Source organism: Eschrichtius robustus, chromosome 7, assembly GCF_028021215.1.
Source record: "Eschrichtius robustus isolate mEscRob2 chromosome 7, mEscRob2.pri, whole genome shotgun sequence".
Lineage (NCBI taxonomy): Eukaryota > Metazoa > Chordata > Mammalia > Artiodactyla > Eschrichtiidae > Eschrichtius > Eschrichtius robustus.
Genome location: NC_090830.1, coordinates 3,991,062 through 4,135,240, shown reverse-complemented (window position 1 = coordinate 4,135,240; position 144,179 = coordinate 3,991,062). Strand labels below are relative to the sequence as shown.

General features: G+C 41.0%; 2 protein-coding genes and 1 long non-coding RNA gene across 5 annotated transcripts; 1 reads left to right on the top strand and 2 right to left on the bottom strand.

Moving 5' to 3' along the window:
• Nucleotides 1-48,861: 48,861 nt before the first annotated feature.
• SLC16A9 (solute carrier family 16 member 9) lies at nt 48,862-114,119 on the bottom strand. 3 transcript variants are annotated; one of them, XM_068547497.1, is made up of 6 exons: nt 113,895-114,119; nt 84,863-85,095; nt 70,534-70,677; nt 58,372-58,467; nt 52,132-53,049; nt 48,862-51,500 (listed from the first exon to the last, which is right to left on the bottom strand). In XM_068547497.1, exons 2-6 carry the CDS (start codon nt 85,056-85,058, stop codon nt 51,313-51,315), a joined length of 1,542 nt encoding a protein of 513 aa, XP_068403598.1. In that variant the 5' UTR covers nt 85,059-85,095; nt 113,895-114,119; the 3' UTR covers nt 48,862-51,312. The 3 variants fall into 3 exon arrangements, with proteins under 3 accessions (XP_068403598.1, XP_068403599.1, XP_068403600.1); XM_068547498.1 differs by lacking the exon at nt 113,895-114,119 and adding an exon at nt 113,707-113,796; XM_068547499.1 differs by lacking the exon at nt 70,534-70,677.
• Nucleotides 114,120-114,534: 415 nt separating this feature from the next.
• Nucleotides 114,535-126,051, top strand: LOC137766994 (uncharacterized). The gene is made up of 2 exons (XR_011074465.1): nt 114,535-114,869; nt 125,770-126,051. It is a non-coding gene; the product is annotated as an uncharacterized lncRNA (long non-coding RNA).
• Nucleotides 126,052-130,753: 4,702 nt separating this feature from the next.
• On the bottom strand, nt 130,754-142,802 carry MRLN (myoregulin). Its single transcript, XM_068548827.1, has 2 exons — nt 142,702-142,802; nt 130,754-130,914 (listed from the first exon to the last, which is right to left on the bottom strand). The coding sequence occupies exon 2, from the start codon at nt 130,892-130,894 to the stop codon at nt 130,754-130,756; it is 141 nt and encodes a 46-aa protein (XP_068404928.1). The 5' UTR covers nt 130,895-130,914; nt 142,702-142,802.
• Between the last annotated feature and the right edge of the window lie 1,377 nt (nt 142,803-144,179).

The window sequence follows — 144,179 nt, the reverse complement described above, 5'->3', positions numbered from 1 at the left end:
ATAGCAAAAAGAGCTACCATTTGCTGTGAATATATACTATGAATTTGGCACTCTTATGCATTCTTCAGCTATTGAAACCAAGCCCTTTAAAACTGAGTTCCCTCACTGAATTTACGATTAACCTCTCTATCCAAAACTTTATTCCTTCTTGCCCCCAAACCTGTGCTAAATGAACACTAATCAGAGTCAGATGACCGAAATTGCTGTTGTCGATAACATCGTTAATGTACTAAAATTGCTATTACAGATATCATCGTTAACGAACAAACTCAGATGAGTTCGTTCATGGCAAGATGAGTTCAACAGACCCCCGAGCTGTGGACCACCTGGCCAGAGAATCCTAAAGCAGAGACGTCCTGACTCCCAAAACTATAATTAAGAAATGTCGCAGAAATGTCACACAACGATGATTAACCTCAGGTTCTTTGTTCTTCCTCTTTTAAAAACCCCAAACTCAAAGACCAAGTTGGAGTGGACCTGAGACTTATCTGTCGCACCCTTGCTTGGTGCCTGCGAATAAACCCTTACTTTGCTGCAAACACCTGCTGTCAGAATTGGGTTTTCTGCGCCACAGGCACGGGAGCCCTTGCTTGTTACACTCTGAGTTTATTTCATCCTGACAGCTCTAATGGGGTACTCTTCACTGCACCAAAAGGAGGAAAGTGAGACCTGGTGGTTGAACAGCTTACCAGAGTCAGTGAGAGGACCGAGATTCAAACCCTGGCTGGAAGCCTGCACTCTTCACCCTGATGCAACAGGAACCAGGGAATTTCTCTCCCTGCATCACAAACTTCCGTAGGTGCCTGGGAATGTCAGCTATAACATGACCACGCTGGCCCCAAACCCAGCAGGAGAGACTGAATTTGGGATAGCCTGACTACAAAGGCAATGTTCCCTCATCTCTTGGATTCTCCTGCTAATGTGGATGCTTTGTAAACAAACGTTGAACACTGCTCAGCTCCTGCCCTTTCCCCTAGTAAAACAAAAGGTTCTCTAGTTCCATATTAGCTGTTTCTCATTATGTAAACTGTCTGTGCCATCTTCATTCAATTTATTGCTACATTAGTCCCCAACCTGGCCAGGGAAATACATGAACTTTTAATAACATGCCTTTGATGACTTGTACAAATCACTCCCTGCCAGCTCCCTTCTTAAATTTATCCTTGTGAATCAGGGAGCAATGGCGGAAAGCCGCAAATTAAACCTGGTGTCCTGCTGCAGCTGAGGGAAAGAAAGGAATCTGGAATTCTTGGGAGAACATCTAGTGTTTAATCATCTGCTGGAAGCACATGGTAGTAAATAGTAAAAACCTTCTTGTGGCAGGTTCCAGGTCCTGCCTGTACTTTTTCTCAAAATCCTGGTGCAAACTAGCATCAGGGAGGAAGGGAGGAACTAACCTAGAACTTCATTGGGAGTCACTCTTCCTCAGCACAGCCCTGCTCTCCCAAGTAGGGAGCAATTTGGGTTTTATTCATTGCTGTAATAGACCTGGAATTAATTCAGAATTTAATCACAAGAAGAGCCTTGAGAATCAATCCAATTTTTAGTCAACATCATTACCATCACCATCAACAAATGTTTATTGAGGACACAGCCTGCTGGGAATACAAAGAAGCCTGAGGCCCTCTTCCTGCTCTGAAGGGGCTTCAATAGAGAGGAAAATAACAATGTATATTAGCATTCACTCCAGATAAAAGGTGTTACATGAGATAGGCTGGGACAGTGAAGGAAAACCAGAAAGAGGAGGCAGCGAAGGCAAAGGCATGAAGGCAGAATTCAGAGAGGGTGCCCCCTAAGGTAAGATCCTGGAGTGGGAGTGGGATTTATACTGAGTGTATTCAGGACGCTCTCTAGCGAGCTATGAGACAGGGAGAGTTTGGGTAAACGGTCCCTGGTTAAGTGAGGCAGATACAGATATCTGCCATACAGGGATGGCCTGTGGGAATATAAAGTAAAGGACCACTACAGATGCCAACAAAAAGAAATAGTAAACTCACAATTCCCCCCACCCCCACCATGTGCCTCTAAAATTATCTGCAATTTCCCACTGATCTTTCTACCTATGACAATAAAGTAACAAAGAAACTAGGTTGAAACTGTTCTTCTCTCACTGAGCCTATACTCTCAAATTTTCTTTGATTTGGCTTTCCTTCTTTAGTATATTTTTTCAAGTTTTTACATTTTACCCTATTTGAAAAGAGGCTTTGTTTTAAACAATCCCATTTTAATCATACGTCTTCCTCAAAGAGACTTTGTGAAGGTTGTTTATTAAGTTGACAGTATCAGTCGATTTTTTTAGGGCACCTCTAAAGATGCTGGCTGATGTAAAAGCATCCAGAAGCAGCTGGGGTTGGTTTGCTGCCTGGGGCTTTATTCTTTTAATTAGCATTAGAATACCTGTGGCCTCTGATTAACTCCTCCAAACAATGGCAAAGCCAAAACCTTTTAGGTTGGACATCCCCAAGTTATGAATGGGTTGTGTTCTGGAAACTTGTGAATTTGTCCTGTGAAAGTCAGGCCAAGCTTTCCCATAGAGGAAAACAAAAGTGGTCCATAGGACAAGCAGTGTGACAGCCAGCGGTGCCTGTGCCCTGTTCTCTGATGGGCACTGTCCTAAGCTCTTCAGGTGGATTATTCCATTTATTCCTCACAGCACATTCTGTAAAGTTGGTGCGATTATTACTCCTGTTTTCCTAAGGGAAAAGCTGGGGTACGGAGTATGTAAATAACTTGCCTAAAATTATACAGCTAAGTGGCAGTGCCCATGGTTCCCTGCTCTTAACCAGTGTTTGATCCTGCCTTCTCTGGAAGTACACAGATTCCAAGGACGAGGATGAAGCAAGTGAGGGACTCCCTTGGGGTGCAAAACTGAAAGGGGCTGCAAAAAACTCAGTTGACCAGCCCAAGAAGCCAATCTAATCTGTGTGAAGCTCATCTAGCACACTCTTCATACTATACTCCTTGGCCAGCCTGGGCCATCCAGTACTATAACCATCTTGCCAAACTCATCTATGGTTCTCAAACATTAATTTGCATCAGAATCCCCTGGAGTGCCTTGTTAAATTCAGATCCCTAGGCCTCACTCTCAGAAATGAGGATTCACTAGGCTTGGGATGGTCTTTTATTACCCTCTCCTCTGTAGCTGGCTTTGACCCCTCTGCCTGGCTACTCACCTGAGGTGGAGAGCCAAAACTTGGACTGGGAATGGGAAGAGGGAAGGTGGGCCTGAGAGCACAGCTACTCAGCAGTAGAACAGAGAGGGAGAGCCGAGACAAGAAACCAAGGACAGGCTGCTTTTGGGGAGGGGGTGGCATAAGCAGGTCGGCTCTTCCCATAGTGAAGGGCACTGCCCTTTGAACAGAGAAATATGCTGGAAAACCATTAAGAATCAGCCAAGCTGGAATGGCATTCTGGAGAATCATTTTTAACAGATGCTTCTTGTCATTACAACAAAACACATGCTATGCACTGATGAAATACGCAATGTTCAGATCAAATTTCAAAACATGTTTATTTATATACTTTGAAAATATTTCTTTGATCAATCAAAGGAATGATGTATGTATCAATGTTTAACTCTTTCCCATTCTTCAGAGTTAACACCACTGAGGAAATATCAAGAAAGAGGAAGGAGAGAATATGGACCTAATATTTAACAGTCAATAATACTGTATCACTACCTGCCCTGTGCAAAGAGGGTATACTCTATGTATAGACTCTATACTATATCACTACATAGTTACTCCGCCAGGATGAAAACTCCCCTTAGGAAGCTTCCTGTCTATCTGGCTCACCGTTGTCTTGCCTAGCGCTGCACCTGGCATGCAGTGAATATTCCTGTATTCCGATGAATATTCCTGTAACATACAAAACGCTACAGGGTGTAACTGAATATTAAATTCCATCATATAGTTTCCAGTGGTGTAGAAAGACCAAGAAACAGAAAGATAAATATAGCTGAGATAATGAGGGAAGTTCTGAAAAGGAAGTGAGACTTACCCTGAGTTTTTAAGGATTTTAAGCCCATGAACCACTTCTCTCCCCTCCCATCCCCTTCTAGTTCCTTCTCTTCTCTTCTCTCCTCTCTCTACAACCATTCCTTGGTAACCTCATCCAGTCCTATGACGGATACTGAACAGCACCCTGTGGGGTTCCTGGGCACAAAAGCCTTTCTGTGTCCCCCACTTCTTGGAAATAGGCTTCATTTAGCCTCTATGACCTTCCCTGAGTTCCAAAGGGCGGGTTCAAACAGCTGCTAATCAGGAAAAGGAGGGAATGCGGAGACGAGGGAGGAGCAGTCAGGAAACAATAGCACAGCCTTGGGGCAGGGTCCTGCTTCCCCCTTAAGGGATACACGTAATAATATCTTTGAGCTGGTTTGCAGATACTTCTCCCAGGTGGGAGAAGTTAACAGGTCTGCTGCCCACAAGCACGTAGACCCCCAGACCGGTTGGAACCAGAAGTTTGATGATGCTGACTCCCAATTACCTCACCACCAACCAATGAGAAGAACGTCCACGAGCTGACCACGCCCTCCTCTTTGAACCATTACTATAAAACTCCTCACTACCGCCTCCAGGTAGGGACACACAGTTTTGAGGGCATTAGGCTGCTGTGACCCCCCTCTGCCTGGCAAAGCAATAAAGCTATTCTTTTCTACTTCACCCAAAACTCTGTCTTCAAGATTTAATTTGGTGTCCGGGGTACAGAGGCTGGATTCAGCTCCATGACTTCAAATACCATCTATATAGCACAGCAATTCCACATTCGTATTTCCAGGCCTTAATTCTCTCCAGAAATCCAGACTCATATATCCAGCTCCATACATGTCATTTCCATGTGGGGTTCATTCAAAATTGAACTTTCAATGCACCCCACCACTGCCACCCTGACCCTAATCAATCTTACCCATTTTGGTAAATACATTCTCCAATTTGCTCAGGCCAAAAACCCTGCAATCAACCATGACTCCTCTCCTTCTCTCCGTCCCCACTTCCAAAAGCAGGTCTTGTTGGTTTTCTATTCATAACATATCCATAATCTGACCACTCCTCACTAACACTGTAATCTCCTGCCAGAATTTCTTCTATAATTTCCTGACCAGCCACCTGTTCCCACTCCTGGTTCCTTCCAGCCCCTTCTCCACACAGCAACCAGGGGAACTCATTAAATATCCATGGGACCTTGGAACTCTTCTGATCAGAACCCCGCCACTGGTGTCTCATCTCACTCAGAATAGGGGGCTACCCCAAGTCCTTACCACGATGCCACCCGATCTCACTGACCTGTCTCCTATTCCTTACACTGGATGAGATCAAACCACGCTGGGCTGTAATTCCTTTGACCCTTCAAGCGCACTCCAGGCTCATGATCTTTGAACTTGCTGTTCCTTCTGCCAGAGAGATTCCTCCAGACATCTCCATAGCTCACTCATGGACCTCTTTCAGGTCTTTTCTTAAATCTCCCCAACAACACTATTTAAAATAACACCTCACTCAGTGCCATGACTCTTAGCCATTCACCCAGCTTTCTCACTGTCTAAGATTTTATTAGTTTTTTCATAGAATATAAATTCATGAGAGTAGGGACTTTGTTATATTCACTGCTATATTCCCAGCCCAAAGAACAGTGACTGGCACACTGTAGGTCCTCAAAAGATATTTGTATAAATAAATTCATGCACCCCTATGTTCACAGCAGCACTATTCACAACAGCCAAGACATGGAAACAACCTAAATGTCCACTGACAAATGAATGGATAAAGAACAGGTGGTGTATATGTATACAATGGAATACTACTCAGCCATAAAAAAGAATGAAATCACACCACTCCCAGCAACATGGATGGACCTAGAGATTATCATACTAAGTGAAGTCAGTCAGAAAGAGAAAGACAAATACCATATGCTATCACTTATGTGGAATCTAAAATATGACACAAATGAACTTATCTATGAAACAGACTCACAGACATAGAGAACAGACTTGTGGCTGCCAAGGGTGAGAGGTGGGTTGGGGAGGGATGGATTGGAAGCCTGGGATTAGCAGGTGCAAACTATTATATATTGAATGGATAAACAACATGGTTCTACTGTATAGCACAGGGAACTATATTCAATATCCTGTGATAAACCATAATGGGAAAGCATATGAAAAAGAATTTATACATATTTATAACTGAATCATTTTGCTGTAGAGCAGAATTAACACAACACTGTAAGTCAACTATACTTGAATAAAATAACTTTTCAAAAAAAATAGAATGAATCCATGATTTAGGTTGATGGAAAAGAGGATAAAGATTTGCAGGGAGGGTCCCAGCCTAAGCAAAAGTCACAGGATAGGACGGTGCATGATATGGAGAGCAGACGGGAAAGAACGTGTCTAGAATGTGGTGTTAAGTTGACATTAATATACAGTTGGAAATGGTTGGGTTTAAAACAAAGCTCTAATGAGATATACTGAGATAAATACTGTCTAGATTATCAGGGAAGAGTATCACAAGATAGGCATCCTAAAGAGAAAGAATAGTGCATGATAAATAAGACTGTACACAAAAGGAGAGAGAAACTAGCAGAATATTAATAACAGTTACCTCTGGAAGGTGGAGTTAGTTATCTTCCTTTACTTTTCTATTTTTTTCAAATTTCCTTAATAAGTATGGACTAATTTTACAACTCGAAAAAAAAAATCTTTGAAGTTGCTTTTGAGTTCTAAAGTACTGAAAGGTAGGTTCCTCTGTAAATTCACTATTCTGTTTGAAATAAGACTGTTTAGTGAATTCCATATATATTTATGAATAGGCAAAGACAGGAGAAGAGTTTCAAGAGAAAAAAAGGATTTCACAACCTCTCTAAGAAAAGACTTTTAAGCTTGATGCGAATGACAGTATGAACCAGCCACAGAAGGGGAGAATTTTCCAAATTTTCCAGGTAGAAGGATTAAGTGCAAAGGCTCCAGGGTGGAATAATCTTCAAGTATTTGATGCTCAGTGAGCTTATAGGATCTGATTTACATTCTCTTCCTGCTGTGTGAAAACTGAAAGGGGTTGAGGGGGCATTGGGGAGTGGAGGAGAGGGGCAATAGTAGAAAGCGTGGAATGCAGTCAGAAAGGCTAATACAGGGACTTCCCTGGCGGTCCAGTGGTTAGGACTCCATGCTTTCACTGCCGAAGGCCCGGGTTCAATCCCTGGTCGTGGAACTAAGATCCTGCAAGCGTCTGGGTGCGGCCCAGAAAAAAAAGGCTACTACATAAACCTAAAAAGACGACTTGCTCTGGGTTAATAACAGTAGAGAAGGAGAAAAGTGCAAAGATTTTGGATCTACGTTAAAGGCAGAGCTAACCAGACTTGCTAATGAACTGGTTCTGGCAGGTGAAGAAAAAAAGAGAAATAAATTACTGCCAAGTCATATGGAAGCTTCTAGATTAGCATCACACTTAGAACACAACACTGAAACTCTCACATTACTTCTCCAAAGAGCTACACCCAGAAGAGAGAAGTGTCGATTACTCACTGTTATCAAGTTCCCTTTGGGTGCTAAAGCACTGCCCGGGGGTGGGGGGGGGGCGGGGGGGGGGAAACACTGTGAGATAGAGTGTAAAAGAAAAGGAACGGATGAATCTTTTCCTCTTGAAGTTTATGAACTTATAGGTGAGACAGGACAAAAACAAAGATATATATAAATGTGACTTCTTCATATGCTTGATCGTTGACATGAATGCACACTCTGATTCATCAAAGAGGCTCATGTGCTTGTTGCAATTTCATCAAGAATTATAGCTCTAGTAAATTACACTCAAAAATCCAACTTGGTGGTTTATAATTACAAGATCAGGAAATGATCACAGTTAAAAACATTAATGCATAGAGGGAAGTCGATTCACATGCCCATCTTTATCCTTCATAGTTATATAACGGCATGTCACTCAAAATGACAGGCCCATCAGTCTATTTTATTCTAGAGCTGAATTTACCCAGCACCAAAATGAAAAGGCCATCTGAATGATGGGCTACATTTTCACTTGTCACACTCGTGTTTTGAATTCTGTCATAAAGACAGAACAGAGGGAAATAGAAGAAACTTGCCTTCAGAGGAAGCTACCCAAGACAAATTTGCCATCAGGATGAACCAAGGATAGAAGTGGAAGAAATTCTGATACTTAGGAGTCACCTGCAAGCTTGTTATATGTAAACATGAACTCGGAAAATAGAGCAAATTTTAAAAGGTAATTACGGCATTGTTTTTAAATTAAGACTCATTCAGTACTGATAATTCATGAGATTCTGGAAAGTTTTACTTAACGCCCATAATAAAACCAGAGAATGAAAATAATTATCAAATTTAGCAGATGTTTTTATTCTACATAATTTATACCTACTGAAACTCAGCAAACTTCAGCAAATGACTAATCAGTTAACAACTTTTCTTTCTCTCCCTTGTGGTTAAACTATGATTGCTAATTTTTATTTTTCACATTTTCATTCACTACCAGGAAGAATAAGATTTTAACAACTTGTTCAATTACCAAAGAACCTACAGGCCGATGTATTAAAGGTATTGGGAAGATTTCCTTCCTTCTTGAAAAATGAGTGTCATATAGACTTCAGGGGCTAGAAGATCTAGGAGTGCATTCTCTCCCCTGGGAACTGCCAACAAAGGAATCAAGGCAAACTAATGGTTAAGAACATAGGAACTGGAGTCCAATATTGAGTTTTAAACCCACAGCTACCGTGTGTGCTTTGCGTGGGACCACTGGCATGTTATTTAAGCTCCCTCAAATGTAAAATGGGAATTCTAAAACCAACCCATACAGATTAAGTAAAATAATGCATGTTAAGTTTTGGGCACAGTGCCAGATATACAGTGTTCTAAGTTGGCTAAAAGGATTATCCAAGAAACCCTCAAGCTCTCTAGGTAGTTTACCATGACTGCTGCCTTCTCTAGGCTACCACAGCTCTTAAATTTTGCTCCTTCCCTGTTCCTGTGTTCATGCCTTCATTTACTCAACAGTTGTTTATTGAACATTTATTCGTGCCAGATATTGGGCCAAGTGCTAAAGATATAGCTATAAACATGATAAATGAGTTCTCCACCCTTATGATTTTATAGCCTACTTAGGGTTGGAGAAAATATAATATGGTATTTGCCTTGCTGTGAGAAATTCAGGCCATAATTGGATCCCCTAGCACAGGTTAGGTTGGAACCTGAACTTGAGGGTCAGGGAAGGTTTTCTTGTGGTCAGTGTATTTAAATGGTAAATAAAAGGGGAAGTAGGAGTCACTAGGAGAAGGGAAGAAGAATAGTATTTCAGGCGGAAAGATCAATACGAGCAAAATCCCATGAATGAAAAGCACTGGTGGGATTTCCCTGGTGGCGCAGTAGTTAAGAATCCACCTGCCAGTGCAGGGGACACGGGTTCAATCCCTGGTCCAGGAAGATCCCACATGTCGCAGAGCAACCAAGCCCGTGCACCACAACTACTGAGCCTGCGCTCCAGAGCCCGAGAGCCACAACTACTGAAGCCTGCCTGCCTAGAGCCCGTGCTCTGCAACAAAGAGAAGCCACCGCAATGAGAAGCCCACGCGCCGCAACTAGAGAAGGCCTGCGCGCGGCAACGAAGACCCAACACAGCCATAAATAAATAAATAAATAAATTTATTTTTTTAAAAAAAGAAAAACATTGGTGCAGTATTCACAGTGCTGAAAGTATAAGAAGGTCATGGGAGATGGCTTTGGAAAAAGAGCAGAGCCCAGTCATAAAGACACCTATTGCTTTTTTCTACCCAGTAACCACCAACCTGCCTCCCATTCTACCTAAATGATTTTTATAGGACCTGTCATGTGTTCACCAGACCCCATCCCTCTCTAGATTGATCCAGGAGTAGTCGCTGACCTAAGCTGCACCAATGACCACCTTCCCTAGGATTGTTGGTCTTCAAGGTGATGAGAGTAGTGTTATTCTTTCTCTGCTGGATGGAGCAGTAAGCTATAAATTCAGGAGCCACCAGCTCATGGTTTATGCCGTGTGGAGAAAGCGAGTCTATGGCAAGAGAATAGGATGAGACTCAAAGAGAATCAGAGATGGAGGACAGAAGTCGAGTCTTGATTGTGTTTCAGTCCCTGTTTCCAGCTTAGGAAGTACCTAAGGTTTAACGGCACCTCTACCATCCACATGGCTTGCTTTTCCCATGAGTACCCCAGTACCCTTCCAATAAATTTCTCTTTTTACTTAGCCTGGTTTGAACTGGGTTTTTAATCAGCAAACAATTTTTTAAAAGAACTAAAAATATTGATACAAATATTTTTAAATTCAGTTTTTTCAATCAGTTCTCTATTTCAAAATAAGTCTCATTTTGTGTTAAATTCATAGCTACTTCTTATTCAATAAAGGAAGTAATATAATACATAATAGAAGAAATTTTCCCACAAGCCTGATTTATAACAATAATAGGAGATCAGAACCAATCTCCACTCCACATCCTCTGAGAAAACTTCTTAGGGTGAAGTATGTTAGTTTGTGTAGAGCTAGCAATTATGTATGATGTATGAATTGGGTATGAGAAAGAGTGCATGTTGACTACAAGGCTCTCTGACAAATTATACAGTATTGATATCAGTCATCATAAATTATAAACTTGGAAAAATGAATCCTGTTAGGAAAAGAATGGAAAATACATCTTGAGGGCTTGAAATCCTGATACTTTTTTTAAAATATTCAGAATGCTGATTCATGAATTTGCCTTACTTTTCTTGCCTTAATTTTACAGATAAAGAGCTGTAAAAAAATTAACTTTCCATAATGCATCAAAATTGATTGAGTCACATGAAAAGATGCTCAACATTTCTAATTATTAGAGAAATGCAAATCAAAACTACAATGAGGTATCACCTCACACCAGTGAAAATGGCCATCACCAAAAAGTCTACAAACAATAAATGCTGGAGAGGGTGTGGAGAAAAGGGAACCCTGTTGGTGGGAATGTAAATTGGTGCAGCCACTATGGAGAACAGTATGGAGGTTCCTCAAATACTAAAAATAGAGCTACCATATGATCCAGCAACCCCACTTCTGGGCATATATCCGGAGAAAACCATAATTTGAAACATGCACCCCAATGTTCATTGCAGCACTATTTACAATAGCCAAGACATGGAAGCAACCTAAATGTCCATCAAGAGATGAATGGATAAAGAAGATGTGGTACATATATACAATGGCATATTACTCAGCCATAAAAAAAAAATGAAAAAATGCCACTTGCAGCAACATGGATAGACCTAGAGATTATCATACTAAGTGAAGTCAGAAAGAAATAGACAAATACCATATGCTATCACTTATGTGGAATCTAAGATATGACACAAAGGAACTTATCTATGAAACAGACTCAAAAACATAGAGAACAGACTTGTGGTTGCCAAGGGGGAGCGTGGGTTGGGGAGGGATGGACTTGGAGTTTGGGATTAGCAGATGCAAACTATTATATATTGAATGGATAAACAACAAGGACCTACTGTATAGCACAGAGAACTCTACTCAATACTCTGTAATAACCTATATGGGAAAAGAATCAATATATGTATATGTATAACTTAATCACTTTGCTGTACACCTGAAACTAACACAACATTGTAAATCAACTATATCCCAATATAAAATAAAAATTTAAAAAAAATTTTTCAATCCCATCACACCTTCAAAGGAGAGGGAAGGTGACACTTCACAGATTTCCTGTCATGTATCAGGCACACTGGGCAGGGCTTTCACACGTTATTTCATTGAATCCTAACAGCTCATTTAAAGAGGAGGATACAAAAGTTCAAAGATGTTGCTGTGCTTGCTAAGGGTCATGCAAGTGTTTAAAAGGGGAGATAAAGTCTTTTAGATTCCAAAGCCCACACCTGAAATAATAAAGTCCTAATCATTCAACAATTTCAATTAGTCAATCGTCATTCAAAATAAATGGGTCAGGGACTTCCCTGATGGCACAGTGGTTAAGAATCTGCCTGCTAATGCAGGGGACATGGGTTCGATCCCTGGTCCGAGAAGATCCCACATGCTGCAGAGCAACTAAGCCCGTGCGCCACAACTACTGAGCCTGTGCTGCAGAGCCCACGAGCCACAACTACTGAAGCCCGCACACAACAACTACTGAACCCATGTGCCTAGAGCCGGTGGTCCGCGACAAGAGAAGCCACCACAATGAGAAGACCGTGCACCACAACGAAGAGTGGCCCCTGCTCTTTTTTATAAACAAATAAATTTTTAAAATTTTAAAAAAATGGGTCAGTGGCAGGACTTGAAAATACTTTTTTTTTTTATAATGTATTTTATTTATTTTTGGCTGCGTTGGATCTTCATTGCTGCGCAGGTTTTTCTCTAGTTGCAGCTAGCAGGGGCCACTCTTCGTTGTGGTGTGTGGGCCTCTCATTGAGGTGGCTTCTCTTGTTACGGAGCATGGGCTCTAGGCGCGCGGGCTTCAGTAGTTGTGGCTCGCGGGCTTGGTTGCTCCGCGGCATGTGGGATCTTCCCGGACCAGGGCTCAAACCTGTGACCCCTGCATTGGCAGGCGGATTCTTAATCACTGCGCCACCAGGGAAACCCCAAGCCTTGAAAATATTTAAAAGTAAAAACGGTATAATATTCTTCAGTAGAATGGGAAAACGAAAAAAATGTATAATTTGGGGATGGCTTATTAAGAGCTGTAACTAATAAACCAAAACAGTTAAGAGCCAAAATGAAGTGAATATTTTAATTAGCTAATAATGACTTTTTAAAAATTGGGGTATGGGGGGAGAGGGGAGACAATGTTGGTAATAGTGTTTTTATTTTTTAATTTTTTTGTTGCTTGGCTTTGTTTTAGGTTATTATATAAGCTGTATTAAATCTGCTTTAGGGGAAAAGATTTAATACAAACAAAGCACAAGAACAAATGTGTTCATTCAGCTTCTATTTTACTTCCATCTGCTCTGTCTAAAAGCATTGTTGTCACACTGGGAAAGGTGAAATTAATACTGTTAAGAGGGAATTGAAGCCACAGATGGATCGGGAAGTTGTAAAGGAGGACCTAGGTGTCCTAAATGAGTTTCAAGCAGACAAAGAACAGGGCAGGGATCACAGAGAATTGCTGTTGGTAATCTCTGAGGAATCGGAGAGAAGAAAACGCATAATTATAATCCCCATCCTCACAAAATAAAAGAACAAAGTGGATTCTACAAGCTCTAAGTGGTTTAAATATCCAAAGAGAAATAGAAGGCTTAATGCAATCTACCAGTGGTGCGATGGCTGTGTGGCTGGCCGGGAGGTGACAGAAGACATCAAACCCGTTCCTTTCCTCTAATTAACTTCACCTTTGTGCTTCGTGAGGGTAGAGAGGAAGGGAACTGGATGTTCACTCCATGTCTGAACAAAAAGCCAGGATTTGGAGCAAAGATCCGTAAAATGGCCACAGCTGAGAAGCTGCAACTCTCTGGGAGTTGAACGGTTATAAGCATTCAGCCCCAAGTCTTCATCTATAAGTACAGGGTAGATGAAGCACTTGCAAAATTAATTTTTTATTCACATATATATTCCTTCCTGCCATATATATATAATATATGTACAGTATATATATATATACACAGTATATATAATATATATATACTGTACATATATATACAGTATATATATGTACAGTATATATATATATATACAGTATATATATAACATATATATAACTTATATAACATATATATAACATATATATATAACTATACAGTATATATATTATATATTTATATATATATGTATATAGGTACCTATGGCAGCTTTTGCTAAAACTACTTTAAATATTGAGAATAAAGGTCTGACACTACCTGTACACAAATCTCCCAGCATTCTACGTGGGAATATAATTGAAAGTACATCACAGGGCCATGTGATGTAAAAGACTCCTGAAAGGGAAATTTCAGGATGAACAAATTGTGCATGAACAAAATTAACAGGAAGATATTGCTATAGGCTACATGGCTTTTGGGTTCACTCTTCCAACAAGAGGTCGCAAGTTCCACGTGTCATTTGTGGTAGTGGGTACAACACATTTATAGTGTGTGAGATGACTTCCATCGTGTCTCTGCGCAGCGCTGAAGAGCTGTCTACCCCCTTTCAAGAGAGCACTGGCACACAGAGTCTGACTCATGCTAAGAGAGTTGAAAACTATAACCTTTCAGTAGCACATTAGTCTTCATTTCCCAATTTATTTGTAGCATTTTCAGACTGCAAGGCATTTTTACAGCATACATATATTACTGTAGTTACGTAAAAGTCACATTTCATTCTAAAGCAAAGATGAATGATGAATAGGCTGTCATTCTCCACTCCCCCAGAGAAAACAGATTGTGGCACGTGAGCTTACCAGTACAATTTGAGATCGCAATTGAAGTGAGATAAAGAATAGTTTAGCAGGCGTTGGAATACTAAACTGGGAATCAAGAGGCACAGTTGTATTCCTAAAATTCACGATGCAACCTTGAACATGTTAATTTTTTTATCATTCATCTTCCTTTTTGATAACGTGAGAACGATATTCCACATCTCATCTATCTCCTGGGGATGTTCTGATGCCGGAGGAGATGAGGCTGGAGACCAGGGAATCAGCAGAGATACTCAAGGTCTCTGCCAATTTCCTTCCCTTAACTTGCTCATCCGAATAATAAATTTCTCTCTAGGGCACCTACGGCTCTTACTGCATGCCCGTATTACAGTATTTTCTCAATGATCATATGGGTGGCTTTTTTTATGTCTCTCTTTTTTTTAATTTGATTGAAGTATAATTGATTTACTTTTTTAATGTTTCTTTCATTTTGTTTTGTTTTTTACTTTTTTGTGACTTTTATGATGATTTTTATCAATGAACGCTTTTTTTTTTTAATATTTAGAGGGGAAAAAATAAATCCTAGCCACAGGCAATTTATAAACTGGTATTATAGGGAAAGACAAATACTGGAGTTAGCTGATGCAGAAATCCACTGAACCCTCTGATACCAATGGGTAATACTATGACCAAATCATTCCAAACTAGCGGGAACTAGTTTGTCAATGATGTGGTTGGAGCCCCAAACCCAGTGGTCCCTCGGTGCTTACCATTTCCGTGCCTATCTGCTCAAATTCCCACTGCCAACAATACCTCAGCTCTTTGCCTAAGGGCTTTTTCTGATCGCAGGAACCCACTCTGCTCCTGCTGGGCAGACCAGGAATGCCAGGGAATTAATGCTCCCCCAGGACAGCCTTCAGCCAGTGACTGATAGGAGCTGATGAATAGACACTCCAACTCTTGCCTGCTTCTAACATCTCCTCTTTTTTAATTTTTTTAGCCATGCCACAGGGCATGTGGGATCTTAGTTCCCCAACCAGGAATCGCACCTGCAACCCCTGCATTGGAAGTGTGGAGTCTTAACCACTCGACTGCCAGGGAAGTCCTTGCCTCGTTTCTAGACCAATCAGCTCTCAGATCCAGAGCCAACCAGTTGAAGCCACTGAAGGCATTTGACCTGTGAAACCAGAGCAAGTACACAGAAGAATTCCCCTAATCCTATGCCCAACAGACCCATAGCCATTTACTCATGTAATTGTACACCGAAGAGAAGAGAACGACCAGATCACTTGAAGACTGTTTGGTACAGGGTCCGAGCAAGTCACCATCCGGCCTCTTAGTGGGGTGGAGGGAGTGAAGGGGAGACTAGGCAATAAATAGAGAACTGGCCCAAGTCTGTCTCTCAGTGGATCGTTTTCTCCATTCCCAGATGCATAATTTAGATGATATCCTTACCCCAGAAAAAACTCCCACGTTAGTTTAGGTCTGGGGAATAAGGGTGTGGATGGGCCAATGGTGAGGGTAATGCTTCTACCAGAAGAAACAGTAAGGGTTCCACCAAAATCTCTCATCATGGGAAGGTCAAGCAAGTAGTGTCTACATTGCCAGAGCTCTGGCACTGTAGCTCTGATAATTATAAGCAGATAGGGTTGTTGCTATACCATGGGGCAAGGAGGAATAGGTCTGGAACCCAGAGAAGTCATCAGAGCCCCCCTGATGCTTCCATGCCCTCCAGGATCTCTAACCAAGCAACTGTAACTACAGAATCATTAAGACTCTAAACAGGGGTCCAGGCCGCAGGAGACGAAGGTGTGGGTTCCCCCACTGTGTAAGCCAGGGGTCCCCAACCCCCAGGCTGCGGGCTGGTACCAGTCTGCGGCCTGTTAGGAACCGGGCCGCACAGCAGGAGGTGAGTGACAGGCGAGCAAGCGAAGCTCCGTCTGCCGCCCCCCATCGCTCCCATTACCGCCTGAACCATCCCCCCGCAACCCCACCAGTCTGGGGAAAAACTGTCTTCCACAAGAGCAGTCGCTGGTGCCAAAAAGGTTGGGGACCGCTGGTAAGCGACCTCCAGGTGCTCTAGTGCGGGCTGAGGGTGAGAGGGATTTCGGTGGAGGAAAGAGACGATAAGTAGCAGTGATGTCCTTGAAACCAATGGCAACAGCGGGGACTGTAGCTTGTCCACTGACTCCTAGTGACTGGCCTCAAACTTGCAGAAATAGTATGAGATAGAGTTAAAATGGGACACAAGGGGATGTGTGAGAGGCAGGAAACAGACTGTAGCAGAAACCATCAAAGCCTTGCTGCATCCCCTTGACACAATTTTCTTCACTCAATTTCCAATGGCCAGCATTGCCTGGGGGCTTTCTCTGTCCTGGAGCTATGGGACGTGCCAGGGAATTAATCCATTCCCACCCTGGGGCACACATCCTCCAATGCCAAGGGGAATTGGTAGGCAAATATCCAGATCCCTCGCTCCTCCAGTGAGATAACTCTGAGTCCCAGCTTCTCTACTGTCTCTCAGACTTCTCAGAGGAATTCAACTCCTGCTGCCTACAGTGGTATCTTGTTGATAACACATCCTTTTGTGGCTGCCTTTCCTTCCTTGTTTCATTTGCCTACTCCTCCAGAGTGTTTTCTCTGATCACATTCTAAATAAACTTCAATTCTTATCTCGGGTTTGTTTTTGAGGGCACACAACTTATTAGGGATGTATATTCTGTTAAACAATTGCAAAGGAAGAGGTGTTTACTGGATAACATCTCTTTTGTAAATAAGCAAAGTAGATTCACTCCTCTCCCTTGTGTAAACCCATTGTGTTCATCCCCTCCTTAATAAGGGACCAAATACAGCTAGTGCTTTTTCCTATAGACCTCCATGTTCTCCTTGATGAGGGGGTGGGAGCAGCTACGGAACTCTGAAATTCTTCACTTTAGGTAGAAATAATCTGAATGTGAATGCATGCAGAAAGGAAAGGTTATGATCAAAACAGGTAATTTATTCAGCACATCTGTATACCAGATCCTCTGTAACGTACCTTGCATGCATTACTATTTCCTTTTATTCTCACAGCAACTTTATGAAGTAGTGAAGATTATTATCCCCACTTTCCTGGTGAGAAAATGGAAGCATGGAAAGTTAATACAGCTTGGAAGATTCAAGTTTGGGCATGGCTGCCTTGGAATTCCATGCATGCATTTTCCCCTGTGCTACGGAGACTCCTTGCAATAAAGTAAAACAACCTTTGTACATCTCTTAGGTTTGTAGCTTGGAGCACAGACCAACTAGTGCAATCCCCAAAACCAGAACCACTAAAAAGCCTGAGAAAGAATCTCAATTGTGAGAACAAGGGGGAAAATGTCTTAATAAATGCAGTCGGCATTTCCCAGGACTCCAGTCATCACCTGCACTGCTCAGCTGGCTATAAAGCAAGTAATCAAAGTTCATCCAACATGAGTAAATTGCTGAGTATGAAAACATAGGGAACTCACAACAGTGCCCTACTCAAAGTTTTCCTTTTAGCTGCGAATATGTATAACTCAAGAAAATAGACAGGGATAAAAATAAAGTGTAATACCAAAAACATGATCCATAAGAGGAAACATTGATAAAAAATTGAAAAATAGACTTCATCGAAAGCAAAAGAAAAAATTTTTTTTTTGCTCTGTGAAATATCCTGTGAAGAGGATGAGAAGATAAGCTACAAACTAGAAGAAAATATTTGCAAACCACATATTTGACAAAGGAGTTGTATCTAGAATATATAAAGAACACTCAAAACTCAACAGTTTAAAAAAACAATTAGTAATAAACATTTAGAAAGTGGGCAAAAGACATGAACAGATATTTCACTGAGGAGGATAAAAAGATGGCAAATAAGCACATGAAACAGGGTCCAGCCCCATTAGCCACTAGGGAAATGCACATGAAAACCCCAGTGAGCTATCGTTATATACCTATCAAAAGGGCTAAAATAAAAAATAGTGATAACCTAAAATGCTGACAAGAATGTGGAGAAAGTGGATCACTCATACATTGCTGGTCCGAATGTAAAATAGTACAGCCACTCTGCAGGAGAGGATGGCATTTTCTTATAAAAATAAGCATGTGGGGCTTCCCTGGTGGCGCAGTGGTTGAGAGTCTGCCTGCTATTGCAGGGGACACGGGTTCGAGTCCTGGTCTGGGAGGATCCCACATGCCGCGGAGCAACTGGGCCCGTGAGCCACAATTGCTGAGCCTGTGCGTCTGGAGCCTGTGCTCCGCAACAAGAGAGGCCGCGATAGTGAGAGGCCCGCGCACCGCGATGAAGAGTGGCCCCCGCTTGCCACAACTAGAGAAAGCCCTCGCACAGAAACGAAGACCCAACACAGCCATAAATAAATAAATAAATAAATAAAATTAAAAAAAAAAAAAAGAAACTACCAAACTCTTTTAAATAAATAAATAAATAAATAAGCATGTGCTTACCATGTGATCCAGCAGTTATTCTTGGGCATTTGCCCCAGAGTAATGAAAAGTTAAATTCACACAGGAACCTGTACACAAATGTCCACGGCAACTTTACTCATAACATCCCCAAACTGGAAGCAATCCAAATGCCTTTCAACCAGTAAATGGTTAAACAAGCAGTGGTACATCCAGATGATGGAATAATACTCAGCAGTAAAAAGGAATGAACTATTAATACACGTAACAACCTGAATGGATCTCAAGGGAACTATGCTAAGTGAAAAAAAAAATCTCAAAAATGTATATACTGTAGGAGTCCATCTATATAGCATTCTTGAAATGATAAAAGTATAGAGATGAAGAACAGATTAGTGGTTGCCAGGAGTTAGGGAGTGGGGCAGGGAAGAAAGTGGTCGTGGCTATAAAAGAGTAGCACGAGGGTTCCTTGTGATGAAACTATCTTGTATCGTCAATGTGGTGGTAGTCCCACTATTCTACACATGTGATAAAATTGCATGGAACTAAATACATACACACACATGAGTGCAGGTAAAACTGTTGAAATCTGAATAAGGTCAATGGTTTATATCAATATTTATTTCCTGGTTGTGATATTGTACTATAAATTATGCCAGATGTTACCACTGGGAGAAGCTGAGTGATGGGTACACGGACTCTCTATAATATTTCTTATGAGCACATGTGAGTCTACAATTATCTCAAAAAGTTAAAAATATCGGGCTTCCCTGGTGGTGCAGTGGTTGAGAATCTGCCTGCCAATGCAGGGGACAGGGGTTTGAGCCCTGGTCTGGGAAGATCCCACATGCCGCGGAGCAACTAGGCCCGTGAGCCACAACTACTGAGCCTGCGCGTCTGGAGCCTGTGCTCCGCAACAAGAGAGGCCGCGATAGTGAGAGGCCCGCGCACTGCAATGAAGAGTGGCCCCCGCTCGCCGCAACTGGAGAAAGCCCTCGCACAGAAATGAAGACCCAACACAGCCAAAAATAAATAAATAAATTTAAAAAATAAAATAAATAAAATAACAAATGTTCAAGTACAACTGGTGTCTAAAAAAAAAAAAAAGTTAAAAATAATTTTTAATAAATTGGATTATGTAATATAGCAAATTTTATGTTTGCTTCTATTGCTTAAAATGTAGTTTTACCTTCACAAAATGATGGATGGGCAGTTTATTTATATTTCGATGCCAAAGTTGATCACTTATTTCTTCAACATAAATAGAGCAATGAGATCCAGCAGTAAATTAAAGTATTTTTGGATCTCCAACAAGAACTTTTAGTTTTTTATGTCCACATGTAACTCTTAGTTCATGAGTCCACAGAGCATAGAGCAAATGACCTTACATGGTAGTTAGGAACCCTACGTTCTAAGTCTGGTTTTGCCTCTTTCTAGCCTAGGCCAGATTTCACCTCTAGTAGTAACGCAACACAATATAATTTCCTTTAAAACATCCGTATTTAGAATGTCCCTCCTTACTGAATATTCTTGAAGCATCTTATTTAACTTACAGCAGGCAAGAAAAATTTTTCTCATATTTCTCCTACTGAACTCATATGCCATGATCCAACCTTTTTTTTTTTAACAAATGGTTGGAGGACCTCAATCATATTTATGAAACTTTAGACATCTGTTTAAATAGCAAAATGTCCCCAAGCCATAACCTCTCAGATCTCCTAGCAGACTTCGTCCCTTACACACAATGCTGATATCCTAGGAGAGCAGACTTTTCCCAGTAACTCACTCCCTCTTCAGCCAAAATAAAACTTGAATTCATTCCAAATAACTGTGTCATTAGAGGAACATTTGCTAGCTGGGTGCAATGATCTAACTCTACTTTCAATAAGAGCATAGCATGATTTATAAAGCCGAGGAGGCACATGCTGACGTGGTCTCAGGGTTTTTCTTCATCTTTGGTTTATACCTGGACAAAAAGGTTATGAGCCTTAAAAACGCCAAGCCACGACTTTGTATTACCATTAATGTTGCTGTGCTCACGTTCTAATCCATAGCTGACTGATACTATTTTTTTCTCTTGAACAATCAGTCACAATGTTTGGAATCCTGGGGGGACACATTATAATGTGGGGACCCCTATCCCCAATCCATCTTGCTTATGACTTTAAATCAGGTAGGTTTTAAAGAAACTTTGGAGAAAGAGACGGCCATCTCAGTAGACATCTGATGGCCATCTCAAACAGACAATGGAAAGAGAATCTGGTAGAAATCCCTTTAGATTACTGTTGCAAGCGAAGGTTTTGATTAAAAGAGTTTGTAGCAAATATTCTTTAAGGTAAGAAAAGCTTTGAACTTGGGTGAATACATTTGAAACTTATAAGCTAAGAGATGGTAGATACAAAGTGATCTTCAAAATAAATTCTGAGGGGCAAAACAGGACAAAGATTTGCGGGACCATATAAATAGGCAACATTTAACGCTACTATCATAAAGGGAATCAAAACTTTAAGTCACCATATAGGGTCTAAAGATCTAGAATTTTTTTTTTCTTTTTCCTTTTTTTTTTTTTTTTCTGGATAATGCACTGGCCTGTAGTGGGTCTAAAATTTTGATACAGCTGGTACACACAACTTAACTTCAGAGACTAACGGATCTTTGTCAAACAATAAGTAGCAAATAGTTATCACCATATTAAAAGGTTATTCGCCCCTAAAAATAAATAAGCAAATAAATAAATACATATGCGTTTCTATGCCACTGACCCCTGCCACCCCCCACCCAAGAAAGTCAAGGCCTGTTTGGGATCATTCCTTCGCTGGCACTGGCTTCCTGAGGGTCTCAGCGCTAGGACTTTATACGGTGAAGGCAGACATGATGGTGTTAATGGGGGAGATTTTGGGGTATATAGACATTTCCGATGATTCTTGCCTAATCTTCCTCTCATCACTGTAGCTAGCACTCCCCCTACCACTATGTCAAAATAATAATTCTGAAACAAATAAAACCAGGGGAGGAAATGAGTGAATAAGTCAAAGAAAATCATTTTCTGGATTTCCCTCTTTTTCTGGAGCCCCACAGTTGGAACTGTGCAGAAACGCCAGCAGCTAAGCACCAATCACATGCTGCAGGGTCCAGATTTCACAGTGCTCTCTGTAGCATGTTTCCCTTTTGTTACCCCCTAGGCTTTAGCAAAGTCTTCTTCTGACTGTCCCAGCTGCATCTCACAGGTATTGTGAGAAAAAAAAGGGAAGAATCAGTTGTCCATGGTGGGCTGGAATTCTAAAAAGAAGATGGGAAGAGTTGGGGTCTTGTGCTCCTGGCAGCCAACCCACAAAGACATCCTCTTACAGGTCAGTCTTGAGTCTCTGGGTTTGTTTCCTCAGTCACTTTGGTGATAATGGCATTCCCCATCTCCCCCCTCCCCCCTCTTATAACACTACTGAGCCCATTCACTGCCTCAGGCTTCACCCCATGCATAGTCACCAAAGCCAATTTGTCCAGAAGAACATGCAAAGCTGGATATAGATCAGGCCCTAAGTGTGCCCATCAGGACCAGGCAAACTATGACCCTTCGGCCAAATCTGGCCCACCACCTGTTTTTATCAATAAAGTTTTATTGGAAGCCTGTCATGTCCACTTGCATTGTCTATGACTGATCTAGTGCTACAGAGTTCAGTAGTTGTAACAAAGACCACATGACTCCCAAAGCCTAAAATATCTACCATCTGATCTTTATAGAAAAATGTTGCTGACCCCGGTATAGGTAGTAAAAATAAAAGGAAAATAAAAAGAAATGCATTCTTCATATTGAACTTTTTAAAGCTCTTTCATATACATAACCCTATTTCAATCTCTCAGTATACTCTCTGGTTTTCCCACAATAACCCTGAATGAGAAAAACTACCTTTTCAAAAAATACCCAAATAAGCACAGAGCTCTAGTACCATGTGTGATAATAATCTACTTACTATAATTTTCACACACTCCACTTGCTAGAAAGGGCAAATGCCAATCATGTTGTTAATTCCTGACCTTCTCAGACCTGGAGTAAAATTAACTGCAGACAATTTAATGAGCAATTCCCTCCTCTGACCTAGGGATGCAGCAATGAGAACAGGACGACAGAGGGAACTGGGACCTTCTCTGCAGGATGTCCTGTCAGCCCTGACCTTTGAGAAAAGACACATGTAGAAGCTACTTCAGTTGGAAATCACCCATGGAAAGAGCTGCAGCCCTTCAAGATATCAAATATCTTTAATGCCTTGTACATTGAGACTTCTTGTTTTGAGATGGCTTTAAATTTTTCTTCTTTGAGCTTTTTGATATTTTTCAAATTTTCTAAGATAAATATAACTTTGTAATCAGAAAAAAAGCTATTTAAGGATCAATTACACAAAAGCATACTGTTTTCATATGCACTATTTAGATTATGTATATGTCATCTGCAAAGCTAATCTTATAAAAAAAAAAAGAGCCATTAACAAGTGAGTGTGTTGACGTAGAGAACAAACGTATGGACACTAACGGGGGAAAGGGGGGGTGGGATAAATTGGGAGATTGGGATTGACATATATACACTACTATGTATAAAACAGATAACTAATGAGAACCTGCTGTACAGCACAGGGAACTCCACTTCGTTGTACAGTAGAAACTAACACAACATTGTAAAACAACTCTATCCCCATAAAAAATAAATAAATAAGTGACTGTGTCGCCACATACACTGTTCTATGGCCACTTGAGTATTTAGTGTCTATCCCAGAACAATTGTTCACCTATAAGATCTAATACAAGATCTCCCCAAACCTCCTTGGTAGAGAACGTATTTTTTTTTAAAATAGAGTTTTCTTTTAGAATAGTTTTAAATTTTACTCCTCCCCCAAACTGAGAAGATAATACAGAGAGCTCCCACATACCCAACCTAGACCTAGTTTCTCCCACTAAGGTTTTACATTAGGACAGTTACGTTTGTTATAATTAATAAACCAGTACCAATACATTATTAACTAAAGTCAACAGTGTATTCAGACTTCCTTAGTTTTTTACCTAATGCCCTTTCTCTGCTCCAGGACCCCAACCAGAATATGTTATATCTCCTTAGGCTCATCTAGGGTGTGACAGTTTTTTAGAATTTCCTTATTTTTGATGACCTCGACAGTATTGAGGAGTAATGGTCGGGTGTACTGTAGGATGTCCCACTATCAGAATTTGTATAATGTTTTTCTCATGATTTGACTACAGTTACAGGCTTTGGGGGGAGGAGAACTGCAGAAGTAAAGTAACATTTTCATTACATTGTATCAAGGGTATATAGTATTAACATGATATATAACTATTGATGTTGACATTGATCAACTGGATAAAGTAGTATTTGGCAGGTTTCTCCATCACACAGTTACTCTTTTCTTCCCCTCTCCCTTTCCATACTGTTCTCTTTGGAAGGAAGTCGCCACGCACAGCCCGCAGTTAAGGAGTGGGGTGCTAGGCTGAACCTCACTGAGGGGGGAACAGATCCACAAATTATTTGGAATCCTTCTGCATAGGACATTTGCCTCTTTGCCCCCATATTTTAATTTATTCTATCCTTTACTCATCAGTATGAGCTCATGGATATTTATCGTATGTTTTGTGCTATATAAGGGAATGCACTCTTACAGAGCTATAAAATGCAGTCTTCCCAAAGAAGAATTCAGGCCCTGCCTGAACTGCTGAAACAATCAATACTGGTTATTGGAACAATCTGTTTCCACGTCCAGCTCCATCCCTCTGGGGATAATTCTTCCGCTATGGAAAACAGAAAGGATTCAAACTTAAATGCTGAGCCCAGCCTTTCTCATTCCAGCCACACCTGACTTGTGGCTTCTGCCTGCAAAGGTCATTTAAGAAATACTTGCAAAATGATCAGTCAGCAGAAGAATGAGTCCCTAAATCTCTTAAGAGCGCTGAGTATCAGAGAATGCGGTAAAGAACATTTTCCCCCGGATACACTGTGGTTCAGACAGAAGCCTTCATTTTGCAAAAAATTCTTTCTCATTTATTTTCCCACATATAACCATTGGATTGTTGACTTTCCCCACAAACGGGCGAAGACACACGCTTGCCCCTCTCATTGAATTTTGATGCCGAACTCAGAATCTCTTATTTCTCACATGAAAATTTATACAAGCACATTTGGATTTTTAGTTCATTACCCAAAAGACAAGGATCTTTTGAACTAGGGGAGGGCATTCCCCGAGAAACAAAGCACTAAGAGGGGGTCAGGATTGTGGGCCGGAGCGGTACCTGCTTTACTGTACCCCTCACACCCACATAGAAGAGATGATGATATACGACGAACAAACTATTGGAAGAAAGAAACCAAGGATCAGGCATCAGGAGGCCTGTGTCTGTCCTCTAAGCAGCTGTCTGTCCTAGAGTAACCACTTCCTGACTCTGCGTCTCAGGTTTTCTTGGGCAGGGATATGGAGAGGCAATTCTTTCCAGCTATTAAGAAGCAAAAGTATTCAACATACCTTGTCCTGGACGTTATTAAGCTTTAAAATATGTTCCAAGAACCCTACTGAGAAAATGCCTTTGCTGGGTGGAAGTAGCCAGATTGATTACAATTGCGTGACAGTCACAGAAAATATTTAAGGCGGCCACTTCCAGCAGCTTCAACAATTGCTCCTGAAGGGAAAGGGGGAGTGAGAATAAACAATACAGCTAGTTTTCAGAGCTGTTTTTCTAGATCGAGCCAGATTTCGGCAAAATTGAGAATTAACCAGGCAAGGCTTTTCCATTCTCTCCCCTCTGTGTGTTTGGTTTAATAATTTTTAAAATAACCTTTTAAAATAAGCTGTTATTTATAGAAACAGGACCTATGCATTGTGGAAAATAAAATGCAAACAAGTAAAACTTAAAAAATAAAAACATCACCTTTCAACCATGCGGAGACCACCCCTGTTAATACCTTATTTCATGTCATTCTGGGTCATTTTCTACATATATATCTACTTACGTTTGACATAAGATCATACACTATTATCTATTTTTTCAGTGAATGATCTCTACATTATTACATCAGCTAACATCCAGACAATATTCAAATTTCCCCAATTGACTCCAAACGCCGTTTAGCCGGTTTGTTCAAACCAATATCTAATCCAGGACGATGATGGCATTGCACCTTTTTCTTTTTTCCCTCAGTCTCTTTTAACTTAGTTCTGACATGAAATAGATAGCCCCAAATATCCTGGAAAATGCCCCACCTTCTGGACTTGGATTTGTCTTTGTTGTTATCTTACAGTGTTGTTTAGCTGTCCCTGTACAACAGAAGCTCAGTCTGAAGGCTTGAATGGATGCAAGGTGTGTCACATCAGAAGACTTGTAATATGTCCATACACCACTGGTGGCGCTAAGCCTAACCCCTGGATTAGGGTACTGATGGTCTGGTATCGCACTGTACTGTAAAGGTTGCACCTTGCCTCTGAGCGTGTACCTGTGTGGTATTACTTGTACACTATAGGAGTGTTCAGTTGTTCCTTGACCATCCATCTAGTGACCTTTTACACAGACTGGTCGTGCCTACCTGGGTCAATACCCTCATTATAGTTTCCCAAATGACATTTTCCTATTTCTTTCCTTCTCTGTGTATTTAGTGTCTACGCTCCTTTGAGCATCACAGATGTCCTAGTCACTTGTGGTTCAAACCATGTCAATGGCCCCTTTAACTTTCCTGCCACGATGGCCACATGTGAATGTGTGAGTACCCACATCTGCCTTCTGTGTTAAGCACGGTGTGGGGTGTGGTGTCAACCTTGTCACATCTTTATGAAATAATGCCCAATGCCTTTCTGCTTTATAACCACACTATTTGAAATGACACCCACATAAGGCAGCTAGGAAGGGGTTGTCAACTTCCTAAGTGGGATCATGAAATAAGTCTTGGAAATGTGCACATTCTGAAGTACTTTGTGCATAGTAATAGAAAGTATTCAAAACTGGTTTTCTTTCCTTGTAGAGTGTACCCTCTCCCACTCCCTCTTCCTCATCACCACCCCATCATGCTTTTCTGTGAGGTCTAGTAGGAAGGAGCAAACCCTATCTACGTCAAGTTCACTTGTCCCCATCATTTGTACTGTCTGGCCCTCATGACCAAAGAACACCTGACCACTGGGATGACACAGCTCTGAAATTCTTGAGCTGTGGATGCTGGAAGCAAAAGAGTACACTTTTATGAGCTCAACTCGTGTATCAGGAATTCTGCTAGGAACGTGTCTTAGCTCAGCTGCTGTAACAAAAAACCACAGACAGAGCAGCTTATAAACAACAGAAATTTATTTCTCATGGTCCTGGAGGCTGGGAATTCTGAGAGCAGAACACCAGCAGACTTGGTGCCTGGCGAGGACCCTCTTTCTAGTCTATATAGACGGCTGTCTTCTCACTGTGACCTTACGTTGGCGGAAGGGTCAAGGGAGATCTCCAGAGCATCTTTCATAACGGCACTAATCCCATTCATGAGAGCTCTGCCCTCATGACCTAATCACCATCCAAAGGCCCCACTTCCGAATATCATCACTTCGGACCTTACGATTTCAACCTACAAATTTTGGGAAGATACAAATATTCACTCTATAGCAGAACATAATTCTGAAACACCAATTTATGGATGAAGAAACTGAAGACAGAGATATTAAGGTTCTTGCCCTGTGTTTCAGTGACTTAGTTGTCTCTCTGACCACATGACCCCTATTCCTTCCCTGCTGGCAAAGTCCACTTCCCACACTAGAGTCCAAAAATGTCACAGCCGGGGCAGGAGCATGGGACCCATCCAGATCAGTGGTCCTCAACCAAGGGGGGGAAAGTGTGTGTGTGGGGGGGATGAATTGGGAGATTAGGATGGACATATATACACTAATATGTATAAAATAGATAACTAATAAGAACCTGCTGTATAAAAAATAAATTAAATTTAATTTAAAAATTTTTTTTAAAAAGGAGGGGTCTTTGAGGAGCTTCTGAGATAGGTGTCCATCCTCATAAAAAGGAGTGCAGAAGAGGAAACTGCCCCTTCCACATTTTTTTTTTTTTTTGCATTCTTTCCTCTCTAATCAGTTCCAAGTCTCTTGTCCTCTGCTGTTCTTCCCCCAGTAGTCCCTGCTAAAACTTCCTCTCAAGATAAATCTTTGGAAAATGTTAAGGACAGGATAAGAGCTTAATGTGTTGTTCTCCTGAGGTCTTCTCATGCCTTACCCTAGGACTGAAGCCCTTACAGTAAAATCTCAGAAAGAGAGAAAGGTGATGAGAACAGGGCTGTCCAGCTGCCCCTCAGAATGTCTCCTTGGTTCACTTTGGACACAACAATAACATTAACACTCCGAATAATGCTGTTATGGATCAAATGTTGTGTTGAAATCCTAACCCCTAATGTGATGGTATTAGGAGGTAGGGGCCTTTGGGAGGTGATGAGGTCATGAGGGTGGAGCCCCCATGTTGGGATTAGTGTCCTTATAAGAAAGGAAGAGAGCCATCTCTCGCTCTCGGCTCTCTGCCATGAAAAGATACAATGAGAAGACGGCCCATCCACAAACCAGATGGTCCTCGCCAGAACTCAATTGTGCTGGCACCCTGATCTCAGACGTGCAGTCTCCAGAACCATGAGAAATAAATTTTTGTTGTTTATAAACCACCCAGGCTGTGGTCCTTTGATACAAGCAGCCCAGACTGACTAAGGCAAACGCCATGTCAGTATCAGCTTCATCATCATCATCAGGGCCAGGACATGAGTCAGGCACCCACTTTCAGAGTCATTCTGCACCCTCACTTGCCTCATCTTAGCCCTGATTCTCAATGTCAATGAATCCTTAGCAGGTCCCAGGCCCTGCTGTAAGGCCTTTATATGTTATTAATCCATTTAATGAGAAGAGGAAACTGAGGCACAGAAATCTCACCAGTAAACATTCTGCCAAAGTTACGCAGCTAATGAAGGAGAGAGTTTGGATTTGAATGGGTGACAACAGTTAAACACATCCCCTAAGGTTCTGGTGTTTGGAGACGGGGGCCTCTGGATACTGACTCTATTTATCACTCTGAGTATAAGCATAGCTCTGCAAAAAAAAAAAAAAAAAAAAAAAATCTGATGACTTATTTTTTTTTTTTTTTTAAACTTTGGGTTTATTTATTTATTTATTTATGGCTGTGTTGGGTCTTCGTCTCTGTGCGAGGGCTTTCTCTAGTTGCGGCAAGTGGGGGCCACTCTTCATCGCGGTGCGCGGGCCTCTCATTATCGCGGCCTCTCTTGTTGCGGAGCACAGGCTCCAGACGCGCAGGCTCAGTAATTGTGGCTCACGGGCCTAGTTGCTCCGCGGCATGTGGGATCTTTCCAGACCAGGGCTCGAACCCGTGTCCCCTGCATCGGCAGGCAGATTCTCAACCACTGCGCTACCAGGGAAGCCCTGATGACTTATTTTTAATAGGAGATCTGTGGGACGAAGCAGTCAATCATTATGAGTGGTAAGTTACTCAGTGAGAGTCTGCCAGTGACCAACAGTGTGATCACAGGTAATCAACTGCCCTCTCTGGACCAGTAAGGAAACTGTAACCTTTCTGCCAGAAGCAAATGATAAAGGGATAAAGGAGCATGGGTGCAAGATAATAGGGAAATAGGTGAGGTTATAGATATGGGTTAAGCTTCTGCCCCATCTACCCATTTTCTAATGCTATTTATTTTCAACCAGCGCTGGCCAAACCCACATATCTTAGTGAAATTCATCTGCAGGTTGAGTGAATGCAGTTTTCAGGGTGTATCACCGACGGCCAGGAGTTAATTCCTAACTTGGAGCAACTCAAAACATGAGCTCAACATTTTACAGTAACAGCAGCTAGAAATGCCAAGTTCTCTGGCTGAGCTGAGTCATCTGTGAAATGTGCACACAATTCAATTTAAATAATAGAACAGTAGCAGCCAGGATTTATGTTTCTGCATGACTCTCTGCTTAGTTCAAATTGGACCCACTACACCGCCTGATTTCTCAGCAGGCAGTTAGCCTGTAGGAGACGTTCCATATCCAGTAACAAATCTCATTTCCTCTCAGCCTCGAGGAGACAACAAAAGCCAGATGGTCCTTCAAGGCTGTTAATTATGCTCAATGATCCCAAGATGGATGCGGCCTACTTCTGGACTTTTCCGCCTAAACCACAAGGTGGCACTGAAGCACAGGAAATGCTTCTGAAGCTGTGGGCGTCACCCGCTAGGAGGAGGGAAAAAAGGAAAGCAAAGATCCTCATCTCAGGTGGCTGAATTAACGAGGAAGATGCAGGCCTAGGAAGGGCCTAGCAAGGAAGGCGGCACGCAGCGAATTCCCAGTTAGCCTTGGAAATCCGCAGGTGTCTGAGTTTCAGGCTACAGGTAAATTAGGCCTGAAAATTCAAAGGAGCTTAAAGAGTAATTAAGTCATGCTTTGGTTTGTTAATGAAGCCAGCACTAACCAACGGGGCAGGTAAAATGTAACTGAGCTCAGAGCTGAAGAAGCCACCGTGTCTCTGTTGTAAATTCTACAGCTGTTAAGGTCTGTGTGCATTTATAGGTGGGCTAAACACTGAAGGAAACCGCACAAACATCCTGCAGGAAATTCTAGACAACTGGGAGGTCACCTCTCCTAAAATCCAGGGAGCAGAGAGAGAGAAAGAGGACAGCCTTCCCCACAATCTTTCTAGACCTGCGCTGCCCGATACAGTATCCTTATGTGCCCACTGGGTACTTTCTGAATTGAGATGGGCTATAATTTTAAAATATACACTAGAGGGACCTCCCTGGTGGCGCAGTGGTTAGGAATCCTCCTGCCAGTGGAGGGGACGCAGGTTTGAGCCCTGGTCCGGGAAGATCCCACATGCCACAGAGCAACTAAGCCCGTGCGCCACAACTACTGAGCCAGCGTGCCTAGAACCCGTGCTCTGCAACCAGAGAAATTACCTTAATGAGAAGCCCACGCACCACAACAAAGAGTAGCCCCTGCTTGTCGCAACTAGAGAAAGCCCGCGTGCAGCAACGAAGACCCAACGCAGCCAAAAGTAAATTAATTAACTAAATATATATATACACACACTAAATTTCAAAAAAATGTAAACTATCTCATTAATCATGTTGTATATTGATTACGTGTTGAAATGGTAACATTTTGGATCTACCGAGTGAAATCAAATATTAAAATTAATTTCCCGGGCTTCCCTGGTGGCGCAGTGGTTGAGAGTCTGCCTGCCAATGCAGGGGACACGGGTTCGAGCCCTGGTCTGGGAAGATCCCACAGGCCGCGGAGCAGCTGGGCCGGTGAGCAACAACTACTGAGCCTGCGCGTCTGGAGCCTGTGCTCCGCAACAAGAGAGGCCGCGATAATGAGAGGCCCGCACGCCGCGATGAAGAGTGGCCCCCACTTGCCGCAACTAGAGAAAGCCCTTGCACAGAAACGAAGACCCAACACAGCCATAAATAAATAAATTTTAAAAAAAAATTAATTTCCCCTTTTTTTAAATTGGGTTCCTAAAAAATTGTAAATTACATATGTGGCTCTCATTGTATTTCTGTTGGATATCACCACTCTAGGAGCAAAGCACTGATACGCATGTCATTTGTAAAATACTGAAATACTTTCATACCAGCAGGACGATAACACCGCCCTGGTCCCCCAACCCCTCCTTGTGTCCTCACAGCCTTGGGCGCTCAAGTCCCTCAGCCTTGCAGTGTCTACCCCCCAGCCAGCTCACGGTAAGCTCCTCATCTCCTTGTGTCCATCTCACCACCCCCAGAATGGGCCTGGGCCCATAGGAGACTTGACACTCTTGGTGGTAGTGCTGGCTCCCTGCAGACAAATGCCCCGTGTGCATCTGGCCTCCACTTACTCACCCTGCCTTGGTTGTTGGTGAGAAATGCCGCCTTTGCAGTGACTCTACTTGTCAAATAGTTTGCATCTCACCCACGCCTATAAAGCTTGCATTTTCTGTATCAGTGATATTCCTCAATTTGTGTTCTACGTATTTGTATGTTGGTTTCCCCAAGGAGACTGTGAGGTCATGGGTGGCAGGGTAAGTCTTAACCAGACCTTTATTCCAGCTCGCAGCACTGTGAGAAAATGCATAGATGTATGTTGCACGTATGTCCTTTGTATATATGTTGGTTGAAGGTAAGAAATGGAAAGACTCTTGAGCAGGGTCAGGAGGCCACATAGTGACCCTCAGACCAGCCTCCACATCCAGAAAGGAGGCTGACTTCTCCCAAAGAGATTCCGAGGACAGTTTCCCCCTGGGGGTTAAGCTACTTGGAAAAACGAAGAGCAGGAAATCTCTGAAGGGTCTGCAAAGTGAAGAAAGCTAGAATCTAGAGTTTATTTTGTCGGAAATCCTCATGGTGTAAAATGACCAAGTCACTTTCAGTCTGTACTTCAAGGTCTCAAGCTGATTCTTCAAATCCCCATTCATTCTGTTTCTCATCTATAGATGTCTTTGTCTCTCTGAACCCGAGTCCCCCTAAAACCGAGTTCCCTTACTGTGTTTATGACTAACCTCCCTATCCAAAACTTTATTCCCTTTCTGGTCATCAATCCTGTGCTGAGCACTCATCAATCAGAGTCATATGAACGAAACTGCTGTTGTTGATAACATCGTTAATGTACTAAAACTGCTATTATAGATATCATCATTAACGCACAAACTCAGGTTGTTTCTCCAGGGCAAGATGAGCTAACAGGCCCCCGGGCCGTACACTACCTGGCCAGAGAATCCTAAATCAGAGACATCCTGACTCCCGAAATGACAGTTCAGAAATGTCACAAGACAGTGATTAATCCCAGCTTCTTTGTTCTTCCCTGTTTAAAAACCTTTCACTCAAAGACCGAGTGGAGTGGATCTGAAGCTTGTCTTTCACTCCCTTGCTTGCTGCCCTGCAATAAACACTGTACTTTTCTTCACCACAACCTGGTGTCAGCAGATTGGCTTTGCTGCATGTCAGGCGAGCGGACCCAAGTCCGGTTTGGTAACATCTCCAAGCTGTTACTGGACTCAAAAATTCCTGGGTAGAGGATAGTTAAGTTTTCACCTCTTGGATTGTAGCTCTTACATAATCCCTGCAACAACAGGCCTTGGAAATGAAGCCATTTTTACCTAGATATTTGGAGGAAAGGCAGATATTTATGCCCTGGCTCACCAGTGATGAATCCCTTGTCAGCTTGAGAGGACAAGGCATTGGATTACTGTGCCCCCTGGGGGACATGGAAACTTGTCTGCACATCTTAAGGAATCAGACCCACAGCCCGACACCTGGCAAGCACAGCAAGGCTTTCGTTACTGTGGAGAGTAAGAACTCTGCTCCAGGGCTTTCTCTCAGCCCTCTAGTCACAGCTGCTCTGGAGTTGAAGAAGGCTGTAGAGGAAATGTCTTGCCCATCTAAATGCACAGCACTTGCAGTGGTCCCCCAGACTCCCAGTGCTTCCCCTAGACGAGGAGGCAGAAGCGGCAGATACAAGCCCATAGTGACAAAAGTAGTGTGGACTTGACTGAAGAGGAACATGGTGCCTTCCAAGAGTACAGCCCCTGGCTGTGGCCAGCCTCACAGTTACCCTTTACTACGTGCTCATGATGTCCCAAGCTCCATGCTAAGGTGTTTCCAGACCTTACCTTAATCATCATTCCAAACAAATAGATGAGTACCACTATATATTCCTACTTTACAAAAGAGGAAACTGACACTCAGAGGGGTTAAACAACTTGCTTAATATCACACAGCAAATCGGTGCTGTGGTCTTTCTAAATTCAAAGTCCATGGGGCTTCCCTGGTAGCGCAGTGGTTAAGAATCCGCCTGCCAATGCAGGGGACACAGGTTCGAGCTCTGGTCCGGGAAGATCACACATGCTGCGGAGCAACTGAGCCTGTGCGCCACAACTACTGAGCCTGCACTCTAGAGCCCGCGAGCCACAACTACTGAAGCCTGCGTGCCTAGAACCCGTGCTCCATGACAAGAGAAGCCACTGCAGTGAGAAGCCCGTGCACCACAACGAAGAGTAGCCCCCACTTGCCGCAACTAGAGAAAGTCCGCACACAGCAATGAAGACCCAATGCAGCCAAAAATAAATAAATAATTTTTTTTAAAAAAACCTATTGAAATATTACTCAGCCGTAAAAAAGAATGAAACAATGCCATTTGCAGCAACATGGATGGACCTAGAGATTATCATATTAAGTGAAGTAAGTCAGACAGAGAAAGACAAGTATCATATGATATCGCTTATATGTGGAATATTTTTAAAAAGTGATACAAGTGAACTTATTTACTAAACAGAAATAGACTCACAGACTTTGAAAACAAACTTATGGTTACCAAAGGGGATAGCGAGGGGTGGGGACTTTGAGATTGAAAAAAACAAAAGAAAGAAACCTATGGTGTCAGCTTCCTAAATATCTCTCTTTTCATCCTCTCCTCCACCACAATTCAAGTATCCATCATCTTCATGTGGACTCTTGAAATGGTCTCAGACAGCCTCCCTGCCTCCAGTACTGACCCTGCCTTCTACCACCTGCTTGAGATTGCTACCAGAGGGATATTTCTAAAATGCAAATTTGACATCACTCCAATGCTCAAAATTCTTCCATGGAGTATAAAATGAAAAACTGGGAGTTTGTTATAACCAAAAAAAATGCATTTCTACCTCACAACCCAGCAACTCTACTTCTAGATGTTTCTCCCAAGAGAAATAAAAACATATAACCACAAAAAGACTTGTACAAGAATGTTCATGGCATCTTAATTCACGTGAACCAAAAGCAAATTAAATAATCACTAACAGGAGAAAAATCAGCTAATTGTGGTACATTCATACTACAGAGTATTACTCATCATTTTTCAAAAAATAAACTGCTAAAAACAAAATGATATGGATTACAAATATATAATTTGTATCAAATTACAAATATTGCATTAGACATAATTTTACTACAAATTATTTATTATCTGAAATTCAAATTTAACTGAGCATCCTACACTTTATCTCACAAACTTAACATGGCTTAATCTCAAAAATATTATGTTAAACAAACGAAGTCTGACACAAAAGCATAGATCCTAAATGATTCTTTTTATATGAAGTTCATGAAGAGGTGAAATTAATATTTGGTGATAGAAATTAGAACAGTGGTTGCTTCTGGGTAGTGAGGCTTGAGTGGAGGGGAGCCTAAGGAAATTTCCAGGGTAACAGAAATGTAGATTGGGATGGAAATTAGGCAGGTGTATACATTTAGCAAAACTCATTAACTGGTACACTTAATTTTACCTCAATTTAAAAAAACAAAAACTGGGGAATTCACTGGCAGTCCAGTGCTTAAGACTGTGCTTCCAACTGCAGGGGTCACAGGTTCAATCCCTGGTTGGGGAACTAAGATCCTGCGTGCTGTGCAGTGCAGCCAAAAAAATAATAATAATAAAATAAAAAAACAAAAACTATTTTCCAAGGATCCTCAATACCTAAACGCTTGATGATAGCACACAGGTGTCTTCTTCCTCTTGCCATTACTTACCCACTATCCTCCCCTTATCCTTAATGAGTTCTGCTGGCCAAGTGTGATGACACTGGTATCCATCGCTTCAGCTCTGGCTCTACCTCCTTTAAGATGAAGACTTGCTAAGAGAGATTTAGAACCACTTCCTTTTCTGGTCCATTGTACTTTGCAGTCCACCTCCATTTACAGTCCTGTCCCATTGTTAGGGAATCACTGACTGAAACCACCCACCCTGGCCAGGCACGATAATAACCGAATTTGCGAGTTATCTCACAACAGGAGGTCCCGGTAAGGAACACGGAACTGACAAGCTACCGCCAGCTGGAAGAATTTGGGAGGGGCCAAAAGGAAGGAGGACACACCAGCCCATAATATGTCCTGCCAAACTCCCAGAAACCCCCGCGCTGGACTCCATCTTGACTGAGAGGTGCACACGCCACCAGGAAGGGCCCCGAGTCGGACCAAATATGGGCACAAGTAAGATGATTGGCCAGAGACAACCCAGAAGGCTAACCCCACCACCATAAACCATGAGACTGCAAGCCATGAGGCAGAGCAGTTCTCCTGGGTTCCCTCACCCTCCTGCTCTCCTCCCGGGCGCCCATTCCCAATAAAGTCTTTTGCTTTGTCAGCATGTATGCCTCCTCGGACAATTCATTTTCGAGTGTTAGACAAGAGCCCACTCTCGGGCCCTGGAAGAGGTCTCCCTTCTGGCAACACCACTGCTTTACGGTCATCTTACACACCTCACTAAGCTGTAAATTCCTGGAGGGCAGAGCCCTTTCCTCTTTGAATTCATGCCATACAATAAACATAAAACACCTAGTAACCATCCACCAATGAAGGCACCAAACATTTACTCCAATCTCTCTTCTTAATTTCCTACCAAGAGGCTCAATACTTTCATTTTAAACTTTTTTCAAATACAATATTAAACACATATGCACATACATAAAAGATTTTCAAATGGTCAGAAAAGAATTAATGAAGGGCAAGTCTCCTTCATACCCTAGTTGCACAGTTGCCCTAACTTTCAGAAACAGTCACTATATTCTACAAATGTATGCATAAGCATACTTTATGTATATATATGAATTATATGCATATATATTATGAATATATATTTCTGCATATGTGCATATATCTACATATCCTCCTGTTAATATATTTTTTAATTAATTTATTTATTTGTGGCTGCATTGGGTCTTTGTTGCTGCACACGGGCTTTCTCTAGTTGCGGCAAGTGGGAGCTACTCTTCGTTGCAATGTGCAGGCTTCTCACTGGGTGGCTTCTCTTGTTGCGAAGCATGGGCTCTAGGAGCGCAGGCTTCAGTAGTTGTGCCTCACGGGCTCTAGAGTGCAGGCTCAGTAGTTGTGGCGCACGGGCTTAGCTGCTCCACGGCATGTGGGATCTTCCCAGACCAGGGCTCGAACCCGTGTCCCCTGCATTGGCAGGCGGATTCTTAACCACTGCACCACCAGGGAAGCCCTCCTCCTGTTAATATGAATGGAAGATACTGTGCTACTTATTCTCCACTTGCCACTCCTATTCTCAATCCATTTTATGTCCTATTCGTCCCCAAGAGGTGGCCCCTGCATACTTCATTACTCAGACTCCCTTGCTGGCTGGCTTCCAATTGGGTCTGTCCAGTGAGTGACATGGAAGGAAGGGGGTTGGAGGATGGGAAGAGAGAGAGGTTTGGGTATCTCTTCTTCCTCTGCTTTGGCCCCATGTCCCTGATGGTAGCTGCACGCCTCCACACCTCAAGCTGCTGCGCACAGCCCCTACTCCAGGCTCCAGCGCTTCAGCCCCTTCAGCTCCAAGGATGTACCTGAATCTAGGTTTCCTGGAAACAGACTGAGATGGAGAGGTGCATGCACATAGCTTACTGAGGAATGTCTTGGGAGACATACCTGTCAGGAAAGGAGGAAAGCAGGACTGGCCAGAAGGAGAGGCTAACATGAAATACAGTTCAGTGAGGCCTCAGATGGTACTACAGGGAGCTCTGGAGCTGGGGTGGCCCTTCAGAAATGTCCCAAACTGAGAAAAGGGGGTTGGGCTTCTGTGTTCCTGCATCAGATAGTCATTGGCCGTGGCCACCGCCAGGAGAGAGTGTAACCTGAATGAAGCTGTCCCTTGTGGTGGCTGAGGGCAACCCAGTGAAGGGTCAGCTGTGAGCCAACAACAGTCGATATTCCCAGTCCCTGGGAATGGGTACATCAGCCCCGGAAAGGAGATCTGGGTGGAGAACCTCAGTTTCCACTACAGGGAGGTAGTGGCTTCTTCCACTGGTGCTGGTGTCTAAGTGTCTCTGCCCACACTTCTGTAAACAGTCCGTTCATTACAGTCTCAATATTTGAAACATCAGAGGCAAATTTTGTTTACCAATGGGATCCTGACTGATACACACAAAATACATGCAAGCCCCGACCCACTCACACACACATACACTTTCACTTCGTATGTCTTGAAACACATTCCATCTAAGTCTATAATTATCCAATGGCTACACTATGATTCACTGCATCAGTATAAGATAACGCAATTATCAACTTCTCTTCTTAGACACTGAGGTTATTTCCAGCTTTGCTCTTGCAAAAAATGGTGCAATGAGCACTTTGTGTACATCTTTGCACACGTCAACAAGAAAAGGATAAATTCTTCATAGTGAACTTGCTGGATCAAAGAGTATGTCCATTTTCATTTTGATAGATATTGCCAAATTGTCCATGAAGAGTTGACTTCATTATCTGTTATCATAAGCATATGAGAGTGGCTGTATCAGCATTTATTCATCAAATGTGTGTTCACTATTTTCAAGGCAGCCTGTTGGATCGGAGGTCTCCCAAGTGCATGCATCCTCTTACCCTTCTCTTCCCCCCCCCAGCCAACATGCCTCTTCGGATACATGCTCATTGCTGGGCTGGAGGGCGACCACTGTTAGACAAGCATGGCTTCACCACCCATTTTCCCACCGTCTTTTTGCCTTTCATTCTGGTAGACTGACCTATGATGCTTGGCCCTCAGGGCTACAGTGTCAAGTGTGATTAGTGAAGGAATTTCCATCTGTTCTCTCTCCTCTCAGAGTTCAGGATGCCCTTAGTAATTCCATCAAGTGTCTAGAGCTAGAAAACTGGAAGTTAACCTGGAATAATGAAAGCTGGCCTGTGTAAATGCACCTTACTGTGTAATTAGTAATCAGACCAGTGCCCCACATTCTGCAGACTCTCAGACACTCTACATGGGTTTTTCGCTTGAGGATACTAGCAATCTCACCTTGAGGCCTTTTTAACTAACATCTCAAAGGAGGCATGATCCATTTCAGAAAAAAGTTCAGCTTCGTCAATTCCACCACCTCAGCTCCAAATTGCCCCTTAATGCCCTCCTATCCAAGCATAACATATAGATGCATTTCATTTGTTTTGACTAGGAACATTGATAAGTGAATTACACTCTCTAAAATTAGTTCTGGAACATTCTTGGAAATGGAAGAGAAGTTACATAATTTCAGGAACACAAAATGAAGGGCCCCCTGTCGTTTCACCTAATAGGTCATTTCACCTAATGCTTTAATCTCTTGGTTTTAAAAGGAGCTACACTTGATTTTAATAGAAGTGCATGTCATCCAGCACAATCTGATAGGCTTGTTACAGCCCATCAAACTTTGAGACATAACCCATGAAAAACAATCTGGAAGGGCCCAAGAGAAGAGAGCAGAGCTTAGAGTTGATGACTTCCAGACACTGAGGCAGGACGGGGCAGCCTCAGGCTGTTCAAGGATGACGGTGAAAGCTAAATGGTGCCCTTCTTTCCCTGCTTGTTAGCAGGAACACATGACACAGGGAAGCAGATCTAGCTTGCTGATCACTTGAGCTAAGTGGAATAGGGCTGACTTAGCCAGTGGAATCTGACGGAATAAGATGGTCAGAAGTCCTAGGTGCTCATCCCAGCTCTAAAGCAATGCCTCAGCCACCGGAGTCTTCAGTTTCCTCCTCTGTAAAATGGTGAGAGCATCATCTGCCTGGCCAACATCACGTGGTTTTTACGAGGAGCAAATGAGATACTAGATAAGAAAGCACTTTGTAAATGAGGCAGTGCTGTACAATCAAAGGGGGTTATTATTTTCCACCCTCATCCAGAGCACCTGCTGTCCACCAGGCCCAGCACGAATGCCTTGTCCCAATTTATTTCACCTAGTAGAGATAACTTTCAGAGCAAAGAAGGCCAGGAGTCACGTGTTAGACAGACATTTCAAGTTGTTTCTCTAGGACTGTGGGTGAGTTTGTAGTGATTTGTCCACACTCTCTCAGGTCATCCCCAGAGGTGATTAACATGCATGATCAAAGTCAAGAATTTGGTTTTGGCCATGAAACAAAGCAAAACAAATTGGCCCTGTCCTTAAGGCTCACAGAGGGACAGAAACAGTAATCTGGGGCTAATTAGCACCAGGCCCAAGTCACTCAACAGAGGTAACATATTTTCATCATACGTAAGAATAAACCTCCTTAAGAGTCATTTATATTCATGGTCTCCCATCACTTTTCTCCATTCTCTTTTGAACCTACTCTAATAATACCCTTGTATGCTGACTGCTTCTCCAAATAACTTATCAAGACCACCAATGGATCTGGGAATGTAAACTGGTGCAGCCACTATGGAAAACAGTATGGAGGTTCCTCAGAAAACTAAAAATAGAGCTACCATATTATCCAGTAATCCCACTCCTGGGCATATATCTGGAGAAAACCATACTTCAAAACATGCACCCCAATGTTCACAGCAGCACTATCCACAATAGCCAAAACATGGAAACAACCTAAATGTCCATGAATGGATAAAGAAGATGTGGTATATACATACAGTGGAATACTACTCAGCCATAAGAAAGAATGAAATAATGCCATTTGCAGCAAAATGGATGGACCTAGAGATTATCATACTAAGTAAGTCAGAAAGAGAAAGACAAATAGCATCTGATATCACTTATATGTGGAATCTAAAACATGACATAAATGATCTTATCCATGAAAAAGAAACAGACTCACAGACATAGAGAACAGACTTGTGGTTGCCAAGGGGGAGGGGAGTGGGGGAGGGATGGGCTGGGAGTTTGGGATTAGCAGATGCAAACTATTGTATATAGAATGGATAAACAACAAGGTCCTATTGTATAGCACAGGGAACTATATTCAATAACCTGTGATAAACCATAATGGAAAAGAATATGAAAAAGAATATCTATAACTGAATCACTTCGCTGTACACAAGAAACTAACACAACATTGTAAATCAACTACACTTCAATAAAGTAATTTTTTTTTTTTAAGAAGACCACCAAAGGATCTCCACACTGATCAAGCCAACAACGTGTCTGCAGTGCTCACCTTTTGCCTGACCCATCAGCATCAGTAACTCAGTTGATCACTCCCTCCTCCTTGAATCATTTCCTTCACTTGGGTTCAGGGACACTATTCTGTTTTTCCTCCTGTCTTACAGACTTGCTCCTTTTCAGCCTCCTTTGTTGGTTTCATCTTATCTTCCAAATTTTTAAGTGATGGAATATCCAGACCCAGTCCTTACCCTCTTCTCTAACTACATCCACTCCCTAGAGATCTCACCCTGACTCCTGGCTTTACTCCAACTGCACAGACAGCGGCCCTAAGCATTGTGCCTGTGCATCCAATTGCCTGCTCAGCAGCTCCACATGAATGTGGAGTAGCTATCTCAAGCTTGACGTGTGCAGAGCAGAACTCTTATTTTACAGCCTGCAAAACATCTCTGCAAATGGCAACTCCATCCTTCCCGCTGCTGAAGCCAAAAACCTTGGAATCATCCTTGCCTCTCTCTCTCTCTCTCTCTCTCTCTCTCTCGTATCCCACACCAAACCTGTCAACATCTATTCTTAGCTCTACCTTCAAAGTAAAACCAGAATCTGGTTCCTTCTCACAACCTCTCGTCTGTTCCAAGTCACTTCTCAACTGAATCACTACAACGGCTTCCTACCCCATCTTTCGGCTTCCCACCCTTGCCTCCCTATAGTTCATTTTCAACACAAAAAACAGATAGATCCTCTTAAAACATTATTCGGATCTATCCCTTCTTTCCTTCCCTCCGTCCCTCTCTCCTTCCTTCCCTCCTCCCTTCCTTCCTTCCCCTCATCACTAGAGTTGTCTCAGCCTCATTTAGAGGAGAAGCCAACATCCTTCCAACAGCCTATAAGGCCCTGAATGAAAGCCTATAAGCTCCTTCACTTCTCTTCAATTCACGCTACTCCACCCCCCAGTCCGAAGAACACTCCTGCCTACGGGCCTTGGCACCTGGTTCCTCCACCCAGACTGCTTTCTCCCTATAATATAGCTTGTTCTGCATCACACCTCTATTCAAATGTCCCCTCCTAGTGGAAACCTCCCTAACAATCATATTTTAAAACACTCCCCACGCTCTAGCATTCTCATCCCTCTTTTTTTTTTTTTTACTCTGCTTTTCTTCCATTGTATATGTTCAATGTACACACATACACACACACACGGAATATATTTGCTCATCTCTCTTCCTTACCTAAAGTCTAAGCTTTTTAAGGACACCATGTGGCTGGCACATAGTGGGCATTTAGTTATTTTTATAATAAATAAGATACAGGTACATTTAAAGAGTTGATATTTTTAAAAGCTAGCATATCATGTGACTTCTCAGCAGAGGATTCAAGATTTTTAAGTTATGTTCCACATTCTGTCCGTCCAGATTTTAGATGGAGAGAGAACATCAGTGATCAAGTTCCTGCATTATGGATTTGGTATGTGTGAGAATGTGATTTGAAAGTGCTGTCTCATGGAGTTTTATGTAAGATTGTGAACTGAAAAAGCTTGACCCAAAATTCCCATGGTGTCAGCAGATTTTCCTCAATGTTTCCTCTTAGAAACTGTCATAAGATAGCCGATTAAAAAGATAAATGATTTCATAAGTAGGACACTTAACTAGTTGTTCAAGGAAAAAATAATAAGCTTGATTCCTAGCTTACTGCTTATACCAACATATATTTTAGGTGGATCAAAGATTTATATGTAAGAAATAAACCTGCAGAACTACACAGGAGTGATTCCTTCCTTTTTCCTTGCTCACAAAATCCAGATCAGGCTCAGATATGTGATGATCACTTGCTTTAGGCTTTTCTCAAGTCCCAGGGTTAAATCTTCATTAGTCATTCTTGCCAGTTTTACCACCAATGCCAATGACTGCATTGGAAATGAGCACAGGACACAATTCAGAATTAAGACTTGCCACAGGGCTTCTTGAGAACGATTTTCTGTATTCTCAAAACCTGAAATCTGAGGAGGTACCTTCTTTTCCTATGTCTGTAGTTGTTTGCATGTGATACCTGGAAAAGTGGTGGCTCTCTGAGGCCAGGAGAAGATTCAGCCTAAGACGATAAACTGTTATGCTTACGACTGCAAAACAAAAAGATGAAAAGAGACTGGGTCCTTGATGACATTGTTGGGCTACAAAATTAATCAATGCTGTGATTTTCCTAGCTCCAGATTTTTTGCTATGCAAAATAATACATATTCTTAATATACTCACAACCTTTAATTTGATATTCTATAGCTTGTAGCCAAAAATATTCTCATCCTTTTTTTTTTATCATCTTGATATTGAGAAGGCCTTCCTAAGCATGACACAAAACCCATAAGCCGTAAGTGGAAGTATTCATAATGTTCACTCCATAACTCATAAACTTTATAATTACAAAAATAAGTAAATAAAAAACTTAAAACATGCACATAGCTAATATGTAAAATATACAAATTCTTAATTAAAATCAATTCGAAAACATACTATAAAAAATGAGCCAAACATAAAAATTTTAAAGCTTCACCATGGCAAAAGACATCATGAACAAAATAAAGAGACAATGACAAACTGGAAAGATCACAAAGGGCAAATATCCTTAACATATAAAGAGTTTTTAAAAATAGAGAATAAAAAGGCCAATAACCCTATAGAAAAACAGAGTTTACAAAGAAAGAAATTAAAATGTGTCTTACACATATGAAAAGATGCTCAACCTCGTTCATAATAGGAGAAATGCAAATTAGTATTGCACAAGTAAACCTAGTATCAAGTTGTGACTTAATCACATGGAGAGGAATTATTTCAAGGGACTAAAACATAACAATCTGATTTCACATCCTGAATAGGTTACCCTAAGGACAAAAAGAGCTGCAAAGCAGTTTTAAAGTATTTTCAGTAATCATGTTGTTCATAATAGTTATATCATTACTTTGAAAATGTTATATACATGGTAGGATAGAACACTGTCATTAGAAAATTAGGATTTTCACTACTCAACCATAAAAAAGAGCGAAATGATGCCATTTGTGGCAACATGGATGCAACTAGAGATTATCATATTAAGTGAAGTTAAGTCAGAAAGAGAAAGACAAACAGCATATATCACTTATATGTGGAATCTAAAACGTGACATAAATGAACTTATCCACGAAACAGAAACAGACTCACCGACATAGAGAACAGACTTGTGGTTGCCAAGGGGGAAGGGGAGTGGGGAGGGATGGGTTGGGAGTTTGGGATTAGCAGAGGCAAACTATTATATATAGGATGGTTAAACGACAAGGTGCTATTGTACAGCACAGAGAAGTATATTCAATATCCTATGATAAACCATAATGGAAAAGAACATTAAAAAAGAATGTGTGTGGGCTTCCCTGGTGGCGCAGTGGTTGAGAATCTGCCTGCTAATGCAGGGGACACGGGTTCGAGTCCTGGTCTGGGAGAATCCCACATGCCGCGGAGCAACTAGGCCCGTGAGCCACAACTACTGAGCCTGCGCGTCTGGAGCATGTGCTCCGCAACAAGAGAGGCCGCGATAGTGAGAGGCCTGCGCACCGCGATGAAGAGTGGCCCCCGCTTGCCACAACTAGAGAAAGCCCTCGCACAGAAACGAAGACCCAACACAGCCATAAAATAAAATAAATAAATAAATAATTTTTAAAAAAAAAACAAAACACAAGAGCTGAGAGATGCTCATGATAGCTTTCACCTTACTCTTTGAGCTAAAAAAAAAAAAAAAGAGAGCAGGGGAAGCAGCACTGGGCAGTAGGAAAAGTTGAGCTGTGATGCAATTGCAAGAGGCCTCAGTTCCTACAGGAAACTCTAGAGAGAGAACAGCACTTCAGAGCTGTCCCAACAGAATCAAGGAGGCCATTCATTAGTATTGAGGCCAGGGTTATTGGAGTCCGGCTTCCCCTGAGGAGGGAGTGTAATCCCTTCAGCTGAAGGCAGTGCCCAGAGCACGGCTCAGCTGTGAGCCCTCAGCAGCCAATCCCAGCCCCTGAGGGAAGGAGTGCCAAAGTCCTGCAGGGATATTAGGGTGACAAACCACAGCATCCACTACAGCAGCAAACATGGATATCTTTTTCTCCCCCAGGACAACCTCATAGACACAATTGCCCTTAAATCCCAAATACTAGTTAGAGTACCATGGGATCTACCTTTTGTTTTAAGAAATCATTGTGAACACAAGGACTATGTCCGTCTTGTTCATCAGCATTACTTCAACGCCTGTGTACTTGGCACATGGTGTATGCTAAATAAAAATTTGTTGAAAGGATACATAAACTGTTTAACAAGTAAGTCTTTAAAAGCAGTTGGTGCATTTATACTTAATTGGATATTAGTTGCTCCTGTTAAATCATGAACTCCTCAGGGCAAGAGGCTTTCTTAATTATTCCTGTATTTCTAGCATGTAGGACAAGTCCCAGTAGTAATACACTGTCCCCTACCACCACCAGCACACACACAAAATTGTTTGCAGAACAACAGCTTGATACTATGCCCAGTGAGACAAGAATTCAATCTACCATATATTGTGTATCTACTATTTTACCATATACTTCCTCCTTTTATGATATGGGGGTTCACTTTCTAAGATGCCCCTTTCGGGAGCAGGGGTTAAAAATAATTTCTATTTTTTTAGAAACAACTACACACTGGACATTTTGCATCTATTATTCCTAAACGTTCTAACAATACATTCAGCAATAACAAAAACTGAGCTCAGAGGGTTTAACAAACCAAAAGATTACCCATCAAGTGAGGTGGTAAATGGAGGAGCTAGGAAGTCAAAACCTGCTCTGCTGGACTCCAGAGCCCAGGCTTCCTCCCCGCTGCCAGGCTATTTTCTTATTACCACCTATCTTTGATGTGCAGCTTACCAGGTAGTTGCAGCAGCCCTCGGCGTTCCACCGCATTTCCTAGGGGTACGCTCGCACTCACAGACCTGTCCCAGCAAACTAGGCACTGACCTGCTGTCTCATGACGGAAAGCCCACGCCCTTCCCGAAGTTCCTCTGGGGAGGGCGGGGTTAGGCAAACCCCTCTAAGGCAAAGCCAATAACCCGCAGAGGAAATCTACCTCGAACTTCCTGAAGAAGCCCAGCTGAAAAGAATCTTCCTCTTGCCTAAAAACAACCCAGAGGTTTTCCATTTTCAGGTCTTTCTGGAAAGACGGGGATGCCCCAGGTCCCGAAACAAGATCTCCCTGAGATGTTTCATAGTGGGCTGTGGGCTGAGATAATGAAGACACAGCTCTCCCCATCTTTCTCTCAACCTCTCTCTCTTTCACGCACGCACGCACGCACACGTGCATGCATGGACACACACGCTTTCAGATTTCTTTGGCACATCCGTTCCTCGTCCCATCAGAGCTGACTGCTCGGGTTCCTTGGTGCTTCTATTGTCACCTTTCTTTGGTTCACACCACTTCCCAGAGCTTTGAGAATTAGGCACAGACAGAACTCTTGTCCCCGCTTATGCCTCTCACCTGGTGACTGCTAAATGCCCCGTGAAAGTTACAGTCGTGTTTAGTCTTGGACAATGGACGGTCCCATTTAATGGAACAAACCTGCACTCTACATCCAGTTCGGTCCAGGGGCCCGAGCTCATCCCGACTCTGTGTATACCACGGCCCTCTCACCGGCCTACAAATTCCTCCACCTGGTTCTTGTTCACCTTTGACCTTTAGGGAGATACATTTCCCAGGACTTTTCAAAATGGCAAACTCCCGGCAGCCTTGGCGACTGTATGCAAATGAGCTGCTGACCCTGGTCCATCACTCCTTAGAGGTTGATTTAACCAGTCCCACCTGGTCTCCTTTGTTGTTATGGTGCTAGAGTCATCTGGGCCAGTCCTAGAAATGCCCTCTTCACGCTGTAATGTTCGGGAGCTTTCAGATGTAAGCTGGATGAATGACAACTTGCCTTATCACATTAGGGACGTTCCCAGGAAGAAAAACCAGGCTTATCCCTGTGGCTATACGGTTTTAAGGGGACCTACAGCAGTTAAGCACCTTGACAGCAGTTCATTATTCTTTTCCGAAAACATGCTGCTTACCAAAGATTTTAGACTATCACATAGAGAAAACTGATGAAATTTTTAAAGATATATATCTTTTTATTTTTGAAGGGAAAATAAAAGGACAAGGAATGTACAGTAGTAAAAAGCAACTAACATGACTGTTAGGAATAGAATCTGCTAGGAATAGAGGACCTGGCAAGGAATTACACTCCCTCAAGGGTAAATCTCAAAGGCCTACTGGTCAGGCAGTGAGGTAAGGGCCCTGAGCTGAAGCCAATTAGTGCTCAGTAAACAAACGGGAGCATTTTGCTTTCTGCCCAATTTCAGTCCCGCCTTCCAAGCAGCTTGGGTGATCAGTTCTTAAGGAAAAAAATAAAAGTTCAAACTCCCATAGTAATTCAGTTTGCAAAGTGGATTCTATGTGATTTGTGGAGGCACAGCGTGTGTTTTGTTTTGTTTTGTGTCAGGGGTTGTGAATGGCAATTTCAGAAAAATGTGCTGAGTCATGAATCCCTAAGGATGCAAGATTTTGACAAGAACATGCATGGGGGAGGGCAAGAGCTGTGACAGAAGGCTCATTCTCCTTCTTCTAAATGAGACCCTTCAGTGCAAACACGTACCCCACACCTGGGCCCAGGAACACTGGATACTTCCCCTGGGTACTGAGAAGCCACACACTCACTAAAGAATAATGACCACAACAAAAATAATAATAGCTAATATTTACTGAACATGTGCCAGGTGTACATATGGGCTATCTTATTCAATTCCCACAATAGCCCTATGACGTGTACGACAAATGAGAAGACAGGCTTTGAGAGGCTAAATAATTTGCTGACAGTCACCCAGCCACAGGAACTGGGCTGGGATTTGAACCCAGGAATCACAACCCTAATGAGTATGTACACTGTCTCTCCAAGTATTATCCATGTATTATTCATGGATCTCGGATCATTTTATCTGATTGTAAACTCCTTACTCAGAGGCATCTTAGTAACTGGCATTCTTCAGACACAATCAACTATGGAACAAAAGGTCCCAAGATTGTTAATATTAATGAAGGAGAAATTATATGGCACTGCTCATGTAAGTTGTGTATTTATGTGTTTAATATAACACCCCTTCCAAGTCAAAGAAAAAAGGAGACATTCTTTTATTAAAAACAGAGCTCTTCATTTCCTGTAACGTCCTGTGTTGAGATAATCCTACAGTAATTACTAGAAGCTGAGGCTGTCTGAGGTCACGGGCCTTTCTGGCCAGTACAAGACAACTGCCATCCTGCTCGGTCATGACCTCCCAGAGCAGGAACTCCTGATTCTTGGGATTGTTTCTCATGGGGACTTTAAAAGTTGGTGGCTGAAACTTCTCCCCCGAAGACACGGTCACCCTAGAGAAAATTAGATCACCAGCCGGCTTCTAGGAGGCCCATCAGAGAGAGAGAGAGAGGGAGAGAAAGCAGAAAGCAGAAAGCAGAAGTGAGATGTTAGAGTCAGTGAAGACTTTCTTATTTCATATATTTCCCCAAATCAGCCCCAGGCACTTGGAATGTCAAGAAATATCTTCTGAGTCACAAAAGAAAGATCGTATTCTAATCCATAAAATTTCATTATTAAATGGGTTTTTTAAATGCTTAGGAAAGAGGCAAGTCAAGAATAATTATTTACATAAACATGACTCCTCTATTCCCTAAAGGACTGGCTTTATAGCAACCCTCCCAGCTAGGCCCCATTTCCTAGCCACGTTAGAAATCAAAGGGTTTGCTAGAAACCCTTCTCATTTTGCTTTTGGAAATTACTAGTGTATGTTGTTTATGGCATGGCAATTATGTTTCATACCATACAAAGAGGGTCATAAACCCCATCTCACAGGGCTGTTATGAGGGATGAATAATATAATGTGATTGGAGCAGACCAAGAATTCCATTAATGAGTAGCAAGATCAATACTAATAATTGCAAAGGGGCGTCCATCTCCCTTTCCTCAAAAGGATTCTGTAGGACTGATATTTTAGCTTTTTGGAAGGCAATGGTCAAAATGGTTTAGCAAATTGACTTTTGAATATGCTAATATCTATATCACCAGATTCTGGATCTGAAGTGAAATCAGAGAATTCATATTTTTACATTCAAGTAAAGTATGACTGTAATTCGGGGGGCTAAGAAGAGAAAAAGCAACCACACTGAGGCAAAACAAACAAAAAGTATTTTATTGTAACTTAAAATTCATTCCCTAGACAATGGATAATGCGCACGCTGGAAGACATTAGTAGACATGGTAAAGATGCACTTGGACAAGTATTAACATTGATGAATGTGGGGATGGCATAAAAGTTAAGAAAAGGTTATTGGATTTCCAGAACATGATACTGGCAAAAAGGAACTTTTATCACAAAAACATTTCCTTTAATTTTTTTTGAATGCTATTTATTTTACTTACTAACCTTGGCAGTGACTAAACAGTGAGGCATAGAAAAGTTTCCAGAAGTCTGAATACGGAGCAGAAGTCCAAGGTGCTTTGGAGCCCCATTATTGGGTTATTGAGTAGGATTCACTCAGTTACGAAATTCCCCACACTCCAGGTTTACTGCCTAGAAAAGCACTATTTACCGACCTCACTGAGGTGCTGTGGGGATTCATGCTTATAAAGTGCTTCAGGTGCCTTTGAAGAAAGGCAACATAGAAGTATAAAATAACCTTACATATTTCAAAAGAAATGAAAAGACAATTTTGGCACAATGGGAAGAGTGCCTCCTATTTAAAGAACCAAACTTGGCTATTTATTAAAAACCCCTCACCTCAATGGTTTTTTTGTTTGTTTTTTTATTTAAGAGAAAAAAAAATGATTCTCTACTGTCAATCTTAAAACAGTCATTCTCAACTCAGGTTGTGCTCTCAGAATCACTTAAAGCGTTCATTAAAAATACAGATGCTTAGCCCACAGCCTAGAACTACATAATCAAAGTCTCTACTAGTGGTACTCAGGCAACTACATTTTAAAAAGGATCTATAGAAGATTCTGATGCATAGCAAAGTTTTTAAAACATTTCTTTAGAAAAATGTCAACATATTAGATGTTGATTTTCTTCCTAGAACATTTTTCTTAAGAGTGAATAAAGTTGGAGGAGGGTATCAATTTCTTATTGCCTTCTTCCCTTCCCACGTCCTGAATAGCACGCAGGCTCAGAGCACAACGTGTGCACATCCACACACATCCACACACACACAAATTTTTAGTTCTGCCCTTGAATTAAAATTGGATAGTCATAAAATCTGATAGTAGCAAATAAAGGCTTCACTGACAAGACACGCAAGGACTTGCAACTCATCCCCACTGTGCCCAAAGCAAATGGATATTTCCCATTTGCCAGAACGGAATGGTTTAAATATGCATTTCCAATTTGGAAACAGGTAAAATCAGCACTTCTTGGGAAACATCAGCTGAGTGGATGCTGACGAACAAAAGTGAGCGAGGTTCCAGCGGCCAACCATGAAGAAAGGCTACAGTGACTCTACTCCTCTGTTTGGAGATTGCCTGCAACTCAGCAAACACCTTAGGAATTGAAAGGATGTATCCTCAGTGGGCACCAAACATATGGGTGGTTCACCAAGGTAAACAGAATACAATAAGTCCCCTACATACAAATGAGTTCCATTCTGAGAGCGCATTCGAAGTCCAATTTGTTCGTAAGTTCAACAAAGTTAGCCTACATACCCAACTAACACAATCGGCTCTATAGTACTGTACCGTAATAGGTTTATAATACTTTTTCACACAAATAATACATTAAAAAAAACACAAAAAATAAAGAAAACATTTCTAATCTTACAGTACAGTACCTTGAAAAGTACAGTAGTACCAGCTACATCATCACTGCTTTTATGCTTGCTTCCGGACATCCTGGGCTTGAAATAAAGATACTGTACTACTGTACTCTATACAGTGCTGTACAGTAAAGTACACAAAAGCACAACCACTTGTAGAGGATGCACGTAAATGACAATCTACGCCAGACACGTGAACTAACTTACGTGATTAGACGTGCGAACGCACTTCATATCTTTGAAAGTTCGCAACTTGAAGGTTCATAGGTAGGGGACTTACTGTAATGAAAACTGGTGACGGTAGTTTAAAATATCATTTTAAAAAATGATCAATTTTGTGCCACTGCAATTCTTAACGCTGTTTTAGGAACCCCTTTCATTTCCTGACTGGCTCGAAGTCTTCTATTTACTAGCGAGGCTAGCAGAGAGAAGAGAGTGATTTAGTCCCTGGCAGGATACACACATATCTCGTCACGCTGCTTGCACCAGTTTTAAAATAGCTAGAGTCTCCTCTGGCTGCCTTGTAATGGAACTAATGGAGTCTGCAGAGAAATCATACTTCTTTACACAGAGAAAGCCTTCTGAGGCTGGCCAAAATGATCACAATGTCCAGAACTCATGAATAATAGTAAAACAGAATAGTCCCACTTCTTGGAAAAAGGAAAAAAGAGAAAAAAAAAAATACAGGAGATAGAGGCTACATATACAGTACACAGAGAATAGGATATGTAAAAAAAAAAAAAAAAAAATTCATTCAGATCAGCCACAGTGAAATTTTGCTATGAGAAAACAGTCTTCAGTGCCTTCCAATATTCCTCTAAACATTAGAGGAATTAGAGGCAACTTTGTACAAAAAGGTTGTTGGAGCTGGCTTGGGGAGTTGCTTGTTGCATGTATCCCAGGAAGGCAAGGTTGCCAGCAGCAGAATAAAACCTCCCAGCAGGACGCAGAAGCCACTAAAATAAAATGCAATGTCATAGGTGTGGGTCCAGTCATAAAACCAACCTGAAAAGAGAGGAAGAAAAAAGTGAGTTTGATAGACATAGTATGAATAGGAATACTCTAATTTCATCAATTTATATACAGTTCATGGGACTGACATATACACACTACTATATATAGAATAGATAACTAATAAGGACCTACTGAATAGCACAGGGAACTCTACTCAGTGCTCTGTAATGATAGAATCTAAAAAAGAGTGGATATATGTGTATGTATAACTGACTCACTTTGCTGTACAGCAGAAACTAACACAACATTGTAAATCAACTATACTCCAATAAAAAAATTTATTTACAAAATTTATATACAGTGCAGATTAGGATATATATTACCCAATCTACTCCCAAAGTGGCCTAATGGGAGTTAGAGGAGGAGAATTTCTCAAATAGTTGGACAAGAATAAGTAGGCATTCTGGGTTTCTCCCACATGAAGAATAAACACAAATTCCTGAGCAAGTGTACTGGCTTTTCCACCTACATCAAAGTGATTTTGAATAAATCACGATCAGGAGACATTCCACGCAGATTTATTTTGTATAAATCTGTGCTATTATTACAGTATGAATTTCTGTATCCAGAGATGTTACAAAGAAGAACAGTAAATGGATTGACTTTAAGGTAAATATCTTACCAACAATTGGTGGTCCAAGGCTATTTCCAAGTCCAGCAAAGAACATTAATATCCCGTAGGCATGGGCTAATTTTTCAATTCCCACAGTCTTCGTGGTCACATAAGGAAAGATGGACCAATTACCAGTAAGAAACCCTAGGACCCCAGAAAGTAGTGCCAACGTGACATAACTTTTGGCAAATGGAATTGCACACAAGGCCAGGCTCATAATTATTAAGGTAGCTACGTAAAGATATAAGGTATTAATCCACTTGAAGTCAGCCAGTATCCCTAAAACGAGTTTACCAACTGCTGTCATAATGCCAATAATGGAAATAAGTGGCATAGGAAACTCTTCTTCTTTCACATTTGAACTTCTTGCTACATCTTCCATAAGTAATGAAGGTGGAAATCCTCCGATGTCAAAAAGAAAGATGGCGATGAAGAGTGCTGAAAATACTTTGTTTTTAAAAAGAGCCACAGTTTCTTCACAGTAGTTTTTATATAACTGCCATTTCCTCTTGGCAAGCTGTTTGCAAAAATATGTCCGTTCTGCAACTTTCTTTTTGTACGTTTCAGTCTCTTTTGTGTGTGCCATTGTTGTTGGGTTTTTATGAAGTAGACTCTCTGGTTTCCAGTCACCGCTGGCTAAAGTGCTCTTACATGTTTCCTCACCACGGCAGGTCTTTTCAAGAATGTTTATGTTTTCTTCCAGGTTCTTTTCTTTTTCATTGTAAATCGAGTATCTATCTGGTACGTTTTCCAGAGCTATTTTTTCAGGCAAAGTGCAATCGGAGGACTGAAGGGGTCTCATCAGACTGCCACAGGCTAATATATTTAAAGCTAAAGCACCTACAATCAGCAGGCATCCATCCAGCCCATAGAACTCAATCAGCAGTCTCTGCAGAGCAGCATATATAAAAAGTCCAATGCTTGAACCTAAAAAGGAAATGGGAACTGTTTAATCTCTTATCATTTGGGGCTCTCAGGACAAGCATTATTAGTATTACAATTTGATTTCTTCTTTTACACTGGCATTCTTGTGTGTGCCTTCATATTAAAATCACAACAAGAATGCTGAAGATAATAACAACAACAACAGTGCCAATTTATTTTAAGAATTCGCATTTGTAGGTCAGACACTGTGTTAAACACTTTACATTGCACCATCTTGTTTCATCCTTACAATAACCCTATTGGGTAGGTCCTATTATTATTCCCAGTCTACACTTGAAGTGACCTAGGGCTAGAAAGTTTGAGAAATTTGCCACACATCAGAAAGCTGTAAATGCCATAAGAAGGATTCACACCCAATCAGTCTGACACCAGGAGCCCAACGTCCTTAACAAATACCTTATGCAACTCCTTTTTGGGTACTTAAAAAAGTACCAAAAAAGTACTTTTCTGGCTCCATGTTATGTATGCATTCCTTTTGGAAAAGAAAAGTTCTCACGTTTTATTTTTTGAGATGAAAGATATATTTTAGTTTTAGGATATTTATAGTGGTTTGATAGCTCAAATCCATTGCTGATCACCAGAATGGATGCTTGATATTAATAAACTATGAGAAGAGTAAAGTGAACTCTGATAGGGTATTAAAATTACAAAATATGCCTGGTTTGCACAGTTGGGCAACACTGTAAATACTCCATTTTTTAAGCATAGATCACACTAACCACACTGGAATGGAATGTTACATTAGCCCAATTAATTTGCAGTGTTCTTATATGGCTCTGACTTCAAGTTTTTGATTGTTTTAAAATTTAAATACCATTGAGAAATGTCACGTGAAAACACAGGAAAGAAATAAGTAGATCTGTAATAAAAAAAAATAGTCTAAATAGGTTGATCATACTTTTTAAATGGTCTATACCAAATTATATCAAAACCCCAATAGGATGCCAAGCTTATGGTAAAAAACCCATCAAAAATTCTTACAAATGACCAAATGGCTCTGTCTTAGAGTTATAAGAAAACTTTTTTTTTTTTTTTTGGTACCACAGTTGTCCCTTCCTAATATATTTAAAGTTAACTCCTTCATCCCCAAAGAAAAAAATCTTGGCTTGCAAACGTTAATTAATAGCTCACATTAATGTAAGGACAGCTAAAATAGTATCTTTTTGTGGCTACCAAGAAAGTATCTCTTTGCTGACTACTGAGAAGTTATAAAAGTAGACGAATTGAATTCTGCCTTATCTTTTTAAAAGTGGCACATACTTCAAAAGTTGAAAGCATTTCAGAAAACGAACTGAAAGAATTGAAAAGAGGACCTTTCATATAATTCCATACTGCATTAGCATCCATTCATTATTAATTCATGTTTTTCTCTAACACCATTTCTTTGTAGAAGTTCTAACAAAGTGCCATATAATTAGACACTTAAAAATATTCTTGGTATTTTGAAAGTTCTGTATTTTGACCTTAAGTTGAAAAAATAAATAATTCCCCATTGCTCACCAACTAACTTTACCTGTCAACATCATGAAATATAAGGGAAACATATAAAATCAATTCAATAGGTTTTATCAAACACCTATGATATGCTAAGTGTACGACAGGGCAGCAAAATAAAATTCCACTTTGGACACTAGTTTCTTTAGCCCACAGCCCATGAGAATGTAGTTATGGCTTAGAACGATGCAGGAGGGAATTCCCTGGTGGGCCAGGAGTTAGGACTCCGCACTCTCACTGAAGACGCCCAGGTTCGATCCCTGGTGGGGGAACTAAGATGCCACAAGCCACGAGGCTTGGCCAAAAAGAAGAGAAAAAAAAAAGATGGGGGGATTCTTTCAGGGCAGTGAAGAGTAATTAGAGCTCTCTTGTGGAACTGTGTAAACTGTAAAACCGTAATTTTTAATCTTCAAAAATAAAATCCCAATTTAAAAATCATCACTATAAAGGAAAAAGTGAAATAAAGCACTAATTATGCTTCCATGCATGCCTAAAGTATACATTATCACAAAGAGGGAAAATATGAATTGATGTTCAGGGAACCTGAAACAATATGAGATACACTCATGCTTTGATTAAGACCAGGGGTCAACAGACTTTTTCTATAAAGTGCTAGAGAGTAAATAATTAAGGCATAGTGGGCCATACAATCTCTGTCACAAATGCTCAACTCAGCCCTTGAAGCGTGAAAGCAGCCAGAGAAGAATCATGAAGGAACGAATATGGTTGTGTTTCAATAAAGCTTTATTTATGGACACTGAAACTTTAATTTTACCTAATTTTCATGTGCCATGAAATATTTTTTTTCAACGAAACAAAAATGTAAAAACCATTTTTAGCTCACGAGCTGTCCAAAAACAGGTAATAGACCAGTTTCGGTCCATGGGCATTAGTTTATCAATCCCTGTTCACCAGGGATGAAGATCGTTTCCCCAAAACCTCTATTTCATGCCCATGTTTCTTTCTTTCAACTGGATCACAATATTTCAACTAGGTCTCATTATTTCTTTTTTTTTTTTTTAGATTTTTTTCTTGACATGGACCATTTTTAAAGTCTTTATTGAATTTGTTACAATACTGCTTCTGTTTTATGCTTTGGTTTTTTTGCCCCGAGGCCTGTGGGATCTTAGCTCCCCGACCAGGGATCGAACCCGCACCCCCTGCATTGGAAGGTGAAGTCTTAACCCCTGGACCGCCAGGGAAGTCCCAGGTCACATTATTTCAACTATTTTGCTTTTGGGTTTTTTTTTCAACTAAAGAAAAACTCTACTGTGAGTTTTGTTTTTCTTGTCACCACTTTCACTGAAGGTGGATACTACAGTGTGAAGGTTTGTGTCTCTCCAAAATTTGTCAGTTGAAATCTTAACCCCCAGTGTGATGGAATTAGGAGGTATCTCCTTTGAGAGGTGATTAGGTCATAGGGTAGAACCCTCCTGAATGGGATTAGTGCCCTTATAAAAGAGAACCTCAGAGAGCTTCCTCTTCCCTTCTGCCACGTGAGGACAAAGGGAGAAGGTGGCAGTCTGTAACCCAGAAGAGGGCTCTCAGCAGAATCTAACCACGCTGACCTTGACACCCTGATCTCAGACTTCCAGCCTCCAGAACTGTGAGAAATAAATTTCTATTGTGTATAAGCCACTCAACCTATGCTACTTTACAGCAGCCTGAATAGACAAAGACAGTGGATTCATGCCGCTCCTTAATTTTGCCTCATCTAACTTCCTATGTGTTACAACTAAAAACTCCCCAATTCTGCCAAATCTAGATTGTCCACAGTCAATCCATTTTGGTTCATGTGCCACAGCCCGGTCTCTTATGCTCTCCTCTTTAGACTGAGTGAAAGCGAGAACAGCTCTCTCAGCATACAATTTCCAACATCTTCATCACAAATAAATTCGGACGTTAAAGGAAACCTAGGTCATAATTATAATGACTAACACTTTTGGAGCCCCTGCCATGTGCCTTACACATATGTTCCTTTAATATTCCCAATAACCCAATGTGACGGTGTATGGTCAGGCCACCCAAGATGGCTGTTCTCTTGCTCTCTGTACATCCCCTGCCTGACCAGTGCCCGCTTCACCTACACCTACTCGCATGACTGACCTTCCTATATACTGGTCCCAGGCCCCACCTAGTGATTGTTCTTATCCAAGGGGTGGGGAGGTGTGTGCCTCTCTGCTAGTTTCCCGGTAACCAATGAGCCAACCTGATGTCAATTCCCCTATAACTGGCAATCTCCCCTCCCCACCCCGGGAGCGAAAACCCGCGTCCATGTCCTGCCCACCCTCTACCACACACAGTGGGGCATCACTCCAGGATCTTGCTTTGGATTTGTAAGCTCCCCCCTTCCATTAAACCACTGATGTCTCTGTCGCTGACTCCAGGCTCTTTCTTCTGTCTTGAAGCTGGGCAAGCACAGGCTTTACAGGGTGTAGCCCAACAGATGGGTACTATTATTATCCCCATTTTACAGTTCAGAAAACTGAGGCTTAACAGTTAATTTCACAGAACAGGTAACTTGTCCATTACCAGACAGTTACTGAGTGACACAGGATTCAGAACCAAGCAGACTGGCTCCAGGGTCTGGGCTTGTCACTACGTTATAGTGCCTCTACAAAAAATACAGTATAGGTAAGACCTATTATCCTTTAAGGAGCAGTGCCAGGCCTGCTCTCACACTCCCTCCCATACTTGTGGGAGATGCTGTCAGGTTCTTTAAACTGCCTTCCAACTGCTCTGGATTCTCCATCTTTTGTTTCTTCTCTTTCTTCTCCCAGTTCTGCCTTAGCCATGCCCTCAGACTCCGGTCCTGTTTCGTCCTAGGCCATGATTCACATGTCTTTCCTGGCAATGCTTCCTTAAACCACCTTGGGTAAATATCCAGCTCGATTTAATTTGATCTGGAAGCACTTTGTTGCCACCGCGTTGGCCTCAGGAACAAAACATTAGTTTGGATCCCGCTGCCAGATACACTACTGAAGTACTTCAGCTTATCTGAAAGTCTGACTTCCCAGGAATATCTACCCACGAACAAGTAGCAATGTAAACTTAAATACAAGTTTTAGTAAGCTTGGCAGCTTAATCTCCTAAGCAAACTCATAAAGCATTGGCCACAGAAATTTTGATAAGTTCTCTAAATAGCTTAGAAGAAAATCCATCTGAAAAGTAAAACACCACTTTACAATATCAGAGCAAGTCCAGAAGGCTTTTACACTTACACACTTACACCCAGCACCCCACCCCCCTCACCGTCCATAGTGATTCATCTCTTGATTATTAAAAGAGTAACGAGAGTAAACAGTCTGTTGTTTGGATATGCAAATAGAGCAACGAGATGTATTCACAAACCAGTACTTCGGGAAAACCCTAAGTTCCACCATAAATGGAGCCGGAGAGGTGTCAGCATTGTTCTTCCTGACAGTGGCCTGAAGGGACCCATTTTCCTTCCATTTCTCCTCTCTTTCCCAGGGATCAGGTGCTTTACTTAAGTGCTCTTTGCTTCTTCTAGCAAAGGCTCTCACCAGCATGTGACTCTCCATTTCCTGGACCCATAAGTTTTCTTTTCTTATATTATACTGGACATCTAATGCCCCAGCTTTTTCATACATGTATCTTTAGGGTTTTTTGAAAGCTACACCCATATTTACAGGGGAAAATAAAATTTCCTTCTAGGACTAGAGTAAAATAAATTGTGCTACCTGAATGGCAGCGGGGGCGTGGTTGGTTAAACATATCTGTGCTTTGTAACTTCTAACTTTGATTAGAAGGCTGAAGAGTGGCAGTGCTGTACTTATACTGAAAGTGTACCTGTTGAAATCAGGCCAAGTGCAAGGCCTCGGCGGCTGTCGAAATACTGGCACGTAATGGTCACCGTTGCAGTGTATAGTAAACCACATCCGAGACCTAAACACAAGAAGACATTGCATAAATTAAGCCAGACAGTATTACTTCAATGCAAGAAAAAAAAGAGGTGTAATTAAATAACTCTAATACGACATTCTGTTACTAAATGCCTAAAACTCTTCAAAGTATGGGTTCCTAGATCTCTCTGATGTTAGTTGCGCAGTTCCAATGAACACATTGTGCAGCCTTGGTTTTCACTCCACACCCACTCTAAGGTCAGGGCCAAGTCAAAAAAATAATCCAATTTCTAAAGCATGAATGAATAATGTAAATTTAAATTAAGACATTATGGAGAGATAGAAAAAATGGTTAAATCACACACCAAATAGCAAAATTTAATCAAACTTGCCCATTAAATATCTCTGTCTCTCTTCCACACCTTTACTCTTGGCTCAGTGTTCTTCCTCCTCTAGGTCCTCTATACAATTTTATAAAATCCCCTTCATCATGCCAAGCTATTTTGCTAGACTTCACAGCCTGGCACACCCCAGTCTGCAAAACAAAGGCCCTCCGGCGCTCTCAGATCATCCCATCGTCGTAAAATGTATATTTGTAAGTTTTTATCTTTTAGAGATGCAAACTACCTTATTTAGGAGTAAAATGTCATGTCTTTAGTTTAAAATATCTTCGCAAAAAAAAAAGAGGAAGAAAATACAATAAAATATTAACAACGGTTACATTTAAGTGGTGACCATATGGTTGCTTGCTATACTATTCTCTATTTTTCTGTAAATTTGAAATTCTTTTACAGTTAGAAAAAAAAAAAAACCCTTACAACTCACTATCCCTTTCTTGAGACCCCAGGGCAATATTGAAGGCTCTTGTTTGTTGGCTTAATCTTTTTCTCCCTATTAAGTATCTAATAACCCCAGTTTTGTTTTTCGTAAAAATTTCCTCTGGCTTCTAACTCATAACATTTGCCTTTCTTCTGCAACATTGTCTGTTCTTGGGGATCACCCTATAAACAACACAAAAGCCGTCGTCTAGAAACTAATTTTAACCATGACTCATTAGGTGAGTTATTAAGGTCATTTTCATTACTTTCAAATTGCGACCTGGACTATCATTAGAAAGAATACATGGGTTTAACAAATATAATGCATAAACATTTTAGGAAATTAGCATTTAACTCAGGACCCAGATGATCATCTGTGACTGCATTAAAAAGTATTCTTAAAGAAATGAGATAGATGAAAATAATTATACTTTAAATAAACCTTTTAAAATATAGCACACTTTTGTATGATTTAAGGGAAGAGATACTATCTCATTAAAACATGAGTTGGATTGATTTATACATTTATCATTATTACATATAATATACTTCGATGAAATAAGACCTGTTCCTGAATGATCAATTTTGTGAAGCCAAAAAATGTCACCCTTAACTAAAACTGTATTTCAGAAAGCCTTTGGAGAGGGAATGAATTTACTTTTGTGTGATTTGGTTGTCAGGGCTCTGTCAAATGGTAGGCATTAGAGACAAGAAAAAAAAAAAAGGCATTTCTGATTACTAAATGCCAATGCTAGAAAAGTTAAAACAGTAACTTTTAAACATTTTACCTTAGACTGAAAAGAAAGAAATTTAAAAAAACTATTTCAAGGCCATGGGTTTCAGATAAGATCATCTCATTTTTTTTAAAGTAGCAGAAATTTGAAATGCTTTTTCTCTAAAGTTTTCAAAAAGCAGAAGGTGACATGATGCTTTCCCACATCTGTATTAGGATGACCTTAAGCCACCAGTTATTAAAAAGATGGTCCTCAAGGTCTTTCAATGGAGTCCATGAAGTCAAAACTATTTTCATAATGATACTGACATGTTTCCTGCTTTTTTCACTGTGTTCACATTTATGCTATTGGTGCAAAAGACATGGTGAGAAAAACTTCAAGAGCCTTAGTACGAATCAAGATATTGGTATCCAACTTCATACCTTATACGTTTCATCACCACTCACTCATAGTAAAAGCAAACAAATTTTTTAAAAATGCTTCATCTGAATTACAATTGTTGCCAAGATAAAGCACTTACGCAATTGTTTTAGTAGCCAGCTAAAGTAGCCACTTTTTCCATGTAACCCTGTATGTATTTGAAAGAATGTCTGACAGACACAAACTATGGTTACTCAGACTTGAGTATTTGGCAGACATTTTCTTGAAAACAAACAAGGAAAATAACTTGACAATAACTGTTACCAATGATAAAATTTGAGCTTTCCAGCAAAAATTAGAATTTTTGGAAACTTTTATCCAACACCGTGATTTGACAGCTTCCCAACACATAAAGATTTTCTGATAAGCCTACTGGTGATACTAACAAAAGTGATTTTTTAGCTGTTGTTTAATAAAATGTGTCAACATTTTAAAGTTCTTGCATAACTCAGAGAACCAATATTTTTCACATAACCAATTCATGATGTTACAAAATCAGATTTGAATGCTGACCTATTCAAACTACAGAATAAACAAATTGATTTAATATTACAGAGCATGAAAAGTATATTGATGTGGTTTCAGGTTCCATATTGCAATTAACCCTTGGAAAACTATCACACATCAAGTTTTGGGATAGTATCAAAGAAGAGTTTCTACAGTTACCTGAAAAGACTATTGAAAACCCCTCCCTTTTCCTTTGTGTGAGACCAGATTGCCTTCATAAACTTCAACCAAAAAAGCACATTGCAACAGACTGAGTACAGAGAAGATGTGAGAATCCAGATGTCTTCCACGAAGCCAGGCGTTAAGGAGATTTGGGAAAATGTAAAACAAGGCCGTCCTTCTCACTAAACTTTTTCTTTTGGAAAATAGAATTGTTTTTCATAATAAGTATGTCATTTATGCTAACGTGTACTGGGTTTGTTATTATTATCTTTAAATGAACTACTAAACAAATATTTTTAAATTTCTCACCTTTGAATACAGTAAATTTTAACAGAATAAATATAAATAAGTAAAGTCCACATAATTAAAAGTTCCTTGGGGTCCTAAATAAAAGAGTGCAAAGGGTTCCAAGAATATAAAGTTTGGAAACCACTTCCTTAAAGCCTTCTTTGGTCTCCAATCATTTTTAAAAATTAATTAATTAATTTGGCCGCAGCACGTGGCTGTGGGATCTTAGTGCCCTGACCAGGGATTGAACCCGGGCCACGGCCATGAAAGCACTGAGTCCTAACCCCTGGACCGCCAGGGACTTCCCTGGTCTCCAATCATTTTTTTTTTTTTAATTTATTTTATTTATTTATTTTTGGCTGCATTGGGTCTTTGTTGCTGTGCGCGGGCTTTTCTCTAGTTGCGGCAAGCGGGGGCTACTCTTTGTTGTGGTGCACAGGCTTCTCATTGCGGTGGCTTCTCTTGTTGCGGAGCACGGGCTCTAGGCGTGCAGTCTTCAGTAGTTGTGGCTCGTGGGCTCAGTAGTTGTGGTGCACGGGCTTAGTTGCTCCGTGGCGTGTGGGATCTTCCTGACCAGGGCTCAAACCTGTGTCCCCTGCATAGGTAGGCGGATTCTTAACCACTGCGCCACCAGGGAAGCCCCTCCAATCATTTTTTATCAGGCTCCTACCAATGAAAAGATTTTGAGAATCGACCTCCTGTATAAGCATAATCATTTTTAAAATGAAATACCTAAACTACTAACGATTCAAAGCATAATCATTAGCAAAATATAATTGTTTTCCTTTACTTACATAGGTGAAACTAAACATATTTACCTGTTCTAGCATTTCCTTTCCATACCTTATGTTTCATTCCACATACTCTGGGTGAGACCACAACCTCAGAGGCCTCTTTTCCCTGATCTCCTCCCATCGAACCAGACATCACGCTCTTTATCACTCCCACTGCCTCAATTATCAACCTCCCACCGTGTGAACTACCACTGCCTCAGTTCACCTCCTCCAGGTCTTTTCTGTTCTGAACAATGGCCTCCTAATCACCATCTCAGCCTCCAGTACTTTTTCTACCAATCTACTGTCTAACCCATTGTTATACAGCTCTCATCACATTACTCTCCTGCAATAAAGTCCAAATAAACCCTCCATCATCGGGTCTCTGTTGCAAACCAAGCTTTGACATATTTGCAAGTCCCCTCGTGACATGTGCATTCCTTAAACAAATATCTCTGAAAAGACCCCTATTATCCACTGTATCTCATGCCTCTGAGCATTTGAGCTCCTGGAATGTCCTTCTCCCACCACCCTCACTCCTTTTCCAACCCGTGCCCACCTGATCACATCCCACCCACCCTTCAAGACTCAGCTCAAGCACCAATTCCTGCATGAAGTCTTCTTCTGCAGCCCCTCTCCCACACATACATACTATACCCGCACTGAATGCTGCTTTCATTTTGTAATTGCACTTATTTTACTGTGTTACAAGTTACATATGTACAAGTCTCCTCCCCCAACTAGACAACGAGCTACCTGAGGGCAGGTTGTGTCTTATTCATCTGAGTATCCTGGTTCCAGGTCTGAGCCTGGCACAGAGTGTTAAAGTTATTCTACTACTTTTTCCCATAAACTTCATTTGAATTCCCCAATGTTAAGTCACATTGGCTAATTTCAACCATTTCTATCTATTCTTACTCTGTCACTCTCTCTTGCATTTTTCTCTTCCTCTCTGTGTCTCATCTTCTCTATTCATACAACAAACACACACACATGGTATGTATGTATGCTTGTATGTGTGTGAATATATATTTAAAAAAATATATCTTTACATCTGCTTTACAATTAAATGATGCTGATTTTTTTTACTTAGGCCAGAAAATAAATCTTAGCTGTAAAAATATTTAAGATGTTTTTACTTTCACAATAATTCATGTAACAGGATGGCATCATTAGAATACAGAATTAGAATTATATGGCTTGAAAAAAAAAAGATACAATTTACAACTTGTATGTATTACAGGATGATGGTTTGGGCAAATCACACTAAACAGCCTCATTTCCTCATTTTTCTTAATCTCTGTCTGTAACTAAAAAACACCCAGATCAATTAAACTGATAAGAGAGATATAAGAAGAGAATATAACTGAAGTTAAACACTCTAATATGATAAAATGCATCTAATTCAGAAATATAAAGCAAGCATCTCTAAGGAAACAGCATATGAATAAAATCACACAAAACGGACAAGCGGTAAACATTGGAAATTGTGTACATATTTTGAAAATTGTCTATGAATTGTTTTTAAATATTCTTTCATTATATACATATTTTTGTGTATATAACTAAACAGACATCTATCAAGCCCCCACTTTTATATATGAAAATTTCTCCCTGCAGTATTATCTCTATGAAAAGGGAATATTTTAGTAATAGTGCATTCTAATATGGCAATCTTAAAAAGTGATGAGGGTAAACTTACAGAATCCAGACTCTATGTGTAAAATAGGGGTTAGGTATAGCACCTAGGACTTTCTTGGTTTGGCCACTGGAAGTCTCATATCCTGAAAACCCCTTCGTCCTGGGCAAACCAGAAGAGCTGGTCACTGTGTGTGCCTCTTGGACCTGCCTCTTGGTCATCTGGGAGAATTTCCCTTCTCTATGTTCTGCAACAAGTATTTGATCACCTCTTAGAATAGCTGAGCCAGTAGGATTTATCATCTTGACCAAAGGTTAAGGTAGGCAATTGCCTATAATATTCCAGAAGTATCTACTTCTAGAAATAAAATTGTGACGATGGAACTTTGGATGCTGAAAAAGATAAGTTTAGAGCATCCAAATGCAATTACTGTTTATGTTTCTAGCCTAAAACATCTGCATGGAAAAAGTTTAAAAGTTTAAGCAGGGACTTCCCTGGTGGCGCAGTGGTTAAGAATCCGCCTGCCAATGCAGGGCACACGGGTTAGATCCCTGGTCCGGGAAGATCCCACATGCCGTGGAGCAACTAAGCCCGTGCGCCACAACTACTGAGCCTGCGCTCTAGAGCCCGCAAGCCACAACTACTGAGCTTGCGCTCTAGGGCCCGTGAGCCACAACAAGAGAAGCCACCGCAATGAGAAGCCCTCGCACCGCAACAAAGAGTAGCCCCTGCTCACCACAACTAGAGAAAGCCCATGTGCAGCAACGAAGACCCAACACAGCCAAAAATAAATAAAATTAATTAAAAAAGAAAAAGTTTAAGCAACTGGCTAGCTTTTTGATTGACATGGCTTTACAAAAGCATATAGCTTTGACACCGGCTTGATTAAAGCACAAACTTTATACGCTTAGCATGAGTACCCTGAACATGACACTGGTTAGTCAAGAGCACAGGCTTGGGACCAGGCAGGCATGGATTCAAATGCCAACTCTATCATTTATTGGCTGTGTGACTTTCAGTTTCCTTATCTTTAAAACAATCTCATAAGATAGTTGTAAAGATTAAGAGACATAAAAAATGTAAAAGTTTTCAGTATCTGTCCTTGGAATATAATGAAGTACCCAAAAATAGTCATTGTGCTGCAATAGTTTTTCACTTTTCCACCTGAGTATTATGGCATTATATAGCTCTAGCCTCAGACTAATTAGAAAATCATAGTTCCTTATTATAACTGAACACCCATGAGAGACAAAAGGCGATCTTTAATGGCACAACTCTTAAAAACAAACAAAAAACAAGGGCTTATAAAACTACCTGCTAAAGCGAATATCCAGAAAACAACTTTTATCTCATTTGCCGTCACTAGAGAAGGAGAATCAGATTGTCTATGAAAGTGGGTTATGCCCTCCTGAAGCTCAATAGACTATGCAGATATTACCAAGAAAAGGAAGGAAGAGAAAATTGAATGTTTCCAAAATCAAGAAGAGATTATTAAGAAAACAGTAATCAGGTAGCTAAGGAACAATATAATCTGAAGAAAAGAGAAAGCAAGAAATTGATTTTGAGTTGTGCTTTTCAGAAAAGCAAAGGGAAATAATTGGGAAGAAGCTTGAGCAAGTCATTAAGGGCATATTTCCTGCGGCCCCTCTTCCCACTCCTCCCAGTGTCCCACCACATTTTCTTTTTCCCGATTTTAGTAAAGTTATTGAGAACACAGGAGCCTGAATTACCAGGTTTGGCAGTATGACATACAGTCACTTGAAAACCAGCAAGCTGCCATTTTATTCTAGCTACAAAACCCAAACAAGATAACATCATATTCTCAAGACAGTATTTTTAAAGAACTGGTAAAACAGAATTATGCCAACTAATACACTTCAGTATTCTTTTTGATGTTTTATATTATAAACATACCATATAACTTTAATTTTCTTTCTCTATATTATTTAATCTGTTATACAAATATTTCTGATTCAATAGAGCTTCTTCAGTTACAAAAAGCTGCTGCTGTGGTCTTGAACTAACAGGTCAGAAGGGAATTTAAGGGGAAGGGAACAAATATTCATTACACACCCGTGTGCCTCTCTACATACATTATCTCATGAATAGTCACAATATCTCTGTGAAGTCACGTTAGTCTCATTTCATAAGCAATACAAACGGAAGCTCAGAGAGGTTGGATAATCTTCCAAGGTCACAAAACTGATAATGATGGTGATGCTAGTGAATATTTATTGCTTTAACTCATCCATCCGCAAAACCCTAGAAGGTAGTTACTACTATTATGTTCAGTTTTAAAAATGAAGAAGCAGTAGGTAAGCGACATGTCTACAGTCCACGGCTGGCAAGTGAGTAAGATAAGATTAACCCCCACGGCCGAACCCCAGAATTGGACTGTTAGTGCTTTCTCCTGCCTGTGCCATATTATCTTAAGAGACCATCTAGTTCATTCCAGAGAGAGGAAAATGCTTAGAATACTGCACAGAATGGGTGCTCAATATATGTTATCATTAAACTGAAACTTTCTTGTTTTTTCTAAGGAATTCATAATACAGAAGGGAGGAGTTTAGGTGGTGCAATAATCTCCTGTCACTTCCTTTTCAACTGGATACTCTCCTTCCAATGGCGACAGAATGGAAGTGTCATTGTTCACTAAATTCCCACTTATTTACCCTACAAATATTCCATGAGCCCTATATTCTGAGCCTACTGACAAAATAAAACCACAAAGAAGTCAACCATGATAATACGTGTTAATAATCTCCTAGCAAGAAGTAGCTCACAGGGGCCCAATAATTACTACAGTGCGTGACTTTTTAAGTATTGAAATTAAAACTTTAAAATTTTTTTAAATTATTTAAAATTACTGGAACCTGTAAAATTATTATTGAAATTAAAATTAAATTGATTTTTGACTATTGAAATCCAACTCAACTCTTTCATTTATCTTATTTTTATTTTGCTCGACTTCACTTAGTCCTTACAAGACCTACGTGAGGCAGGTTTCTTAGTCTGCCTTCACAGATGAGGAGACAGTCATTCTTGGAGACCGAGGGGCTTGCTCAAGCTCACAGGACCTGTCTCCTGACCCAAAGCCCAGGGCTCCCTCCATGAGCTGACAATCTCCTCCTTGTCACAGGGATTCAGAACCTGTTGCCAAATCAGAGTCATATACAATCTTCAGACGTGAGCCTGTTTTCTGACCCAGATTCCACTAAGTGAAGGAAAGGCCAGGATTCCAGAAGGAAGGACGTTGCAAAAAACACTATGGCAAATATATAGACAATAATATCCTGAATCTTGCCCCAAAGAGAACTACGATCACTTATTTAGGTATCATACATACACAAGGGACAGTGGGATGCCTTCTGAGCACCCCAGGACACAGGAAATGAACCGGCACTGTTAACTAGGGGCCTGAGGCACTTACATGGCCTCCCCTTAGAGGGGATCACATGAGGGCCATGTAATATGCGGGATCATGGCCCAGGTCTGGCTCACAGTGGGTCCACTGAGTCCATGGGCCCATCCTAGTCATTTCCTCAGTTCCTGATATTTAATTGGAGCACATGTACATAGTAGTTGGTATAACCTTCTACCTACATTGTTTTTGGCCAGTGAAGTAAAAGCTACCATAGTGGGGAAAGCCAAGTGGAAGCCCTGTAAGCCCACCACCGCCAGCAGCAGCCAGAAGAGTAAGTCAAGGCCAATATCAAATCCTATCTCATTAACAGAAGATCACGGGTTCATGGGGAGAAGGGACAGGGTTAGCTTCTGAAAGGTTCCAACACCATAAGCCAAATCAAAATCAGTTTCACAGATTGGTAAAGCTCTCTCCATTGCTACAGAAATTCTGAAATTTAGTTATGGGAGTTACCTAAGTTTGTCTTTTTCTTTCTATCTATCCTTAGATATGCTTCCAACAAAATCAAATGTACATAAAATCTTAAACAATGTACATTAATTTTTTTCTTTTTAAAAATTCATTTTTATGGGGAATACAAATACTATGGTATCACTCACTTCGGGTCAATTTTTAAGTCAGTGACAACTTTGGATATGTACTCACAAAGGCTATACCTTAACCTTGAAACCATGTGAGGGAGTAAAACCCCATGAAATTTTAAATGCTTAGTCCAAAGTTTTGGGGAAATGCCCAAATCATGCCAATGGCATAATGATTCAACTTTCTATGTGAAAAAGGGGTTTGTCCTAAAAGGAGTAATCCGATGCTCATAAACAAACACAGGTATCTACATTTTTTTTTTTAAACTTGTAAAAGCATTACTTTTTTTTTTTTTTTTAAGATTTATTGATTGACTGATTGATTGATTGATTGCTATGTTGGGTCTTCGTTTCCGTGCTAGGGCTTTCTCTAGTTGCGGCAAGCAGGGGCCACTCTTCATCGCGGTGCGCGGGCCTCTCACTATCGCGGCCTCTCTTGTTGCGGAGCACAGGCTCCAGACGCGCAGGCTCAGTAGTTGTGGCTCACGGGCCCAGCTGCTCCGCGGCATGTGGGATCCTCCCAGACCAGGGCTCGAACCCGTGTCCTCTGCATTAGCAGGCAGATTCTCAACCACTGCGCCACCAAGGAAGCCCCTCTACATTTTTATTTTCATGATTTTAGACAAGAATGCAAGATGACTATTCAATGAATACCTTCAAATTCTACACCAGAGATCAACATATTTGCATGTATAGGTTTAAACTGTATTAAGCACTACAGGGAATAAGTCATATAAAATATCAAACATATAACCTGTTCTCAAAGAACTAACACATGACCTGCTTATTTAGATTATGATCTGAGTAGAATCTGGGTATGTAGCTAAATTTAAAATAAACTTTAAGAGTTCTAAAAGCACTACAAATAATTACAAATATGTAAAAGAGGTCAGGATCTGGTGTCAGACTGAATGGATTCAACCCCAAATCTCCTACCTATGTGGCTTTAGTTAGTAATTTCACTTTGCTTGAGCTTCACTTTCCCTCTCTGTAAAATGGGCTCACACGAAGACTGGATGAGATCATATAAAGCAGAGCCTAGCACACACCACCTACTGGAATATTAGCGGCTATAATTTCTATTATTTATTATTGGGGAAATATTCCCATGTGAAAAAGAGGAATATTGGTAGTCAAAACAATTAAATTCTTTCAGGCTTGACTCAAACCAACCATCTTGCTGGAATTTGTCTCTGAAGTATTTAAACACCAAAATCCTGAGCCGCAGCGTCTGTGTCCCTGCCTGGGTTGTGTCCGGCTCAGCTGTGCTTTTCCCTTCGCTGCCACATGTAGCAATGAGATCTTCTCTGTTCCAGTCTTTTCCTTTGCAGCTTCTCCTCCTGTTAATTAGCTGTGCCAGCATTGGCAGGCACCTCTTCCTCCACCCTAATATGCTGTGTTCTAAGAATTTTGCCATCATTTCTGAACAACTGTCATATAGATGGTACTACGGAACTCATGTCTAGCAAACTGGCTCTTAACATACGTTTATCAAATGTGTTGTGACTTTTCTGACACTAAAGCAAAAACATGTTGATCAGGAATAACTCATTCTTTATATAAAATGTTTGAAACTGTTTAGCCTTTTATCGGAATTTCATTTGGAAAATATCAGTCTTTCTACAGATTTATAACTTATGTTCCTCTGATTATAACCCAAATCATTTCTTGACACTTTCATTACTTAAGCAAATATTCTATTATGTTTTACTGTATAATAGAGTGGGCATAATATTTTTATGATCTAAAATAAAATATTTCATTCTCTCTATGTGACTAATATACTTTTCTATATGTTCAAATTGAATATGAAAAACTAGAACAACTTCTGCCTACACTGTATTTCAACTGTCATTCCCTCCAATTGTATATGATAACATTGGTGTATTATTAAAAAATTCTAATTCCTAAACATTTGGACTTACATAGAGGATACATTTGAAAGTGATTATTTGATTTACAAAATAAATTTTTATTATTCAAAAGAAAAAAAAATTCAGTTCTTTCAGACGTTAAGAAGAAACTTTGAAAGTCGGAGTCTTTTAAAAATTCCTCACCAACAGCTCCTAGGGATCCTGAGTCTGGTGATGCTTGACATTGAATACAGTGAGTACAATACATCACAGAAGCACTCCCCCCACAACTGCCAGTGCCCTCAGGCCCTGAGCCCTGTACCCTTTCCTCTGCTGTAACCAAGATCATCATTAATCATCCCCACCACTCAGTTTTCTTCACTCATGCCTTACCTTTAACAAAAATAATCATTATTATTATGTGCTTTAAAATCTGCTTTTTACTTCTGCTATCACCTTGTGATTGGGGCCCTGGTGACAGGTGCTGTGGAACCGCAAGGATGTTTAGAACAAAAACAGTTCAACAGAGCCCTGCTTCACCGCCCAATAGGAAAGGGACCACTTCGTACATCAGTGAGAAGTGGCAGGTGTCAGTGACATCTAAGTTGCATGCTTCTCTCCCTCTTTTCCTTTTTTGTGCTAGAGAGACAAGTGCTGAAATTAAAAAAAACCTCCCCATGCCTTGCAAGAAAACAAAATGGGCATTGTTAAAACACATTTATCCTTTGAAGTATTTTGATTCACTGGGTGGACGTTTTACTAAAGCAACCATTTTTGGTGAAGCGGTTGCTGAAAGTGAATTATTCCTGAGCATTTTCACTCCTTACATTAACTGAATAAGAAACGTCACAGGGGTCAAACATTTAACTCTCAAAGCTCAGAAAAGCGTCACGGGGACCAAGTTTCTTACCTACAACAATGCCATAGGAAAAAAACAGAAAGTAGATATTGGGGGCAAAACTGCTCAACATGAGGCCTCCTGCCACCATGAAGCCACTGAAGATTGTCACGGCTCTTGCTCCAAAAGATGAGACACACAGGCTGCACACAGGACCTAAAATCATAAATGAAACCTTCACTTATTTAATAGTAACCTCCTCTCCACATCCTATCATCCGTCCGAAATTTAAGACGATTCTTTCCATCGTGAAACAACAACAGCAATAATAAGCTGCCGTGTGTTCACTACGGGTTGGACACCCTGCTACTTCACATAAACAATCTCCCTTCATCATAACCTCACTGCATTCCTGGGGGGTAGGTGCTTTTGTTATCCTCATCGTTCTGATAAGGAGATTAAAGTTTCAGAAGAGGAAGGTCACGTAGCTAAGAAATCGGGGCTCTGGAGTCAGACTTCATTAAATTTTCAATGAGAGTAATAAGCCGCAGCCACCCTCAGAGTAACAATTAAGAAGTAAAAATCCAGGCCATCTGGCTGTTGAGTCCATCACCTTAACCGCCACACTCTTCTGAGGATTTTGGTCTCCTGTACTTGCCATGCATCTTTTCTACCCAGAGCTCCTATCCAGCACAAGGCCAGTCATATAACTGATGATAAAAATAAACTTAATGATAGACTCAATGCTATCAACAGCATGCTTATAAAGGGATGAAGTGAGGGTAGTTACGCCCTTCCTAGAGAAGATTTTGGCAGGTGGGGCAAATGCCTCTACCCTACCCACCCAGGCATGACTTTGTCAGTATCACTGCCCTACACACTACATGTAACCTGGAATTTGGGGGAGGAAGTGCACTGTTGACTGACAGGTAAAAGGGACCATTACCTGGACCAGTTCTATGCGGAAGTGGGCAACTGCTCATGTACTGGGATTTAAGTGATAGTGAAATTCTCTCTCACTAGCACTGTACCTTGACAGTATCTACAACTACGGAGCTTAGCATATTAGAAATAAAAGGACATGAAGGGTCACTCAGCCCAGCAGTCTTATTTACGTGGAAGGGAACTGAAGCTCAGAAGGGCTGTCCATGGCCATGGTTAGAAGAAAGAGCCCAACATTTAAAAGCAAAGAGAAACATCTTAATTGAGTTCACAACAACCTTTCAAGGTACAAATCATTATTCCCGATTTTTGAAAAGCATGCTCACCAGAATGGCAAAAGACAGACAACAATAAGTGTTAGCAAGGATGTGGAGCAATCACAACTCCCGTAAACTGCTAGCGTGATCTCCTAAAGCAGAACACAGCGCTGTATAACTCAGAAGTTCTACTTCTATGTACACCTACACCAAAAGTCATGGACATAAATGGTCACAGCAGAACTAGTCATAGTAGCCATCACCCACAGATCCAGATGTTCTTCAGTAGTAGAAGGTGTAAGTAGATTCTGGTGTATTCATACAATGGACTATCATATGGCCACGAGAATGAATGATCTACAGCTACACACAGTAATGCGCGTGTATCTCACAAATGTATGTGGAGTGAAAGACACAACAAGAAAAAGTACACATTGTGGAATTCCAATCATAAGAAGTACAAAAACAGACAAAATTAATCTATAGTCAGAAGTCAGGATAGTGGATCTTTGGTAGGGGGTAGGAAGCTATAACCAGAAGGGAACACAGCCCAACTTCTAGGTACTGCTAACGTCCTGTTTCTGGATGTGAATGTGCTCATTACATGGGTATGTCTGGTTTGTAAAAACAATTCACTGGGCTATACTCTCATGATGTGCACACTTTTCTGTACATATCTTAAAACATTTTAGGAAACCTCAAATGGAGAGGTAGCGTCATGCATCCACAGTCTCACTGTTAGTAAGTGGTGGAACCAGGATCTGATGATGCCAAGCCCATTCTTAGAATAACAGAGAGTCTCTTAAGCACGTATTTAAGACCAGGTTATGAACACTGAGATACCACCGGCTTTCAATGCCTAGAGCCATCCCACATTCCTCCCTGGTCATAAACTGGCCCCTGTCATTTCAAGCCCTCTTGTGTGAGCCAGTATGGAAGAGCAGACTGATATATTTACATGACAGAGGAGAATATTCTACTCCAGTGTTTTAGGAGGAAAATCCATTTGAAAGACCAAACTTATCTGACAGTTGAGCTATGTGTATACCCAACGAGAAACACTTAGATACTACAAAAATAGAAATGATTTTAAGAGTCAAATTTCATAAATGGATGTTGACATCATAAAGTCATGACCCTTCTATGCTGTTTACCAAACTGTACTGACATTGACAGTCAGTGTTTACAAATTTAACAGGCACATGGAACTGAAATAGATATTGTTACTGGCATACTTGAAAAGTTTCAAGTTTCATCCTCAAAGCAGGATTTCAAATGTATGCTCCTTAATGCATGTTAACTCTACAAGGAAACTCAAAGTTTGGGAAGATGGGGGTGGGGTGAAGGGTAATAATTTTCACAGCATGTACAACCAAAACCACTATTTTATCAAATGTATAATATTATCATCAATTTTGTGATACATTCTTTTTTTTTTTTTTTTTTAAATCATGTTTGCCTAATACATGACTTTTTGAATAAAATTAAGCCTAAGGAAGAAATGAGCAGAAATTCTTTGACAGATGAAAACAGCAAATTGAAAACTGGTTTTAAAAAACTTCTCACCTCACACCTGTCTGGCCTTTATCAAAAAGATAACAAATGACAAGTGTTGATAAGGATGTGGATAAAAGGGAGCCCTCATGCACTGTTGGTGGGAAGGTAAACTGGTACAGCCACAATGGAAAACAATACGGAGATTCCTCAAAAACTTAAAAATAGAACTACCATACGATCCAGCAATTCCACTCCTGGGTATTTATCCAAAGAAAACAAAACCACTAATTGGAAAAGATATATGCATCCCTATGTTCACTGCAGCATTATATACAATAGCTAGGATATGAAACCAACTTAAGTGCCCATCCATAGATGAATGGATGTGGTATATATATACAATGGAATATTACTCAGCTATAAAAAAAAGAATGAAATCTTGTCATTTGTGACAGCATGGATGGACCTAGAGAATATTATACTAAGTGAAATAAGTCAGAGAGAGAAAGACAAATACTGTATGATTTCACTTATATGTGTAATCTAAAAAACAAAACAAATGAAAAAACATATTTAAACAGAAACAGAGTCATAGATACACAGAGTCAAAGAACAAACAGGTGGTTGCCAGAGGGGGGGGGAGCACGTAGGGGGAGAGAGAAATAGATGAGGGAAATTAAGAGGTTAGAACTTCCAGTTACAAAATAAATGAGTCACAGGTATGAAATGTACTGTGTGGGGAATACAGTCAATAATTATGTAATATCTTAGTATGGTAACATACTGTAATTACACTCATTGTGGTGATCATTTTAAGATGTGTAGAAATATCAAATCACTATGTTGTGTACTGGAACTAATATAGTGTTGTAAGTCAGTTATACTTCAAAAACAAACAAGCCAACAAAAAAGCTCATAGAAAAAGAGATCAAATTTGTGGTTACCAGAGGTAGGGGATGGGGGAGGGGGACTTGGATGATAGTGGTCAAAAAGTATAAATTTCCAGTTATAAGATAAATGAGGGGGCTTCCCTGGTGGTGCAGTGGTTGAGAATCCGCCTGCCAATGCAGGGGACACGGGTTCGAGCCCTGGTCTGGGAAGATCCCACATGCCGCAGAGCAACTGGGCCCGTGAGCCACAACTACTGAGCCTGCGTGTCTAGAGCCTGTGCTCCGCAACAAGAGAGGCCGCGATAGTGAGAGGCCCGCGCACCGCGATGAAGAGTGGCCCCCGCTCGCCGCAACTAGAGAAAGCCCTCGCACAGAAACGAAGACCCAACACAGCCAAAAATAAATAAATAAATAAATAATTGAAAATAAATAAATAAATAAGTACTAGTGATGAAATGTACAGCATGATAAATATAATTAACACTGTTGTGTGTTATATATGAAAGTTGTTAAGAGGGTAAATCCTGAGAGCTCTCATCACGAGGAAAAAAATATTTTTTTCTATCGCTTTAATGTTGTACCTATATGAAATGATGGAGGTTCACTAAACTTACTGTGGTAATCAATTCATGATGGATGTAGGTCAAATCATTATGCTGTACACCTTAAACTTATACAGCGCTGTATGTCAATTATATCTCAACAAAACTAGAAGAAAAAAAATTCTTTACTTTCACACCACCACCTGCTGCTTACTTAGAGGAAAAAATCTTGATGTCAGAGGAATTTTAGAGCTGAATGGGGCCTTGGAAAGGGTCCAAAGACCTCATTTAAAAAATGATGAAACCGTAGTTCAGAAGGATCATGTGATTTGACCAAGAATCCATAGCTAATCAATGACAGGGCTAAGGCCAAAGTCAGCCCAGCATTCTTCCCAATTGAGACGTATTTCCATTGGCACCTTAATGTTTTTCTAGAAATATCAGTTAAAAAAACACCTATGTACTTTTGTTAATATCTTACAGCCTAAGTAATTTTATGAATTTACAGAAGATGAAAACATGACACTTATGCTCATTTTGGTGTTTAAAAGTTTAGAGCAAACTATTTTATTCTCATCCTCAGAACCAGGGTATTTCTAGACTCGATTTACACAGATTTAAACCACAATAGCCCCAGGTTTCATCGATAACAATTAGGGCAAAGTATAACTGGAAGTGACCACTAAGTCACATCGACAAAACTGACACATTTATGTGTTTAGCTCTTCCTAGTAACAGGCAAGTTCTCCAAGATGATAAACCATAGATTACTCCTCAGCACTGGACTAGTTTCAATTCAAGAGATTCATTAAATCAAAGGACTACTGTCAGGGGAGATTTCTTATGAGGCTTCAGGTCTTTTACTTTGCAGAAGGGACCTTTGGAACAGAAGTTAGTTAACTTGTAATATGAACCAGTAACTCCACTCCTTAGAATCTAGAAAATTTTAGAAAAAAGGGAGGGAGGAACGTCATCACTGGGTTGCCAATTTTCCTATTTTAACAAGTAAAGACATTTTTAAATGTAATAGCTATCTATTATCACTTCCATTCCATTAAAGAGGAAGAAGGAATATTTTAATAAGGAAATAGTGAGGAGGATACAATTTCAGAGTAAAATGGAAGCCAGTAAGAAGATACTTACACACACACACACAGACACGCACACACACACACTACATATCACTGCCTTTATATTCATTTTGTCTTTCATAAAAAGTTTTCTTGAACTCACGGTTGTATGTGTATTGGGGTTTAGGGGCCATTATTACTATTACTACTTTCTGTCTGGGTGATTAATCTTGATTGGTTGGATGAACTGAAAATGCTAAGTAGCAGAGCTAGCAGTCAGAACAGAAGACTGGTCTGAGGATGGCAGGTGGCAGGTGGGGCACTAAGACATATGCAGGGCTCTTAAAAGATATTCCAGTCTCCTGCATGGTAGCCTGGCAACATCTTTGGCACAATGTTGACATGTTCCCTCAAAAAAGGTAAGAACCTATATATTAGGGAGTAACTCTATAAACCAATGGTCCCCAACCCCTGGGCCACAGACCAGTACTGGTCCTGAGGCCTGTTAGGAACCGGGCCGCACAGCAGGAGGTGAGTGGTGGGTGAGCGAGCGGAGCTCCATCTGCCGCTCCCCATCACTCCCCATCGCTTGCATTACTGCCTGAACCGTCCTCCCACCCCATGGAAAAATTGTCTTCCACGAAACCGGTCCCTGGTGCCAAAAAGGTCAGGGACTGTTGCTATAAACCAAAGTGATGAATGAGGAACGAAAGGAGGATGCGGTTGGGCTTTCAAGCCCTACAACCTCTTAAATACAAACGAAACAAAAACATAAAATCATTTGTTAATGGTCATCTGCAAATCAGACTGAATGATATCATTCTCAGCCAATGAGGGGAATTAAATGAAGGAAATGAAAATGAAAACTCTTGTGGGAAAGGCATTTTGTTATGATCAAGGGTGAATTAGAAAATGAGAAGGATGAGAAGATGTGGTACATATATACAATGGAATATTACTCAGCCATAAAGAAGAACAAAATAATGCCATTTGCAGTGACATGAATGGACCTAGAGATTATCATACTAAGTGAAGTAAGTCAGACAAAGACAAATATCATATGATATTGCTTTTTGTGGAATCTAAAAAATGGTACAAATGAACTTATTTACAAAACAGAAACAGAGTCACAGATGTAGTAAACAAACTTATGGTTACCAAGGGGGAAACGAGGGGAGGGATAAATTGGGAGATTGGGATTGACATATACACACTACTATATATAAAATAGATAACTAATAAGAACCTACTGAATAGCACAGGGAACTCAGTACTCTGTAATGACCTATATGGGAAAAGAATCTAAAAAAAGAGTGGATATATGCATATGCATATGTATAACTGATTCACTTTGCTGTACAGCAGAAACTAACACAACACTGAAAATCAACTATACCCCAATAAAAATTAATTTAAAAAAAAAGAAAGAAAATGAGAAGGATGAGTTGTTCTAAGGAAGTCAGAATGATGTACACGTTAAGGGATGAAATTGTTTCCTTTAGCCCTTCAGGGTAATGTGGGAAGAAATGGAGTTAAATTTTTTGCTGGCTATTAAAATTAACGTGGAGGAAGAATACACATCTTGAAAAGTTTGCTAGTAACATAAATTTCGGTCTGCACTAATCAAACAAAAGAGTAGATATTTGACCATTACCATTCCTTCACTATTTACCAAGCATCCGTTAGAGCAGCACTGCTGCGAAATAGAAAGATAAGGAGCCACACATGGAATTTTAAACTTTCTACTAGCTACACTAGATACATAAGAAGAGGTAAAATTGATTTCAATAATATATTTTATCCAACCAAATACATCGAAAACATCATCATTCCAACATTTCAACATGATTAAAGAGATACTTTACACTCCTTTGTTTTGTACTAAGTCTTTGAAATTCACTGTGTATTTGTTACACTTAGAGCACATCTCATCTTGAACTAGCCACATTTCAAGTGCCCAACAGCCACATGTGGCTGGTGCTTACAGTACTGGACCACACAGCACTGGAGTCTCATATCATGGCAGATAAGGACACAGAGAAGAAGACGCAAAATTTCTGACCTAGACCAAAAGGCAAAACAAACACATATCAAAACCTAAGGCCATGGGCAATAAGCACCAAAAGAAAGGTTCAGATCATGTGTTTGGGGATTTCAGAAAAGGGAGATCACCATGCGCCAAAGAACTGAGCCTTGAACTGGGCTGTGAAGTGTTGACAAAAGAGATGAAAATACACTCTAAATGGAGAGAAGAGAACCATAATGTGGTTCTCCAATTTGTAATTTTTATAAGACAGCTTTGGAAAAGAAATTATTCCCTTTGGGAAAGAAATCAACTTCCATGCACTTCTCTCTCCCAAAAAGTTTCAGAGAGTCCCCAGAGTGGTAGGATGGCCAGGCCTACTGTCGTTAAGTAGGCTGAGGGTACAATGAGAAATAAATTACAGCAGTAACCAGGCTGTGTGCTTGTAGCGCTGCAAGGATTTCCTAAGAGAGCAGATTGATTAGGCCCACGAGTCCTATCCCTCTACTTACAAGGCGGGGAGCCCAACAAACTGGCAGGTTTCTCACTTCTTACTCCCCCCACCCCTTTTTTTTTTTTTTTAAATTTTGGCCACACCCTGCAGCATGTGGGACCTTAGTTCCCTGACCAGGGAGGGAACCCGCGCCCCGCTCTGGAAGGCGGAGTCTTAACCGCTGGACCGCCAGGGAAGTCCCTGAGACCAGGAATTTTAAGTTCATCTTCCTGAGGAAGAGCAAGGCACTACGGAACCACACCCACTCAAATCCTTGCTCTCCAGTATACGGATCACCTTGCTTATCGGCTGCTTTGGTGTATCATGTACATTTGCCTTCTTCAAGTCAGCAAAACCTGCCAAGATTCTCACCAAACCCTAGACCTGCCTAGCACACTGGGAAGGGGCCAATGTAACAGAATCCTTGTAGGAGGCAGGAATTCAGTCCTACGCAAGGAGTTAAGAGGGGGTAAAACTGTACAGATATGCTGAAACCCAGCTCTGCCAACACTCACAACTCATGCAGCAAGCCTGTTGGCTATAATGACTCATTATATTAACCTGGAGATAGATGTACTGACTCATTAGGGATTTGAAGGTCTTTGGAGGAATTAAAGACAAAAAAAAGAGAGAGGGAGGGGACTGTTAAATCTATTTGGAGTACAAAACTACAGAACAAAAGAGCTCCCTGCTGTATCAGCAACTCTGTGGTCAGAAAAATGGTCCCACCCTTCTCTTTGAATGTGAAGAATAACACCCAACCAAAGAGTGCTTTCTCCCAACTTGAAACAATATGAGGCCATGATCGCCCTCTAGTTCAGTTACCTTCCATTCCTTCTGAATCCTTCAGGTTTCGACCACAGAAACTGAACCAGAAGAAGACTTGCATTGAGAGATGTATTGCAAGGAACTGGCTTATGTGGTTTTGGGACCTGGCTAGGCAAGGACAGCATCCACAGGACCAGGTGTCAGGAAGGACAGATTGGAACTCTCTCCCACAGGATGAAGCTATAGCAGTAGGCTGAATTTCTTCTTCTGGAAAAGCTCATTTCTACTCTTAAAGACTTTCAACGAATTGAATCAGATCCACTTAGATTATTTAAGATAATCTCGCTTACTTCAAGTCAATTGATTATGGACTTGGAGCACATCTTTAAGATACCTTCACAGCGATACCTGCATGAGTGTTTGCCTAACGGTGGAATGCAGCCCTAGCCAAGTGGACACCTACTATCACGCCTCCTAACACATCACTCCTTCTCCAGCCAAGTTTACTCTACCAGACTGCATCACCTGCAGCGCGATGCCAGGGCTTTGCATACGGGGACTCTGCGTGTACTGCCCTCTCCTTGCCCATGCATCTGGCCCAGCCCACCCTCCCTTCTGGCCCACTTCACAGCCTATCTCTATAAAACTCCAGAGACTGCCTTGTTCTTGCTATTCTTGGTATTTGTGGTGAAGTCTCAAGGCATTACTACCCTTTTTTCCTGTCTCTTCCCTGAGACTCTAAATCGCTTAGAGCAGAGATGATGTCTGGGCCTCCCTAACACACAGGAGAAGAGACTCTCTGAGTGTGTGCAATGACGGTGTATAACCCAGGGAGGCCGAATCCTTGATATTCCGCTTTATTCATCCTAAGGATCATCTGGAAAAACAATTCAGATGAGAGGTCTACTTCTTAGTATTTTCTCAATTACTCAAGTTTCAAAGAGCAAGAATTAAGATTATAAAGAGTGTAAAGTTAAGAATTGCATGTCTTTTCGTTATTCTTAGCTACTGTCCAAATCTGGGTTTGTTAAAGACAATGGGTGGGCCTTTAAATTCCAGATGCTTAGGTACAATCTTGACAGCTCTCCCTCCTGCCCATCCCCCTAGAAATGTCTTTGTCTTTCAGGCTGAAGGGTCCCTTTCTTTTGCAGATTCCACAGTTTGGTTGGAACTGCCTGGGAGAGTAATTTTATTTGTGGGGGATTGTTGTTCTTTAATAACTAATATTTGTTGAGTACCTACCATAAGCCAAGCACCATCTCAAGTATTCTACATGGCAATCATATAAGGTAGTTACTTTTATTTTTTATTTATTTTTTTGGCCTTGCCGCGCAGCACGCGGAATCTTAGTTCCCCAACCAAGGATTGAACCTACGCCCCCTGCAGTGGAAGCGTGGAGTCTTAACCACTGGACCACCAGGGAAGTCCCAGGTAGGTACTTTTATTATCTCCAATTTAAAGATGAAGAAACAGACTTAACAGGTTAGAAAAACCATTGCTTGGTTGTCAATCTTTCTCTCCTTTTTTTTTCCCCAATCTTCCTCTTAGACAGTGTGTTCATCTTGGGCAGGTCACTAAACCTTAAGGACAATAATGCCTATTTCAGTGTGTTGTTATGAGGATCAACCAAGATCAAGTAAGTGAAGGTGGCTGGTATTGAGCCAGGCACACAAGGGGCACTTTTTGAACTAAAGGGGACAAGTACATGAAAAGTAGAATTTGTATGTTGCTTAGCAAATGTACTTCTGCTGTGCTTGCCTAATTATAAATCTCCAGAGGTTGGATCACAGAACTAGTCAAGGATGACACCTACCAGGCCTTCTCTGGATAAAACTGGGTAAAGAAAACAACTCATGTTTCTCAGCTATGATATGGCTTGCTGCATCAGAATCATCTGGGGAACTAGTTAAAAAGAAGATTCCTGGGACAACCCTCCATCCCCACCTCACAGCACTGATGAGTAAGAAATTGGCTTTTTAGACAAGCTCAAGTAATTCATATATACTCCTGAATTTAAGAGCAACTATCAAAGATGTATTTATGTAAATATATACACACATATATATATAAATTAAATTAATTTTTATCAAAAAGAATGCAAAGATGTCCGTTTATGTGTTTTTTCCCCAGAATTGGGGCCACTGGACATAATTTGTCATGGTTTACATGGCATACACAGTGACACATTCAAGCAGAAACCTACAAGAGTTCCCTTTATAAATATGTCAACACCAGTATACATTTGAGAATCATCAAGAAGTGCAAGACTGCAATCTAAGTAGAGAGGGCTTAAGCCAGTGGTAGCTCCCAACTGAAAATCACTTTGGGGGGCTTGAAAAAGATTCACGTATGTGGGCCCCACTATAGACTTGACTGAATTAGAATGTCTGAGGGTCAAATCCAAGCATTTATATGCTGAAATCTTTCTACAGATGATTCTGATTATCTCCCTGGTTAAGAATCACTGACAATCATGATGAGATGTACTTTTCCTATTTCCAAGGTAGTACCGATCCGTTTGTTTTTGTGTAGAAGAAAGTTGTCAGCAAAGTAGATGATGAATGCGGCTCAAACACCGCTAGACCCCTCTTGCTAATACTGTATTACATAGCTTTCAGGATTTGTCCCTTAATTTATGCTATGAAGAGCCAAGGGAAGCCAACAACACAGATACTCAGTGGCCACTAACTAAAGTGCACACAGGCATGTGCACAAACACACACCAACACACACCCATACGTCTTAGCTCTCCAGTCATCATTTTTTTCTCACTGCTTCCTCATCCTGGAACCCTTTAGTCTCCGTATTCTATGTTTATCTACAAAAGCTTTGATTAGCTGCTTCAAGTGTCTTCTCATCTAGCTGAAGACACTGAAGATAAGTTACTTGCACAAGGTCCCTCAGCTACAGGGTGGTACAGCCAGGACTCAGATTAGCTCTGACTTCAGCCCAACACTCCCCCAGTACTTGTTCATTCCCTGGACGTTTGGTGGGATGCTCTCTCTCTCTCCAGCCCATCAGGCGGGGTTGGCCTCGTAGGCACCCAACTGATGCAGCTGCACAGGACTCGGCTCTGAGAAGGGCCATGCACTTGGTCTGCTGCCCTGCTGCTGCTGTCTTGAAATTCTTAACTTTTTTAACTGGAGGCCTTGCATTTTCATTTTGCACGTGGTATTGCAAATTATGTAGCTGGTCCCGCCTACAAGTGAAGGGGGCTGCTTGTGGCCCCTGAGATCCATCCACTTAGGAACTTGCAGAACGTGGAGAGCTGCAGTTCAGTTTTCAGAGTCTCAGCATCAGCTCTGGCCACCAATACCCCATCCATCCCTAAGAAGATCTCAGCTTCCCTGAACACCTCAAACCCTCAAGTCTTACCTGGACAGACTTCCTGAAAAAGAGCTTTGTTCTCCAAGTATGTGCTGACGGAGATAGCATTTCAATTACCCTTTGACCCTTGCTGGAAGGCAAGGTAATTGGATTTCTGTTTAACTTTGTACTTGCTAATAGAAATGATGACTAATTGGGACTTCCCTGGTGGTCCAAGTGGTAAAGAAACTGCCTACCAATGCAGGGGACTCGGGGTTCGATCCCTGGTCGGGGAACTAAGATCCCACATGCCACGGGGCAACTAAGCCCACGCAACGCAACTACTGAGCTCTTGCGCCTCAATGAGAGAGCCTGCGTGCCGCAAACTACCGAGCCCATGCGCTCTGGAACCCGCACGCCACAACTAGAGAGCCCACGCGCGCTGGAGCCTGCCCAGTACAACTGGAGAGAGAAAACCTGCCGCCACAACTAGAGAGAAGCCCGCACGCCACAACGAAGAGCCCGCACCACAGTGAAAGATCCTGCATGCCTCAACAAAGATCCCGCATGCCGCAACTAAAACCCGACACAGCCAAAAAAGAAATGATGACTAATTGGAAAATATTTAAAAATTCTCTTCTCACCAGATTATTTTCTAAAAATTATATTCTCAAACATATCAATCATCATCCACTTGTACTTTGACAGCTTTACAAACAATCCACATTTTGAAAAACTCTTTCAAACAAATCTTGGCAAATGTTGCCTGCTTTGCTGACGCTTATAATGACAGTGTTATTTTCATTTGTTTAGTTACGTTTAGTTCTCTTATCTGACATGGCCAGATGATCCAGCATTGTTTTTCAAGTCTTGTTTTTAATTTAACAAAGTAATTCATCAATTGGAAGCAACTGTTTTTGTTTTGTTTTGTTTTAAGAAGTCCCCTTTAGTGATCAGGAAAGATAACAGATTTAAAAAGAAGGAATGGCCAGTGCATTTTCTTTGTAAATCATTTTAGAGCTGAAAAATACCTTATAAATCACCACATTCACTACCCTTATTTTCCCCATAAGAATAGAGATTGTGATTTGCTCAATGAATCATGTAAAGGTCATAGCTCAGGATGAGACTCCAGGGCTACATCTTAGCATATCTGTTCTTCTTTTAAAATTTTTATGGGGGTATACAGTTGATTTACAATGTTGTGCTAGTTTCTGCTGTACAACAAAGTGAATCAGTTATACATATTCATATATCCACTCTTTTTTAGATTCTTTCCCCATATAGGTCATTACAGAGTATTGAGCAGTTCCCTGTGCTATACAGTAGGTACTTATTAGTTATCTATTTTATATATAGTAGTGTGTATATAGCATGTCTGTTCTTAACTAGTTCCAATTAAGTTAGACTGATGATCACTAAATACTACTGCAGAGTTCAAACTACGACTCCAGAAATTGAAGTGCATATGATTTTAGCCCTTAAAATAAAAGCCGCTCTACTGTGCTCTCTAAAGGTGTTAAGAATCACTATTATATCATACTTGATAAATGTTTATCAAGAATATTACTTTTGGGGCTTCCCTGGTGGCACAGTGGTTAAGAATCCGCCTGCCAATGCAGGGGACACGGGTTCGATCCCTGGTCCGGGAAGATCCCACATGCCGCGGAGCACCTAAGCCCATGCGCCACAACTACTGAGCCTGTGCTCTAGAGTCCGCAAGCCACAACTACTGAGCCTGCGCTCTAGAGCCCGCGAGCCACAACAAGAGAAGCCACCGCAATGAGAAGCCCTCGCACCGCAACAAAGAGTAGCCCCTGCTCACCACAACTAGAGAAAGCCCGCGCACAGCAACGAAGACCCAATGCAGCCAAAAATAAATAAATAAATAAATAAATAAATAAATAAATAAATAAATAAATAAATAAAATTAAAAAAAAAAAAAAGAATATTACTTTTGGAGACATTTTATGAAGGTCACACAAAATGCATTACATACATCTTATACATAACACTATATTTAAATTCTTAATGTCATTATCATCGTGAGAAGGGACTACTCTTCGTCATGTCCAGTTTTTCTTAAGAAGGTGACACAAATGTAGGACATGCAATCTGGTCACGGTGTATTCGAATCAGAGGGGAGTAATTATGAATCACAGAGGAACTGTTCCCAGGACTGCTGAAAAATGTTTGGTCCTTTGGTCACCAGCATTCATCGGACATACCTGGATCACTGCCCTCATGCCCCTGCATCTTTCTTATTTGTGGAAACATGTGTGCCTCACGAGACTGACCCTCTTAAAGGCAGAACTGATGTGTTTGCCATTCATCCTTTCATAGCCAGCATCTAGCACACTGCCTGGCACACAGTAGCAAATAAATATATAAAGGAATGAACGAATGGACAACTGAATCTCTGATGGAATGCCTGAATTGCCACAAAGATTTATGACAGTGAAAGAGTAGTTTATGATCTCAGTGAAGGCAGCAAAGTAGGTGCTATACTTTAAAAAAAGAAAAGAGCCTCCTATGTCTTGCACAATGTGAATGATGCAGAAAACGTAATTAAATGATTAATGAGTGAGGAGAAGCACAAGTTTCTCCACTTACTTGCAAGCAAGCCAACTCCACTTGCAAGGGATCCGACCCAGGCTGTTTTTCCCTTCCCTTCACCAAAGGCGTCCAGCCATTCTATGTACAAGACTCCAACAGCTAGCGGAGATCCGTAACACAAAAACTGAGTAAAGAGGGAGGCCAGTACAATCACCCAGCCCCAGCCACCGTCAGGTGGCTTCTTAAATTCCATTGTAATGTGAGATCAAGGCGGTGTTTCTCTGTAGGTCCTAAGCAAAAACAAAAAGAAAAAAAGAAAAGCATATTTAGAGTGTGGCGAGGCATGGTATTTTAGATTAAAAATATCTCCTCCCAAATTGAAACATAAAAAAAGTTCTCTAAAAATATAAGAGGAAAAGGATAAAACATCATCGATATACCAAGTTAACTTTAAAATTTTGATTTCTGATTTGAATAAGTAATACATCCACATGTTTCCAAAAAGATGTTTTTTATATCATAAAAAGGATAAATTCGGAGTTTGGGATTAACATATACACACTACCATATATAAAATAGATAACCAACGGGGACCTACTGTATAGCACAGGGAACTCTATTCAATATTTTTGTAATAACCGAGAAGGGAAAAGACTCGGAATCACTGTGCTGTACACCTGAAACTCACACGACATTGTAAATCAACTATACTTCAATTTTTTAAAAAAGGCATAGAGTGTAAAGTCTTCTTCCCAAACTTGCCCCTATTCACCAGGTTCCCACCCCAACCCGACCACAGGAAATCACTGTTTTTGGTTTCCTGTCGCACGTTGAGTTCCCCAGGAAACACTCTTACTTAGCAAGAGGAGGTTTACTAAAAGTGTTCTCTTTCTATGGAAGAGACCAGACAGCAGCAGGAGAAGGTAAATTGCCATGTACCTTAAGGAACGGGATTTCTAAAGCTGGCTGACCCTTCAGAGTTGCCCTGAGTTGGGGGTGGGAAGCTGGCCCTTCACACCCCCATGTTGCTAATTCACTGACTGCAGGCCACCCCAGAAGGGGGCGTGACTCTCTTCAAAAGAGGCAATCATTACCCATGGGGTTTGTCCCCTGAAGGCCACCTGTCAGCAGCCCTTCAGCTGCTTCAGCAAGAAATCTTTCATTCCTAAGGGGGTCTGGAGGCAGCACATCACAATGTTCACACTCGAGTATCCTTCCAGAGTTTCTTTATGAGTATGCAAGCAAAACCAAGCAAATAGTCTTAGATTTCCTTTTTTCAACAAAAAGTGGATATCGTACATTCTATTCCATGCCTTGTTTTATTCACTTAACATCCTTGGGAATGCTTCCCTATCAACACATAGAGAGCATCCTTAGTCCTCTTTCTTAAATACACACATATGGCTGTATACTTGTTTGTTTGTTTTCCTTATTGAATAGGCAAAATATTCACATGGTTAATGACAACAAATACACAGTCTCCATCTACCTAGTTCCCACCTAACTTCCATTCTCTCCACCAGTAACCAACGCTTCTTGTTTCTTTTATATCCTTCCAGAATTAATTTATGAGTATATAAGCTAACTCATATACAGATTTCCTCTAATTTTTTACACAAAAAAATAGCATATTATATACATTGGTGTGTGTCTTGCTTTTTTTCACTTGACAAACACCTTGCAATGCATACATAGTAACCTTCCTCATTCCTTTCTTTCTGCTACATTGCGTTCCAGTAATTCTTAATTCTTTAACCAGTCCCCATGGCTTCCAATGAAAAACAATGCTGCAGTGAATAACCTTACATACACATTTATCTTTCTACATACCTGTCAGGAATTGCTGAGTCAATTACAAATATACATTTGTAGCTGTAATTAGCATTAGCAAATTGACTTCAAGGGATTAAACCGATTTATATGATCCCCAGCAACTTTGGGCGTGTTGTGAAACTTCTGGATTTTTGCCAATTTGTTCACTTTAAAACAGTACTTCATTATAGTTTTAGTTTGCATTTCTCAGCATTCTCTGAATGATGTGTGTCGTTTCACAGGGGAAAAGCCATTTGTAATTCGTATCTAATTCTTGGGAATATATGGGTGTTTCTGGATTTTTCTTTCTGTTCCACTGATCTGTCTATTCACTCACCATACCACATTTGTTTAACTACTAAGTCTTTTTTTTTTTCTGGCCACGCCATGAGGCTTGTGGGGTCCTAGCTCCCCAAGCAGAGATTGAAGCCGCACCCTCGGCAGTGAGAGTGCAGAGTCCTAACCACTGGACCACCAGGGAATTCCCTAAGTCTTTTTAATATATTTTAAGTTCCAGTAGAAATAGTTCCTTCCCTCTCTCTCCATCATTGCACACCTTTTCAATATTTTCTTGGTTCCTCCTGTTTGTTTACTTTTTTGTATGAACTTCAGAATCAGTTTGTCTGCTTCTAAAAGAAATCTGATGGTGTTTTCATTAGGACTGAGTTAAATTATAAATTGATTTAAGGAAAAATACTCCTTTTATGATGTTGAATCTTTCTATCTTCCATTTCATATCTTTCCATTTGTTCAAGTCTACTTTTGTGTTCTTAGTGTTTAAAATTTTCCCCAACAATTCTTTTTATTTTATTTTTATATATCTTATCCTTTTTGCTAATATTATAATTGGGCTTATTTCTTTGATTTGCCTTCCGTTTGTATGCGTAAAAGCTATTAATATCTGTATGTTAATTTTGGACTCCACTACCTTACTATAAAATCTCTTGTTTGAAGTAGATTTTTGGATGATTCTCTTGGATACATACAATCTATAATACAATACAGTTATATAACCATCTACAAACAGTGGTAGTTTTACCCCCTAACTTTGGATTTTTATGCATCTATCTAACTTCCTTCTTTTGCCTTTGCGTGGGACAAGCATCTAGAATAATGTTAAATAATAAGAGTACACATCGTTGTCTAGTTCCTAAATTCAATGGGAAAGCCTTCAAGTGTCATGGTGCTGCTCTGAGGCTGAGATAGATATATTTCACAAAGTTAAGAAAAAAAGTTTCTACTTTTGAGTATTATTATAAAGAATGTTTATTACACTTTTCTCAAATGCATTTCCAGTGCATAGGGAGATAATTATGATTTTCTCCTTTTAATTTTTAATGTAACAAAATCTGTATTTTCTACTATTGAACCATCCTTGAATTAGTAGACTAAATCTTCCCTGGTTCATGCTCTACTTTGATTATGTCAGTCTATTTGGGGGAGGGTTAAATTCATCAGTGAGATTTGTCTCTTTTTGCTTTTAATTTTGACTAGGTTTTGGTATCAAAATGATATTTTAAAAGAATTTGAAAACATTCATTCTTTGTAAGTTCTGAAACAGTTTACATGGCAACAGATTTGGAGGCCCAAGGCCTGAACTTCCTGCCCCCAACAGGGCCTCCCACTTAATCTTCACCTCCTGTCTCTCTTCACCATGCCAGGTTTACAGTCAGGTTCAACAGTCTTCTTTGGCCACAGATTTTGCCAAACCATCCCTTTGGCTGCAGTTTCACCAGATAATAGGTAAAGAGAGTAGGAACATCATTCATCCATTCATGCATATCCCTAATTAGATGGTGAGGCATTTGGCTACCTTAAGAGAGTCATAGTTACACCCATCAATTTACCTGAGCCTCACTGAATTTCTCCATTTTGCCATTCAAAGCCCTGGGCAAAAATCACGTCACCACCTGCCACAGGATTTTGTACAAATTAACTTTCAATATTTCATAACTGAAAACTGAAAGATATTACAATTTGTGCACAAAACTGTGGAGTCTAAAATCCGGTCTCCCAGACCACATGATTGTGTTAGCAGACAGAATACTCCAAACTTCCAAATATCGAAACCCTTTGAAGTGTTCAGATATGCCCCTTCATCAGAAGTTTACTCTCTCCAGTACCTACTCTATTGTAAAAGTAAATAATAAAATTCTGTTCCTCCTAATGACAATGTAGTACTCTGAAATTCCTGTTTAGAATACCTTTTAAAGAAAAGATAGTCTTAATTTCCTAAACTAGATAATATATGATAGCAATAGCCAAACACCTAATGAGACTAAAAGGCTGTATAAAAACAAATGCATAAGACACTGTCCTTCATTTAAATCTTCAAATTACAGCACTCCAGGAAAAGTACACATTTACAAAGGCAAAGCACCACAATCATAAGTAAAGCCAGTATTTTCTGGAGGGCAGGGGGAAGGCAGTGAAACGGTGAGGAATATCTCCCTTGCCAGTTTGCAAACTGAAGTAGACAGAAATGCCTTTATACACCAAGTACCTTTGCCTTGCCTTGTTTTGCTTTGCCTTGCTTTGGGTGACATTTCAACACATATGACAGGAGCCAGAGAAATTCTTCTCACAGTAAATATTTGGGAGAGCAAACCTTTGAAATACAAAGCTTCCACATATATCAACTTAGACTAGAAAGACGAGTTTTTATAAAGAGTTGGCTAAGAGCTTCTGACCTTTAATTGTCACATAGTTTGAGATACTTGTAGCCTGAAGAGAACATGGTGAAAAATACCATTTAGTGATTTCTTGTTTTCTGTCAGGGCAACACCTTTCTCTTGTACTTTCCGCTATTCCTTAGATGTCGCTCACCTGCTATTTCTCTGATATTCTATGTTTTGTAAGGTGATTTCACAAATAGACTAGCCTCTCCTCCCTGCTGTAATGGTACTCAGTTTCCTTTGGAGCACTTGGATCTTCCTCATGGGTACATGGTTGGTGGGACTATTAATCAAGGTTCCTTGATCTTGACCTATAGAGTAGAACCTGATCCAAGCAAGGCCAGTAGGACCTCTCTCCCAGGATCCTGAATCTCAAGTGAAATCCTCTAATAAAAGAAAAATATTTGGAGTTTATTGATCCCAGTGGTAGTGTATTAAAGAAACCCTCTGTCAGATCCCACTACCTTCGCTCCCTAGGGATACCCAAGCCTGGTTTCTCCAGCCTTCCATTTCATTCTATGAGCTAACATAGTAAATTATTTTGTTAAGTTAGCTGGTATTTGTTTAAGTGCAACAGAATAAACATGTTGTGAGTATGCAGTAATTTCAAGTTGATTATTTTAACCATCCATACTCTGCTTGATCCTATTTGGGCAAAAGGTTAAGCTTAGGAGTACAGTCTATGACCACAAAATATAGGAAATATAGACATGCCATACCTTTTTTTCTGAAAATTTCATCTTATTAATCCTCCTCTTGACAACCCATGATCCAATATGATAAAATGCCTTCCCTGGCATTCTTGTACATAAAAAGTCTAAATTAACTGAAATTTCCACTAAGCCCATTTATCCTAATATTTACAGAAATGCAGTGTTATAAAAATGGGATCTTCATTCAAAAAGCTTTTTGATCACTTTCAATTTAAATTATATTGCACTTGATACCAAAGGAAATTAGAAGGAATATAAGGCATCGCCCTTGCCATCTAGGAGCTTATAACCCCATTAGGAAGGTAAGATACACTCACAAGAGAGTATATAGTTAAGTGCCACAGAGGTGGGTAGGTAGTAAACCTTTAGGAGTCAGAGGGAATGAAGGCAATCAAGGCAGGAGCAGGAGTGGAAGCCCTCACAAAGCAGGTTCGTTCTAAAGAATAATGTAGAGACTCATGAAAGGGGGGCTCAGACAAGAGGATCAAGATTAATATGGGTGTGGAATCAGGAAAAGGCTTAATAGGTTTCGTGTAAAGTGAAGAGGGCAGACCTTACAAGGCTCCCAGAGGAAAATTAGATTAGAAAGATGGCACTCTCCACTGAAACTTAACAGGAAAGTGTCTCAAGAAGCCTGTGTTTATAGCCCCAAGATAGGATTCTTTTTACACTTTTTGTAATAAACCCTGGCACTAATAATAACCCATTTATATTATCTAAGTGGTGTGTTTTTTCCCTAAAAAATAGCAAGATCAATAAGTACCAGAACATGTTGTTTTATTCCATGAGTATATTCAAAGGTTTGGGAACATATTCATATGACTGTATAAAAATATGCTTCTAGGAAACACATGCATTGTAGTATATTCTAGTACATCCTTTGAGAATTTGGAATCTTTTAACCTGTGTTAACAAATTCAGACTCTGCATGACAAGACATCTTATAAAACTCAAAATTAGAAGCCATTTTGAAAGACAATTTGAACAGCACTGTAATTTAGGGGTAGTTTTGTCACACAACAGAGTCTGACGGGATATCACAAAATTAACTTTAACTTATAATTTAAGTGTATTTCTTACCTTTAACTTAAAAATTAAATGTATTCTGGAGAGCAGCCAAGATGACACAGTAGAAAGACGCTGAGCTCACCTCCTCTCATGAGCACACCAATATCACAACTATCTGCAGAACAGCTATCGATGAAAATGATTGGAACCTATCAGAAAAGATCTTCTACTGAAACCGAGCAGGACCCTGTGGGGCTCTTGGGCACAGACCCTTTCTGTCCTCCACTCTTTGTAGGGAATGACCTCCATGACCTTCCCTGAGCCCCAAAGGGCAGATTCAAACAGTTGCTAATCAGGAGGGGGGGAGGGGATGCAGAGACAAGGAGGAGCAGCCAAGAAACAACAGTGCAGCCTTGGGGCAGGGTCCTGGTTCAGCCTGAAGGGATACACGTAACAATATCTTTGAGCGATTTATAGAACTAAAACCCCCAACAAATGGAAGATGTCAGCATTCTTCATTCCAGAGATGACCACCTGGGACCAGATTAAAGGAACCAGAGAAGCTCATTAAAAGATTACCTGAGACCAGATGAAAGGAGTGCAGGCCGTGTACACATCCTAGTCTTACCAGCAACCCCACCCTTGAACCATTGCTATAAAACTCCTCACCAAATCTCCCTGGGTTGGGACACACAGTTTTCGAGGGTGGGACGCCACTGTGTCCCCTTTTGCCTGGCAAAGCAATAAAGCGATTCTTTCCTACTTCACCCAAAACCCTGTCTCTGAGATTCGATCTGACACTGGTGCACAGAGGTCGAGCTTTCAGCATCACTACAACTAAAGACGTAAAGAAAGAACCACAATGACACAGGTAGGAGGGGCAGACTTGTGATGTAATCAAATCCCATACCTCCAGGTGGGTGACCCACAAACTGGAGAATGACTATACTGCAGAGGCTCTCCCACAGGAGTGAGGTTCTGAGCCCCACATCAGGCTCCCTAGCCTGAGGGTTCTGCACTGGGAAGATGAGCCCCCAGAGCATTTGGCTTTGAAGGCCAGCAGGGTTTAATTTTGGCAGCCCCAGAGGACTAGCAGAAATAAAGACTTCACCCTTAAAGGGTGAACACAGAATCTCACAGGCACTGGGATCCAGGGAAAAAGCAGTAATTTGATAAGAGCCTGGGCCAGGCCTACCAGCTAGTCTTAAAGGGTAAATATGTATGCACCCAACATACGAGCACCTCAATATATAAGGCAAATGTTAACAGACTTAAAAGGAGAAATAAACCATGACACAATACTAGGGGATTTTAACACCCCACTTACACCAATGGACAGATCATCCAGACAGAAAATCAGTAAGAAAACACAAGCCTTAAATAACACTTTAGACCAAATGGACTTAATTCATATATAGAGAGAGCATTCCATCTGAAAGCATTAGAATATACGTTCTTTTCAAGTGCACATGGAACATTCTCCAAGATAAATCACATGTTAGGCCACAAAACAATTCTTGGTAAATTTATGAAAACTGAAATCATATAAAGCATCTTTTCCAACCACAACACTTTGAGGCTAGAAATCAACTACAAGAAAAAAACTGCAAAAAACGTAAACATATGTTGGCTAAACAACATGGTACTAAACAGCTAACGGATCACTGAAGAAATCAAAGAGGAAATTTAAAAATACCTAGAGACAAATGAAAACAAAAACGCGATGATCCAAAACCTATGACACAGCAAAAGCAGTTTTAAGAGGGAAGTTTATAGCAATACAAGCTTACCTCAGGAACCAAGAAAAATTACAAATAAACAACCTAATCTTATACCTAAAGGAACTGAAGAAATAAGAACAAACAAAACCCAAAGTTAGTGGAAGGAAAGAAATCATAAAGATCAGAGCAGAGACAAATGAAATAGACATTTAAAAAACAATAGAAAAGATCATAAAACGATACTAAAATCTGGTTCTTTGAAAAAATAAACAACAAAAACAAATATATATATAATGATGGGAATTCCCTGGTGATCCAGTGGTTAGCATTCCACCCTTCCACTGAAAGAATCCCTGGATGGGGAACTAAGATCCCGCATGCCACATGGCATGGCCAAGAAAAAATAAAATAAAATAAAAAATTAAGTAAACAAAATTGATAAACCTTTAGCCAGACTCATCAAGAAAAAGAGGGCGAGTGCTCAAATCAATGAAATTAGAAACAAAAAGGAGAAGTTACAACCAACACCACAGAAATACAAAGGATCATAAGAGACTACTATGAACAACTCTATGCCAATAAAATGGACAACCTAGAAGAAATAACAAATTCTTAGAAAGGTAACAATCTCCCAAGACTGGACCAGGAAGAAACAGAAAATATGAACAGACCAATTACCAGTAATGAAACTGAAGCAGTAATTTAGTGCTCACTTCAGCAGCACATATACTAAAATTGAAGCAGTAATTTAAAAACTCCCAGCAAACCAAAGTCCAAGACCAAATGGCTTCATAGGTGAATTCTACCAAACATTTAAAGAAGAGTTAACACCTATCCTTCTGAAACTATTCCAAAAAACTGCAGAGGAAGGAACACTTCAGAACTCATTCTATGAGGCCAGCATCACCCTGATACCAAAACCAGACAAAAATATCACAAAAACAGAAAATTACGGGCCACTATCACTGATGAACATAGATGCAAAAATCCTCAACAAAATACTTGCAAACCCAATCCAACAATACATTAAAAGGATCATACACCATGATTAAGTGGGATTTATCCCAGGGATGCAAAGATTTTTCAATATCTGCAAATCAATTAAAGTGGTACACCGCATTAAAAAATACAAGAATAAAAACAATACGATCATCTCAGTATATGCAGAAAAAGCTTTTGATAAAATTCAACATCCATTTTATGATAAAAACCTTCCATAAAGCAAGTACAGAGGGAACATACCTCAACATAATAAAGCCCATACATGACAAACCCACAGCTAAAATCATACTCAATGGTGAAAAGCTGAAAGCATTTCCTCTAAGATCAGAAACAAGACAAGGATGCCCACTCTTACCACTCTTATTCAGCATAGTTTTGGAAGTCCTAGCCACAGCAATCAGAGAAGAAAAAGAAATAAAAAGAATCCAAATTGGAAAGGAAGAAGTAAAACTGTCACTACTTGCAGATGGCATGATACTATATACAGAAGATCCTAAAGAAGCCACTAGAAAACTACTAGAGCTCATCAATGAATTCAGTAAAGTTGCAAGATACAAAACTAATATACAGAAATCTGTTGCATTTCCATACACTAACATAGAAATATCGGAAAGAGAAATTAAGGAAACAATCCCACTTATCATTGCATCAGAAAGAATAAAATACCTAGGAATAAATCTACCTAAGGAGGTAAAAGACCTGTGCTCTGAAAACTATAAGATGCTGATGAAAGAAACTGAAGACAACACAGATAAATGGAAAGATATACCATGCTCTTGGATTGGAAGAGTCAGTATTGTTAAAATGACCATACTACCCAAAGCAATCTACAGATTCAATGCAATACCTATCAAAATACCAATGGCATTTTTCACAGAACTAGAACAAATAATTTTAAAATTTGTATGAAAATACAAAAGACCCCAAAGAGCTAAAAACAATCTTGAGAAAGAAGAACAGAGCTGGAGGAATCAAACTCCCTGACTTCAGACTACAAAGCTACAGTAATCAAAACAGTATGGTACTGGCACAAAAATAGACACATAGATCAAAGGAACAGGATAGAAAGCCCAAAAATAAACCCATATACTTATTGTCAATTAATCTACAACAAAGGAGGCAAAAATATACAATGGAGAAAAGATGGTTTCTTCAATAAGCAGTGCTGGGAAAACTGGACAGCTACATGGAAAAGAATAAAATTAGGACATTCTCTAACACCATATACAAAAATAAACTCAAAATGGATTAAAGGCCTAAAGCTAAGACTGGATACTATAAAACTCCTAGAGGAAAACAAAGGCAGAATACTCTTTGACATACATTGCAGCAATATTTTTTGGATCCGTTTCCTAAAGTCAAGGAAATAAAAGCAAAACTAAACAAATGGAACCTAATTAAATTTAAAAGCTTTTGCACAGCAAGGGCTCTCCTGCTGGCACAGTGGTTAAGAATCCGCCTGCCAATGCAGGGGACACGGGTCCGAGCCCTGGACCGGGAAGATCCCACATGCCGCGGAGCAATGAAGCGCATATGCCACAACTACTGAGCCTGTGCTCTAGAGCCCGTGAGCCACAACTACTGAAGCCCATGTGCCTAGAGCCTGTGCTCCACAACAAGAGAAGCCACCACGAGAAGCCTGCGCACCACAACAAAGAGCAGCCCCCACTCACTGCAACCAGAGAAAGCCCGCGTGCAGCAACAAAGACCCAACGCAGCCAAAAATAAATAAATAAAATAAATAAATTTATTTAAAAAAATAAATAAAAGCTTTTGCAGAGCAAAGGAAACCATAAACAAAATGAAAAGACGACCTACTGAATGGGAGAAGATATTTGCAAATGATATGACTGACAAGGGATTACTATCCAACATATATAAACAGCTCATACAACTCAACACCAAAAATACAAAACAACCTGATATAAAAATGGGCAGAAGAACTGAATAGACATTTTTCCAAAGAGGAAATACAGATGGCCAACAAGCATATGAAAAGGTGCTCAACATCGCTAATATCAAGGAAATGCAGATCAAAACCACAATGAGATATCACCTCACACCTTTCAGAATGGCTATCATCAAAAAGAACATAAATAACAATGTTGGCGAGGATGTGGAGAAAAGGGAACCGTCGTACACTGTTGGTGGAAATGTAAGTTGGTGCAGCCACTGTGGAAAACAGTATGGATGTTTCTCAAAGAACTAAAAATAAAACTACCATATGACCCAGCAGTTCCAATCTTGGGTATATACCCCCCCAAAACGAAAACACTAATGGAAAAGATACATGCACCCCAATGTTCATAGCAGCATTATTTATAATTGCCAAGGTAGGAAAGCTACCTAATTAAGGGTCCATCAACAGATGAATGAATAAAGGAGGTGTGATATGTGTATACAATGGAATACTATTCAGCCATAAAAAAGAATGAAATTTTGCCGTTTGCAGCAACATGAATAGACTTGGAGGGCATTAGGCTAAGAGAAATGAGTCAGACAGAAAAAGACAAATACTGTATGGTATCACTTATTTGTGGACTCTAAAAAGTATAACTAGTGAATACAACAAAAAAGAAGCACACTCACAGATACAGAGAACAAACTAGTGGTTACCAGTGGCGAGGGGGGAGCAATATAGGGGTAGGGGAGTGGGAGGTACAAACTACTGGGTGTAAGATAGGCTCAACAATGTACTGCAGAACAGGGCTAATACAGCCAATATTTTGTAATAACTGTAAATGGAAAGTAACCTTTAAAAACTGTATAAAAATTTAAAATTTTTTTAAAAATAAAATCCCTAATGAAGTAAAAAAAATGTTGATCTTTTTTAAAAAAATTAAATATATTCCACATATTATAAACCTCCCTTGGACAAGAAAGGAGAACATGAAGTAAAACAAACCATAATAAAATATCATTATTCAACAAAGTTCTATTATCATTAGTATAAAGGATAGCATGTCTCTTAAAGCTAGAATTTGTTTTGTTAAAGGGAAAGAAGAGTTAGGTAAATTCCAAGACATTTCCTTCGGAAAATGAAAAGGACTGTTGAAAGTCTACTTTTCACTCATGGTAAACTTTTAAGCTCCAATGTCTAGTAGGGCATTCAGTTCTGTTCAAATGATGCCAAGTCTTTGTTATTTCCTTAACTCTACGCTGGCTGAAAATTTCTATTCTCCCAGATATAGGATGTCAGAATTGCGTATTTGACATTTATGAACATTTAATGTTGACACAGAAGCTTCCTGTCCCTGAAATGTATGCAAATGTTCTGTACTATCTTTTGCCAAATACAGAGTGATTTACAACTGTTTGATCTTATTTTCAGTTAATAGCTGCCTCTTGCCTTTGTTCCCCCCATAATTATTTTTCTCTAATAACTTCTTTTTTGAATGTTACCTTTAAATATCTCATTAAAGAGTCCCAGATATATTTTCTACTTGAATTACAGAAGTAGGTAAAAACAGCAAATTTTGATTTGAATCTCAGACACTACCAAATTATCTGGCGCTGAATTGTCACTTTAATTGAGAGCCTAGGATCATGGACTACATCCTGGGAAAAAATAGTTGATTTCCGAGTTGATTTTGTCTTGATCTAGGCATCTGTGAGGAGAGCCAAAAGTCTGAATCATCCTGGGTTTCATGACCTTCCTTCAGTTACATTAATGCCACTTTTATTATGTGGGAAGCTCTAGACCATCGGCCAGGAGGTGGAGAATAGAAACGTTTCCATGCTGCTGGTGGGGATGACAAGGCTGCCTCCACTTTGGAGAACAGTTTGAGGAGTGGGCATGGGGAATGACTGTTAGAGGGACAAGGTTTCTTTGGGGTGATAAAAAGGTTTTACAATGATTTTTAAATGTTTTAAAAGTAGATTGTGGTACAGTGTGCACAACTCTTGAATAAAATCCACTCAACACCACACAGTAAGTGGGGGCATTTTATCATATGTGAATTTTATCTCGATAAAGCTGTCAAAAGAAAACACATTCAAAAGCTCCTAGAGGGGCTTCCCTGGCGGTCCAGTGGTTAACACTCTGCACTCCCGATGCAGGGGGCCCGGGTTCGATCCCTGGTCAAGGAACTAGATCCTGCATGCCGCAACTAAAGATCCCGCATGACACAATGAAGACCCAGTGCGACCAAATAAATAAATAAATATTTAAAATATTTTTTAAATATTAAAATTTTTTTTTAAAAAAAAACACAAAAGTGCCTAGAAATTATGTTTCAGTTCTGACTCCAGTACAGGTAACAAGTTTCTGCTCAAACTAAAGAGCAGACCTGCTCGGCCAGAACTGTTCTAGTGTTAGTACCCCTCTTCCCCTATTGTGCCTTTTGCCCATCCAGCCATGCATCATTTATTCTCCACCACCACAGTTTGGGAAAAAGGTATTCTGGGAATTGAGAGAAACAATTATTTGGGAATTCTAACAAAAATGTAGGTAAACAAATCATTCTTTGGGTGTAGTAATAAAAATGAAGGTAAGCAAATAATTCTTTGTGAATTCTATTAAAATATAAACAAACATACACTAATACATACTAAAGCTCATAGTTGAACATAAATTAATTAAATTTCATTTACTGGGAGACAGTATAAGCAAGGTAGTTAAGAGGTATATCATATATCACTTATATGTGGAATCTAAAAAAAAGAAGTGATACAAATGAACTTATATGCAAAACAGAAATAGACCTAGAGATATAGAAAACAAACTTATGGTTACCAAAGGGGAAAGGAGGGGGAGGGGTAAATTAGGAGTTTGGTAATAACATATACACACTACTATATATAAAATAGGTAAACAACGAGGACCTACTGTATAGCACAGGGAACTATTCTCAATATCTTGTAATAACCTATAAGGGAAAAGAATCTGAAAAAGAATATATATATAACTGAATCACTTCGTTGTACACCAGAAACTAACACAACATTGTAAACCAACTATACTTCAAAAAAAAAAAAGACTTATTACCAAAAAAAAGATGTATAAGTAATGATGCCTGTTCCTAGTTCTTGAGTCCTCTTTTTATCACAGCTATTATTCCACTTCTACTTTCACTTTCCTATTTCTTAAGCACTTCCATTCTACCATGTGTCTGAGGGATGAAAAGTGCAGCATCTGCAGTTATCAGTAGCAAAAGTGTCAACACTCTTATGACTGATTTTTGATAATTTATGAGTAATATAAAGCTTTAAAATAATATATAAATTCCCTCTGGGTCAAAAACGTAAACTTTCAAGTGAATCTATTTGTTGATTCATATATTAGTGAACAAAGTCACATGAGCACATTAGTCCTTCAAAAGTTATGGTCACTGGATCAATTTTGTCACTGTCCAATGACATTTCATAATCAGTGCAGTTTATGATTTCTCCTCTAAAGTAAAACAATTTTAGTTATATATCAATATTATTTTTTTATTATTTTATTTATTTATTTATTTTTGGCCGTGTCAGGTCTTAGTTGCGACACTAGGGATCTTTCTTGCGGCATGTGGGATCTTTCATTGGGGCACGTGGGCTCTTTGTTGCGGCACACGGGCTTCTCTCTAGTTGTGGTGCACAGGCTCCAGAGCGCATGGGCTCAGTAGTTGCGGCACGCGGGCTTAGCTGCCCGGCAGCATGTGGGATCTTAGTTCCCCGACCAGGGATCGAACCTGTGTCCCCTGCATTGGAAGGTGGATTCTTTACCACTGGACCACCAGGAAAGTCCCCAATATTATTTTTTACAGGAAAAGAAAGAGAACCCACCCTGTTGTCCTTCTAAATTAACTATTAAAACTCTTTGTAAAATCATATTGCCATCCTTATTTTATATATACACATGCACATATATATTTCTATATCTACAATCCTATAAGCATTTTCTACAATATTAAATAGCTATAAAAGAGAATGAACTCCAAAAAATAATTTTAGTACAACTGTAAATCCCACTGTGGTGACCTAATCAGATTGTCTCAGAAGTCAAGAAAGGACTAAGCCACTTCAGACTCCTGGCATATTAAATAGTGTAGGGGAAAAAAAGCCTAAATGAGGATATAAAAATCAAGATATCTGTTTAATTTAATTTAAAAATTAATGCTATCAGGGACTTCCCTGATGGTCCAGTGGTTAAGACTCCATGCTTCCACTGCAGGGGCACAGGTTTGATTCCCGGTCAGAGAATTAAGATCCCGCATGCTAAGAGGTGTGGCCAAAAAAAAAAAAAAAAAAAAATTAATGCTATCAGCCAAAAAAGTGGAAACAACCCAAGTATCCAACAACTGATAAATGGATAAATAAAATGTGGTATATCTACACAATGGAATATTTTTTTCCTTTATTATAAACTGTATTTACCTTTTGGTCTCCAAGTTAACTGAGGTGGTAGGTAGTTTTATTTTTTGTATTTTTTAATTTTTTAAAATTTATTTTATTGAAGTAAAGTTGATTTACAATGTTGTGTTAGTTTCTGGTACACAGCAAAGTGATTCAGATAGATAGATAGATAGATAGATAGATAGATAGATAGATAGATAGATATTCTTTTTTATACTCTTTTATTCTTTTTTATACTCTTTTCCATTATGGTTTATTATAGGATATTGAATATAGTTCCCTGTGCTATAAAATAGGACCTTGTTGTTTATCCAGTCTATATGTAATAGTTGGCATCTGCTAATCCCAAACTCCCACTCCATCCCTCCCCCACCTCCCCTCCCCCTTGGCAACCACAAGTCTGTTCTCTATGTCTGTGAGTCTGTTTCTGTACACAATGGAATACTGTTCAGCAATAAAAAGGAATGAAGTACTGACACATGCTACAACATGGATGAACCTTAAAAACACTATGCTAAGTGAAAGCAGCCAATCACAGAAGACTACATATTGTATGGTTCCCATTTATATGAAACTTCCAGAATAGGCAAGTCTACAGAAACAGAAAGTAGAATAGCAGTTGCCTAGGGCTAGGAGGGTTGGGAGAAAATGAGAAGTGAATGCTGAGCGGTATGAGGTTTCTTTTGGGGATGATGAAAATGTTTTAGAATTGATGATGGTGATGGCTGCACAGGTCTGTGAATATACTAAAAATCGTCAGATTGTACACTTTAAATAGATGAATTATAAGGTTTGTGAATTATATTTAAATAAAGCTGTCATTTAAAAATTAATGCAAACCCCAACGGAATACGTTTGTCAAAATTCATCATATTGTACACATAACTATTGGATTTTATTGTATGTAAATTACACCTCAATGAAGCTGATTTTATAAAGAAAAATAATTAATGCTATAAACACACACACAGTTCCAGTGACCGTATATATGGCCTGATCTGGAGATAAAATCAACAATATCTGTTTGAGGCCTTTCATAAATGTAAGACCCCTCCCCCAGGCCAATGGTGCTCCTCCCAACCCATGCCCACACACCTCCCAACACACACACCCAGGTTTTTTTTTCTTTTTGGCCTGACAGTTTCTTTAATGACACCTCCAGTTCATGATTCTTTCATGTAACTTAAGTAATGCAGACACGGTCACCTCCCAAGTCAGAGCATCAAGTTAGCTCATAATCACACCCAGATTTCTAACCCAGAAACAGGTTTAAATAAGGGCAATAAAATCAGATTACGTTTTGCTTATTCTGTTGTATTGTAGCTCCTCAAAGAAAGCAGTAACAGAGCTTCTGTTTAAGTGCAGGAACGACTACACATCATAAAAGAAACTAAGCAATGAAAATAAAACATAAATTCCAGGTTTCTGAAGAAAATGTCAGGGATCTTTGGCTGCTTTGTGTACATATAGAAGGACGTATAGAAAGTGATATGGAGGACTTCCCTGGTGGCGCAGTGGTTAAGAATCTGCCTGCCAATGCAGGAGACGTGGGTTCGAGCCCTTGTCCGGGAATATCCCACATGCGGCGGAGCAACTAAACCCGTGTGCCACAACTACTGAGCCTGCGCTCTAGAGCCCACAGCCACAACTACTGAAGCCCGTGCACCTAGAGCCCGTGCTCTGCAACAAGAGAAGCCACCGCAATGAGAAGCCCGCGCACCGCAACGAAGAGTAGGCCCGCTCACCCCAACTAGAGAAAGCCCGCGCGCAGCAACGCAGAAAGAAAGAAGGAAAGAAAATGATATGGAGCAAATTAACAATAGTTTAAATTGCTTGATAGCTTCCCTTTATTCCTCTTAGTTTCACCGTAAAGAAAGACAGGGTAAAGAGGAAGAGAAGTTTTTCTAGTATCTGGTTCCACAGAGGTAGGAACTGAGTAATGGTTAAGATCATGAGCTTTGTTATTACATGTATATCTGGGTTCTGATCCAGTCTACACTATTTACCATGTGTTTTTGAGCCAACTACTTAATGTTTCTGTGCCTCAGGCTTCCCATCTGTAAAATCGGATAGTAGTGAGTTTAAAGTGCAAAGCTTGCTTATATGTGGAATCTTAAAAAAGGGTACAAATGAACTTATCTACAAAACAGAAATAGAGTCACAGATGTAGAAAACAAACTTATGGTTCCCAAGGGGTAAGGGAGGGGGGAGGGATAAATTGGGAGATTGGGATTGACATACACACACTACTATATATAAAATAGATAACTAATAAGGACCTACTGTATAGCACAGGGAACTCTACTCAATACTCTACAATGGCCTATATGGGAAAAGAATCTAAAAAAGAGTGGATATATGTATATGTATAACTGATTCACTTTGCTGTACAACAGAAACTAACACAACACTATAAATCAACTATACTCCAATAAAAATTTTTTAAAAATTAAAAAAATAAAGTGCAAAGCTCAGTGCCTAGCACATAGCACTTTATTAAACATTACCTCTGATTTTGTAACTATAAGGGATTTCTAGGGACCTGATAGCTATTTTCTAAGAAGTAGCTCCTGGTTACTTACACCAGAGCTCGACAGCAACTAGTTACTGAATCATTTATCAATCTAGGGCTTCTAAGACTTTTTGATCTTTAGTTATTTCTTAATACTTAGAACATTTAAACCAAGATCTGGATATTGGCAGACCGTAATTTGGAATGATTCCAAACTGGTGTTTACTACTAGGATTTTGGTTTCAAGTTTAGGAATCCCAGAATTTGCATTTTTAAAAAGTCACCCTATGGGGAATTCCCTGGCGATCCAGTGGTTAAGACTCGGCGCTTTCACTGCTGTGGCCCCACGTTCGATCCCTGCTCAGGGAACTAAGATCCCAAAGGCCGAGCGGCGCGGCCGAAAGAAAAAAAAAAAAGAAAATCACCGTATGATTCTGACCCAGGTCATCCATAGATACACTCCGAAAACTGTCGCCCAACCACGGTGGGCACTAGAATCATCTAGGAAGCTTTTAAACATCCCTGATGCCAGGTCCTACCACCAGCGTGCTCCGGGGTGAAGCCTAACCCTTCCTGCCAGTCTAATGTGCAGCTGCGGTGAGAATCACTGCCCTATAGGATAGAGCACCTTCTGACCAACTGTGCCATATTCATCCCAGTGGGGGAAGGACACAGGTGAGGGAGGGAAGAAGATAAAAAGCAGCTGGCGGCAGGGAGCGAATGGACCAAGTGGGAACTCTCTGCCTGGGGCCCATCCACTCCAACGCAGCACCCAGCACTTGGCTGTCCTTTTCGCTCTACCCTGTCATCTATACTGTCAAGGACAAAGCTTACTTACCCGCCACCCTCTCTACTGATCATCACTTCTAGGTTTCAAATAGAAGCAAAAGCAAAAACTCTTATAGGAGGGATGACCATGGTGAAAGTTAATATCCTGCTTTTCTATAAAATGGGAAAAATGCAGGAGGGGATCAATGCAGAAGGAGATCATGATACAAAAATTAGAAGATGATTACATCCATTTATCTGTTTTTTTTTAATGAAAACAGGAGAAAGTGGTATAAGACAGTATATCAAACAAGTAAAAAAAAACAAAAATAAAATACCTCCACCATGCTAACACACCTAAGTGAACTGAAAGCTTACAGGAAGGTAAGCATCTCTCTCCAAAGAATCAAAAGTTTACAAAACAAAAGAGCAGAATAATTGGACTGTCTCAGGAGAGCATGACTTTTATTTTTCTAAGCACCCTGGAGTGCAGAGGCAAAAAAAAGGAATGGACAGTTGCCTGCTCCCTCTTCACTTGTGACATTTCGTTCTGTCCCCAGTGGTGGTGGCAATGCTATTAACCCCACCCTTTGATGTGGCAAGTCCTCAAAATCTGTTAGCCGGTTTCTGGCAAGAGGATGAGCAGTTTCACCCTTGCAGCTCCAAAGAGCGCGAACATGAACACCACTGCCAGCCAGGGGAGAAAGAAGCCTTTTCCTGTCTCCTCCCATTGTCCCAAATGGCCGAGCCTGGGTGCACTGCTTCTAGAGCATCACGCAACCTCCCATAATGCCATCCGGCTGCTGCCCAGCAGCCCAAGAAAAGCCCCGGGAAGAGCAGCTTCAAGAATCTGCAGGCAGCCTGTGCTGAGACGGTCGCCCCACTGCTCTGGGTCCAAGCCACACGCCCCGGCCAGCCTCTGCAGTCCCCAGCCGAGCAGGCCTGAGGGCGGGAGGGGAAACTTTGAGAAGACTCTAAGGATGATGATATTGTTAATGGTGATGACGATAATTATAATAAAGCTGTCAACATGACTACGATGTCACCTATCAATGTGGTCAAATCAGCAAAACATCTCAAGTTAGGGGAACATAGTGGGAGAGAAGCTGGGATCTTTTAGTAATGGTATTGTGTGGTCCCAAAGGATGGTTAGAATTCCACTTTTCTGTTATATCAATAGTTACAGTTTCTGGGAATTCCCTGGCGGTCCAGCGGTTAAGACTCTGTGCTTTCGTTGCCATGGGCTGGGGTGCGATCCCTGGTAGGGGAGCTGAGATTCCACAAGCGGCACGGCATGGCCAAAAAAAAAAAAAAAAAAGATACCTAAGATCTTGTGTTCTAAACTAGTTCTCAAGAAAAAATGGTGACTCTATGGGCATCAAAAAAGCAAACACGGGACCCCATTTTAAGGTTGCATCTCCACAGGAGCATGTTTCTAATCATCAAAACATATACTTTGCAGGGGATTTCAAACCTGGCTGCACCGTGGAATCACCTTGAGGGCTTAAAAATGACCAATGTCGGAGCCTTCTCTTGACCCATGAAAACAGGATCTCTGGGGTTGAGGCCAGGTTGCTAAAGGGCTCCAGGTGATCTCCATGTCAAGCTCCTGATCGAAAGGAGTGGACCACCGCACTAGCTTACATAATTGCTCCTCTTGGTGGACAAGCCTAAAATGAAAGACCTGACTGCTTTTCGTTATTTAAATTGATAGTTTTTTTTTTTACCCACATCAAACATGGCTTGGAAAAAGATTTCAAATATCCTGAAATCCCAATGGTATCATACTATCCTTTCTTAGGAATTCTCTAAACAGTGGAACTAAGAAAATTTCCAAGGATTAAATGTACTCTTACTTAGCCATATCAAGGAATAACTTTTAATTACCATTTTCTATTAACACTTTCTATGCATCAGACACAGTGCCAGGATTTTCAAATGTTATCTTTTTAATCTACATAAGATATATTAGGAAGATATTAATAACCCTCCTTCTACCTCCAGTATAACCACAGGATTTTTGCTAGACTCTACTTAAGGCTCTCTCCATTTAACCCTAGCATTTATTACCTAATGCAGGTTCATAACTGGTCCGTAGGTTTGCATTCTTTTACTTTGGGAATTTGACTGGAAACCTTTTTTTAATGGATACTCTTTAACATAACTGAACATGCTAACATCCTTCAAGGGCTTATACTGGACAAACTAATGTCTAAATAATAATAATGATAACTTGACCACTTCAAGCACCTTTGAGAATAATACACAGAATATTGTAGCCTTCAGATCTTCTTTGGCCCTAAGTCCCAAAAGTCTTTACCAAAGACATTTCTATTTATTGAGAAAAGTCTTTTAATGTTCTTGTAGCAGACACACACACACACACACACAAACCACTAAACACTACTAGTTAAATCAGTATATACACTGAGAGCCAGTATTCATCACTCCTTCTTCTATGTTCCCACTACACGTGGCTTGTGCCTCTCTTTTCTTTTTTTCTTTTTTCTTTTCTTTCCTGGCCTGCATTATTATTAGCCATTACTTGTCTTTCTCTTCACTATACTGAAAATTCCTCAGGGTCAGGCCATACCTTATAGTCTTTATGTTCTTTCCACATTCCTGCATGTAGTAGGCACTGAATAAATGTTTGCTGAATTTAACAGTAAAGGGTATTAAGCTATAGTTCGGGAAGCAGTGCAAAGTAGAGGGCTAGAGGAGTGTTGTCCAAACTCTGTAATGCATCGTGGGTCCTCAAATCAATCGTGGATTGTGAACAGCACCGTTTAAAACTGAAATTCAGACTCAAATGAAATCGATCAAAGTAGAAAATACAAGAGCACCTCCTGCATCACGGTAAGGGTTAAGCACTACTTTGAGACTTGGCTTCAGTGTTTCTACGCGTGCCTGTGTAGGCAGGCAGGGCTGGGCTGTAAAACACATCACAGTCAAAAACACTGAAAGCCCCTCGCCTAGAATACGGACCCTGGAGTCATTTTTCCTGAGTTCCTAGTTGAGGTTAGACCACAATCAATAGCAGACTATTAGTCATGTGACTTTCAGCAAGTTAAAAACCTTCTCAGTTTCTTCATCTATTAAAATGAGAATCGAATAGGAAGAACCCCTTCCTCTTAGGATTTTTATGAGGAATATAGGAAATAAGCTCTATGAAGCACTAGGTGTGGCACTTGACACAGAGTAAATGTTTATAGGTATTGTTACTGTTGTGGCATCTTTTAAAGGTTTGCTTACAAAAACTTGAAAGAGTACCCCCCGCTCCAATTTCTCACTTCCCAATCGTTCCTCAACTCAATATTTTCTGGCTTGCGCGCATCCAGACAAGAAAACTATCCTTACTGTGGTTTTTGTTTAATTTCTAAGTGCAAAAGACAACCAAAGATGATTATTCCTGCCCTCTTGGAGCTTCTGGCCTGCCATAAATGAATAATGTGATTCAAAAATTATAAATAAAAATGATTTTACAAATCCATGTTTTGTTCATATGATATTAGGTATTTAGATCTTTCAATACCCAGCTAGCTACCTAATTCTTTCCGTTTTCCTCTAAAGACTTGCAACGATTCAGTCCTAACCACCCTTGCAGGATGTCCCAAAACCTGTGCTTCCCAAGCCACTGTCACAATTCAGCCCTTAAGCTGGGCTCCTTCCCTCCTGTGTGCCTTTGACTCTCCGGTCCCGACCAGCTGCTGGAGGGCTGTAATCCTTTCTCCAGCTCGCCTACTGGCACACTCCTACTCTTCCTTCAAGACTTAGCCTAAATGTCTCCTCCTACTTGATGCCATCCAGACCCTCCAACAGTCAGTCATTCCTCCTCGAAGGTCTCACAATACTTTGGGCAATCTTTGCTCTTACTACTTTTATCACAACATGTTATTATTTGTTAAGGTATGTAGCCCACAAGCCCTAGCACTAAGTCCCTAGCACTGAGAACTGTGCTTGGCATACAGTGAAAGCTCAACAATTCTTTATAGAATGAATAAATGAATGAATGTGTAGAAAACCTACTGACCTAAATCTCCTGTATATCAAAATGATTCATCAAACAGCTTTCATTCAACAAAAAGAATTGAGTACATTTGGAAGGCATTTCTGTATTTAGAAGAAAATGAATTGAATGCATTTAGAAGGTATTGTGGAGTGAAGGTGATGTGGTCTCTGCTTCCTTGGAGCTTAAAGCCTGCTTCCATCGTTGAATCTGAAAGGCTAGCTAAATACACGGGTAAACATAAAGTTGAGTTTTTTAATTCAAAGTTTTTACCAATATAATATCAGGTGGTATGTCTTCAATGATCAGATAATTACCCGATTCTTTCAGGTTTGGGGTTTTTTTATTCATTTTTATTGGACTACAGTTGCTTCACAATGTTGTGTTAGTTTCTGCTGTACAGCAAAGTGAGTCAGCTATATACATATATCCCCTCTTTTTTTAGATTTCCTTCCCATTTAGGTCACCACAGAGCATTGCGTAGAGTTCCCTGTGCTCTACAGGGTTCTCATTAGTTATCTATTTCACACACAGTAGTGTACACATGTCAATCCCAATCTCCCAATTCATCCCACCCCCCTTCCCTCCTCGGTATCCATAAGTTTGTTCTCTACATCTGTGTCTCTGTTTCTGCTTTGTAGATAAGTTCGTCTGTACCACTTTTCTAGATTCCACATATAAGCAATATTATACGATATTTGTTTTTCTCTTTCTGACTTACTTCACTCTGTATGACAGTCTCTAGGTTCAGATTAAATGTTAAACATCCAGAGTTGGTTGACACACTCTTGGAAGTGCAAGGGAGGGTTGACTCATCACTGGAGCCAGGACAAGGCCAAACGGTGGCTCAGGACTGTCATTGAGAGCCTTCTGTCGGTCCTCTCTCACTCAGCTCAGTCACAGTAAGGTATGTGGTTTCTCTGAACATGCCATGCTTCTTTTATTTACTCAGATGCTTCCTTCCCAATGTCAATGTCTGCTCTGAACTTTTCAGGTAGAGTCAGGCCCACCTGTTTGTAAAACAGCTCCTTGGCATAAAGCAAAGAACACATCACATCCAAGAAACTCAGCTTTAAAAATATTATATTAAAGAATTTAACTGCATAGTTTTCCTAGGAACCAGAGTTATTAAAAAGAATTTGGGGTTGCAATCACATGCAAGTCCACTAGTTTTGTTCTCATTTTATTTTTTTGGATCCATATAAATACGCTTTAAAAAAAGAAAAGACCCTAGGGGATATATTGTATATGTAATAAGTGATTCACTTTGCTGTATACCTGAAACTAACACAACATTGTAAATCAACTATACTCCAATAAAAATTTTTTAAAAAGGGAATTCCCTGGCAGTGCAGTGATTGGGACTCTGAGTTTCACTCTTGAGGGCCCAGGTTTGATCCCTGGTTGGAGAACTAGGATCCTGCAGGCTGCGTGGCTTGGCCAAAAAAAAAAAAAGAGGGAATGAAAAAAAAAAAAACCCAAACTAAACTTCCGTATTAACACATCTCACAAAAGTCAAACCCTTAACTTATTCACCTTGTTGCCATTCAAGGACATCCCCAGGTAGCTCTCTTTTAAGAAAATTGACAGACTACATGGTGAAATCTTGCCAGGGTAAAGATAATGAAGATTTCTTTGTCTAAACACCATAAGACAAGCCTATAAATACACCTTGTCCAAGTGGAAACCAGGATCGATTTTCCAGCTGATTATTATCTCACATTGGGGTGAGAAGGAAGAGCAGGAAGGAAAATATTTAGAGAACAGCGCTGAGTCCTAGAATTAAACCGCACTAATTGTCCCTGAAAGGGATAATTAACACAAGCAATTAACTGCTGGGGCCTCTGAATTATGTCAACAGCATGGCCATCGAAAAAGGGCATTCTTTGACCTTAAAGGCCTTGTAAATCTATCATACTCCAGCATTTGCCAAAGAGCTCTTCCAAAGCTATCATACTTTAGATATGGTGCGTACTGGAACATGTTTCAGCAAAGGAGAAATGGGTTAGAGATCTCATGGACTTGCGTGTAGGATCATGGAACTCTGAAGCCAGAAGGAAGCCTGGAAATCATCTAGCAAATTGACAGCATACGGGCCAAATCTGATCTCTAGATCTCTAGAGGTGTTTTGTTTGGCCTGCCCAATATTTTATTTTATTTTATTCTATTCTATTCTATTCTATTTATTTTATTCTATCTTATTTTATTTTATTTTTTATTTTTAGCCATTTTGAATGAATTGCCAATGTTTGCACATCAAAATCTGAATTCCCGGATTCTCTTGAAAACTCAGAAGATCTGGCAACACTGGGCCCTTGTTCTTATGTAACAATTGGCTGGAACTGAGTAGCTCTGGCCCTCGTTGAATGGGCATGTTCTCTCCAGTTCTTTCCACTCCCTGACACAGGACGTAGGTTGACTTGTGTTGAAAGTCTCACCTGTGCTCTCCCTACCTCCCATGCCGGTCTGCTTTGCTCCTCTATGATGCCCGTCTGCCCTGGGTGAACCTTGTGAACATGCTATCCTCGATCTTAAGAACTCAATTTCCTCCTCTGTACAAGCAGCCTGAGGTTTAGAGATGTCTTATTAGGGGAGAGATCAGTCTCAAGAGCCCTTACTGACCCATCCAGCGAATGGCCACCTATTTCCAATCCTGCTCTCAGGTTCAGAAGAGAAAACAGTGGAATTCGTAAATCATTCAGAGTCTGAGAAAAGATGAAAAGATCTAGAAATTTAACAGAGTCATTATAGGCAAAATGAGGGCCAGACACTCAGATGCAAGTTGGTACCATCATTTCCCTTTATCCCACACTCATATCATGCTATGCTGCCAGGCTCTTGTTTCAGCTTATCTTGATTCCACACAACCCACATCCCACAAAGCTCGGTCCAAGTAGTAGTGGTGAAGTTCTGGTGAAGAAATCTCTGATGATGCTATCTACACTGGTGTGTCCTTTTGCTTAGTATGTGTTTTGCATAACTTGCACGTGATTATATAGAATCCAATCTGTCGTCTGAATATACACTTTAGCATGTCGTGTACAAACGAGTAGATGTGCTATATCACTTTCAGAGTAAAAAAAATCAAGACACATGGTATTATATATGGGAGGCTGAAACACAAAAAGATCTGGTGCGTTTGGGGGGGATCTGCTGGGAATAGTGAAAAGAATATATGAGACTGACACTCTTCCAGGGAATCTGGCAGGTCTGGTCGTTGTATTTAAGGCTGCTACACTCACCAATGTTTTTCTCATCTCATATGCCATCTCTTCTCAAAGAGCTTAAGAGTTTCTTTTGAGTGGGGCATAAAAGTACAAGATCACGTAATAGTTTGAAGATGTGTTAAAACATTGAAATACGTGCCATCACTGAATCTGTAAAGTAAAATTAATCAGAATGATGGCTAATGTAATGGATAATGGTGACTATAGTTAACACACTGTATTAAATACTTGAAAGTTGCCAAGAGAGTAGATCTTAAAAGTTCTCATCACACACACGAAAAAACTGTAACTATGTGTGGTGATACATGTTAATTAAACTTACTGTGGTGATCATTTTGCAATATATACATATTCAGAATCATTGTGTTGTACACCTAAAAGTAATATGTTATATGGCAATTGTATCTCAATTTAAAAAATAAACTAAAATAAAATCAGAATGATGGGAATGAGAATGCAAAGAAAAAACAGAGAACCACTTCTCCTACAGGTAGCAGGCCCAACCGCTAACCACTATTAATAACAGTCATCATATATTATGCCCCTGCCCAAAGGATAGGCTCTCGAGACAGACTTCTTGGGTTCAAATCCTGGTCATGCCATTTACTTAGCCGAGTGACCTTATTAAAATTCTCAGATTAAGATAAAAATTATGCCTCCCTAGATAAAATAAGGTATGTGGCTCAGTTGACATACCGTGTTTAATAAAGATGAATAATAATAATTATTATTATTATCTGTAATTGAAACAGTGAACAGAAAATGTCTTTACCCTGCACAGTGGCCCAGGAAAGTGGAGGTGTTTTCCTGTCCAAAGTTTTAATCAAACTAAAAGTTGTTATACCATAAGATTACAGATTCGGAGGGAAAATAATTGTTGGATTTGAATAAAGCATTGAAGGCTATTTGAAACACATTATTACTCTTTTACATTTATAGGAAGCAAATACTATTAAGATTTTACTCATTTACTTCTTTAGGGAAAGCTCACAAAATTGAACTTCAAGGAATAAACTACAGTTAAGAACGTTAACAATGTTGGTATAAATACAATAATGTTCAATCATATTTTAATTTCTTAGCATGGCTCATCACGTCCTCCATAATCTAGCCTCATCTGACCTCCCAGCCTTATCTATCTTAAATTCCAGGCTCCAGCCACTCCAAACTGCTCTGCTACCTCGGAACACACCAGACTTCCAGCAGCCCTCATTTCCATCAAGAAAATCCTCTTCCTTCATCAAGTGCCAGATCAAATGCTACACCCACCACGCAACTTGTCTCAGTTCTTAACCTTGAATAAACCTCTCCTTTTCTCTGCCATTCAATAGCACACTATTGATGTCACTGCCATATGATTCCGTTTTTACTATCTTGTATTATACATATTTGTAAACATGCCTATCTTTCCCACCAGACTAAACTCTTTGAAAGCGTGGGTCATGTGTTCTTTCCTTGAACTCAGTTTTAAGTCACAGTTCAATCTCATTATCTGCAGGGAATATATTGATGTCTGCAAAGGACCTCCCAAAGAAAAGGCCAACTAGCTCAAAATGTATGCATTCTTGCAATCGTTAATTAAAATTAAAGTCACTAGGTGATACTTTCTTGCAAAGCTATAGTTAAACAAGCAAGACATTGTTTCTTTTGTACTTTCCCACTGGCTTTCTATACCCAACTGCATTGTATGAATTAAGTTCAAGAGATAGCTCGCTTTGGAAAAAGACTACAAAACCTAGGGGTTCAAAAGATTGAGGTGAGAAAATAAAGCTTGAAAATCTGACTACATCTAATTGTCATCCTCTAGCACTAGTTTCATGACCAGGTCCACCCCCAAAGCACCACAATCTGCCCTGATACAGATTCAGACACCCATCACCACCATCTTTTGAGTCGCAGTCAGAAATCAGAAAAGATTTCCTAGTGTCCTGATCTACCTCTGCATATCTTTTGTCCTTTTCTATATCCATCCCACAGACAGGAAGGGTCCTTATTACCCCTCTTGCCTACTCACAGAAGAGAAGAAACAGAGAAGGACGTTCTTAGGCAGTCAGTGCAGAGTTGCTGCAAAATTGCAGGTTAAGCTATTTTATTATGTCATTTCCACTTCCCAGGGCCTTAAAAAAATTTTTTTTTTTTCTAGCAATGATATGGGTAACCCTCTTATCTGGATCCACAAGGTATTTAAAAGAAGGTGTAATCCTATAATGAATAATTGATGCTTTCACTTCAGAACCTTCTCTATCTTCTTCAGTCCTCTGCCTGAACCAGCCAGAACAATTTCTCACAGCTGAAGCCAACTCAAATCTAAGAAACTTAGGACATACCAAATTAACAGGATTTGATGGAACAACTGAAAATCCTACTGAGGGGAGGGGGAGGAACCCACCTGCAATCTGAACTAGAATCCAGGTAATTCAAGATTTAAAAAAAGACACCCAAACTAACTGTGACCCAGGAGATTGAGCCAAAAAATATATTAAATAACTTACTATGTAAGTAATATGCGTATTTAGTGTAAATCCTACCTAAACCTCCGGGATGGATGGCCTTGGGCTAGATTAGACGAGGCATCCTAAGAAACACTGACCTGTTTTTGATGACCAAGGTTTTAAGTGGTTGTTAGTTCCCTCCAAAGCCTCTGGCAGCTGCTGAAGCTAGAGCAGGTTGCCTAGGGAGAGCCACAGATGGAGCGTGAACCCTAAGTCCTCCCAAGTTCCCGCTCTGTGTCCAGGTGGCCGAGGCGCCCGTGCCTCCTGCGCTCGCCCGAGCTGCGCGCTGCTTTCCTCCCAGCTCAGGAGCCCCCCGCGGGCGCCCCCAACGCGACCCTCCCGGGGACACCTGCGTGCACCAGCGAGGCCTCGCTGCCCTCTGGGAAACTGGGGCTCACCTGGGTCGCTTCCCCCCACCCCCTGCTCTGCCACCAGCAGTCCCAGAAGCTGTCTCGGGAGTCCCGGAGCAGATCTCTTCCCTGAGCCCAATCCGAGGGCACCGTCCGCCCTCCAGGACTCCCTTTCTCCCCTCTTCCAACTCCGTGCCAGATGCCTCCCTCGGAGCCCAGGGAAAACTGGCCCACCGCGGAGAAAGGGTTGCGGGGGTCATGGGGTGGGCGCAAACGCACCGACGACGCTCTCAGCCCCCGGCACCCACTCCAAACAAGGAACCGGTTCCGAGCTGCTCGGCCGTGGATGGCAGGGTCGCCTCCTCCTACCGCTCCGAGACGGAGGAGGTACTTCTCGCCTCCGGGAGGCCAGGCAGACGGGCGGCCGCCGACCACTGGCACCCTCCCCGCGAGCTCCAGCCCTTTACCTGGGTACCGGCCTCGGCGGGTCTCCGGGGCGCAGCACAGGGCGCAGTGCCCCGGGCGGGTGGTGCGGGGAGGACCGCGGCCGCCGCTCTCCCCTGCAGCTCCGGGCCTGCCGGGCGGCTATTTATCCGGGGGCCCGGCCCCGGCCCCTGCCGGAGTATTGGGCAATCGGCCCCGCTACGCGCTGCCCCGCGAGCCGCCGCCCTCTGCCCCCGCCGAGCCCCGCGGCGGCGGCGGCGGCGGCGGCCACGTGGAGGGAGGGAGCCGGCCCCTCCTGTGGGCTCCACCTTCTCGTCGTCGTCCTCCTCCTCGGGAAGTTATTCCCTGTGTTTCCCCCCCCCCCCCCCCCGTCTCTCGTCTTTGCGGGGCACCCCGGCCAGTCTGAACCGGTTGTGACTGAGCGAGTGGGGAAGGAGGAGGAGGCGGAGGAGATGGAGGTGGAAAGGCGGGCGGTAGGGGCGCTGCTCTCGCTCTCGCGGCTCCCGGCCGGGCCGGGCCGGCCAGGCGGAGGGAGGGCATCGCGGGGGCCGCTGCCCGGGCCCGGCTCCGGCCCGGAGCCACCGAGGCCGCGGGAGAGCTGGGCACCGGCGGCCACGGGCCCTCTCGGTGCGCACGCGAGCGCGTCCCCCGGCGCCGCGGCGCCCCGCCGCCCACCGCGTCCCCGCGCCGGCCCGCCCAGGACAGTGTGTGCATTTGGAGGGAGCCCGGGTCTGAAGATGAGTGCGAGTCTCCCCGGGTCTCCCAGGATCCTGGACGGCCGGGCACCCTCCTGGCAGGAGCTGTATCCCCAGCTGGCAGCGATCCCAGAGAGACGGGCACCAGAACTTTGTGGAGTCGGTGCTCCTGGGCAGTGAGAAGTGAGGATGCCAAGTGCTGCCCTTTGTGACAGCTCTGTGGAAAAGGGGGGCGCCCCTGAAGTGCACACAGTGTGCCGAGGGAGAGAGGCTGCATCTGAGGACGTTTAGTCTGTATGGCAGGTGAGCTCTACTAACAATACACTCCTATCTTCAGCTGAAAGGTAACGAGCGTGAGTGCTGAGATTCCCACAGTCGCTGCGGCAGACTGGGGACAGTCCATAGGTAGGTACCTAGGGCTTAGCAGGTGTGGCAACCCCGTAAAGTCATGTGCACTTTTTGTGTTCCTGTGTATATAGGTCTTTCTGAGAAGGGACACCATATCTTCTACCAGCTTCTCAAAGGGGGCTGGGACCACCCAACACCGAAATGAAAATTTCCTTTAGACACTGAACCTCCCCTAATTCTGACCTAGACAAAGACCCTACACCTTGCAAAGGGTTGGTTTCTCAAGTCCAAATGAAGCTGCATAAGCTTCCTGAGCCGCGGTTTTTCATCTTGCCCACTTCCAGAAGTCTATGTGAGATGAAAGTTCCAAAAAAACCTGTGGACCCTGGCCACACTGGCGAGTGTTCTTACAGGTAGGAAAATAGCAGTTCATCTATTTGTCTCCCATCATTCCTTTCCACTCAGTTTACCGACTTTCATTCAGATTATGGGGAAAAGAATGGCCAGTGCTAGTTGATATTATTTTGTTTTGTCCTAAGAGGGAGAAAGATTAGAGGGAAGAAAGTAACAGTAAGAATCAGAGGAAGGTGGTCCCAGAAATAGTTTCTGGAAGGAAAAATGGAGAGGGGATCCAATGGGGGCTTCTCATCCTCTTCTATTTTTGACCTGGTTTGCGGTTACTCAAGTGCGTTCACTTTGTAATAATGCATTGACCTGTACACTGATCATTTGTGTACTTTTCTCTGCTTGTTTTGATAAAAGATATTTTTAGAAAGCTTTTTCTTTGATTCAGATACCCCCTAACCACCAGAGCAAATATCTTCTTGATAGTTGGTCAAACCAATCAATGTATATGAAATTATATTTGGGGGACAGGGAAACCCTGCTTGAAAAATATTTCTGTGTTCACCAGTGGGTTTCTGAAGTTGCCATGTCCCTGTTCTCATCTCCACTGAGTTTTCCCAGATTTCTTATAAAGAGAATGTGTGACCAGCATTCCCATGTCTGCTCAGCCAGTCTACGCCTATCAACTGAGAACCGAAAATTAGCTCATTCTGACACCCAGCATGGTTCCAACTTTAGTGTAAGACTGAATTCCGGGGTCAAAAACTCAAAATGGCTGGGGATCCAGACTCAATAATGTCGTGAATGAAGTGGGCAGAATGCAGCCTGGAGAAGGCAGGGAGCCTGGAAGCTGGCTGGCTGCTGGAGGTGGGGGGCAGGGGGTGGGGAGGCGCCCCTTGGCTTAGGAAATTATTGCCTGCCTGGAATGTGAAAATTGCCTCCACCTTCTTGTGAAGGTTTACTGTTCAGTCACACCTCAGCAGAGCATTTAGACAGGCGAGAGAACTCAGAAATCTAGTCCAACCTTGACACTTTAACCTATGAATGGAATTTGACCCAGAGGAGCCACGGATGAGTTCCTGATCAACCCCTGCCCCAGGACAGAGCGCGGTGGGGAACAGGTTTTGGCAGAGACAGACTGTGCTCTCTCCTGTGCTTCTCAAAGCAATCTCAAGTGGTTGAGTATTGTTAGCTCCATTTCACAGAGAAGGAAACTGGAGTTGAGGGGGTTGTTAACTTGCTAAATCTCTCAATCGGTAAAGACCAAAATGACCTCTCGACCACCCAGAGGTTTTATTCGCAGTGACGTGAAGATGCAAGATCTGCTTGTGAGGGGAGGGGTCAGAGAAGTTCAGTACTGCTGGCTCTACAGCTCTGTGCAGCCCCTGCCCTTCTGGGTCTCTCTTGGACCCAGAAGTTGATGCACTTTCAACAAGGTGGAGTGAGAGGAAAAGGTGGGTCATGAAATAAACCGGATTTAAATGAGCCTCCCTTGGGAAGAAAGAGACCTAAGGGAAAGCATTTCAAGAAAAATTGATACAGAGGTGGTACCCTGAAGGAAGGCCCTTGTTTTTTGCCTTGTTAGTTATCATTTTGGAGCATTTGTTAAGAAGTCTGTGATTTGTTAAATATTCTAAGGTCCCCCCCCACCTTCTTAGACTATCTGCTGCCTCAAGCTTTTAGAGAATAAGACAGAGAAATTAACCTAAAATCGCTCTGCAGTCCTCAGCCCAGCAAGGGAGCCAGAAACATGGAGGACAGAGGCAGGCATTGGTTGGTAGGGGAGGGTTAGGACATTTGCACAGCCCCTGAGACGCTCGTCCAGAGCCTGCCCGGCTGACCAGACTTCCCTTCTCGACTTAGTACATCAGGGCAGGTTTCTTCTCTTTTGTACGTCTTGTTCTTCCCCTGTTTATGAATGGCAGCACAGCTACATAGACACTACACTTTGACATAAAAATAACTTAAAAAAATAGACTTTAGAGTTTTTATAGCAGTTAGCTCAGAGATCTGAAGATCATGCTATTAATTTCCCTTTCATTCACTCACCCTCTAACAGATAAAAGATCAGAAAACAGTAGAAGTGGATTAAACCTTCCCCCTCGTGCTTACAGAGCTTTTGTTGAAAAGGACAAATTTTCAAATGTCAAAAATGACCTTAAAGACACACTATATCATTTTTTTCTTGCAACTCTCCAGAATATTGTTTCATATTTTTCTTGCCTTTTCTTTCATCATGCTATCTGGCTTAAACGATTTTTAATCTTAGAGGAAGGGGGGAAGAGGGATAAATGCTATTCTTTGAGTGCCTGGTAATTGCCAAGAACTATGCAGTCTCATAACCACAAAGCAATCTCATGTGGTTAAGTATCGTTACCTTCATTTTATAGATGAGGAAACTGGAATTCAGAGAGGTTAAGTTACTTGCTGAGTCACTCAATTGGTAAGTGATGGAGTAAGATTCAGGCCCTGGTCTGGCTAATTGCTAAGCCTGTGCTGTTCCCAGTCTACCTTAGAAAAATGAGTCAAGGCTGGTACAAGCTAATGGAGAACTGTCTTCTCACTTGTATTAACTCATCTAAGGCTCACAGTAAACCTAAAAAGTAGGTGCTCTTATTATCATCCATGTTCTGCCAGTGATGAAAATGACTAGAGAGAAGTTAAATAATTTAACCCCAATCACACAGTTAATGAGGGGTAGGCTAGGTCCAGATCCAGGCGTCCAGGCTACAGAGAACCATGCTCTGAACCACCACCCTGTCTCATGAAAATGGAAATGAGAAATGTAAAATTACATAGAATGTACGTCTCCTTCTGTGTGCGTATGTGTGTGTGTGTGTGTGTGTGTGTGGACACATATACACACTTTCCACTTTACATCCTTCTGACCTGCATTGCATGGTTTCAAGGCCATAACCAAAAACAACCTACGTCTTCACGAATACTGCTTCTGAAACACCCAGTTTATCTCCAGGTGTTGGATTGACAGCATCTGTAATATGCTCATTGTCTGTCTGCACAGCGAAACTATAAACTCCCGAGAGCAGGTACCAGATGTGTCCTGTTCATCACTATTCCCTAGAGCACAGTGGCAGCAAGAATAGAACTTTGCTTAGTGAGCTTTCATTGAATGAAGGAATGAAGAAATGATCAAACAAAGGAATGAATGCATGCTCCAACTGTCAGTAATATATATATATATTTTTTGTTTGTTTGTTTTTTGGCTGCACCGCACAGCATGTGGGATCTTAGTTCCCGGACCAGGGATCGAACCCATGCCCCATGCATTGGAAGGCAGAGTCTTAACCACTGGACCACCCGGAAGTCCCTCTGAGTAATATTTTTGCTAGAGTAGATCACTGAAATTCTTCAGTTGCCTTACTCAGCCAAGCTCTATTCTATTCTAAGTAGTTACAATCAGCTCACTGAATCCCATAGAGCAACTACTGCTTTTTACTCATCTTATAGATGGGGAATTAAGACCCCCTGAGGTTAAGTGAGCTGCCCAAAGTTGGGGCACCAAAACGGCAGAGACAGGCGGTAAGCACAGGCAGTGTGAGCCTAGCACGCCCACTGGTAAGGCCAAGCTGTGTGGCCCATCACTGTGCTCGTTCACAGCTCTAGCCCAGGATCAAGCGCAGTGCTTGACACACAGTAGACCCTCCATAAACGCATTGAAGGAGAGAAGGAGGAAATTCCCTCACGTGTCCAGGACAGTTTAAGGCCATTTCCCACATCTGAATTCACTCATGGCATCGTGTATCTTACAAATTCAACTTGTATGATCTACGATGTAATCATACTAGATAATAGATGACCACGGAAGGGTTTACTTCCAAAGGTAGTCTGCCCAGTTCAAATGTACCAGTGGTTCCAGTTTCTTCTTGTGAAAATACAGGTGCAATTGATAAATGTTATTTTTAAATGATCATAAGACCATTGAATTGAATCTTTTATGAAGCAGTGCCAATTTTTTAAATGTGCCTCTGCCTCAGTGTCTGACTTATGTGCATTACATAACAAAGTTTCAGACAGCTCCAAACCATATTTCAGGTCAACATGGCAAGTTTTGGCCTTCTTGTCTTCTTCATTACATGACATGGGAGGAAAAAGCATGACCTCTACTCCATGTTCAGGGTCTGTTCACTCCAAAATTTGTGGACAGTCCAAATACTTTGCTCCATGGTTTCAGCATGTAAACATTTTTTTGGTCACCTATTCAATATGCTACAACTTTGGTTTGTTGGGTAAAATTTAGAAGATGGTAACTAACCCATGAAACAAAAGTTATAAAGAAAAAATGTAAAGTCAAACATGTTCCATAAGAACATTTGAATACAGATGGAAATTGATGAATTGATGAATGAATTTCCCCCATCCACCTCCCCACCAGGGCTGTGCTCACGCAGAAAGGTATGCTCACCCTATCCCTGCCACCCACCACAGTGTAAAGCTTCTTATACTTCCCCATCAAAGTGCTTGGGAGTTATTTCAAACCATAGGCAAAACAACCAGCTGTAGAAGTAAAATGTGTTTGAGATCTTCTGCTTGATTTTAAAGAGGCATGTGAATCCTGCTTTCTCCTCAATAGCCATGTGTATTTTAATAGCATCATAATGTTTAATATTAATAATTACCTATTTAATTTATATATTTGTTCAGATTAACAATTTAATATAATAATAGCTCATATTTTTAAGCAATTAATATATGCAACATATTGTCAAGGCACAGGCAGGAAACAGAATTTATCCCAGATAGCCAAGAGAAGGAATCTTAAGGGAAAGAATATCTATAATCAGATATTTAAAGCAATGTGGACAACATTAAAGGAATAAACAAGAGACACCCATACTAGACGGTGGGAAGTGATTACTGCTCCTGGGCTTTAAGTAACAAAGGGAAGACCTAGTGTTACCAGTGCCTGGAGAGCAGAACCTGCAAAGGAGGGACCACCCAAAGGGAGCAGGAATTGGGAAGAGATATCATTTTATTGCCAGAGACAAAGAGTCAAAGTGACTGTGGAGAGAATACCCCTACCTCTCCCTTTGCTCTCAAATCTCTTGGTGGCACCTACCATTGGCCAAAGCCAGGCAGAAGCCAGGCACCGAGGGAGCCCAGGAAATGCTGCCCACCAGGGGTCAGCCTCCTGGGCACAAAGCAGGGCAATGAAGGCGGACATCGGATTGGGCTGGGGAGAGTGGCAAAGAGAGAACGACCAGGCACTGTGCTGCGTACTTTGCGTACATGTATATATCCCTATGAGGGAGGTACCATTTCCCTCATTTTACAGACGGAAAAACAGAGGTACGCAATTTCAACCAAGACTGTCTGACTCTCGATTCTGTGCTCTTAATCACTACACTATTTAACCAAGCAGTATTAAAAATAATGTCTTAAAATTACTTACCTAGTTTAAAAAAAAAAAAAAACTTAGCTTGTAAAATAAATGCTCAGTGTTTGCCGCATGACTGTGACTTTACCGTTGCTACTTTGATCACTTTGCCTTAATCTCATCAGCAATTTACCTTACGGTGAGTCTCATGCATTTTATGTTGATTCTGTGATCTGCAACTTGCAACCCATTCCTTGAATTCTGGAAATGTGCCTCGCTTGTCTATAACATAAATCTCCACACATGGACTAAAAGCTATACTGTCAATTCTTACTTATTCACTCTTCAAATAATTCTTAATCATTTATGCTGTGTCAGGCATTATATGAAAACAAAGGGTTTTGCAATCTGGGAGGGAAGACTGTCAGGTGAATAATCACTAGAATGTGCTAAGTACCTCCGTCAAGGTACTTGTGCGACCTTAAGAGAACAGAGAGGCGGAAACACTGCTTGGGTTGAGAAGGGGGCATTCCAAGACTGGGGGAAGAGCGTTTGCAAAGTCTTAATGGAGTAAAAGACTCCCAGGCTAGGGAACTACAGTGGATAATTACAAATGATTCAAGGTCAGAGTACTTGTAGGAAGTGGGAGGTAAACAGGAATAGGGCTTTCGATTGTTAGCAACAGCTCCCATCTCTTGGCAGGACAGCATGAAGGGAGAACCCAGGACTCCGGTCCACTTGGAGATCTAGCTGGCAGGGGCTACAATGCTTCATCAGGAAATGAATGGGCTCTGTCTTATCTTCTCCATCCTTGCAGGGTTTTGTTCAGGATTCAAAGTCCCAGAAGAGAAAGTGTGACTGGCCCGGTTTGGGCAATGTAACCATCTCACTCAGAGGAAGACAAGGCACTTTGAGAGGACTCTCCAAAAGCAAATTGGGATGTTGACTAGTCTAAACACAATAAATGTCCTCTACAGTGGGTTAGACCCTGTGTCTCTATATGAAGGCGTTCTCCAGGAAGCAAAGAGGCACCACTGAAGGATTCTAAACATTGGATGACGTGGTTGGCTTTGTGTTTCAAAACCATCACTCTTAGAAACCACGTTGGAAGATGGACTGGGATAGAAAGTGGTCAGAGGCTGATTTAACAGCTGAGGCAAAAATATATATTTGAAAATTTAACACCTAGAGAATTTTGAAATAAGGGGACCAATCTGAGAGATTAAGAAACGCCATGTAACTGATGGGTGTGGGGATTAGTGGAAAGAAAGGTTGGGGATGGATTCCAGGTTTCCCCTAAGAGCTTATAAAGAATTGCTGTAAAATTAAGAGAAGTGTGCCTCCCACTGCAGGATCCTCTAGAATAGTCCAAATTTCAAATATTGAATCTCATTGTTCTAATAAAACATAAAAAAATTTCCAAGAAACTCCAATTTAAAATATATTTCCAAGATTTCTTTTGCACTTGGATATGGTAGAAAGTTCTTCTGTCTGACTCAAATTTCCTGATTTATGGTTTGGATAATATGATCATAGGTGGTTGAACATATGCAACAGAAACAAAGAGCAAGAAACCTATTCAATACCAGTATAGTGAGTAGTGGTACGTGCAAAGTACATGCCAAAGTTTTACTGGAAAAAGGCTTGTCCTCACCAAGAAGAGTCAGGGTTGATTATTAGGTTAAAGTGACCTTAGAAGGAAGGGGCCACATCCTTTGGCAACACCAAGCAAACATCAGTCAAACCCCAGATGTACAGCTGGCTCAGACAGAGGCATGCCAACAGCTCTAATATCCACAACCAAATCCATCAGTCTGTATGTAAAGAAAAACCACTACATTTCTAAATCTAGAGTGGTATGACCCACAGTGTAAATACTTGGATTGATCACACAGATGCTGGCACCCACCAAGTGAAAGCTGAATTTACTCTCAACATCATGGACAGCAATAATTGTGGACATTTCCTTCCATGAACCTGGTCCTCCAGACATCCTTGGAGGCTCAAAGAGGCTGCTTTTGAGTATTTCAGCACTCAGGATACTTTGTGCCCTGATTATTTCTCTAAGTTACACGCGGTCATGCATGTTCTTTTGAGACTGCTGAATTTGAATCAGAGTCTTAGAACTAGTCAAGAGGCCTTGAAGATCAGCAGGTAGAGCCTCACACTTGCTGTAGCATTTAATCTACTAAGTTTTCAGATGAAGAAACAGAGACTCCACGAGGCTGAATAATAAGAGGTGGAGAGAATAGAGGATAAGAGCACACAACCTGAAGCCTGACTAGTGATTAACTCTGTAACCTTGAAGAGGTTCCTTCTCCCTGTGCCTGTTTCCTCATCTGTAAAAGTGGGAGAATGATACCTATCTCATATGGTAGTTGAGAAGAATCAGTGAATTAAACCACATAAAGTGCTCCAAATAGCCTAACATAATAAGTGTCATACAAGTGCTTGTATTCATGAATATACCAAAGAACGCCACTACAACTGGGAATCTGATCCTACCTTTCCTATACACAATTAGAAGAAGAAAATTCTACTCATTGACAAATTTACAATGATTACGAATAGTTGTCATATACAGTATCCTTTAAGGATGTCTCATCAAAACCTGCATCTCAGTTCTTGAAATTCACTCAAGAAGAGCTCCTATAGTGACAAGCAGGTATGATAACCAGCCCAGGAAATCAACAAAGTTCAGTGACACACAAAGTCTGAAAATTAACCTTTTTACCAAGTAGACCTGAATCTCTCCTCAAGGGTTGCCCGCACCCCACACCACACACCACACCAATATTTCTACAACTTGGGTCCATCTTCTGTCAACTATGGTCTTAATGAACTGAAGGGATGGATTTTGACTTAGATGTCATTCTTGGCAAGGCTGTTAGTTCAACTTTTCTTTGGCTGGCCAAGATTATTTTTCAACAAGTTCTTTAGCCCACAGTGTTACAGTATACCACCAAAGAAATCAAGAAATGAATATTGCTGTGGGTGGGAAAAGGAATACCAAATGGAACTCCTGTCATGCTGATAATTGTAATCTACAACACGTTTGATTCACTAAGTGTGGCAAAAGAGTATATTTTATAAGAAGTTTGCAGCTGATGAATACCAAAGGCCAAAAACTCAATCTGCAAAGAGACTGCTTATGAGCTATGAGAATCATTTGCACTACAAGGTACTCCTCCAACCACACGACTAATAAAGTGAACTCCCTAGAATCGAAAACAGCACAGAAAATATCCAGCACCTTGAACATGCCTGGCTTACAGTAGGTATCCAGTGAAAATTAATTGAATAAATCTAATTGCCATCAATGAAAAACTCTGATATTAACTTGGATCTTTATTATGTGACCTAAGGTACTTGAAAGAAATGTGAGGAATTTCTTATGTAATTAACTCTTTGATATGAAATGGGTAAAAAGGAGCCCAAAGAATGAGCTCTGATTGCTAGATAGCATAAAATAGAGATTTAAAGAAAACAGATGAAGTTTTAAAACTCAAATCAAGAGGAAGGGAGCAAATATTTTCATCTTTAGCCTTTATTTCATGACCTACTGTTTAACATTTGAAATCCTGAGGATTATCAGGGTGACAAAAATGTTCTTTTTCCTTTAGAGATCGAGAGAAACCTTTTCAAGGATTATAGATGTGGGGCATCTGCTTTGTAAAATAGTCCAGCAGTTCCTCAGAATTTAAAGGAAGAGTCACCATACGACCCAATAATCCCACAAGTTGGTGTATACCCAAGAGAAATGAAAACATATGCCCTTGCAAAAATTGGTACATGAGTGTTCACAGCAGCATTATTCATAATTGACAAAAATAAAAACAATGCAAATATCCACCTACTGATCAATGGATAAATAATATGTGGTATATCCATACAGTGGAATATTATTTGGCCATAAATAAGCCAGGCACAAAAGGCTGTATATATTGTATGATTCTTTTTTATATGAAATTCCCACATAAAAAGTAGATTAGTATTGCCTAAGGCTGGTGGGAGGGGTGGTTGGGGGCAGGTTAGGTTGAGGGAAAATCGGAAGTAACTGCTCTTGGGGATTAATGGGTACGGGGTTTCTTTTTAGGGTGATAAAATTGTTCCAAATTCATTGTGGTAATAGTGGCACAACTCTGTAAATATACTAAAAAAATCATTGAATTGTACATTTCAAATAGATAAATTGTATGGTATATGAACTATATGTCAATAAGGCTGCTGTTAAAATAAGCTACAGCAGATGCAATTTTAGCTCTGCTTACAGTTTTTAAAAAGCTGTCCTAAAAACACAGCTTTTTCATTCATCTAGTAGAGCCATGAAGCTCCCTAGCATTGTGACAAGTTAGGGGCCAGACATGATCAGCCTGGAATAACCATGGAAAAATTGCAACCCCTGGAGAGAGGATTCCTTGTTTAAAGTAAGTTGTGATGTGCACCATACAAAGGACACAGAACATCAGAGAGTCTCACATTCTCTCTTTATTCTGCCATGAGAAACTTTCCCTAAACCAGAGAAGTTACGTAGAAGCTAACTTTTATCAATCCTACAAAATTAACTCCCCACTTCTTCACTAAGCTGTAGTCACACTGGCCTTCCTAAAGGTTTGCTGAGCTCTACCTACCGCAGTGCCTTTGTACCTGCTGTTCTTCCTGTAGGAAGTCCTCACGTGTCCCCAGATCTCCACCTGGCTGGCTCCTCATCAGTCAAGCCTCTGCTCCATTGTCGCCTTCTCAGGAAAAGTTCCTTAGCTCCTCCTAGTTAAAATATTCTTTCCCCACATAAACCCTCCCTCTCATGGCTCCACTTCGTTTTCTGCACAGCATTTGGCACTATCTGAAACTCTCACGTGCTTATCAGTTTGTTGTCCGCCTCCCCCGGCAGAAGGCAAGCTCCCTGAGGATGGTACTGAGCAGCACCCTGTGGGGCTCCTGGGCACAAAAGCCTTTCTGTGTCCCCCATTTCTTGATTACAGGAAATAGGCTTCATTCAGCCTCCATGACCTTCCCTGAGTTCCAACCAGCAGCTTCAAAGAGTTGCTAATCAGGGAAGGGAGGGGATTCGGACAAGGGAGGAGCAGTCTAGAAACAATAGTGCAGCCTTGGGGCAGGGTCCTGGTTCCCCATCAAGGGATACACGTGTAACAATATCTTTGAGCTGTTTTGCAGATACCAAAACCCCCACGAGGTGGAAGAAGTTAATGGTATGCTGCCCACAAGCACGTAGACCCCAGACCGGTTTGAACCAGAAGTTTGATGATGCTGACTCCCAATTACCTCACCACCAACCAATCAGAAGAAAGTCCATGAGCTGACCACGCCCTCCTCTTTGAACCATTACTATAAAACTCCTCACTACCCCCTCCAGGTCAGGACACACAGTTTTGAGGGCATTAGCCTGCTGTGGCCCCCTTTTCCTGGCAAAGCAATAAAGCTATTCTTTTTACTTCACCCAGAAGTCTGCCTCTGAAAATTTATTCGGTGTCGGGGTACAGAGGCCGGATTCGGCTTCACGGACAGGGACCGAAATATTTCCCTGTGCCTACAAAGCTAGCAGATGGGCAGTGAGCACTTGATAAAGATTTATTGAGTAAATGATCTCCATGGGGCAAGTCACAATCAACTTAGTAAACAACATCCGAAAGGTCAGCCTCTGTACCTGCCACACCTCAGACAGGAGTCCAGGGACACTGGCTCTTCAGGGAACAGTCTGCAGCCACCTCCAGGCTGAAAGGGCAAAGGGCTGAGACTGAAAACCCAGTTGGCCACCGAGGACTTCCTGCGCTCCTTCACTCATCTTCCCTCACCATGGTCCCAGGTCAGGTGGCAGAGCAGCTCTGGGGCCTTTCCTGTTGGTTTATAAATAAGTCTAGGCTCATTGCTGGTCCCAGAGTGGCCTACGTGGCAACGTGCCTTCAGCTTGCTCAGCAGGACTGCTTGCAGGAAGGGCAGCAAACAACAGCCATGTAAAAGCAGCGCAGAACCGCAGCCCGCATCTGTGCGGTCACGTGCGCACCACCCACTTCAGATCTTCTCTCAAAGGACCTGCTGTAGAGCACAGGGAACTCTGCTCAATATTCTGCAATAACCTACGTGGGAAAGGAATCTGAAAAGAATAGATACATGTATATGGATAACTGAATCCCTTTGCTGTACACCTGAAACTAACACAACATTGTTAATCAACTCTACTCCAATATAAAATAAAAATAAAAAAACCAAAAAAGTCCCCAGAAACCTTGACCCTGGTTTCTACAGAAGCAGTTTGTCCCAATCACGCCCCAAAGTTAGGAACTGTCCATTCTAACTCAGAATGGCTATCTGGCTTAGTTTTCTTGTAAGTTATTTCATTCAGGTGAACACTTAAAGAGTCACTAATGCTTCATCAACTGTAGAGTACTTGTCACTCAATTCCAGAAAACTCGTGTTTACCTAACCCAGACTGCATACATACATAGACGCCGTGGATATTGTTGCCACTTAGGAAAACAATCCTAAGGTAGGTAGTCACAGGTCCCTTACTTCACAGAGCTACTCCTGTCTTCTTGATGTCTATAACAACGTCTTATAGATTTCTAGGACTCCTTTCTGTTATCTACCTTCCTGTAGTATCAGTCCAGTTCATTTAAGAGTCACAGTGTTTCTATGTGATACGTGAAGCTGATGGTATTAATGCCACTTCTGGTTTTTTTCTTGGTTCTGTTTTGTTTTAACACGGGAGGAGTAGGAGACCCAGAGAAGTTAAGCAACTTGCCCCGAGGTCACATACCTGTTCAGTGCCAAACAGTAGGAACACGGAGTCCGTGAGCTTCCCTCCACATCAGCACTTCTCAATGCATCTGAACCACTGGGGAATCTGGTTACAATGCAGATTCTGAATTCAGCAGCTCTGGGGGGTTGGGGGGGAACTAGGATTCTGCATGTTTCCCAAGCTCCCAGGAGTTGTTGCTCCTGGTGGCCCTCAGAATATCTTTCACCACACCCTTCATAACACCCCAGGCATGTCCATCCTAATACTTCCCCCAATGGCCATTGCACTATTTGGGTATTCGTTCATTTCCCCCACTAACCTATGAACTCCAGGAGAGCATGAACTATGTTGAATTCACTGGTTTGACCTGGGCGCCCAGCACCACACGTGCCAAAAAGGAACTGAACAAATATTTTTGAAGAGTGGAGGAAAAGTGACCTATTTCCAATTACAAAGCCACGTCGACTGCACATTAAGACTCTGATTCCTTACACAAAACAGAAACAGACTCACAGACTTAGAAAACAAACTTATGGTTACCAAAGGGGAAAGGTGGGAAGGGAGGGATAAACTGGGAGTTTGGGATTGCCATATACACACCACTATATTTAAAATAGATAACCAACAAGGACGTACTGTATAGCACAGGGAACTCTGCTCAGTATTCTGTAATAACCCAAATGGGAAAAGAATTTGAAAAAGAATAGATATATGTCTAACTGAATCACTTTGCTGTACACCTGAAACACAACATTGTAAATCAACTATAGCCCAATTTGAAAGAAAAATTAAAAAAAAAAAAAGAATCAATCGACCAATCAATCAATGAACATTTTTTTAATAGGCTATTCATCAAGTATCCTCTGTTGTCTGGAGTCACATTATGACATCCAGTTGTCATCGCCGGGTCCCCAAATAACATAACCAAATAAAAGCCCCGTAGGTTCAACCAGTTTATACCTACACTTGCCGCAGAACTCTGCCAGGGGTCAGGGGGACAGAATCACATCCTTGGGCCAACGGGATGGGATAACATGAGGTCATTCTAAGGGCAAGGGGGAGGTGTAGAACAGGCAGGGTGATGGAGGCTCGCTAACACTCAGCATCACCTGAGGATGTTGACGACAGCAGTCCTCCACGGACTGTGCGCTTTTTCCATATGCCAGGCGCTCGGCTGCGCACGTTGCACCCGTCAGCTCATGTCATCCTGTCGACAAACCTATGACACAGGCACTTATTTTACATGTAAGGAAGCAGAGACGTAAGGTTATTAAACCATAAGCGGTGAAGCCAAGATCTGGACCCAGGCAGTCTGGCTTCAGCATCCGTGCCTCTAACCACATTGTTGACGGCCTGGAAGCACACGGAAAAGCAGCAATTGCCTGAGCCCGGGAGTGACTTGACTTCCCTGTCAACAGCCTGATTAATAGGCTCCAACAAATCCCAAATAGAGGGGCTTGGGGAGAAACACATCACATCCACATTATATCCAAAAGGAAGTGTTCAACAATACTGTGTAGGGAAAAAAAGAGATTCTGTTACAGCAAATGCTCACATAGTTTGTTTGGCTTATGGTTAAATATACAACACCGCTGAAAGGTTAAGTAAGAGCCAGTGAAGTAATAAGTCTCAAAGGTCCCAGATTCCTTTCACACTTCATTAGGTCTCTTATGAAACCTTGCATTAATGTCTGGGCCAAATCTGAGAAGATGGTCATCACATGGAAGAGATCAGGGTTTTATGAAACATGTGTGTCCAATGTAAAAAGTCAAAAGGACAGAGAGAACTTTGTTTTTCAAAGGCTTAAAGAGCAGAGTTCAACAGTTATATTTTAACACTGTCAGAAAATGAGGGAGTCAAGAAAACTGTGGAAGAGAATGCATCATCCATTTGGATATGAGAAAAGGGTAAACTTAATCTCTCTTTTCAATAGATGATTTTTAAATGTGGAATAAGAAAATAAATCAGGGCAATACTAAAGTATAGCCATAGGGTCTTTTTTTTCTTTTTTTTCACGTTCTTTTATTTATTTATTTATTTATTTACGACTGTGTTGGGTCTTCGTTTCCGTGCGTGGGCTTTCTCTAGTTGTGGCGAGTGGGGACCACTCTTCATCGTGGTGCGCAGGCCTCTCACCATCGCGGCCTCTCTTGTTGCGGAGCACAGGCTCCAGACGCGCAGGCTCAGTAATTGTGGCTCACGGGCCCAGTTGCTCCGTGGCATGTGGGATCTTCCCAGACCAGGGCTCGAACCCGTGTCCCCTGCATTGGCAGGCAGATTCTCAACCACTGCGCCACCAGGGAAGCCCAGCCATAGGGTCTTGAATAAAACATAATTGTGAAAAAACGTTGAGCTCTACAGATTGTTTTTTAACCACACTTGTTTAATTATTATTTACCTTCGGAGGCAATATGATATGATGGATTGTGAAGGCCCGAGACCTGGTTCTGCCACATCCTAGGTATGATCTCCAGCTAGCATAATTCTTCCAGGATTCAGTGTGTTCATCTGTGAAATGGGACAACTCACTCCTGCCTCCTAGGATTACTGGGAGCCTTACATTAAATGACATACTGTGAGCATTTAGTCCCAAACAGAAAATCAACACAGGTTGCACCTTGTTTTCTCTCCTTTCTTACAAGTTCTATTTTCCTAAAAGAATGTTGTTTAAGCATTTCTAGTCCTAACTTTAAGTTTTTGTTAGTAGAAACATAAAATTGTGGAGGGTTAAGAAAAACAATCTACCTACACACAGATGAAATGTGTATGTAAGAAAATGAGAATAAACTGTTAGTATACAGTATGGAAAGATCATCTTATATGAAGCTTGATGTGTTAAAAATAGAGCCATATAATAAACAACCAGGTCCTACTGTACAGCACAGGGAACTATATTCAATACCCTGTGATAACCCATAATAGAAATGAATATGAAAAAGAATGTGTATATGTATAAATGAATCACTTTGCTGTATAGCAGAAATTAACATAACATTGTAAATCAACTATAGTTCAATGAAATAAATTTTAAAAATAAATTTTAAATTTTAAAAAATAGAACCATATAAAATTTCACATAGGTACACATCCTTAAAAAACAACTTCACACACAATGACACCTACAAATTTTAGTCAATTTATCAACTGACGATCATGTGAAAAATCAAGAAGTTTTATGACAGTAGTGTAGATTTTTGGAAAAAATTCCATTTCAGTTTATGTGAATGTTTTGTAAACCATAAAGTACTAAATAATACACAATCTTGTTTTTATTGCAACGTCCTGTTGGCCTCTAGAATAATTGGAGATGTCATCAAATTAAAATCACTCAACATACTAAATTACAAAATTTTATTCACTGTGATTCAATATGAAATTCACATGTAAAGTAAGGGAAGTCAGCTAAGAAGTTATAACAACATATATAATAGACAGGAAGTCAACAAAGATTACAAACAAAATTTTTAGAAGTCTTCCCACAATTTCATCTTCCAGACTTGTGGGGTTAGTAGTAGAAATTAATATCCAGTTTTTACACGTCATATCCAAAATGCTCCTGCTCCCTAGGGGGAAAAAGGAAGAGAAAATATCCTTAAATGAACACATTTATAATCCTGATTCTTTAAACTCAATCTAATATTTGCACTGGAAAGAAACAGTGATCAAGAAATGTCTTTCAGGGCTTCCCTAGTGGCGCAGTGGTTGAGAATCCGCCTGCCAATGCAGGGGACATGGGTTCAAGCCCTGGTCCGGGAAGATCCCACATGCCATGGAGCAGCTAAGCCCATGCGCCACAACTACTGAGCCTGTGCTCTAGAGCCCGCGAGCCACAACTACCGAAGCCCGCGCGCCTAGAGCCCGTGCTCCACAACAAGAGAAGCCACCGCAATGAGAAGCCCGCGCACCACAATGAAGAGAAGCCCCCGCTCGCCGCAACTAGAGAAAGCCCACGTGCAGCGACGAAGACCCAATGCAGCCAAAAATAAATAAATTTGTAAAACAAACAAACAAAACAAACAAAAAACAGCTCAAGGAACTACCAGAATTACCCCTCTGTTTTCAATGTTATCCATAATTAGTTTATTTTTGAAGTCTTATCTGCAAAGTCATTTACAATCATTCTTATGGCATTAGTGAAATTGCCATTCTTCTAACCTGTACAGTGGGTGTTACCAGGAAATGAGAATTTGAAGACATGGAAAGAGGCATGTGATAAAATTTTTAAACATTAAACAACAAAAGATTTTTTTCATTCCCCTGATCTTTCCTCAAAATCCTTTCTCATATTTTGGTCACTTAATCAGACATTACATATTTTAATTTCTTCCACACTTCTGTGTTAGTCAAACGGTTTTTTAAATATCTTAAATTTTTTTAAGTATTACGGAATTTTTAAAGATATTAATTTGTGGTCTGTAGAGCACACTGTCGGAACATTTCACACGCCTGTCAGGTAGGGAGTTTAGAACCATTCTTAACTCCTCTTTTCCAGGAATGTAAGGTCAAATGAGTTAAGTAATTTTCAAAGCCTTACATCCAAGTCCCTTATACACACTCAACTTAAAATCAGCATCAAGGGCTTCCCTGGTGGCGCAGTGGTTAAGAATCCGCCTGCCAATGCAGGGGACACAGGTTCGAGCCCTGGTCTGGGAAGATCCCCCGTGCCATGCAGCAAGTAAGCCCGAGCGCCACAACTACTGAGCCTGTGCTCTAGAGCCCAAGAGCCACAACTACTGAGCCCACGCGCCACAACTACCGAAGCCTGCGTGCAACAAGAGAAGCCACCGCGATGAGAAGCCCGCGCACCGCGACGAAGAGTAACCTCTGCTCTCCACAACTAGAGAAAGCGCGCGCACAGCAAAGACCCAGTGCAGCCAAAAATAAATAAATAAAAATAAACTTTAAAAAATTTATTTAAAAAAATGAGCATCAATATTTTTAGAAAGTGGCAAGATCGGGGTGGGGAAATATTTTCTGCTATTTTTCACTCAAACCCAGAAAGGCAGGTTGAGTTTTAAGAGAGAAGGTGAAAGAGAGAGGGGAAGATAGATGAGATTTATACAAGTATCATCTTCTTCCACTTTTAGCAATCTTGATTAATTTCTGTAATAACTAACCCCCTTCCTAAAGGAGGGAATGACTTGCCCCAAATTACACAGCAATCACTGGCAAAGTAAACGCCTAGAATTTCCCTTAAGTTCAACAATTCCTTGTGCCTATGTTTGGGAAGGAAGGGGTAAGAATGACACATGGGTTCGCAAAGTGATTTTCCTTCCCTCCTATGACCTCCACCTCCATCTTGTGTTTCTTCAGTCTGTGCTCTGAGGGGTACCTTCAATTTTCTCCAATAGCGGTAAGAGAGAGACTGAATAGGAAAGACCAGACAACTGGTGGGGGTCGAAGAGTGCGCAGAAACCCATTTCTCACCTGACTTAATCCCGGGTAGTGGTAGATAATGCTGCCCCTGGGTTTTCTCTCCAGCTGCTCTTGCTGGAACAAAGTGCATTCAGCACAGGTGGTCTCTTAGCAACCTTGGTTCCTGTGTCAAAGCGCAGTGCAAGCTTTTATTGGATGCTGAGGTGGTCTGTGAAGTGGACGGGCAGGGAGCCTGCCTGGAGAAACTCTAAAATTACTCTCAAAGAAGTCAGGAAGGAGATGTCGAAGAGTGGAGTTTGGCAAATGTGACACGTTGATTTCAACGCATCACAGAATTGTATAGCTGAAAACTAAACTTATCACAAAAAGTTTAAACTGAATTCTATAATGTTCCCGGCAGGCCAAACATTTACCACGCTTTTATTTTTCTATTTTATGTTTTGGCCGTGCCATGGGGCATATGGGATCTTAGTTCCCCCACCAGGGATTGAGTCCACACCCCCTGCAGTGGAAGCAGGGAGTCTTAACCACATTTTTAAAACAATAGTTCTCAGGGGGTGAGGGAATGGAAGAGATGTGTAAGGGTTACATATGTGCAACAAGTAGATAAATAAGTCCCGGAGACCTAATACACAGTACAGTGAGCATAGACGTAGAAGTGCGTTATAAACATTAAACTTGCTAAGAGACTAGATTTTCATTGTTTCCAGCACTAGAAGCATTAGAAAGTAGAGGAGTGAATTTATTACAAAAGACCAGGCTGTAACATTCGGCCATAAATGGAAAAGTATCCAACAAAATGATGGTTATTACAACTATGAAATAATAGAATATACTACTTAGAAAATTATGTTACAATATTTAATTATGATTAAAAGCCATACCTTATGAACACATATTACACTCCTGGACAAGCATGGATAATCACACCGGGACACATATCCAAACATTATTTGTAATATCCTCAACTTAAAAACAAACCAAAAGCCCATCAGTAGATAGATAAATGCATACATGGAATATTATACAATAATGAAAATTAAGCTCCAGCTACATACAAAAACAGTGGTGAATTTTACAAACATAATATTGAATTTTTACAATAATGAAAATTAAGCTCCAGCTACATACAAAAACAGTGGTGAATTTTCCAAACATAATATTGAATTTTTTAAAAGCAAGGCACAAAAGAAAATGCACAGTGTAAATATATTTATGTAAAATAGGAAAACAGAGTTAAAGGTGCATGGTTTAGGGGTGTATATGTGGGTGGCAATGGTGTAGGTGGTGAATTGATCAAGAAAAGCAAAGGACTGGCTACCATAAAATCAGGGTAGTGGTGGTGTTAGTGAGGGGAAAGGAAGGGCTGCGTGGGTGTGGGGAGCCTCCAGCAGTATTTCATTTCTTGTCCTGGTTGGTGGTTACATTGGCAATCACTTTTTAACTACTTGCTGAACTGCACACAGAAATTTTATAGGCTTTTCTGCAGGTATGTTAGACTTCACAATCGAAATATTTTAAAAAAGGAAACAGGACTATCTACAAATGTCAATAATGGTCATAGTGGTCGAGTTTGGGTGAAGGACTATATGTGATTTTTTTCCCTTGCTTTTTCCATTTCTCACATTTTCATTTAAAAGGATGTTGCTTATATAACTTCAGAAAACTAAAGAAAGTAGTCCCATAACTGCCAGGTCCTCTTTCTTTCCCATATACTTAAAAGTAATGTATACTGATTTTATTTTTGTCAAACCAATCATTTTAACAAATATGAATTCGGGAAAATTAAGTGTCAGTGAAAGATTTTAATGAAAATATTTAACTTACACTTTATCCAATAAATTACATATTTTCATTAAAACGTTTCACTGAGACATTTCATTTTCCTTGAGTTTACATTGTCTCTTTGGCTAAAGAACATGTTCTTGTCTCATTCAAAATGTTCAGGAGAAACAGGAATGTGAGTGGCTTCTGTTTGGTTCTTCTCAATGTTAGGTCTGTTTCTAGATCTAAATCATTGGAAGGACATGAATCTGTACCATCGTAAGTTTACTAGAACACTGAGATTTTACTGTGGATTAAAATTATGATTGTCACAGTGTTTGATTTACATTTTGCCTAATTAGTTCTTACTTACTTAGCTAGAAGCTTGGTAATCACGTGTTTTTTCTTTGCAGGGACATTCTTTTAGAGGAAAGGCTATTTAACAGCAGCATTTTCAGGAAAAAAATGATTTGTAGTGTTTTCTTATCGGATAAAACATGCACTAAATAAATGTAAAAAATAAATAAATTAATAAATAAATTTGAAACAAGCTAGGACACTTCTAAAAGTATGCTAGAATGTATTGAGCGTGACTATCTCAAGACCGTGGCCTTATCTTGAACGCAGTATTTAAAAGTCGTAGCTAAAATAACATCACCTCCAATTTCTGATACAAGACATCCTAGGTTATAGAAAAATGATACAGATGAACTGGTTGCAGGGCAGAAATTGAGACACAGATGTAGAGAACAAACGTACGGACACCAAGGGGGAAAAGTGGCAGGGGTGGTGGTGGTGGGATGAACTGGGAGACTGGGATTGACATATATACACTAATATGTATAAAATAGATAACTAATAAGAACCTGCTGTATAAAAAATAAATAAAATAAAATGTAAGACATCCTAGGTTATTTGGGGCCTAATATATTTCATGTTGAAATTTCAGATGACCGCAAATAATTTTCCCTCCCATTTGAATGCCTCTACGTTCCTTTCTTTTCCCTATTTCCAAAAGGCACTGAGAATCAATTTATTTCATAGAAATTAATTTATAGAATGTTATACTTAAAATAGAATGAATACTCTCTTATCTAGTTTTAAAAACTTGTCTTTATTATATTTTCTTTTGATTCCATCAAGAGTCCAAATAATCTAAATCCAAACTGACCTGTTCATTGGATGGTTGAATAGTGGAATCCCACAAGGTAAGTTAGACTAACGGCGAGTAGCAGTGACTTTTGGTCTCTGGGGGTTGAACTTCATTGCATTCTCTGTTCCTCACCCTGCCATCAGTTTGTAGGCTCTGGCCTTTCAAACCTTTATAATCTTGTTTTTATATAAAACAAAGTTTCTCAAGTCAACTCTGACTCCTGGGACCATAGTGCATTTGTTAAATGGTTTGGTCCCCTGGCAAAAACAAAACAATGCAAAACAAACAAGTAAAACGCCCTCTATTACATAAAATTATTACTGGTACTAAGACTTCACCTGTTTCTCAATCTCTCTCAGCCTCTACTATTTCCCCTTATTAGGCGTGGATTCGTGGTCAAGACAAAGAACAGAACATACTTTGCAAAGTCTCTTTTTCAATCAAAAGAAAACACTTTTCATTGGATTCAAGATTATAGTCTTAAACACATGAGTCACACTTCAAAAATATCTCCTTTTTGGATAAGAATTTGCTAATCCTACTCCTTGTTTCCATCAATATCTAATGGTCAAGATAATATTGACAGAAGTTCCCTAGAGACAAACGTTGAAACATGAGACACTCCTGTTGAAATCTGTCCACTCTTGCTGAATAGGTCACTTAAGTAAAGTACAATAATTACCATTTATTAAGGGTCTAGTACGTGCCAGGCTGTGATTATGTACTATTGGGGGATGGAGCAACTGCCCAAGGTTCTATGCTGGAGCCTTCATGCTGCTAACGCAGGACTCCCATCCCCAGATGCCACTCTGTTTCAACTACATGGATTTATTAATGTTTTCAAATGAAAAGGAAATGGGCTAGACTGAAATGGAAATATCCACATGTAATTATCAATGGTCACTCTTCTTCCTCAGTCCCGGCTCCTTTCTATATACGTGAACTGCTGGTTGAACAATGGGATGGATAGTCTTGCAGTTATCCCTCTGGGCCTGAGAACCCTAAATTTGCCTGAATAGTTTTACAATAGTCAGTTTTATTCATATCAAAACAATCTGCTCTTTGTAAATGGATCACCCACAGGCCACTACTATGAGCTTACTGTCTAGCAACCCGATTAGGTGAAAGTTCAGTTTTTTTAATCTATGTTTTATTAGCTTTTACTCTCTGCAATTTTATTTTCTTTTATTATTAGTTTGTTACCTACCCACTGATCAACTTATGACTGACAAGGTCCTCCCCTTGAACTTTTTTTTTTTTTTTTTGGCTGTGCACGTGGCTTGTGGGATCTTAATTCCCCGACCAGGGATAGAACCCATGCCCCCAGCAGTAGAACTGCCGAGTCCTAACCACTAGACCGCCAATGAATTCCTCCCCTTGATCTTATTAACATTAGCTGGACAGAGAAATAACAAGAATGCTTCCAGGACTTGGTGGTTGAGAGATGGGTCTGGCATAGGACTGATAGGGTTTGATCTGCCACTTACTGTGAGACCTTGGACAAGTTACATTAACTCTAGGTGCCTCAGTTAGCACTTCTATAAAATGGAGATGATAATAAGAGTAGGGTAGTGTGAGAATTAAATGAGATAATATCAATACTTGTGCCAAGTGAGTGCCTAGTGAGTGCCTACTAGGTACAAGTCACTCTTAATAAGCAAGAGTGACTATCATTGTTAATTATATTCTACCGTATTACCTCCTAGATGGTACCCCTGGAAGAAATCAATCTTCTCAGTTTCTCTTTGGACACCCAAACATGCAAAACTGTCACACACCTACTCATCCTTTGAAACCCAACATACCTCCTCTGTGATCCTTCCTGACATCCTCAGGCAGAATTTATTGCCCACTTGCTGTAACACATTGCAACTGGCAACCGTGTATTGTGGTTATTTGTTTGCATGCCACCCCCCATTGGCAGGGCTGTCTTCCTAGAAAGTGGGGATGGCCTTACCCATCCTGGATCCCAGTGCCTCATGGTACTGGATGTTAATCAGTTTTCAACAAATATTGATTTAATAACTGCACATCAAGTAGAAGCTTTATTTGGAAGACCGAAAGTTCATTTTGTTCAAAAGACGATTACAACAAGAAAAGCCATATATTAAGTCTACTTTTCCCACAAATTTTTATTCTTCAAAAATAAAATCACCAAGTTGGGTATTTTCAATATTGTCTCCATATGGAAAATGTCTCTTTCCCATAAAATTTATGTTTGATAAAGTTATCTTTTACAAACTTGAAAAATCATATGGGAATTATATCTTGTTGATGTTTTTGCTTTCGTTTTTATTTTTTTGCTTGTAATTAGGGAAGCTAGTCAAGTTGTTGGATGGCAACAAGAGTTTGGCACTGGCCTACAGGGTTTTAGGATTTGAAGTGTCCTGCTGGGACGGCCACTGTTTCTCTGGCATAACTGAGATTTGTCCCCTTAAGATTCCAGAAATAGACGATGGCGTGGTAGGACAGGAGACATAAACTGCTCAAATATGAGTCATTCAGAAGTCAACTGAAACTCAGGCATATGCAACAGTAAATGGGTTTTGTGTGTTCTGTAAGCTTCTAAAATGGAGTTCAAGGTGCATTTTCTGAACTAATTATGTGAGGAATTACATGAGGAAGGGAATTTAACAGACATCTGAGAAATTAACTCATCAGTGATATGAGCATTGTATGTGAGAAAGCTTGAATGAGAATAATAATAAATGGCATATGGTTTGACACTTAAATGGTTACAGGCATGATTGTTATACCTTGTTTCCTGATTAAGATACGATTTCAAGGAGATCTTTCTCTCTCCAGCTAAAAAAAACCAACTGTAGTGGAAAATCTGAAAGATTACAGAAATGTTGGCACTGGAAAAGAAATTTGAAATTTCTTAAAACTTCTCGTTTGACAAACGAGAGAAGGCACCTTGCCTGAAGTCACACAGGTACTTTTCTTCTGAGCTACTATAATAATTGCCTCAGCGAGTTTTTGACATTTATGATAAATTGGATTCTGCGTTTCACCAGACTTGGCTATTTGAAGATATTCTACCTTCATCACCTCCCAACTGCTTTGATTCAGGCCAAGGGAAGACCAGAGTATCCAGAACAGAATAAGTCACAAGTGAAAACTGGAAAACTTGGCAGGTCAGACTCACAAAACTTGACAAAGTGGACTTCGCCTGGAAACAGAACCACGTGCCTCGTCACAGATGGTGGGTCAGCAAGGTTTGGGAGCCGGATGGAACTGGTTTGCGATCCTGGTTCTGGCTGGTATTAGTGCTGGAGCCGTGGACCAGGCATTTCACCTCACCTGCTACCCCATCTGGAGACAATCTGTTTTGCAGGGGATTGAAAGGATTTTATTCGTAACTACAGTTAGGAAGGGCCTACACACGTTGTGATTTTAATCTCACAAAGCCTTATGAGGTGAGTTACTAATTCTCCTATTTCCTTAGTTGGAGAGATTGATGACCCGAGACTTTAGTGAGCTATTCGCGATCACACACCGGGGATGACCGGGGATTTGAACGGAAGTGTGTTTGGCTCCAAAGCCTTAGCCACTGCAGTATCTCAGGATTGGTAAAAGAGGCGAGCCAAGAGCCCAGCATGCTGCCGGGCACTTGGTAAAATAATGGTTAGGGTATGACAAAGCATTGGAGTCAGAAAGGTGGCCACTTCCTGCAGCCCAACAAGGAGGGAGAGAGGTGAGCACGGACCCAATGCACGAGGGCAAACAAATGGACCTCAGCGACGGGAAGCCCTGGGAAGCTGAGGCAGACGCACAGACATGCAGGCCACAGGCACCCACGAGGGTCCACCCGATCCCCCCGGGGGTACCAGGGGGTCCCAGACCTGTGTGGAATCCCTCTACTTTTCTCTTCAACTGTACCTCTCATACTTTCCCTGCAGGTCAATATCTGTCCAGTTTGGGCCTTCTATGGAGCCATCTATGACCGTGCCTCAAATGTTGTGAGTAAATATTCCGGCCCTAAAATGAACTGTTTTTCTACATATGAACAAGCACCTCCCCTTAATCAGCCACTACCAAGACTCCCAAAGGCTGAGATTTCCCGCTACCCCATTCCTGCCCCCAAATAGGAGATGGCATGGCCCCTAAGGAGACATAAATTACTCGGTTACAGGCACTTTACATTAAGAAAGATTCCGGAACCAAAATAATCAAAATGTTTTCGACCTTCTCCCTGCCAAGTTCCCCAGCCCTCGCCAAGAATCACAGCTGCAGCGCACTCTTACGAGGCCAGATGAACTGCCCAGAGCTGTGGCCCGGGAACCTCACAGGGCAGTGCCGCTCGCCGCCAGTTCTTCCACGTGTGACAGAGCAGGAGTGGGGCTGAGGCCAGGTGCTTATTTGTCGCGTTTGGGGTTTTTATCTGCAGAACTCGCATATCCAAACGTGTGTCATTCCAGGTTTGGGGTGGAGGAGAAGTTTCTGGACTGTTTGACTTCGTAAAAGCATTTGGCAAAACCTTTAAACTCCCTTCTCAGCCTGCAACACACACGCCTCTGCCTAAATTCACTGGTGGCAGGTTTTTACCTATTATTAAGATGCAGATTTGATTTCTGAAACCAGCCAAGTGTTATCTGGAGTCAAGTTTAGCTGAGAAGGTAGATGGCCAGGTTGGAGAACAGAATTTCAAGTTCAATGAAAAACTGTGACCTCTTCTAAGGCCAAGTTATATTTCTTTTTTTTAAATTAATTAATAAATTTGTTTATTTATTTTTGGCTGCGTTGGGTCTTCGTTGCTGCACATGGGCTTTCTCTAGTTGCGGCGAGCGGGAGCTACTCTTCCTTGCGGTGCACGTGCTGGTGTCTTCTCTTGTAGTGGAGCATGGGATCTAGGCGCGCGGGCTTCAGTAGTTGTGGCACGTGGGCTCCGCAGTTGTGGCTCACGGGCTCTAGAGCGCAGGCTCAGTAGTCGTGGCGCACGGGCTTAGTTGCTCCACGGCATGTGGGATCCTCCTGGACCAGGGATCAAACCTGCGCGCGTCCCCTGCATTGGCAGGCAGACTCTTAACCAGTGCGCCACCAGGGAAGTCCCCAAATTATATTTCTAGCATTTAGCACAGGGCTTGGAACAAAGCAGGCGCTCAATTAAAAAAAAAAATTGGAGGTGGGGAGGATGAGATGCGACTTTATGGTGCGTTTTTCTGTGCCTCAGAAGCTTGTTGCTTAGAAGGTGAACCCAACGATGAGCCCTGAAAAGCACTGAATCGTTTTCTAAGAATGTACAGCTCTCAAGGGGAAGTCTGACCAATAATGCCCACTTTCGGTGGGTAAGTATTGGACGTGATGGCCCTGTGGACTGCCAGCCAGATCCTGTCTGTACTTGCCATGTACCATGGAACAAGCCCATTCTGACTTGTAACAGAGTTACTCATGAAATGATTTCTGTCTCCTACCATATTTAGAGTTTACTGACCCTTTGCTAATCTAGCACTGTGTGTTCACACAGTGGGAATTAAATAAACATTTGCAGAATGACAGCTTGCAGTGGAAAACAAAAATCTCATCCTGTCTCCTGAGCGTACAGGGTACCACTTTGGGAAGCAGGTATTCTCTGAGACAACCCTCCTTTCTGTCCCATCTAGACACAGAATCGAAGCTAGCAAGGGGGGAAAGCAGTCCTTTGGAACCACAGAAGCACATAACCAAAAGAAAAAGTTTATTTTTATTTATTGATTTTTGGCTGCACCTCGCGGCATGCAGGCTCTTAGGTCCCCGACCAGGGATCGAACCTGTACCCCCTGCACTGGAAATGCGGAGTCTTAACCACTGGACCATCAGGCAAGTCCCAGAAAAATTTTAGAATGCTGATTATAGTAGAGCAGATAAGTTTATTAAAACAATAGTTTATGCCTTGAAATTGTTTTGATGAAGTTCCCCGTCATCATTGATCTTAGCCGTAGCCTAATGTCCTGAACTAACCATATGCCATCCTCCAATGCCCCCATCCTCAGCATTCCCACTGCTGATACCATCCTAAGGATGAAGTTATTAAAAGCAGTAAAAGCCAATTATTGTCTCTACAATTTAAAGTTTCCCATCAAAGACCACATTGGAGGCTCCAGGTTAAGAAGATTCAGGAAAAATTCAAATGAGGGGTTTCATCAATAATATTACCATACTTGGCCACTTATATACATTTATGAGTAAAACCCACCACGCTGTCAAACAGGTTATAACTCTCATTTCACAAACAAGGAAACTGAGACTCAAAGAGGTTGAGTACTTGTTTAAGTCACACAGCTTGTTGAGCCAGGGCTCAATACCAAGCCGGCATCTGCCTCCTTCCACTTCCCTGTGATGCCTCCCTTATTTAGAAGCCTGATGCACATGTTCAAGAGAATTGAACGTATGTAACCAAAGCAGAAAACTGTCTTAGTCCGTAGTCCTGAGGAGGGGCCAGAGTGTCAGATTCTACCTTTCCTCAGAGGACCGGGCAGGGCACCAGCTTCAGGGTCCTCCTTTTCCAGACAGAAAACACAGTGACCTACTTTGCAGGACTCTCAGAAGCAACCATTATCAAAAAGGCTGCAAAGACAAAGCCTTTGGCTAAAATCTCAGGAAGGCAGTGAATCTGTGGAACATAACAGGTGCCCTCTCTGAACCAAATCTCAAACATGGGAAATGACAGGGCCCAAGTCTCCCATCCAACATTCCCCTGCAGACACTTTCCATATGTGAAATTTCCCTTTGGAATCACTGAAATCCTCTCTTTAGGGAGGAAACACAGAAAGGCGGAAATATCTAGCATGGCCACAAGGCTGGCTCAAGTCGTTGAGCTCTTATTAACCCCTTGCTTCTCCTCCTGCCTTTACTGAGCCAAAAGGAAATGGAAGGAATCGAATTCTAATTCTTTGATCAATCTTATAAGCAGCCTTATAAAAATTGGAAAGCCGTTGAAATGCAGGGAGGGGAAACAGGCTTTCGGCGTCTTTGCGCTTACTATATTCCCTCTACCAGAAGGAAGCAAGATTACCGCTAAACTCTCCTCCTCCGTCAACATTTTAAAAGCCACGTTTTTTAAAAAACCAAAACTTACTGTTCAGGGGTTTGATACGCGAAGTCCAAAGTCAAGGAGATGACCTCTCTCTTTTGTGAAAAACACCATCTGATCCTGGGTGGCTTGGGAGGCTCGCTGGGCTGTTATTAATAACTGGCTGAGCACTTTCCCGAGAAACCTGAGCCAGGCTGTCACGGGAGGAGAGTGGGGAGGAACTGACAGACACAGGTGGGATAAATTATGACAAAAATACCCTCAGGCCCACACAGGAGCGCAAATAACCCATGAGGAGGGGATGGGCCCCTCCACAATCAATAGACTGTTAGGTCAAAGGTCCTCAGGGTTCAACAATCAACTAATCAAAAACTCTTTCTTCCTCTCTTGAAAAATGTCACGATTCCTGTAATGTCATACTTTCCTTTGTTTTTCTGAGTAATGCTTTTCCATGGATATTTGAATATCTTCTCAAACTATGCATTTCTGCCTTGTTTACTTTGACTTCCTCCGTTTTTCAAATATATAAACAAATGGATTTTCAAATGCACGTGAGCAATTTGTTGAGGTTTGTTCACCTGTGAGCGTATGTTTACCTCTTTCCCTTAATGATTCCAAAACCGTTCCTGGCAAAGTGTATGTATGTGTGTGCTCGGGGGTGGGGAGGTGGAGCTGGTCTTGGGACAGCATCGTACATACGAGGGAAACTGTAGAATTTAAGTCCGAAGAGTGGAAGTGCAGCGTGACCTGGCTACTGGTTTACAGTGGGTCTTCCCTTTTGAAAAGCCTTATTTCCAAAAAAATCCAAGTCTATGCCTCCCCTCCCCCAAGCACTGACATCATACTGTTCAGACCAGGAACGGCCTGTCTTCAGATTTAAATTATATTAAACACTGACTCTGTGTCTGTCTGAAGTGTTAAAAGAAAACTGAGGATCACACGAAAGTTATTGGAATATAAAAAGAGACAAACTTGAAGGGAACAATGCTTGTCGAATTGCCCCATTCTTAAGGATCCAGCTGCCTTTCACCCTGGCTCAGGGCTGGTAACTATTCTTTTTCCAAATTAAACTTTTTTTCAACTAACTGCTGGCGGTGGGGAGGCCAGAAGATCTCACTGCAAACCTCGCACAGTGAGTGTTTTTCCGTGGAGGCCATTGTTAAAGAGAGAAAGTAACACAGCAGTTGAATAGATGGGTGAGAGGCAGTGGAGCAGGTACAGGGCCTTAATTTTTTTCTTTTTTTATTATATCTTAAGTATTTTTATGAAAAATATTCACAATTTTAGCATTCATTGTCTTTCTAGTTGTCAAAGTTAAGAATCAGCACCATACTTCAGGGATATCACATCTAGATCTGACATATACAGTCTTTTTAAAATTAAAGTATAGTTGATTTACAGGGCCTTCATTTTTTTAAAAAAGTTTTTCACACTGATCCGTTTTTAAAATTTGAATATCCACTGAATATATATATCTTTATAGAACATATTCATGTACTATTGTAAATATACTATGTATGGCA

What these genes read in the sequence shown, in the direction of transcription:
- MRLN (XM_068548827.1), bottom strand. Translation starts at nt 130,894, where the DNA reads ATGACGTGTAAAAACTGGATATTAATTTCTACTACTAACCCCACAAGT.
- SLC16A9 (XM_068547497.1), bottom strand. Translation starts at nt 85,058, where the DNA reads ATGGAATTTAAGAAGCCACCTGACGGTGGCTGGGGCTGGGTGATTGTA. An exon ending in TGGAGTTGGCTTGCTTGCAA is followed by an intron (nt 70,678 to 84,862) that starts GTAAGTGGAGAA and finishes TTATGATTTTAG; the next exon opens with GTCCTGTGTGCAGCCTGTGT. An exon ending in CCTTGGACCACCAATTGTTG is followed by an intron (nt 51,501 to 52,131) that starts GTAAGATATTTA and finishes CTCTCTTTTCAG; the next exon opens with GTTGGTTTTATGACTGGACC.